This window comes from Carettochelys insculpta, chromosome 1, assembly GCF_033958435.1.
Source record: "Carettochelys insculpta isolate YL-2023 chromosome 1, ASM3395843v1, whole genome shotgun sequence".
Taxonomy (NCBI): Eukaryota; Metazoa; Chordata; order Testudines; family Carettochelyidae; genus Carettochelys; species Carettochelys insculpta.
This window is the reverse complement of record NC_134137.1, coordinates 181,716,297-181,860,475: the sequence shown is the minus strand read 5'-3', so window position 1 is coordinate 181,860,475 and position 144,179 is coordinate 181,716,297. Positions and strand designations below refer to the sequence as shown.

General features: G+C 44.3%; 2 protein-coding genes across 3 annotated transcripts; one reads left to right on the top strand and one right to left on the bottom strand.

Moving 5' to 3' along the window:
- Nucleotides 1-39,262: 39,262 nt before the first annotated feature.
- Nucleotides 39,263-47,819, top strand: SOD1 (superoxide dismutase 1). The gene is made up of 5 exons (XM_074997076.1): nucleotides 39,263-39,420; nucleotides 41,793-41,886; nucleotides 42,552-42,621; nucleotides 45,664-45,781; nucleotides 47,527-47,819. The coding sequence occupies exons 1-5, from the start codon at nucleotides 39,349-39,351 to the stop codon at nucleotides 47,635-47,637; spliced, it is 465 nt and encodes a 154-aa protein (XP_074853177.1). The 5' UTR covers nucleotides 39,263-39,348; the 3' UTR covers nucleotides 47,638-47,819.
- Nucleotides 47,820-49,788: 1,969 nt separating this feature from the next.
- SCAF4 (SR-related CTD associated factor 4) lies at nucleotides 49,789-115,937 on the bottom strand. Of its 2 annotated transcripts, none has more exons than XM_074997053.1 (20): nucleotides 115,702-115,937; nucleotides 100,109-100,192; nucleotides 99,466-99,510; nucleotides 97,851-98,012; nucleotides 96,943-97,078; nucleotides 93,443-93,582; nucleotides 91,472-91,648; nucleotides 90,466-90,566; nucleotides 87,559-87,667; nucleotides 86,832-86,999; nucleotides 81,016-81,104; nucleotides 78,691-78,881; nucleotides 75,904-76,004; nucleotides 74,673-74,786; nucleotides 73,767-73,923; nucleotides 71,742-71,896; nucleotides 62,514-62,676; nucleotides 62,301-62,381; nucleotides 61,984-62,172; nucleotides 49,789-52,223 (listed from the first exon to the last, which is right to left on the bottom strand). In XM_074997053.1, the coding sequence occupies exons 1-20, from the start codon at nucleotides 115,729-115,731 to the stop codon at nucleotides 51,391-51,393; spliced, it is 3,225 nt and encodes a 1,074-aa protein (XP_074853154.1). In that variant the 5' UTR covers nucleotides 115,732-115,937; the 3' UTR covers nucleotides 49,789-51,390. The 2 variants fall into 2 exon arrangements, with proteins under 2 accessions (XP_074853154.1, XP_074853163.1); XM_074997062.1 differs by having other exon boundaries at nucleotides 90,466-90,563.
- Between the last annotated feature and the right edge of the window lie 28,242 nt (nucleotides 115,938-144,179).

Here is a 144,179-nt window from a genome sequence, read left to right as displayed (position 1 = left end):
AAAATGAAAAGAATTAAAATGCTGGGGGAACTGACTTATTAGTAGAGCAAATCAGGAAATACCTTTTGTTCCCAGGAAAAATTTCAACAAAACCAAAAAGGTCGTGTTTTCATCATCATTTTATGTCAAAAGTTTTCAGCTTTTTATTGAAAAACTGAAAATTTCAGCTGACAAAAATTAAAAACCTTCAGTCTGGGTTTTACTTTTGTAGTTTTTAATTCCTTTTTTTTTTGGTTTAGTTTGGTTTTTGTTTTTTGAAAACATCAAAAATCTTATTTCTAACAATTTACCACAGAAGTTTCCATTTTGAGAATTTCTGGTTTTCATAGCAAAATATTTTGAATGAAAAGATGTGACCAGCTGTACTTATAAGGAAAGATTAGAACAGCTAAATACCTAATAGCACACAACATGTATATGACTTAAAATATTAATCACTGTATAGCGTGGCTACATTCAGCAAAGGAATGAGAGGGGAATCTCTCAAATCATTAAAACAGAGAACATCAAAAAAGGTCCGATCTTGCAAACACTGGAAGTCGGAATCAGAGCCTGTTCTAGGGGTGGGCTTGCATGATGGTCACTCTAGGTGCCAATTTCCAGGGTGGAACTGAACTGTTCCACTCCACCTCTTCCCACCCCTTGGTTGCTTTTGTGGATAACCAAAAAGGTTTTCCACTCTGGCTGGTAAAACAGTTAGGGACGTGCTGAGTAGGAGGTTGGTGAAAAGTAGCTTATGAAAATGTCACCTTTGTACTCCACAGTCCCAGGATTGGGCTGATCCCTGATAGCAGCTGTTTTACAGAAGTTTAGCTGCAAAGATTCAGTTGGCCAAAACTGTAACCGAAGATTTGTACGGCAAGTTGCTCCTTGGCCATGCTGAATTATTCTAAGTATAATGAATCTCCCTTATATATATGCGCGCACCCTATCTGCTGGCATAAAAGCCTTTATATCACCATAGGACTTCCAGTGCCTGGGAATGATCTTCTGTAAAACCGGTTCTGCAGCCAGATTCCACTAGTGGTGTATTTGAAAAAGCTCTTTTACTCTCCACCTGAGAATCTGACTAATCTGTTTGGTGATCTAAGGTAAGGCCATATCTACACTGTAACTGTAACACAGATGGGAGGTGTTTGTCCCTGTAGTAAAATCACCTTTCTGAGAGGCAGTAGCTAGCTCACTGAAGCTGCATAACAAAATAAAGTTGAATTTATTAAAGTTGAGTTTGTAGCACTAGCTTTTATGATAACAGAGAGAAAGCCATGCTAGTCTATATACTGTCAAAACAACAAAGCAGTCCAGTAGCACTTTAAAGACTAACTGAATAATTTATTAGGCGATGAGCTTTCATGGGACAGACCCACTTCCTCAGATCATAGCCATACCAGAACAAACTCAATATTTAAGGCACAGAGAACCAAAAATAGTAATCAAGGTTGACAAATCAGAAAAATATGATCAAGGTGAGCAAATCAAAGAGTAGAGAGGCAGAAGGGGTGGGGGGGAGTCAATAATTAGATTAATCTGAGTACACAAAAGAGCACCTATAATGACCTAAAAAATTCCCATCCCGGTTCAAACCACATGTTAATGTGTCGAATTTGAACATAAAAGAGAGTTCAGAAGCCTCTCTTTCCAAAATAGTGTGAAAATTCCTCTTCAGTAAGACACAAACCTTCAGGTCATTAACAGAATGGCCCACTCCATTAACATGCTGGCTGACCGGTTTGGGGATCAGGAGTGTTTTTGTGTCTGTTTTGTGCCCATTAATTCTTTGTCTAAGAGAGTTTGAAGTCTGTCCAATATACAAGGCATCTGGGCATTGTTGGCACATGATGGCATATATGATGTTAGTTGAGGAACATAAGAATGTGCCTATGATTCTGTGAATAACCTACTTAGGTCCAGTGATGGTATCTCCAGAATAGATATGTGGACAAAGCTGGCAATGGGCTTTGTTGCAAGGAAAAGTTCCAGGACTGGTGTTCCTGCGATATAAACTGTGGTTGTGGGTGAGAATCCTCATAAGTTTGGGAGGTTGTCTGTAGGAGAGAACAGGCCTGTCGCCAAGGGCCTTCTGGAGTGTAGCATCCTGATTAAGGATGGGTTGTAGGTCCTTAGTAATGCTGTGCAGGGGTTTGAGTTGGTGGCTGTAGGTAATGACTAGTGGTGTTCTGTTCTTGGCTTTTTTGGGGCCTATTTTGGAGTAGCTGGTCTCTGGGTGTTCGTCTGACCCTGTCGACTTGTTTTTTTATTTCTCCTGGTGGGTAATTCAGGTTTATGAATATTTGGTAAAGATCTTGTCATTTTTGATCTCTGTCAGTAGGATTGGAGCAAATGCAATTGTACCTAAGGGCTTGACTATAAACAGTGGATGTAGTTGTGTGAGCAGGATGGAAGCTAGAAGCGTGTAGGTTAAGTATAGCGATCAGTAAGTTTCCGATATTGTGGTACTGATCAGGCCATCTTTGATTTGTACTGTAGTGTCCAGGAAATGTATCTCTCGCGTGGAATAGTTGAGGCATAAGTTGATGGTGGGATGCAGTTCATTAAAGTCTCTGTGGAGTTCTTCTGGAGTCTCTATACCATGGGTCCAAATCATAAAGATGTCAGCAATGTATCGTAAGTAGAGGAGAGGTAATAAGGGACAAGAGCTGAGGAATCATAGTTCCAGGTCAGCCATGAATATATTAGCATGTCATAGGGCCATTCCGGGTGCCCATAGCAGTTCCACTAATCTAGAGGTGTAAATTGTCCCCAAATCAGAAATAATTGTGTGTGAGAACAAAGTTGCAGAGGTCAGACACCAGATTGGCTGTGGTGACATCAGGGATGGTATTTCTGATAGCTTGTAATCCATCTTCATGTAGAATATTAGTGTACAGAGCCTCTACATCCATGGTGGCAAGGATGGTGTTGTCAGAAACTTTTCCAATGTTTGGTAATTTCCTCAGGAAGTCTGGTATCTCGGACATAGCTGGGAGTGTTGGTGGCATACAGGAGGAGGGAGTCCAAGTAACTGGATAGTCCGGTGGTAAGGGTGCCAGTACCTGAAATGATAGGGTGTCCGGGGTTTCCAGGTTTGTGGATTTTGGGAAGTAAATAGAATAATCCAGGTTGGGGCTCAGATGGTGTGTCTGAGTGAATAAGGTCTTGAGTAGCAGCAGGGAGTTCTTCAAGTAGTCGTCGTAATTTCTTTTGGAATTCCAAAGTGGGATCAACAGAGAGAGGTCTGTAAAATGTGGTGTTGGAGAGTTGTCTGGCTGCCTCCTGCTCATAGTCTGATTTATTCATGATGACAACAGCACCCGCTTTGTCAGCTGGTTTGATTACAATGTCTGGGGTTATTGTTGAGACTCTGGCCAGCACAGCGTTCAGCATAGTTGAGATTGTGTCTCATTTGGTATTGTTTGCGTATAATGTCAGTCTGAGCTCAGTTGCAGAAGCACTGTATGTAGAAGTCCAGACTTTCACTATGACCGTCAGGGAGAGTCCACACACAGAGTTCTTCTTTTGGTGTTGGTAGAGGTGGTCGAGAGAGTCAGACTAGTCTGTTCTGGTATGGCTATGGTCTCTTCCAACAGTGAAAATACACCAGACAGGATCCATGTAACTAAGGAAAGACTTCATAGTATTTGCAAGGAAAGAAAATGCAATGAAAAAGTGGTAGTGTATCTGGCTGAAGGAGCCAGGTTTGAAGTAGAGAGAGAGAGAAATCTGTGAATATCACCACATAGAAGTGAAGAACATTCTAGGGAGGCCATTGCATTGACATCTCCAACATGAGGCGAGGAGACTGTTAGAAGTAGTAACTCCAGACTCATTATGAATCCCCAAGACTAAACAGAAGAGAAGGAAAGAATCCCAGAGGGCGCTGGTGTCTCCTGGCCGCTGGAAGGAGCCATTACCCTGTCAGAAGTAGTAGTGGCTCAAGAAGTGAAGGAAAAGTTAAAGAAGCATTACAAGACAGAAGAGTTGAGGAAAGAATGAAGGGATTCCCTTGCCTCTTCTAGTAAAGAAGCCCTAGCATGAGCAACTGCCTGCATGTGAGAGGGGAGAGGGAGACCCCAAAAGCTCCATTCTGTCATAGGAAATTTTCCACCGAGCCATGTGATTTGGGAAGGGAGAGTACTCTGTATGTCCCCAGTCTCGTTCTGCTTCCACCCCAATGAGGATAAGCCCTCTCAAGCAGTGAAGCCCGATGCAGGACAGAACATGGTGCTGTCTACAGGCATGGTCCGCACTGCCCATCTGCCATGTGGTGTGGTGGCATAGGGGCTAGCCTAATGGTGGAGGGAAGAGGACTAGCCCACCAGGTGCATGGTGCCTGGGTGGGGGAGCAGTCCCCATAAAACATGCTAGCCTCATGTGGCAGGGAGGGGGCTAGACCACCAGGTTCATGGTGCCTGGAGCCGGGGGGGCATCCTCTGTAAAATATGAAGTGGAGAAAACAAGTTTCTCGCAAGGAGGAAGCCTTCACCCTGCAAACTCTTTATGGTTTTGTTGCTTACATGTTGGAAATGCACTCTGTCAGTTATACAGATGATTCTCTGTGGTGCGCCATAAAGGCCATGGAGTAGTTAGCAACCAGAAGAAGGACATGTGGGTCCACAAAAGGGAGGAAGGGTCAGTTGAGACTGAGGGTACACACCACTTTCCTTGGTCTTTCCTGCTAAATCCTCTGTAGGGAAACAGCCCTATCCTGCACCTATCTCACAGAACTGGAAGGGACCATCAGAGATCACTGAGTCCAGTCCCCTGCACTCACAGCAGGACCCATCACCGCCTCACAGATTTTTTTAATCTGTTTCTCCCAAATCCCTTACTGGCCTCTTCAAAGATTAAGCTCATGACACTGTGTTTAGCAGGCTAGTGTGCAAACCACTGAGCTACCCCTCCCCTCAGCACTGATGCCCTATGCCCTCTCTAGCACTGAAACTCTACACAGGGCAGGAAATGCCTGTGTCTGCAGGCGTAGTCCACACAGCCCAGCGGTCATGTTGTGTGGTGGTCGGGTGCTAGCCCCCAGGCACATGGTGCCTTCGGGGGCCCAGCCCCATAAAATGTTTGTGGGTGGCTGTTGTAAATGCCAGAGGTTGAAGCTTTTAAGATGAGCTGCAAACTCTTTATGATTATGTTGCTCTCTCAAGCACTGAAATCCTGCGCTGGGCAGGACGTGCCACTGTCTACAGACGTGGTCTGCACAGCACAGCAGCCATGTGTTGAGAGAGCAGGGGGCTTGATTTTTCACCCAGCACTGCTGAGTGTCCCTGGTGTTTACTCAGCAAAATTCATCAGCCCCCGCCCCCCACACACACAAATGAGATCCTGGATCTCCTGAGGATTCCATGCTGGAACTCTTTTGTGACCGTGAGAAATCATGGCTAGATGCAATCACTACTCTGGCCAGAAAGAAAATGAGTTCAAATTGCTGAGTTTCCTATTTCCTGCTACGTGAACACCTGGGCTACGTCTACACGTGCACCCAACTTCGAAATAGCTTATTTCGATGTTGCGACATCGAAATAGGCTATTTCGATGAATAACGTCTACACGTCCTCCAGGGCTGGCAACGTCGATGTTCAACTTCGACGTTGCTCAGCCCAACATCGAAATAGGCACAGCGAGGGAACGTCTACACGCCAAAGTAGCACACATCGAAATAAGGGAGCCAGGCACAGCTGCAGACAGGGTCACGGGGCGGACTCAACAGCAAGTCGCTCCCTTAAAGGGCCCCTCCCAGACACACTTTCATTAAACAGTGCAAGATACACAGAGCCAACAACTAGTTGCAGACCCTGTATATGCAGCACGGACCCCCAGCTGCAGCAGCAGCAGCCAGAAGCCCTGGGCTAAGGGCTGCTGCCCACGGTGACCACAGAGCCCCGCAAGGGCTGGAGAGAGAGTATCTCTCAACCCCCCAGCTGATGGCCGCCATGGAGGACCCCGCTATTTCGATGTTGCGGGACGCGGATCGTCTACACGTCCCTACTTCGATGTTGAACGTCGAAGTAGGGCGCTATTCCCATCTGCTCATGGGGTTAGCGACTTCGACGTCTCGCCGCCTAACGTCGATTTCAACTTCGAAATAGCGCCCAACATGTGTAGACGTGACGGGCGCTATTTCGAAGTTACTGCCGCTACTTCGAAGTAGCGTGCACGTGTAGACGCAGCCCTGGAGAGCAGCAGAGTTGAAAGTGGCCAGAATGGACGCAATCGGGGCCTTGCGGGATACTTCAGGAGGCTGATAAAAGCAATTTAAAGTAACACTGTTTCCACAATAGCGTTAATTAGACCTTGTAAATTTGAACTTGATGTTACACCACATTGGGAGAGTGAGGTGAGAAAGTCGATCTTAGTGCCCTTTAAAATCAACCTAATGGTATTTGCAGTGAAGACAGTCACATTGTAAAATCAAGTAAGTGCTTGAAAGTTGACTTCATGCTCTAGTGTAGACATAGCCTGAAAGAATTTATCTGCCCCTAACTATGGTGCTCAGAGCACATTTTCATAGTCTTGAGAGACATACCTATGTTAATCTAATTTTTGAAGTGTAGGCCAGGCCTAAAAGTAATGGTATGAAATTGAGCAAAGATTACTAAAGCCATTACAAAGAAGCTTAGCTTTCTAATATGGAATATCTTTGTTAGAGGAAGCAGTTGTCAAGAAAAGCAGCCATTTGAAGGTATGCAATTTTGCAACTGTAAGGGCAACAATCCTGTGTTGGCAGAGGATTGTAAAAATATGACCTAGCAGGTCTACCTCTTCTCTAACAATTATAAGCCCGCTGAATCCAAATCTCCAAAGAAAGCCTGTTTATTCTCTGCTTCCTGCACACCTGCAATAGTGCTGAGACACATGATGGCTGTCCGCCTTAGGAATAAAGCCTTCTAGAATGCATTAACTCTGCTTCAGGTATGCAGGTAGTGGAAAATTGAACAGCTGTGGTTTAGCTGTTCATGGGTGTGAGAAACCTTAAGTTTGAGGAAGGGACCAAACATTCCTGCAAATGACTGTCCTGTTCACATTTCACTATAAGAAAATTATTTTAGACAAGAAGAAGATATAGTTTTAGGTGCAATGCCTGCCCTATAGTTCTTCCACTAATTTTTGTCATTGTACATTCACATTTCCTTACTCAGAAGGGTAGCCATGTTAGTCTGTATTTGCAAAAACGACAAGAAGTCCTGTGGCACCTTATAGACTAACAGATTTTTTGGAATGTAACCTTTCATGGGTGAAGATCCACTTCGTCAGATGACATGCATGTGATGAAGCAGGTTTTTGCCCACATAAGCTTCTGCTCCAAAAAATCTGTTATAAGGTGCCACAGCACTTCTCATTGTATTTCCTTTCTCCAGTTTTTTTCCTGTTCCCATTGCTGTGTGAAAGACCCACACAACAGATGGAACTGCCTAGCTACAGTGGAAATAATGAACTTGACTGCACAGAAGGTGCTGTCACATGTAGAAAGTGAATTGACAAAGCAAATGAAGCATTTTTTCTGCTTTCTTCCAGTTGCAGTAAACTTAGATGTTAATTGTTACAGTGATAAGTAAAAATTTTCATACAAAACTGTGACTTTTAAGGTGACAGCTTCCCTTTAATTTTTCTACATAAAATTCTGAAGAAACTAACATCATTTCTCAATTCAGATGCTTTTCACAGGCAACTCAGGTAACAATTTTTACTTAATGAGCTTTTGAGACTAAAGGACATTAATACATAACGGGTAACTTTTAAAATGAATCAGTGCTGCAAGCAAAAAAGCACTTTATGTCTTTAAGTAGCCCGTGATCCTACAAGGTGCTAAGTGCCTGCAACATCTACTGATGACATGGGGAGGGAATAGAAGGTATTCCACACTTGAAAGGCTCAAATGTTGGAAGAAAGGTGGGGCCCATGATTAGTGTGCCCTGGCCTGAGGCCTTGGGAATGGATTTCAGTTCTCAGTTCTGTGATAAACATCCTGTGTTGTACTTTCAGGCAAGCCACTGAGTCTCTCTGTGCCTCAGTCTCCAGGTGTAAACTAAAATAATTGCACCCTTCTGCACAGGGATGTAGCTAGAATAAACACACAATGGAGTGATACATTGCTTAGATACTACAGTAATGGGAGGGAGCTGTTATAGCTATGCTAGATATATTCTTCAGTGGGATATGTGTGATCAGATCTTTGAGCAGATCTGATTGCAGTATCTCATTTATTCATCTCACTATCTCTCTATCTAAATCCTGTTCCATTATCTGATTTGCTGCGGCCTCAGCATATACTGCGTGAAATCCATAAATCAACTAACAGTTTTAGTTACTCTGTCTATCAAGTTATGTCACTGTGTTTAAACATCCAGACTGTTATTGCATGCTTGTAAGTTTGTTGTATCCCTCATCTTCCTCCTGTACGTCTGTTCTACCTCCTCAGTACTAATTGCTACTTTTGGCTCACAGTAACTGTGTGAATAAAAATCTTTGTTTCATTAAAATAAATGTAAAAGGAAGCAAAATGAGAGAAAAAACAGAAAATTCCACTTGCTAAATGCCATTTGCATAACCTAAGGAAACCTGTGCTCAGATAATGTAAGATGGTTTACTTTTTGCAAATTAAGAAATCTTTACAACCTTTCATTAAGGCTAGTTGGTGAACAACTTATGAATAAGAAAAACAAAAGTCACTGTTGATAAGTACACTCATCCCTCACTATACGAGCACAATTGGTTCCCAACTTTCTGCTCGTAGGCAAAAACTTGTAAGAGGGACGCTAAATTCCCATTAAAATACAGGCAAAAGTCTCCAGTTGGTTCCTAGTGCTCCTAACTCGGGGAAGGAGGGGCAGCATGTGGTGCTGCTTTGGAAAGATAAGTGAACCTTGAGCTGGGGGGGCGGGGTTGAGGAGGGTTAAAGGTGGGGGGCAGTTTGGGACCATGAGCAGGAGAGAGAGTTAAAACCTAGTGGCAGGTTAGGTTCTTGGGGGGGATGGGTGTGGGGGTTCAGGCTGCTGTAGGTTGGGTCTGTGGGGCAAGTGAGGGGATTAAGGCTGTGGCAGTTTAGGGTCTGGGGGCTGGCAGGTGAGGTTAAGACTGTGGTGATTTAGGTGCACGGGGCCAGCGGTGGGGGTCAGGCTGCAGCAGTTTAGGGTCTGCGGGGCTGGTTGGAGGATCAGGCTGCAGGAGGTTGGAGCCAAGGGTGCAGGTGTTAGGCTCGTATTAGTGCGGGGAGTTCATTCATCCAGTCAGCAAAGGTAAGTATATGTGTCCCTCATTTAAGCGAGTACTCATAAGTAAAGTACTCGTTTAACGAGGGATGAGTGTACAACCTTTTAATTGGTGTATGGGCCAGCAGTACATAGCTCTCCAAGAAAAGAAAAAAAAAAGATTTTCAAAGCATACCCAGACAGATGAGAATTTTATGTGAGCACGCTAGATCAGTGACTGTAAACCTAAGAGATTATATTTGTTTAATGAGGCATTGCTCATGGCAAGTAAAAGTAAAATCTGATGTACTTTCTCTTTTCAGTCTTTCTTCTATCCATTTGTAAAATCTATTATTTATAAGTGTGGCATTTTGTTGCTCTCCCAAATACATGCTTTAATAGTCTTTTTCTGATAGAAGACATATCTAGTAGCCTTAACCTCCAATAAACAAACCACTGCAACTCAGAGATAGAAGAGGGGAGATCATTTTAGCAAAGAAATCTGTTTCAAGTTTCTGTCTGGGGGGCGAAGGGGCACTAATTGAAAGAACAATAAGAAAATAATCTTTTTAAAAATAATTTTAAAATGTGAGGAGCATCAAATGAAGGACATGATGTTGTATCCATATACAGTGAAATTAACCCTTGTGGTTAACAGCCCAGCACAAGGGCTGCACGTCACTTAAATCCAGGCAGGCCCTCAAAAATGGATTTAAGTGGGACTTGCCATGTGCTAGTCTTCTGCATGGGTGTTAATTTTGCCAATTCATATTATTTTTGCTGTGCCTTAAAATAACTTTGCACCCAACCCTAAAGCTGATTGCCTTCTGGGTTTATCATGGCCGAGGGAACAAAAAAAAAAACCAAAAAAAAAAAAACCTTTGTATTCTCTGCTTCTTAATTAAGAGGAATTCAGGTTATTTTAAAAACCAAAAGATTCTACATATAAGCAAGGTGCCCTTGCTGAATAACCTGTGTAGGAGAAACAATCCCAATTTTTGAGCCTGCCAAATAGCAATCATATTCTCATACTGTCCTTTCAAAATCTTCCCTAGTCTTTTTTATAAGAATTAAAAAGCACACTCTAGTTTTCTCTCCCAACATTTCTCTCCATAACTTTCAGATATTAGAAATCATAATAGAAGTTGGTCTAGGGTTATACAAAAGGGAAGTACGTATTGGATGAATTAGAATCCACCATAGTTTGTGCTACGTTTTAAAAAACACAGTGCCAGTCATAAGCCTGAAATGCTATGCATGCAGACAGGGTGCTTTCAGTAAAAAGCAAAAGCAAGGGTTTCCTAGAGGGAAAGGGAGGGGTTGATGGCTAATGTAATGTATAGAGGCTTAGGGACTGTATGGTCCTTGCTCCTAGTCCCAGGTTATGTTGTTATGTTATGGTATTAAAGGGATATGGTGAACTTTATTATTAATTTATAGATAAAGATACATTATTTAAAACAAAATTTGTTTTGTTTTTGTCATTGCTTATCCCTACACATCTGATGCTAAGGGTTAAATGGGTTAACGCATCAACCTTTTGTTTCTGGAAACCTGGGTTCAGATTGAATTTAGGTCACTAGCGGAAATGCATTTATTGTTGTCAACCTCATCCCATAGGGGACATTTGCCCTTGTGGACACATCACAAAACCACTGCAGGAAGTGGCCCACATTCTGCATGGCTGGCTTTCTCCTTTCAGAAGACAATCATTATTGATATAGAAGAGATAGTAAAGGTCAGTACTGAGGTGTAATGCAGCATTTTTAGGGAAGTAAAAACAATATTTGCTGTGTGTAAATGCTGTTTTCATGTGGTGCATCAGCATAGCCTGTAACATCTAAATACCATTCTGAGAAATAGATTTCAAGAAAGCTGGATACTTTCAAGATAAACTCCTCTATGTGAAGGAAAAGACATTGTTTATATGCAGAAGGGGAAATAAAAGGTGAAGGATGATCTATGGGGACAGATCTACAACTCTTCCATTCAGGAGTTCAAAGATTTAATCCTGTCCCCATCACAGACTTCCTCTGTGGATTGACCTCTGTACTTTAGTTCCCCCATACACTAAGGAAACATGGAAGTAATACTCACCAACCTCCCAGGGGTACTCTGAAGCATAATTCCTTAGTGTGAGAGGTGCTGAGATTCTACAGTTATGTGCACCATAAACATGTTTGCCAATTAAATAAAATGTAAGGTTTTAAACTCTTTTTATTTTTAAAAGGGCGCAATTCAGTCTGTCAGCATGGTCAGTTATGGATCTATGCCCTGTCTACACTACAATTTTAAATTGATCATACAGCCACAGCTGCAATTAAACTGCTCTTGCCCACTCAGACTACAAATCCTGTGTTGGTGGAAGGCATCCTCAGTAGCAGCTCTTGCATCTCCACAGAGCAGTGCACTGTGGGTAGCTATTCCACTGTGCTGCTCATCACCATATACCACAGGGTGTGTTGGGAAGGTTTTGTTAGGCCTCCTGGGATCAGGGTCAGATTCAGTTTTCTCTGTCCCTTCATTCAGTGCACATCCTAGTACATCATGCCATTTTTAAACAGCCCTGTAACCTGCACGTGCTGGCCCTCTGCACAGGGGTGGATTTCATCCCAAAGGCCTGTGGGCAGAGGGGTAGTACAAGGCCTGTGTGACACAAGAGTCCTCCCAGTACGCCATAAGTGAGATTTAAATAGGCACACGCCTGTGCTGGCCCCGCGGCACAGGAGTGAATTTTCACCCACTGGGCTCAGTTGTAAATTTATTTATATGTTGATTCAGGAAAATCAGGGGGTGTGAGCCTCTATCACTCATCTGTACAGACTGCCTACATCACCTGTCTGTCCAGAAGGGAGAGTGCTGTTCCCACAGTCTTCTACTCAGTCTCCATCCTGTATATTCTGGGGAGAAATGAGTAGACACAGATGGAGAGTGGGTAGGTCCTTTTCTCCACCTATCAATTCGTTAGCCAGCAGAGCTGACATAATGCAGAGGGGCAAGGCACAGCTTACTCGCCCCCTAGCGTACATCGGAAACAGGAGCTGACCCGGGGCTCTGAGTCATAAGATATTCTCTGGTCTGTTGCTGTGGCAATGTAGCTATGTCCTTCTCATTACTCTGGGTTTCCAGGAACTCCTTACAGATCTAGCCCTTTTTTCATTTATTTTTCAGAACACTAGAATTCACTAGCCCAGTCCTTGTCCTTACAGAAATCAGAGCAATCATTTTGCACTAACTCAGAGGCCTTTCTGGTATCTTCCTGACTAGAAATGTTTAATCCCTTTACTGCTTGTGAATGGATTCTCAGGCACAGTCCCCTACCTCTGCTGTCCTGCAGAGGGAGGAATAGACGGAACTATATCTGTCGCACAAGACTGGAAGGGACCTTCAGAGGTCATTGAGTCCAGCCCCCTGCTCTCACAGCAGGACCAAGCACCATCCCTGACAGATTTTTTGTTTTAAATCTATTTGCCCCACATCCCTAACTGGCCCCCTCAAGGATTGAGCTCACAAGCCTGGGCTTAGCAGACCAATGCTCATACCATATGTGTTTCACAAGTTGGGCTCCTCCACTGAGAGCATCATTAAACAGCCAACAATTCTGTCAGGGTCTCTAACCTGCAAATCCAAGTAAAGAATGCAATCTAAGCTCCCTGTTATTGAGTTGAGTGGGCAACATAATTTCCTCTGTTTCCTCCAGCCTTCTAGCATTACTGCCATCTTACCAAAGTTGTGTCTCAGCCAACTAGCTCTTATGCAAGCCCCAGTCTCAGCCAAACGCTTGCATCTAGATTATCTGCTTAAACCTTATACAGGTGCACACTGTGTGCGTGGTGGGGGGAGGGCGAGGCAGGTAGGGCATATCCTCCCACTACTGCTCCCATGGAACATCAGTCCCTGCGCCAAGAAGGGCCAGTTCTGATTGGGGTCTCTGGCACTATTCTAATGCAAAGTAACAAAAGTAACAATAACAGACTTTCAATACAGCAAGACAGCCCGGGGAAAAAGTTCACTCAGGTTTTCTTTAACTTGAATTCACCTGACCTTTCTGGACGTCAGCCAAGGCACAGCTCAGCTGACACATTTGGAAGCAGTCCCTGTATTTGGATATCTGGGAGCTAACATGTATTGAGCATCTGGGGTTGTTCAGCTAATTAGCTGATCAGTCTAGAAGAGCAGTGAACCAGATAGCCATCAGTGGAGGGGCATGTGAGGGAACACGGGAAGGCCATGGGGAGGAGCCCCTGGGCTAGTTGAGCCCAGACTGCTTGGTGAGTTCAAGGACAAGGTAACATCTGGTCCTCCCCCTCCCTGATCTTGTCTACAAAGTCTTAAATACTTGGCTACACAAGACTCTGTTGGTGATGGGAATATAAATAAATTAATGTGAATTTGCTACATATTGGTTTAATCAGAGAGGTTTCTGGGGCATCAGACAATGAGAACAGATCATAGCTCAGTGGTTTGGGCATTGGCCTGCTAAACCCAGGGTTCTTCTTCGAGTGTCCCCGTGGGTGCTCCACAATAGGTGTCGGGCTCGCCCGGCGCCGCAGATCGGATCTTCCAAGCAGTTTCTGCCGGACCGCGCATGCGCTGGCGCACGCCGCTCCCTTGCACACTCCTGGCCACGTGCGCGATCCGGTCCCCACCAGTTCCTCTTAACCGCCGTCGGCTGCAGACGGAATCCGACTAGGCTACGGCCAAGTTAGCGTATACAATGGTTTTAACTGTTTTTCTTTAAAGTTTTCAAGTTCTTAGGCTACTGTTAAGTTAGCCAGTTGTTATTTTCAAAAAAAAAAACAAAAAAAAACAACAAGCGGGACGGCATTCAGTCCAGTCCTAGTAACAAGCGGAGCACCGGAGGCCAGGAGCCTAGGGCCATTAGCCCTCCTGCCGTGGCAGGCCATTGGAGAGGGGGAAAAACAGCACAGAGAAGGTGCTAAGTACCCATTAACAACTGAAAGACTCACCAACAATGTCCTCTTCAGGATTTAAGAAATGTGAGTCCTGCCGAGAGGCAATGCCAGCGTCTGATGGGCACAGTCTCTGCATAAGGTGCCTGAGGGAGTCCCATGTCACGCAGAAATGCTCCTTCTGTGCAAAATTAACAGCCAGAGCAAGGAAGGACAGGGAGATGCGGCTTAAAATGCTGCTCTTCGACAAGGCCCTCCAGCCAGACGTGCCGGAGCGGCCGCAGAAGGAGGGACCCTCCGGGGCCCATAAAAGGAAAGCTGCCTCCCTCACCCCATCAGCGCAAAAACAGAGGAAAGCCTCCCCAGCCCGATCCCTGCCGGCAGCAACAGCGAGCGGGACGGGAGGAGCGCGCAGCCCCCAGCCGCAGCAACAGCTGATCGGCAGCAGCACGGAGAGCCACGTGGAGGCGGCTCAGCCTCCGATAATCAAACAGCCTCCCCACACCACAGGCAGGGCGGCGGCTAAACAAGCGCCGGTACCGGCGGCACCACAAGCAGTGGCACCGACCCCCGGGGAACTGGCGGTGCAGAGCGCGCAGGCACGCAGCCTGCAGGCACCGGAGGACACCGCCTGTGCAGCACCGCCCATGAGCGTGCCAAGCACGGCGCAGACGGGGCCAAGATCCCCTACACGTCAGGGGGCGGAGTTACCTCCTCAAGGGAGGGGGAAGGCTGCACACAAAACGAGGCACCGCAGCCCCTCTCCAGACAGGGCTGCAGAGTTGCTTTCTCTCAGCCCTCTGCTTATGCTGCAGACTCCAACCAGAAGGCAGGGGGTCCCCCCTAGCCTACCCGGAGCCCCCGTCTCCATTTTTACAACCAGCCTCGCCCTGGCTGGGACCACCTTCACCCTTTCTGGGGTTTGAGCCGCTGGAATACTATCACAAATCGCTCTCTCCAGTGTCCCAGATCTCTCGACAATCTCGCTCCCCCAGACGCAGAGGGTATGCACCAAGGGAGTGGTCTAGGTCACCTTCCCAAGAACAGTGTCTATACCGCCATGGTCGCCCCTATCACGCGGGGCATAGACACCACCGGCAATCTACCAGGGAAAGATCCCCACAGACGGTCCCGTATCCCCGAGGGCAATCGCGAACGGGGACAGAGACTCAAGTATCTCAGGGGGAACTGGTTATGCAACCCCGAGATTTTCCCTTGCAAGCTTCCAGTGAGAGGATGTACCATCACCAACAGGAACCGGAAGGGTCCAGAGAGGCGTACCCTAGTGGTTCCTCGCTCTCCTCCCCGGACGAGGCTACGGCCCTGGGGGATGTCCATCCTCCGGACGATCTCAAACAGTTTCAAGAGCTGTTTAAGAGGGTGGCTTTCACGCAAGGCATCCAGACAGCAGAGGTGCAAGAGAAACACCATAAGCTCCTCAAAAATCTGAGACCTCCGGCCTCCTCCAAAATAGCAATACCGCTTGATGAAGCAATCTTGGAGTCCGCCACTATGATATGGCAGACCCCTGCGACTATTCCGCCTGTCCACAAGAGAGCGGATAAGAAATACTTTGTGCCAGCGAAGGGCATGGAGTTCCTGTTCAGCCACCCACAACCAAATTCCTTGGTGGCGGAGTCGTCGCAACAAAGATCAAAGACATCTCAATTCAAGACAGGGGGAACAGACAAAGACGCCAAGAAGCTAGAGCTGTTCGGCAGAAAGGTCTACTCCTCCTCCACTCTACTGTTGCGAATGGCAAATTACGCAGCGCATTTAGCGAACCATAATTTCGACAACTACACTAGGTTAACCTCCCTCATGGACTCGCTTCCAGAGGACAAGAAACCGGTGCTCAAGGCCATCGTGCAAGAAGGCTACGCGGCCTCGAGGACGGGAGTTCAGATCGCCCTGGATGTTGCGGACACAGCAGCACGTTCCACAGCTACAGCAGTGGTCATGCGAAGGGAGTCCTGGCTCCAGACTTCGGGTATACCGAGGGATCTGCAGGCAAAGATAGTCGATCTTCCCTTCGACTTGCAGAAGCTGTTTGCTGAATCAACTGACTCATAGGGTGGGGAGCACACATGGGCGAAGAGGTGACTCAAGGGCTGTGGTCCTCCACGGAGCAGTCACTGCACATAAATATACTGGAGCTCAGAGCAGTGTTCAACGCCTGCAGACACTTTCAAGACCATATACAAGGCAAAGTTGTTGGGATCAGTGCAGACAATACCTCCACCATGTTTTATATAAATCGGCAAGGAGGAGCTCAGTCCCGTGCCTTCTGCGCGGAAGCAGTCCGGTTATGGAACTGGTGCATCGCCAACAATATAATCTTGAAAGCCTCGTACTTACCAGGCGCTCACAATGTGAAGGCAGACCAGCTGAGCAGGCGTTTTGCACTCACGCACAAGTGGCAGATCCATCCCGATCTGCTACGACCGATTTTCCACGCATGGGGTTTTCCCCAGATAGACCTGTTTGCCACTCAACACAACAAGAAGTGCCCACGATTCTGCTCCAGGGCAGGACTGGGATGGGGGTCCCTGGGGGACGCGTTGGCGATCTCGTGGAGGGGCCCCCTGCTTTACGCTTTTCCTCCCACAGTGCTGATCCACAAAGTCTTGCAGAAAGCCAGGAGGGAAGGAGCCCAAATGATCCTGATAGTCCCAACGTGAGATTGACAACAATGGTTCCCCCTACTCCTGCGCATGTCGGACCGTCCACCGATGCCCCTTCTGGTGGCGCCGGATCTGCTCACGCAAGCCCAGGGGTCCATAGTGCATCCGCACCCCCAAGGCCTGCGACTACAAGCGTGGTTAATCCATGGCTCAGCTCCCTAGAGAGCACATGTACGGAGGAAGTGCAGCAAGTCCTAGAAAGTAGCAGGAGGACTTCCACCAGGAAGACCTACAAGCAGAAATGGACTCGCTTCACGGCATGGTGTTCTACCAAACGGCTAGCCCCCCTTACGGTGCCTATACCTGTGATATTAGAGTATTTACTGGACCTCAAGAGAGGAGGACTCTCACTATCCTAGTTAAAGGTCCACCTTGCCGCCATTTCAGCATTCAGACACGAAGAGGAAGGGCACACGGTGTTCGCCCATCCCATGGTTACCAGGTTCCTCAAAGGGTTGGTAAACCTATACCCCCCTCGGAAACCGCTTCCACCTTCGTGGAACTTGGACCTGGTGCTTAATGTGCTAACGGGACCACCGTTCGAGCCCTTGGCCACAGTTTCCCTCCGCCTCCTTACGATAAAGACGACCTTTCTTCTCGCAATCACGTCAGCTCGCAGGGTGAGCGAGCTTGCGGCAGTTATGGCAATGCCACCCTGCACTGTTTTTTCCAAGGAGGCGGTAACCATACGGCTGCATCCAGCCTTTGTTCCCAAAGTTTCTTCTGAGTTTCACATTAACGAACCTATTGTTTTACCCTCGTTTTATCCAAAGCCTCATAACTCTAACAAAGAGGCGCGCCTACACCTCCTGGACGTGAGGAGGGCACTAGCCTTCTATATAGACAGGACGAAGTCCTTCCGGAAAACGGATAGACTCCTAGTCTCTCTCACTCCCAAATCGAAAGGAGAAGGTCTCTCTTCACAGAGAATCTCAAAGCACATCGTATCCTGCATAAAAATGTGCTACGAACTCAAAAAGACTCCTTTACTGGCCACTCCCAGGGCTCATTCCACTAGGGCGGTGGCGGCATCAACAGCCTTTTTCAAGGGCGTTGCGCTAAAAGACATTTGCAGAGCGGCGACCTGGTCATCCTATGACACCTTCACCAAACATTACGCCCTTCACAGGGTATTCCAAGAGGATACCCGTCTCTCGACAGCGGTCCTCTCGGGGACAAGCTGCACATAATCCGATTACCCACCTCCTATCTTGGGTTACTGCTGGGTAGTCACCTATTGTGGAGCACCCACGGGGACACTCGAAGAAGAAAGACAGGTTACTCACCGTAGTAACGGTGGTTCTTCGAGATGTGTCCCCGTGGGTGCTCCACTACCCGCCCATCCTCCCCGCTTCGGATCTCTGTTTAGTGTTTTGCAGGAGCATCCGAGGCGGTTGGTCAAGGAACTGGCGGGGACCGGATCGCGCACGTGGCCAGGAGCGCGCAAGGGAGCGGCGCGCGCCGGCGCATGCGCGGTCTGGCAGAAACTGCTTGGAAGATCCGATCTGCGGCGCCGGGCGAGCCCAACACCTATTGTGGAGCACCCACGGGGACACATCTCGAAGAACCACCGTTACTACGGTGAGTAACCTGTCTTTATGATTTCCTTGGGGGAGGGGCGGCATTGAGGGACCTGGGGTTTAAAAAAAAAAGGCAGGGGAGAATCATGCTTGGCCCTGACAAGAGGGCAGGGGACTGGGCTTGGGCTTGTTGACATCTCAAGGTCCCTCCCAGCTCTATGAGATGTGTATAAGGCTGCGTGTAGTACATTATCCCCTTGCATTCGACACTTCACCAAAGGTTCACCAGAACCTAAAGCCAACAAGCGCAGAGCCCCTAACTGGCCCTAATTCAAGTCAAAAGGAGCTGCAGTTGCCCAGTGGCTCTGAAAATTAGACATGAAGTGTCTCAAAGTACTAAACCAATATAAAGCCAGTGACAATTTTTGAAAAATTGGCTATTAATCAGCGGCATAAGACTCTGTTTTGTAGGGTTCATTGAGGAGGTGAGAATATAGGAATGTTGTATAGTTAAATGGTGGTTGCAAGTTTTTCTTTGGTGACATATATTTTATATCTCCAGAAATTTTGAGAAGAATAACCTTACAAATTAAAATATTCACCAAATGACTACATTCATGAGGCTCATTGCAGTCACTGAGCTAATGGTGCCACCTTGTGGTTATCATACTGTAACATAAAGCAAATAAAAGCAGTCCTGTAGCATTTTAAAGACTAACAATACACTCACACTCATCCCGCGCTATACAAGTACAATTGGTTCCGAACTTTCTGCTTGTGGGTGAAAACTCGTAAGAGGGACATTAAATTCTCATTAAAATACATGTAAAAGTCTCTGATTGGTTCCTAGTGTTCCTAACTCAGCAAAGGAGTGGCAGCATGTGGTGCTGCTTTTGAAAGCCTTGGGTTTGGGGCTTGTGGAGGATTAAAGGCTGGGGGCAGTTTGGGGCCATGAGCAGGAGGGAGAGTTAAAACCTGGTGGCTGGTTGGGTCCGTGGGGGGACAGGCGAGTGGGGGAGGGTTCAGGCTACGGTGGTTTGGGGTCTACGGGGCTGGCAGCGGGGTTCAGGCTGCGGTAGGTTGGGGGTGTGGGGCCAGTGGGGGTGGGTCTGCAGGGCTGGCAAGGGTTCAGACGGTGGCAGGTTGGAACCACGGGGAGGGATTTAGTCTCATATTAGCAGGGGAAGTTCACTCGTCCAGTGAACAAACGTAAGTATATGTGTCCCTCGTTTTGCAAGTACTCATAGGTAAAGTACTTGTTTAAGGAGAGATGAGTGTATAATTTATTAGGTGATGAGCTTTTTGAGACAGACCCACTTCTTCAGATCTGGAAAATCCTGATGAGTGATCTGAAGAACTGGGTCTGCCCCACGAAAGCTCATCACCTAATAAATTACATCATTGTTAGCCGGTGGCCGGGTAATGTACGGTGTGGTACCAACTATGCCATTGTTATCATCTGAGTTTAAAACTGCGAGAGCAGGGAGCTTGTTGCTGCAAGCAGCCAAGACAGGCTGACGGATTCCCCTGGGTCCTAAACAACCCAGTTTTCTTTTCTGTGAGATCAGGGAGCTCCTAGCACTCTCACCTTCAGCCAGGCTGTGGTAACCAAACGGTTAAAGTTCTTTTTGTTGTGCCGGCTGTGTTGTAGTGACAAAAGGGTAAAAGCAGTCAGGCTTAGATCTTAACTGGTTACAAGTTTATTAAGCTACAGTTATAAGCGTGTGGTTACAAAAGGCTATTGTCTACTTCTTATATGCTAGCAAAGTACAGGTGTTAACAAGTTACGTTACAATCCAATACAAAGATATCTGTTACCATCTAACACAATATCTTGATACAATGACATCTAGTTACAGAGCTCTAATTCTTTAGCTGTGCACAAAAAGAAAGGAGACCTAGCATGGGTATATCTTACCCTCTCTGCGTCTCTCGATACCAGCGTAGCCAAGCCAGATCGGTCACTCAATTCTGCGGAAAGACGAATACGAGCTTGGGCATCCCCAGCTGCGGACCTTGGGAGGCAATCACCTGACCCGACCAGCAGGTAGTTGGTGGAATGCACTCAAAGTTAGAGTTCTGCTGGGCCCACCTTTTATACCCCTTAGGTTACGTATTCTCTTTCTTATCTATGGTGCTAGATCAATCATACTGGTCTGTCTTTTGTGACGCCAGTTTGTTACAAGGGCATTTCTTACTTAATTTGCACTTGTAAGACAGGAGATAAGCAATTTAGGTGTACAGGACATTCTTTTTGTGTAGGCGGAGACTTCCTCTTCTGGGATGGTATGTGTGTGTGCATCAAATCCATCAATGCCAGCTGGGGTGATTTCCTGAGGTTCCCCCCGCCCTTGTTGACAGTTTGGCCTGTTAGCCTTTTATCTGTACTTTCTGTTTCTCAGGGTCACGATAAGCTAGCACATCTGGGCCTCAATGAGGGGCATCAAAGACTGTGCTGTCAGCAGCCATTTCCGTGCCCTGTGTGCTTCCCAGTGGGGGTGGGAGGCAGCGAGCAAGCTGGCTTGTAAGGGGGAGACTTTGTCTGGCTACAATCATTAGTCTTAAAAGTGCTACAGGACTGCTAGTTTGTTTTGTGAAGAATATACCATATTTGCTGTGAGAATATACCATAACACATTTGACTTACTCATATAACAAAATGCAGTTCTATGAGCTGACCACATGTTACCACTCATAATACCTTTTGGTATAGCCTTTTAATTGTATTGCCCGTATAAAATCAATGGATGAAGAGCACTGCAGTTTGGGGACAAGATGACTGAGCATTAGATAAGAGGGAAGTTGGATGCACATGTTTGCAGCCCATGAGCTAACATGAGACCTGCTTCTGCTTACCACACAAAATCTTAACTATAGTTTACCAGGTTCTGGAACAAAGCTAGAGTTTCCCTCCTGCCCTGGTCCAATTCTCTAATGTCTTCTGCTTTGTTAAATGGAAATTATCTTATAGTACAGTTCTTTACAGAGTGTATGGATTCTTTTTTGGATTTACAGACATAACTTTCCTGTTACCCATTGCCTCTCAGATACACATCCATCTAATCCCCTGAAGCTGTTTCACGTACTAACGACCTTACTTTCCTACCATGTTATTCCAAGACCAGAGATTCACTGGAACTCTCATCCTTCTTTCCTCTCTGTTCCATGGTGAAATAGACTCATGAAATAGTCATCAAAGTGGTTAGGATGTATTATATTACTATATATATATGATTGTATTGTTATATTTATTTACTATAATCTAGCTATTTCTGTAATCCATATAGATTATAATCCTTTAGGAAGCTTGTTAAATTCTATCCCTATTAGATTATCTGTGAAATAGTTAGCCTGTGGAAGGGGACTGATTCTCACTCTGCTACTGAAGCAGCAAGGGATGGATTCAGCTCAGTGAGAGAGCCTCCCTCCACCCCTCACCCACAAAAACCAGGCCTTATGGGATAGTACCGATAGAAATGCCACTAGTGCATTACCCTCTTACTAGCCATGCCACTTCAGTTAAAAATTTGCCTCACATCCGTACTTTCACGCTAGAGCACCCATTATAATTGCACTGCTTTCTGAGTTCCTCTGCTACAGTAACTGACATGGCGACATGAAGCAATGGCTTCTGGGAACCCTGAGGAAGAGTGAGCAAAGAGACTGAAGTCCTCTCATTCCCTGGGAAACTCAATTTTTTTGCTGTGGACCAGTGCCCTTTTCTAGTCTTGTTCTCAAAATTAAGGCTGGATACACATCCGGCTTTCACTCTTTGCTTGGTAAGAAATGTTCCTGCTGTAGGAATTCTTGTAAAGAAGCTGACAGGAATCTGAGACAGCAGCTGGGATCAGCTGGTGGAGGATGTTCCAGCAATAGCTGCAAAGTGCTGAAGAATAAGATTATTAGTGCTTTGTTGGATTATTATAAACAACTGTTGTGCACTCGCTGCTCCTGGGAGAGACAGCTGAACTTCAGCTGATAAATCTTATTTTCAAATGCTACTTTTGACTTCAGACCACAGTCGTGTACTATTGAGACTGTGCAGTTTTCAAGATGTAGACCCCAGTGTCCAATATGTTCACCATTCAAAATATGTGGCGAACAGGACACTGTGTTGTGGCACATAAGGCTCTGGAGCCACATGCGGCTCTTGGAGCCTTTAAATTCGGCTCCTCCTGAAAGCTGCACCGCAGGGAGTGCCATCTGTCTGCTCTCTGCATGTACCTCACTGCTTGGTGAGAGAAGTGTGTGGTGGCAGCCCCAGTGGTAACTCTGGTGAGTTGCTGGCATTAAATTAGAATGGGGGGTTGGGGCAGCCTGATCCTGAGAGAGGGGGAGAGCATATGTTTAAGGGAGGGGGCTGGGAGTGCCTTGCTCTCAGGGAGGGCATTTGTTTAGAGCCGGAGGGCAGGGCAAGGGGCTCTGGCAAATACGGAAAGATGACAACCACAAGCATGGCGATCTTCGAATTCCTACTGGACGCCGCCGACCTAGGATGAGCAGCAGTGTCTTCAGAATGAGGGAGGAAACTTTTCCGCATCTCTGCGGAGGGATGATCTGACACTGTAGCATGATGAGACCACCAGGACAAGTACTCCATTTGCTATGGAAAAGGCAGGACAATGGCCTTGTGAACCTTGGCTATAGTCACCAGCAGAAAAATGATTTGAAGTTGGGAAGTCCACAGTGGATGCTGTAGTCTTAGAAGAGTTGCACGACAAGTCACGGAGTGCTGCCCCAGCGCGTGCTCGCGGCCGGCAGTATGCCAGAGCACACTGCGCTGTTTCAACAACGGGGATTCCAGAACTATGCAGGAGCTACTGTTGGAATTTGTATACCCATTCTGTACCTCGCAGCATCTGCAAGCTCAGGAGTATAATAAAAATGGGCTTTTACTCGATGGGGAGGCAAGCCCAAGAGTATTACTGCAGTCAGTTCCAGAATATATACATAAATGGGCCAGGCAAAGGGTTAGAGTTTTCACAAACTCTAGATGTTTCAAGAGTGGACAAAGGGGCACTTTATTCCTACCCAACAGTACTGATGCTAACTCTGCTTCACTTTCCACTGGGAATTTTTCACACCTAATTTTGCCATTGTTATGAAACCAAATCATTATCAGATTACGTAGATCAGGAGAGACATGGATTCTCACTTGTACACTGAGTGAGTGATAGATTGCCTGGCATAGCGAAGGCATAATGGAGGACTCTACTGATCTTCCATGATAATTTCCTATCTAAAATAGTTTGTTATGCATCTACTAAGTAATAATTACATAATAACTATTAGACACTTATTAGACTATCTGCCTGCTGCATTTCTCAGATCTAGTCCTACTTATTATTTGGATTACAGTAGTATAGGGAAGCCATTGGGAGGCTTTACAAACATGTACTCTTTGGCTGTGGCCACACTACCCGCCTCCTTTTGGAGGGGGCATGGTAGTGAGGGGTTTCAGAAGATGCTAATAAGGAGCTTCCATGAATATGCAACACCTCATTAGCATAATGGCAGCCACATGTGATTTGAAAGTGATGCTTTTGAAAAACATGCCGCCCAAGTAGCTGGGGTCCTTTTGAAAGGACTCACTAATTTCAAAAGCTTCTTCTTCCCATTGGGTTTTGGGAAGAAGGGGCTTTCAAAAGCAGGGGGTCATTTCGAAAGGCCCCCAGCTACCCGGGCAGCATGCGTTTCAAAAGGGGCGCTTTCGAAGCACGTGTGGCCCCCATTATGGTAATGAGGCACTGCATATTCATGGCAGCGCCTCATTAGCATCTGCTGAAATCCCTCATTAACATGCCCCATCTGAAAGATGGGGGCTAGTGTAGACACGGCCTTCATGTTCCATCAATTTACTTAACTCACCTTCTTTTATGACAGAGCACTGTCTCTCATTATTCTGTGACTGCTCAGTATCCTTAATGGTCTCTTCAGAGAGATTTTGTCAAGTATTTGAAAATTCAAATGAATTATGTGACCTGGTTCTCCTTTGTCCTTTATTTTGTGGACAAACACATAATTCTATTAAATTCAGTGGTTTTTAAATGGGGGTTCGAGTTGGCAAGTGCTCATCAGGAGGCGTGCAAGAAATGTCATGTAGTGGCAGACAACGTATTTTATTTAGTACAGAGGTTTTCAAACTATTGGAATGCGCCCCCCTCCCACTGCCGCTTATGGGGAGGCAGGAGATTCATGAAGGGAGTGAAGGCCCCCTTTATCCCTTTATCCTCTGAAACCGCCCCCCCAAAACTCATGCATCTGACAAAGCAGTTCTTTGCCCACAAAAGCTTACGCTCCAAAATAGCTGACAGTCTATAAGGTGCCACAGGACTTCTTGTTGTTCCCCTTTATCCCCTAACTTGCTTCAGTGGGCCACCTGCAATTCACATGTGAGGTGTCTTGTGTCCCAGAAGATATGAGATTAAAAAGCATCAAGTCGTCGATATCTTTATACAAATCCAGGCTTCTCTTGACAGTTTTTAAAGTCATTAAGGAAAAGTAGACCATCCTGCAGGCTTATTTCCTAAACATTATTAGTACTTGGGGCTACATGGACAAGAATAAGGCAGTTGCTTCTTCACTATCATTAACAGGCCATTAGCAATATCCTTCAAAGAGAATCTAATGCAGTGTCATTGCTACATTTACATGTTGAATAGTAATAGAGAGAGAGCCATTTTAGTCTGTATTCTATCAAAACAAAAATGCGGTCATGTAGCACTTTAAGACTAACAAAATAATTTATTGGCTGATGAGCTTCCTTGGGACAGACCCATTTCTTCAGATCTGAAGAGCTGGTTCTACAAGTGAGCTCCCTTTTGAAGGGGCGAAAATAGAAGTTCAGTGGTCGAAATAGCGGCCGTTGAAAGGGAGAGACCACGTGTCATTAGTGGATCAACAGGTCGATCTGCCCTTTCAAAGTGCTGCCGCGGTCTTTTGAAGGGGAGCATCCGCATGGCTCCAAGCCCTCCTTCGAAAGAATGGAGGCAGGAAACACAGCAGACAGGGTCCCAGGGCGGAAAAGCCCTTCCAGGGCCACAGCCAGCCACTCCCTTAAAAGGCCCCTCACGCCACCCTCCACTCCGCATGAGCTGAGTGCTGCCCAGCTGTTCCCAGCCTGGCAAAGCCCACTCACGCTTCAAGATGGAGGCACAGCAGCAGCAACTGCAGGAGGACACTGTCATACTGCAGACCCTGCTGTCAGTGCTCTGCACCATGGCCACAGCTGCACCCCATCTACTTGGGTGGCTGGGCAGTCCCCTGGGACCATGAACCCTTCCCCAGGTGCCCCGGTGCCTCTGGACCCACCCCAGCAGCACTGACTGGTGGGAGCGCCTGGTGCTGGGGGAGTGGGACGAGGAAAGGTGGCTGCGGAACTTCCGCATGTGGAGGCAGAGCTTCGAGGAGATCTGCCACTGGCTCGCCCCCGCACTCCGGCACCAGGACACCTGCATGTGACCCGCTCTCACCCTGGAGAAACAGGTCGCAGTCACTATATGGAAACTGGCCACCCTTGACTCCTACCACTTTGTGGGACAACAGTTCGGGGTAGGCAAGGCCACATTGGGGCAGTAATTATGGAGGTACGGCAGGGCCAGGTCACGTGTCCCCCACAGGTGTGGGGGGCGGCTGGGGAGAGGGGAACCCCCAGCTGCAGGGGGCAGGATGTGGCTGGGGCAGGGGGCAGGACAGCGCTGGGGTGCGGCGGATGAAGCAGGGGGCACGACAGGGATGGGGGAGAGACAGCCCGCCCCACCTGCACTAGAGCACGTGTCCCCCTCTCCCCCATGCAGGTCGTCTGAGCCTTCAACGCAATGCTGCTTTACAGGGTCGTCCACCTGGCAGATCCAGATACCACCTGGGCTTCCCGAACTGCATCGGCGCTTTGGATGGCACGCACATCCCCATCCGTGTCCCGCCACGCAGCACCAGCCAGTACATCAACAGGCAGGGCTACCGTTCAGTGGTGCTCCAGGCCCTGGTGGATGCTAGGGGCCGTGTCACAGTCATCTACATGGGCTGGGCCAGCCACACGCACGATGTCTGGGTCTTCCGGAACTCCGGGCTCTGCCGGCGCATGGAGGCCATCACGTTCATCCCCCAGCGGGAGATCCCAGTGGGAGAGGATGTCACCCTACCGCTCTGCATGGTGGCAGATGTGGCATATCCCGTGCAGCCGTGGTTCATGCGACCATACGCAGGACACCTCGACCCTACCCAGGAGGCGTTCAACCAGTGCTTCAACCATGCCCGCAACATTGTAGAGTGGTGCAGTGAGGGGACCTTCACACATGGTTGGAGGTCGGGGTGCTCCAGTTGGTGCATCCTCCACAGTGTTGTGGAGGCAAAGGGGGACGGGGGGGCCCTGCAGCTGGCTCTGGCTATGAGCAGCTGGGCACTGCTCCCATCTGCCAGGCCCACTGGGACAGCCACCACATTAGGGAGGCCCTCAGGCTGGCCTTTGCAGATGGCCGTCTGTGACCTGCACCCACACCCACTGCACATCTGCCACCCACCATCTCCACCACCACCACCACTCCCACCAGCACTGCACCTACACATCCACCACCCGCCATTCCTCCCTGATGAGCACAGCACGAGGAGGTGTATGGTAAATAAACATTTATCAAGAACGGGACAGTATGTTGAACTATGTACAGGTGGGGGGATGAGGTGTGGAGGGGGGCGGGGGGCCCTGAACTTGGAAGGGGGGCTCATTCTGGGGCCAGGGTGGTGGGTCGCGAGCCCCCTTGGCCCCTGGATCCCCTGACTCCCTAGGTGCAGGGTCCCCAGCAGGGAGGAGAGGGTGCAGGGAGCACCGGCAAGTAAGGTGGGGGGGAGCTCAGCAGGGGCAATGGGAGCAGACTCAGCAGGGGCGGTGGGAGGAGGCTCAGTGAGGCGGGCTGCCGGGGTGTGGGGGCAGGAGGTGGGCAACACTGGCTGCATGCTCCTGGAACGTCTGGCCAATGCCCTCCAGAGTGTGCGGCAGTCTCTCCCATGCTGCCCTCCGCTACTTCAGCTCGGCCTCCATGAGCCGCAGGTGCTGCTCATCCACCTCAGCCTGGTGCTGGCTGGCTGGGTCCTCCTTGGCCCAGCAAGGGGCCCTCTGGCTGTGGCCCCAGTGGCACATGGTGTGGGCTGGTGCCTGGCTGCCTCCAACATCTGCTGGGGGGCTCTTGGGGACTAGCGATGGTGCTGGGCTCTCCCAGCCCACAGATGGTGCAGCTGTATGGAGAGAGGGACAGCATGTCAGTAATGTGGTCAGATGGAGGGGAGGTCTGGCTGCGGCCCACTGCCCTGAGGCCCCCCTATGGGGCCCCCACACCCCCATGGGGCACCAATCCCCCTCCTGAGGCCCCTGCTCCCCCACAGGAGACCAACCCCTCCTGAGGCACCCACCCTCAATAGGCTGGGCATCCTTTCCGATGGCGATGTGTCCGGGGATCTCTCACGCAGGTGGGCCTTCCCAGCCCATGGTGCGTGGCCCCTGGGTGCTGTCCAGCACTGATTAGCTGTCACCCTGTGTGCAGCTTGCGGCTCTGTCTGCTGGGGGTGGGTGCTGGGTATTGCTGGTGGGCTACCACAGGGTGGCACATACCATAGTGGGCTGGCATGTGTGTGGCCCGGGACCACTTGTCCTGTGTGCGGCCAGCTGGCCAGTGTGTCACCCCCCCACTCTACAAAGCAGGTGCGCACTCCACCATGTTTGTACCAGAGAGTCCCTTGGCGGTGTCCAGGGATGCCCAGCTACCAGTCGCACAGCTGGACAAGTGGGAGGTGATGTAGATGGCAAGGTCCCCCTCCTTGCTCAGCCACTCGGTTGTGCCCTCACCCTCCTGGGTCCCTGGTCCTGGCTGCCCCTCCGCCTCTGGCTGCAGCTCATCAGCAGATATGTCCAGGAGCACCAGGGGTGGGGAGCTGTTCCAGGGCCCCAGGATGCCCCAGAGCTCCTGGAAGTAGGGGCAGGTGACTGGGGCTACGCCAGAGCAGCTGGCCTGGTTCCTGGTCCTGGCATAGCCCTGCCACAGCTCCTTCACCTTCAAGTGTACCTGTTCTGCAGTAAGCTCCGGGTGGTCCCTGGTGAGGAGGCCCTAGCCAGGTGGCCAAAGGATGAGGCATTGCGCTGCTTCACCCCCATCTCATGGAGGACCTCCTCCTCCTTGCAGAGGCCTAGGAGGTCCTGCAGCTCTGTCTGCCCTGCCACACCCTCATGAGAGTGCATGGCCTCCCTCCCATGCAGTGTTGTCCATGCCATAAATGCCATGCTCCTGCTTCGGGTTGTCTGCATCGGGGACCTGGACGCCATCGTCGGGGGTTTCTCCTTGTGGGGGTTCCCGAACTGCTTCGGTGCCCTGGATGGAACGCGCATCCCCATCCACACCCCACCACACTGCACCAGCCACTATATCAAATGGAAGGGCTACCACTCGGTGATCTTCCAGGCCCTGGTGGACCACAAAGGCCAGTTCATGGACATCTTTGTGGGCTGGTCGTGGCAAACCCACAATGCTAGGATCTTCTGCAATTTTGGCCTGTGCCAGCGTATGGAAGCCGGCACCTTCATCCCCCAGCGGGAGATGCCACTGGGGACAGCACCATGCTGCTATATATGGTTGCGGATGCGTCATACCCCCTACTGCCGTGGCTGATGTGGTTCTATACTGGTCACCTTGACCCCAGCCGGGAGGCCTTCAACACCTTCCTCAACCAAACCCAGCATGTGGCCAAGCAGGCCTTCGGGTGCCTCAAAGGGCAGTGGTGGTGCCTCCTTGCTTGCCTCGAGATGGGGGTGCGCAATGTCCCACAAGTGGTGGGCTCCTGCTGCATCCTCCACAGCATTGTGGAGGGTAAAGGGGGTCCCTAAAAGCAGGGATGGGCGGCTGAGGCCGCTGTGGGGTTCAAGCAGCCAGCCACTGTCACCCAGTTGCCAGGCGAACTGTGACGGGGTCCGGATCTGGGAGGACCTCCAGGTAAGCCTTGCTGGGGTAAGCCTGGGCCGCACTGACCACCCCCCGATGGCCACCCCTCACTTTCCCCCCCACGTATCCAACCTCCCACCACGTGTACCACCACCACCACCATACCCATGACAATCTCTGGCGACACCTGGCTCCCCGTGGCCTGGCTGGACAACCTCAAGGGAATGTCTATGATGAGGTCGCCCTCATCTCTGTACCACTCCCGGGTGGTGTCTGCCCCCTGGCTTGGGCTGGCTGGTCCTTGTTCCTCCAGCTCCTCCAGCTTGGGCTGGTCAGGAGCACTGGGCGTGGGCAGCTGGGCGTCCCAGGGTCCCAGGGTGGAGCAGAGCTCCTGATAGTAGGGGCTGGTGAAGAGACCTGCCCCTGGTTGCCTGGCCTCGTCCTGGACGCGGGCATAGCCCTGCCAGAGCTCCTTAACTTTGCTCCAGACTTGCTCTGGGGTCTGCCCCGGGTGGCATTGGCTGGTCACTCCACAGGCCAGGTGGGTGAAGGGGGCAGCGTTCCTCCTCTTGACCCCCATCACCCGGAGGACCTCCTCCTCCTTCCAGAGGCCCAGGAGGTGTCTAAGTTGGGGTCCATCCAGGAGGATCCCCTTTTCTTCTTTTCCGGGACAGGCTCCTGGGATCCCTGTGAGGGCTCAGAGGCAGGGCCCTGGGGCTCAGGGGGCTGCCAGGTGCGGCCATGTGGCCTGGGTTGTTGTCGGGGGTAGCTGAGCAGGCTTGCTGTTAGGAGCTCATGTGCTTGCAGATTGCCTGGGCTCAGCTTCCTGCCATGGGATTTCTGGGTCCGTGAGGCTTTAAGAGCGGCCAGTCGCATGGGTCATAGAGCTCCGCTCTGCAGGGCAGGGCTTCTCCACACTCTGGCTGGGCACCGTCGTGGAGGACTCTTCTTTTGAAAGAGTGGGCCATGAAACATCTACACGTGCCTTAGACGTTGTTTTTCTACAGGGGGTGCTCTTGCCACTATGGGATCAGGGTCCAGCATTCGATGTCTGACCTGCGCTCCTCTGATTTCCAATCGAAAGAGTGCATGGCACGTGTAGACGCTCCCTCTGTTCTTTTGAAAGAGGGACGTTCTTTTTGAAATACTGTGCACATGTAGACAGAGCCTTTGTGAGCGTGTGAAACGACTAATCTTTAATGACTGTTCAGTAATAAAAGTCTTAACACTGATAACTCTTTCATGCTCACTGTTAAATCTTTAATATCTCTTTATGGTAGACCAGTGTAGAGCTTGCCACAAGCACTTGTCAGCATGTAGCTAGATTAAACTGAGGCTTGTATATCACAGGCCTGAGAGGGGGCTGTGTGGAACTCCACTATACCAGGAGTAAGACCAAGAATAATCTAATGGAATGGGCATTGGGAGTGGGTTGAGATTCAGAAAAAAATTGGCTCTATTTCCTGCTCTTTCTCTATTTCTACTGGACCAGCTGTGTGGTCATATGTAAGTGTTTTCTCTTCTCTGTGCCTCCTTTTCCACCCACACTTTGTGCAGATTATAAACTCTTTGGGGCAGGGGATAAGAACACAAGAACGACCACACTGGGTCAGACCAAAGGTCCATCCAGCCCAGTGTCCTGTCTGATGACAGTGGCCAATGCCAGATGCCCCACAGGAAGTGAACTGAATAGGTAATGATCAAGCGCTCTCTCTCTCCTGCCATCCATCTCCAGCCTCTGACAAACAGAGGCAATGGACACCATTCCTTACCCATCCTGGCTAATAGCCATTAATGGACCTATCTGCTGTGAATTTTTCTAGCTCTCTTTTAAACCCTGTTATAGTACTAGCCTTTACAGCTTCCTCTGGCAAGGAGTTTCACAGATTGACTGTGTGTTGTGTGAAGAAGAACTTCCCTTTGTTTGTTTTAATCTTGCTGCCCATTAATTTCATTTGGTGTCCTCTAGTTCTTATGTTATGGGAACAAGTAAATAAACTTTTCCTTATTTACTTTCTCCACAGCACTCAGCATTTTATATACCTCTATTATATCCCCCTTTACTCTCCTCTTTTCTAAGCTGAAGAGCCCTAGTCTCTTTCATCTCTCTTCATTTGGGACCCGTTCCAAACCCCTAATCATTTTAGTTGCCCTTTTCTGAACCTTTTCTAATGCCAATAGATCTTTTTTGAGATGAGGAGACCACATCTGCACACAGTATTCAAGATGCAGGCATGCCAGGGTTTTATATAAGAGCAATAGGGTATTCGCCATCTTATTCTCTATCCCTTTTTTGATGATTCCTAACATTCTGTTTGCTTTTTGACTGTCACTGCACACTGTGTGGGTGTTTTCATAGAGCTATCCAGAATGACTCCAAGATCTCTCCTGATTCGTCATCATCATCAACAACCATAATGTCTTCCTCACTATTTCTTTCCATCTTTCCCTGTCCAGTGCGGAGTGGCTTAGTTTCTGTAGACTAGCTCCGCACCAATCTGCTATATCATCTATCCATTCTGGGTGGGGTCTGCCTCTCCTGTTTGAACTGTCCATTCTGCCAAATACTAGGGTCTTGACTTTTGGTTCATCAGTCATTCTGTAGATATGCCCAAATAGCTGTAACTTGCACTGTATAACTTTCTGCAGTAGATTCTCTTTCAGCTGTATCTTCCTGTATAATTCCTCGTTGGTGACCTGCATCCATCCTATTCTCAGGATCTTTCTATAACAACTCCTCTTGAATGCCAATATCCTTCTCTTCAAATTGTTCCTTATCACCACGTCTCACATCTGTACAACATGCTGCTGAATACAAACATTTTCAAGATGCTCAACTTCATTCCTAAGGTAATCACTTTGTTTTTACAGTTCTTATACATTGCCTTGAAACTTGCTCTTGCTTTTGCTATTCTAGTCACTATTTCCTTCATCATACATCATTTTTCTCTCCAGATACATGAACTTCTCTATGGTCTCTAGTTTGATTCTGTCTGCACTGATCTTCCTTCCTATTTCCTTATTTCCAAATACCATTGTTTTTGTTTTATCAATGTTCATAATCAGGAATGCCAGAGGCGGGGCCTGGGCCTTATTAAAAAGTTGCCTCCAAACAAAGTGGAGTCTTCTGGCTGGGCCCTTGTGAGCAGGAGCTGAAAGGCCCATGCCAGACATCCAGACTGGCCAGACCAACCTGCCAGCTGCCCTGACCAAACCACAGGGCTACAACCTGCCTTTGGCATGGTACCTGGAGTTCCAAGATCCATCTAAGGCTATGTCACTAGCATGGATCTTGTCCATTCCTTAAGTGCCTTCCCTTCTTTCTGCTCTATATTACACAGTCAGTGTATTTCCTGAACCATACTTTCTCTGCCATATTTGATCATCTCTCCCATGATCTTATCATTTCCAAGGCTCTTGTTGTTCTTTAGTCATTTCACTGCTCTTTATACTTCTTCCTTCAAAATATTGGTCTCATTCTTAATGCTCAACGGTCAGTCAGTTCAATGCTCTTCAGTCAGTCTCACTGAGACATTTGGGTCCAACTGTGCTTTGTACAGATTGGTGCAATATCTCATCCATTGCTGCACAACCGTTTCCTTGTTCATGAGCACCTCGTTGTTCTCGTCTTTGATTGCCATCTGCTTCGGCTGCCACTTACGATTAATATTCCTAATCATCTTGTACACCTCTTTGGTCTTACCTCTCTATATCTTCACAATGCTCCTTTAATCATTTCACCTTATCCATTCTGGCCACTTTTCTTACCTCATTGCATTTCACTTTATATTGCTGTTCTGTCCTTTTGGAATATCCCTTCTGATTTTGAACGCTCTCTTCTCTTACATCAACTTCAGTGTCTCCTGCATAATCCACTTCTTATTGATCTCTTCTTCTGGAACTGTCTGCTCATTTGCCTCTTCTATTGCAGTGGCTGTCCCTGCAACTCTCTTATCTAGGTCTTTCTCTGTGCCCACATTCCTGATCTCTTCGAGCACTGCTCTGTATGCATCCCTATTTCTTCCTCGCCTAGCCTCGCCACATCTCTTCTTTTCTTAAACGGTCTTATACTTTCTCTTGAGTTTCATCTTGATGTTCATGATCACTGGACTGTGGTCCAAGTCTGTATCCGCTCCTTGGAAAGTTTCTCCATATCCAAACCTTCCCATGACTCTCTCTTAACCTTCGTTATCTGTTCCAACCTTCGCATTCCAATCTCCTCTGATGATCAACACATCTCCCTTTGGTATCTCCTCCAGCATCTTTGTCAAGTCTTTATAGAATAGCCAATCTCTTCCTCCGTACTGTCCGACGTGGGTGCATACACCCAAATGACTGAGATGTTGAACACTTTTGCTTAGAATCTCGCTACCATCATTCTCGCACTCACTGGTTTGTATCCTAACAATGCTCCTTTAGCTCTTTTGCTAAGAAGGAATCTGACTGCTGCCTCATGCTTCTTTTCATTCCCTGACCAAATGACTTTGCAACTGCACATATCTCCTGATGCCATCCAAAGCATCTCTGCCAGTCCAAGAGTATCGCATCAGTATCTCTCCATCTCCTTTTGAAGCAGTTCTATCTTCTCGCTTGCCCACAGTGTTTGGACATTCCACATTCCAATCGATGGTATATGTGTTAGTTGCAATTTTCTTTCGGTATCCAATTTATCAACCCAATCCCGATCACTCAATTGATATCGTGGACCTTGTTTATCCAGATGATGTCCGAGCCGGCATCTTTTATCAGTTAGTCATAATGGCACCAGATTTCATTCATATTGTCGTCTTACGATCAGTGCATCATCACTCATCTGACCAAACCTCCTCCTTTATCCAGACTTGGGACTGGCATGGAACCCCTTGGGGCTTCATGGCGGAGTTCCAGTAATGTCACAAGAGAATACATGCAGATTCAAGAAGTTCAAAATTATGATTCACACATCAGCCATATTACACTTCTCTATTAAGCCAGAAGAGTTGCCACAAATAGAAAATACTCTACATTTGCACTAGTGACCAGGGTTAGGGCTGCTGTGGGAACCATAACTTTGACCTTCTTAATTTCTTGTTCATGTCAAATCTCAACCAGAACATGTGCTGCAGGGTCTTTTTGTATTTTATATAGCCTATATTTTCACAGTTGTTTAGAGGGACTTTTATTTTGTTTGGCATGACATTTAAGATTTGTCTAGAATTTATAAGCAAAAGTTCTGTGGTTCCATAGGTGTTGGAATGAGGGATTCAAGGGTTGCTGCAGCACACCCTGGCTTGAAATAGTTTCTATTACAGTAAACCCCCCGAAATGCACGACTTCAAGTTGCATTTAACTTGCATTAACGCAAGTTAAGCGCGACTCAAAGCCGCTTTGTGTCTGTCTGCCCACCCAGCTCCCCCAGCTGGGGGAAGCTGGGCAGGTAGCTGTGGAGGTGTGGCTTCTCCCCAGCTTCACCCAGCTGAGAGAAGCCATGCCGCAGCTGTCTACGTGGCACAGCTTCTCCCAGCTGGGGGAAGCCGGGGAGAAGATGTGCCTACCTCCCAGAGTGATGGGGATCTGGGAATCAGCCACTCCCCATCAGCTGGAGCCAGGAAACTGACCAGTGATGAAGCCCTGGAGCCAGAAAACTGACCAGGACTGGTGCCCTTGTCAGTTTCCCGGCTCCACCCCCCCCCCACCTCCACCCCCCGCATTGTGTGGGAAATCTGACTTACAAAGGGGTTGTGAGAATGCAACCCTCACGTAATCCAGGGGTCTACTGTATATTAAGAATTTCCAGGTTGGTACAACAGCTGTCAGCACCCCTACTATAAAAATTGTTCCACACATTAACAATTTAAATGGTAGAAATTAACCATTCAAACAACGAGTTAAGAAAGAGTGAATTTATGCAGTGTGCGTAACCCCTCTGATCAATGCTAACTTGAGCCTGTGCTGCAAAGGGAACAATATAGGCCTCCTCAGAGGTGCAAAATGGGGGAAGGCTTGTCTTTCCCTGCCATGTCTCCCTCACACCCCTGCCCCCATCCCTCCTACTTCTGCTTCAACCTCATCCTGACTTTAGCTCACTCTGAAATGCTTTCTTGCGGTCAGGGTTCCTACAGACAGTGTGCAGAGCCCTCTGAGTATAAACTAAAACAAAGAGGCTCAGGTGCCTGAATTATCAGAGAACGCATTGTATTTCCCTGTCAGTATGTATGTGTCACACTTCTCTCTTATTGTAGCTTTCCTCAGAGTTAGCAATGCCCATCCGACCTTTTTCTTGTTTCCTTCTCTATCTTTCTGGCTTTGTTTATAACTGAAATGTTACCCAAGATATGATCAGTAGTGAAGCTGTGGCTACTTACTTTGCCTGTGCTGAAGTTATCAGGCTTCTTTGTGATCAAAAAGTGAATAAGCAATGTATACAGGGGATGGAAGCACGTTGCTTCTGCCCTCACCATCTTGTATAACATTCTTATAAAAGAGTACATACGTAAGCCAAAATGCTTGTGTGTATTTTGTAATGCCTGAAAAACAACAGTGATAGAAAATACTGTAAACAATATGGCAATGACCTACATGCTGAAATAGGATTAACCCCACTGATTTTCTTATTGGCCTCTCAAAAAGGGTCTTTTGATATTTGGCTCACCAACCACTTTCTGCAAGACTAGTGAATGCACTCAATTACGTTTTGCACCTGGTAAGGAAAGTAGCTGTTTGGCTCTGGGCTAGAGGTGGTGGAGCTTAGCTTTAATAAGTAGGTTGAAGGACTTCAAGGGAGAGATAGCAGGTGAGATTAAGTTCTCTGGCTAAGAGAAGTCTAGGGTTAGAGATATGGACAAGATACAACAGGGCAGCGTAAGTTCCTTCAAAGGAAGCCCTGAGACAGGATCTGTCAGAGAAAGAATTCACTAACCCGGAAGGACAGAAGGACTATTCAGGCTAGTTTGAACATTTGTTTGGAGTTATGATGTGCAGGAAGAGGTCTGAATTTAAGAGAGCTAAAACACAGAAGACATGCGGTCTTAGACCGCTTGTGTGATGCCCTTCCTAGCGATGTAGGCATCATTGCCCTTCTGCCCTTGGTCTCAAAATCAGCATCTGAGGCCTCCCATGTAGCTGTTCCATGCTGATGAGAGGTCTCCGGTTGCCATCACTTAACCTCCCCCAATGAGTGGTGATATCTATCTTGGTGGGAGAACATTTCTCATCAGCATAGCACTGTCCACATTGGTGCTTTTGTCACTGAAACTTATTTTGGTCAGGGGCAAGATTTTCCCACCCCGACCCACAAAAATGTTAGTGTAGACCTAGCCTTAAACACAATCCTTCAGAGCTCCTCTTAATATGTGGTGCACAGGTTCCTGCATTAACTGCTTCTGGGATAATGTAGCAGGAAGGCAAGGAACACAGTCTGAATAGAGGAATTTTTTTTAAACCACAGTCACTTTATTCTGAAGCACTTGAGAGTTACAAATCTTTGAAAACAACAATCCAGAGACTGAGATGGACTTCCTGATCTGATCTCACTCTCCCCGAGTCTCGGATTTGCCAACAGTCCAAGCTGGAAGCTGGGCAGAGGCTGTTCTGCTCACTCTCTCCTGCACATTTCTCGAATTTGTGGCAATGGTTAATCCTCCTGCAAGGAACTTTGTTTATGCTTCCAAGTTTAAAATGCTGCCATGGCTGCACTTGAACACAGCAATGTGGTCAAAGCAGCTGGAGTGAACTCCACTCCCAAGAGCTCTGGGAGCCTGTTTACAGTAACACTTTGCAGTTTTGTAACTTGCAGCACTCAAGGTGTTTTTTCTACATCCCCGAGTAAAAAAACAAAATGCAGTAACTTGCCAGTGTTGACAAACCCTCTCTCAGGACCACGTGATTCAGGATAACTGAGAAGCTTCCCCCCCAACCCTCATCTTTTGTCATATTTGCCTCACCTGTGTGCCCAGGTTCAGTAATAACATTATTCCAGCAATTGGAAGACAACGCCAGAGTGATTGGCCTCAGGTTGTGGTATTAATGGCTTCTCAATGAGTTGGCAAATTCCTTCCCTGGGCTGAATAACTATCTGACATGCAGAACGGTGCTGCGCTAAGGCAACTTTAAACATGTGTTTACCTTTTAATACAAAATGAAATTCATGATTTATGTGCAGATAAACATTACTGGATTTACAATGTCACTGCTGGCACTGGACTACACTCAAAAGGGGTCTTGGCCCAGCTCACTCACTTGTGCTGTGACAGGAACGGCTAGTTTCTCTACAGTCCTCTGCTTCTCCCCACCAACATTTGCTTCTCTCCCCTGGCCAGCTATGGCTTCTCTCTACACTGCTGGCTGTACCTACTGCCTCCTCTCCACTGCTTCCCTGACTTGCTGCTTTCTCCTTTCTTCTGGCTGAGGAGTCCTCTCTGCCCCCATCACCAGCAGGCAGCAGGAGCCCAATAGGAGCCCTTAGCTGCCGCTGCTCCAGGTTGGTGGCCCTCCAGCTTTAAGCTTCCCCGGGACAGGACCCCCCTTTCCCTGACACTCTCAGGAAGTGGGGAGCTGGAGAAGCTGGAGGCAGCTCCCTTGCAGAAACACCTCCTCCATTGTAAGCATTACTGCCAGGTAAGTAGAACTGGATGGGGTTCTGGGGGACAGGGCTGCTCTGTGCTCCTTCCACTGTCCTTGCCCCTGTGACTTCACTGGCTCAACACTGTCCCATCTGGGCCTGGGGGCAAGGCATTGGTGAGTGGGTTTGTGCAGGTGGGAGGCACTGTCAAGTGGAGAGTGCGGTGTTACACCCCCCTATTTTGATGGAAATATGTTTTTGAATATGAATATGCTGAATTTGAAGATACTTTGTGAAAAATGGGCCATGTAACTTATCCTTGAAGCCCTTCTAATCCCTGAATGTGTACATGACATTTGTGTGAATGTATCATTTCTTGTATGTGAAGTTAGTATTATGAAGTATAAACCCATTTAAATATCTAGATGAGCTAGTGAAGGCTGTTAGCAGTACTCGGACAACTTAATGGCCCACTATGCAAGACAATGATCTGTGAATAGTCTTGTTTTTCCTATCTCCTGGACTATGCTTGGTTCTGCCCAGATACATGACCATGCTACTTGATGCTAGCCTTGATACTGAATTTTGAACTTTTCCACAGCCTATTGGAGTACCAGGGGAGGAGGAGAACTGAACAAAGACTTCCCAACCTATGGAAATTTGAAGGAAGGGGAAGCAAACCATCAGTGTCCTCTGACTTCACAGACTGTTTCCCAGCCCAAGAGGACACATGAAAAGACCTGGAAACAATAGAACTCTAAGCAGATGAGTCTAGATGCTGGATGAAGTGTGCCCAGCTATGTCCGTGGTGTGATGGGAAGCAGCATGACATGTGCCTACATAAGGATAACAATAAAATCAGCTCCAGGGGTAGATGGGTCTGACCAGGTGAGTCAGATTGTGAAAGTATCAGTGAACAGACTACTTGTTTTAACCTCGTCTACATGGGATCACTCCAGTTTAGCCCCATTTCCACAGGCGGACGGGGATGGAAGACCACAGCGCTACTGCAGAGGTAGTATTTTACAAAGCACCCAGAAATAAACACGTGGCTTCTTGTTTTGTAGGAAGCCCCGAGAATCTGACGTTCTCTTTGCAAACGCTTCAGAAAACAGCTCCTACCACTTATCACTGTGGAAGATCACAGGCTTAGCCAGCCCCCGCCGCCCCACGTGGTTGGGACTAGGCATCGCCTCCTGCTACAGGGCGGGAGAGCACGATCCTGAAGTCAGGGGTCGGAGTGGGGGCGGGGCTAGACGGAGGAACGCCCCCAGCTCTGGCCCCGCGTGAACCTCTCCCGCCCCCCTGAGAAAGCTGGCGGGCGCAGTGGTCGCTGGCCGCCTGCTGATGCGGGGGCGGGGGGGGGGGGGGTAACAGCGTTCCTTCACCTGATTGGTGGATTCGGGTTGAGGATTCGGTCCTTTGCATTGGTTGAGCCTCCCCAGGGGCTGGAAGAGCCGTGGGGACGAGCGTTGTGATTGGCTGCGCCGCGACGGAGCCGCTATAAGAGGGTGCCGCAGGGGTGGGAGGGCAGGTTCAGGGCTGTTGGCGTTGTGTGCGGTTCAGTAGGGGGACCATGTCGACGGTGAAGGCCGTGTGCGTGCTGCGCGGGGACGGCCCCGTGTGTGGCGTCATCAACTTCAAGCAGGTCAGGCCTGGGCTTGGCCGCAGGTGGGGGAGACCCTTGGATCCGCCCGGCCCGGCAGGGGGTTGTGTAGTCCCGGGGCCAAGCCCTGAAGGGGGGCGCGGGGTTGATGGGGGAGGGGCTCGGTGAGGTGGAGGTTTGACTGGGGGGGGGGGCGCAGAAGTGCTGAGTCACGGGGGGCGGGGCCGGCGGCGCTGTGGGAGTCAGGCTGCGGAATGGGCCGCCTCGTCTGCCTGGCTGCGCTGGGGGTCCGCCCCCGCGTTTGCTCTACAATAAGCGCTGGGAGGTGCGGCCCGCCCCCCCCCCCGCCCCCCCCCGTCGCAAAGCCTCGTGGGAGAGGCTCACGCGGCTCTCAAGATTGGGGTGGAGTTGTCTGGCTCGTGCCAGCGGCCTCCCCCCCCACCTTCTTCAGTACCTCTTTTGCAGCCTAAAAATATACATGTGTATAAAAAGAATAAATGGAACAAAATCAGTAACTCTTCACTGCTTGTTCACAATTAGTACATAAGTATTTTATAATCAAGATCTCTTAAGTGCCTAACCTATCTTAATTACATAGGGAAAAATACTAAATGTACTGGATTAATGTGTGCAATTATTGGCTAGTCCTTTTTTCTTTCCTCTCCCTCTTCTGAGGATGGGTACCTGGCCACAGACTGTATTTTGGAAAATGCAGGTCCAAAGGACAATCCTTTCCTACGTTGTGAAGGGCCACAGAGATCTGGAACAGCAACGAGGGGTGCTGTGGCACCTTATAGACTAACAGAAAAGTTTTGAGCGTGAGCTTTCGTGAGCACAGACTCACTTCATCAGATGCTGGTCTTGGAAGTCTGCAGGGTGAGGTGTAAATAAGCCAGAGCAAGGGTGGGGATAGCAAGGTTAGCTCAGTCAGCAAGGGTGAGGCTTACTACCAGCAGTTGATCTGGAGGTGTGAACACCAAGGGAGGGGAAGCGGCTTTTGTATTTAGCCAGCCATTCGCAGTCTTTGTTTAAGCCTGAGCTGAGGGCATCGAATTTGCAGATGAATTGTAGCTCAGAAATTTCTCTTTGGAGTCTGGTCCTGAAATTTTTGCACTTCAGTCTCCCAGGCCACACAGTAGCAGGTTTAAAAGTAGCTATCCTACGGCAAAGAAGTTTCAGGGAAAGAGATTACGACTGTAGGAATCATTTTGGCTTGTGTGCACTCGTATTAGTAATACGATGGCACTTGAACTTAAGAACATGGCCCTTTAGCTGCGTTATTAAAGCTTAACTAATTACACTAGTTGTAGATCATTTAGTTGGCTGTGAAGTTGTCTGACAGGTGGAACTAGTCTAGTGGTTTAGACTTGGTACAAGTAAACAGCTTTCTGTGTCTTGGATCCTTGCTCAAGCAGTAATGGTAAACAGCCACTTAACTGGGCTTGCACAATGTAGTTTCATAACATCTCTTTAGTACAATGAGTTGTGTGATGTAACCTTTCATTGAACCCCCCTCTGGTGGTAAGAGAAGCTTTCAGACCACTTGCCTCTCTGCAGGCCTGAGAAAGGTGGCAGCAAATTGCAAGGTGGAACAGATTAAGTATAAATGGTCCCTTACAATGTGTGCTAGCTTTTCAAGGTACAGTAGCTGCTCAATCCACTGTAGTCAGAGAAAAGTAGGGGTAGGTTTATCTGGTGTCCAGTCTGGTGAGGTGTGCCGGGGAGGGGGGGGTTAGCAAAGTAAAGCTCTTAAACTTTCAGACTCTCTTCAAACCTACGCAATATTTTCAAGCAATTAAGCAGTATTCAATACCATGGAAATCTTCATTGGACAGCATACTGCTTAACTCTTGCCTTCAATCATAGTTACCAAATGCAGCTGGTGGGTGTACCCTAAATTCTCCAGCAGATAAATCAGTTTATTCTGGATATTTAGAGAATGTCAACCTTTGAATCATCTGTTTCCATCTCTTAGGCAGGTTAGTAAAATTTTAAGATTATATCCATCCTAAGCATAAGAGAAAAATCGCAGTATTCGTACTCTAAGATGCAGAGTGGAAAAGGAGTGCCTTAATTTCATGCTTTCAAGGGAGTGCGCACACTTCAATTTAAAAGGCCCATAGCTTTTGATAGGATCCTCAAAGTACTCAAACTTTCCTGAACAGCAGTTGTACAAGGGATTATTATATACAAGTTTTATTTATCTCATTCTATACAAGTTTTCCTTTTTTTAACTAAGTGGCCAGATGATAACTAAAACTTTGTCATCAACTACGAAGTGTTGTGAACTGGAGACTGCAAGGCATGGCCTCACTATGACTAAATGCTTCAGTTGAGGCCTTATTTGATCCCTTAAACTCTACAAGTCTGAATTAATTGTTACAGATTAACAGGAAAGTAACTTCTGTTTGAAGGATACTGGACCAGTAGAAATCTCGGGATGTATTCGAGGCTTGACTGAAGGAAAACATGGCTTCCATGTTCACGAATTTGGAGACAACACAAATGGTAGGGCTCTTGTCTGGGCTCTCTTGCTGTAGCTGAACTGTATTCTGATACTTTAAAAGCTTATAACTTGACATCATGATTGGTTTTAATGTCATGTAGTCCTAGAAAACTAGTTATTTGCATACTGAAACTTGTGTCTATTCAGTTTCTGTATACTCCAAGAAAAGCAATAGAAAATGAAGATCTTAAGCAAGTTGCTGATAGCAGTATCTCATGTTGAGAAAACAATCATATATGTCCACTGCCTCTGAGCTACTGTTGTGCTTAACTGTAGCTTTAAAACTGAAACTAGGTAAAGAAATAGAACAGAATTTAAGGTCAGCTAGCTCAAACATGAATGTTCAACTGTTCTGCACTCACTACCAGATAGCTAGACTTTCTAACTTGTTTTCCATATCTGTGTAAGTCGGTCTGAGGAAGGCTTTTGTCCAGCCAGGTATCAAGGGCTGGGGAAATTCAAGAAAGCCTCTTGTGAATAAACTCATGGGTGTTCAGGGCAATAATCTCCTTTGGGTAGAAAGTGTCACCTCATTTGTGCAACTGTTTCCTATATTGAACTTGTGTAAGATCTCTTGCCAGGCAAGAGATCTTTAAATTATGCATCTGGGGGGTGGAAATCCTCAGTTCTGTAACAATTTTATGTTGAAGACTGTAACTTGTTACAGGGTGCATCAGTGCAGGTGCTCACTTCAATCCTTATGGCAAAAACCATGGTGGACCACAGGATGAAGAGAGGTGAGAATTTTTTTTGATTTTATGTATCTTTAATAGAGAAGCTGATGTCAACACCAGCTTCTGTATCATCAACTGTCCTTCTGAAACTGATGATAAGTTCAGTCTGCCATTGGCCTTCCATGAGTACAGTTCAGCTGTAGATCAGAAACTGAAACCTGGCTCCACCAATGCCAAGTGCCTGTTACAGGAGCTGGAAAACACCCACCTGCCCACCCTTCAGTAAGCAGGAGGGAGATCTACTGTGGGTCTGCTCCAGTCCCCACAGACAGCAAGAGTGCAGGGTGAACCATGATTGGGAATATCTAGAGAGGGGTGTTGAGAGGACACTGGTAAAGAAGCATGCTGTGGATTAAGAGAACTCACATGCAAGAATGTCTGACAGCTATCAGGGTGGCTTGTACAATACATGGGGGCTCTGCACTGACACAGATCTGCTAAGGACTCTATCCCATGTCAGTCAATTCAAGTATTATGATGTACAGGTTGAACCAGTGTAGCCTGGTACCCTCAGGCTCTGACCAGTGCCAAATCATGGGAGGTTATCTTGTCTAGCAGCATTACCAACACTTCTACTGGTTACTGAGCTCTTAAACGCTTACAGGTAAATGAGAGATTAACAGCATGGAACGCTGAGAGCCAGGACTAATGGCTGTAAGCAAACTTTAAGGGATCATAGGACTATTGGCCACATACATAGTAAGTAAAATCATGGTGGACCCCAAGTGTTGCTGGATCAGTGTGCATCAAATTAGAGAAGTTCAATCTGTAGTTGCAAGGTGCACCTGAACTGGCTTATGTCAACTTCTAGCTTAGAAAAGGCATAAGTGAACTCCTGTATCCTTATGAAAAAACACGGGAAGTGACAGTTGCAGTTAACTTTTATGGCTCATAACTAAAGGTCTGTGTAGTTGTTCAATAGCTCTGTGTGCATAACACCACCAACTTGAGCCAAGGTTGTTCCTTCCAAATTCTGAAGAAATTGTTGAAGTTCATGATGTCCTTTGTGAAGAACTGACAAAAGGCTGAGCATCTGGCATGTGAGCACCACCTGCTAATCGGAATTGTGACTGGAGGGGGGGTGGTCCTCAATCTCTGGAATGGTGGCAAGTGGAATGAAGCAGAAAAGTGAAGATGTTCACTAGTGTTGGCAGTCACAAGTGACAAGATTAAATGCTTCTGACGCTAGCTACAGTGCTATAATTAAATAGATTCAATATAATGGGATCTGACGTGTGGATTTCTTGTGTAGTTAATATTGATCAAATGTGTAAGGTTAATAGTAAATATCACTCATACCAACTGTTTAATCAGAACTTCTAGAAGTGTCCCAAATCAACTTCCAGAAAATATAGTGGTATCATAAGCATGCCTGTAATGGTCTGAAATAGCTTGGCTGGTTATTTGACTCCACTTTTGCATTAGAGCAAAACTAAACATAGTGGCTTTTACTAACACTTTAAAAATTAAGCCATACGTCTGGCAGAAGCAGGTCTGATTAACCAGCACTTGTGTTGGCTGTAGGAGCCTGAACAATGCCTTAATAACTGTAAGACTCTTCTGAAAAGCTTACAGAACTGGAGTATCTAAAGCATTATGCTTTTAAGCCTTCCTTTGGTGTCAATGGGCTTTTCTTTTTAAAGGATCACTTAAGCCTGCTAGATGTGACTTGGGGGTGGAGGGGGGACTGTCATAGTAGGTTTTTAAAGGAAAATTGCATGGCCTCTAAACTATCAAAACTAGTGGATTCAGAAGAAAGAGGGAAGGGAAGTGTTGACTATTGACACAAGTATTCTTTTTTTTTTTTAAAAAAAAAAAAAAAACTTCTGGTTTTGGTGGCTGTCAGAATATCAGACTAGATGAACTAGTCAGAAGTGATGATTCATCTGCCTCCAAAGTCTATCAACATATAGACATCTAGACTTTTACATTCCTGGGTAACTAGAATAAGCAAGAAGTCTTGATGTCTTCCTTATAGTTTATTTTGCAGTTTGTAAAATACAGATGTTACAAAAGAAAATACAGGCAATGATGCTGCTATGATAAACAAAATACAGCCAAACACTAACAATCTGCATTGATATTTGGACATAGTGAATTTATTTAAATTACTAATGTAAATTATATTAAGGGTATCCCACATTCTCTGGGAATCCTGATTCTTTTGGAAAAATCCTGGATGTGAAAGAACAAAAACAAATGTAACATCACCCTACCCATTGATTGGATGCATGCCCCAGTTGTTGTGAATGAGAGGTGTGGTGGTGTTTTTTTTGGGGGGGGTGGGGGTGGGGGGGAGAGACATACTAGGGAGAAGGCCATGCTGTGAAACAGAGCTGGGGGAAAATGCCAGAGGTCACTTCATAAGAATAGCAAATAGGCTTCCTCTTTTATTTTATAATCTGACATTTTCTACTTATCTATTTTTTTTTTTTTTTTTTTTTTTCCCTGTCACTTGGCCACTTGCTTTGATTCAATAGCTATTCACAGCAAGCACCATGTGGTACTGCATAAAGGTCCTTAAAAATATGGCTAAAATACCTTGGCCTTTAACGTATTTCTAGTGTCTAAGTCAGCTTTAGAGCTCTGTATACTTGTTCACTTAATTTTCAGTATATTGTGGGCAGATCAACTTTACGAGCAAGTGAGTTTGGCAGAGATTTTAATACTATCTGTTCTGGTTAAGCCCTGTTTCTTTTCCCAGCTTTTTCAGTAACTCTCCTTTTGTGGCTTCTAGAGCTCTGCCTAGGACTGAAGTCAAACTGAAGTTCCCTTCCCTATTTATTGGAAGATCTCTCCTATCAATAGATGTGCCATTGTTTAAAATACTATGAAGACTTAAATTGGGAAGAGAATAGGGCTAGAGGGCATGCTTTACTTGCTACTTAAGTTCAAAACCCAGTACAAATCACAAGTTGTTTAATAAACAAGAAACTAGGAGTCTTAACACCATGCCAGTCAGTAAATGGAGAATTGTGCTTTGTACTGACATGACTGAGACTTTAATTTCTCAAGATTCATGACTTCTATTTCTGTGTACTCTAGGCATGTTGGAGATCTTGGTAATGTGACTGCTAATAAACATGGTGTAGCAGAAGTGTGTATTAAAGACTCTTTAATTTCTCTTATGGGACCACAGTCCATTATTGGACGCACTATGGTGGTAAGTATCTTGTTGTGAAACTGGAATCTGGTCTAATGGACACATTATACAGATTCTATTATTTTGATGGGGGTGGGGGGGAGGACGGACCCCAAACCTCACAAGCTGAATCAGTTGGCTTTTGTAAACACACCCTGTAATATCAATTGAACAGTGTTCATGCTTTATATCTGAAGACTGTCTAAATGGCAACACTAGCATTTGAGTACCTTAAACTAATTGTACAGTTCAGAAAACTTGCTGGGGTTTCAGAATCTTTTCATAGATTCTTGCTGGTAAAAGCAGAAATGTTGCAACAGTAAACACTGGTACCACTTTTTTTTTTTTAAAGAGCATCCTGACTTGAGACTGCTGTAGCGTGTTTTTGCATCTTTTGGTTTCATGAAGTTACCTGAATTTTTGCAGGAGTATGAACGCTTATAATACAGCCATAGTTGTGGCTGGAAGTTCTTACAGCATGGCTTACATATACAATCATCTAAGTTGATGGGTATTTAACATTTGCAGTGTGGCTTTTCCCACAAAATGAGTTTTTTCAGGTTTGAGCCACAGCCTCTTTGAAAACAAGACATGGCAAACAATGTGTGGGTTGCACATATCTTGCATCCATCATGTATGAGGGGAAGCCAGCTTTAAAGTGACAGTTAAAAGCTACTTGTGCAGGAGGACTAGAAAAATCTTGATCCCACCTCTCTAAAATGAGGCTAAAAATTCAGCTCTTCAGCGGCGTATCTGTAGTCCTGAATTCTGTCACCTAACACATTTCATAATGTGTGGACAACAACTTCAGCAAGTGGTGCCTTTCTGCCTGACAGATGGCTTCTGGCAGCCTGGATTCTGAAGCTCCCTGATACTCTTCACTGATGTCATGCCAAGTGTCACTCCTGGGGTCTCTCATTGCTCCTAGTATTTAAGTGTGGCATTCAGGAAACTGGCTTTGGTCAGGTAACCTGAGTCAGGCAAGGATTTGACAGAGGCACTCCACCCACAGGGGGTCAAAATACTGACCTAATAGTTAAACTGATCGTTAGGAGCTAGTTTAAAGTGTTAACAGCATTAATTTGATATTCTGGATCTGACTGTGCATTGAGTTGTAAGAGTCCCCAGTTTCAGGAGGTGTACCATGCCAGGTAACTGGCATGGTTCAATTCTCATGGGATTGTGAATGCAGTGTAAATACCACTGTAGTGGCTTGTATCAGTGTTGGACCAAGCAAAGAAATGACTGACCATTCATTAGATCAGTTTATGGTAGAGGCACTAGCTACAGGTGCTGTAACCTATTACTAGTTGTTGCAAGGAGGACAGTCCAGTTTTCAGTAGCTTAACAAACACTCCATTTCTGGGTAATGGCACCAGGATTAAGACTTTTTTTCTAAATGTGGGTTGTCTAACTTGCTGGGAACAACTCCCAGATAAGAATGGGAGTCTTGTGCTTATGGCTAGCCTAGACTGTTGAGTGAGCATAGTATGGTTGTCAAGTCAGCTGCACTTGGTGCTGCATATTGGAACCTTGCTCACTTTGCTTAAACTGTCCTGATGCACTGTACTCGTCTCCTCCAACACAGGGGAAGTACAAGTAATTTTTCTTCTCTCTCAATGTTAACTAGACTGCTAACACTTAGCTTGTCTTAGTGGAAGGAATGCTGCAACGTTAACTTGCATAGCTGAAGGTTGAAATGTTTTGCTATTTAACATGGATTGACCTAATCCTTTTTCCCCTCTCTTCCCCCTGCCCTTGTTTAGGTCCATGAGAAAGAAGATGACTTGGGCAAAGGGGGAAATGAGGAGAGCTTAAAAACTGGCAATGCTGGTGGCCGTCTGGCATGTGGTGTTATTGGAATAGCTAAGATCTAAAATAATTAAGGGGGAAATGAGTAGGCTGTAACAATGTACATTTCCCTGAAAGTATCACATCTTGGCCTTTTGGGGAGGGAGAAAATGCTATCTTTAATCTTACTGCTATGTTATGTGTTAACAGTATAAAGGTGCATTCAACTTTGTACCATGTGTATTACAATTAAAATGATGGCAACATTGTAAGTTTCCTGTCAGTCTGTTCTAAAGTAATCTGTCCTTGACACACAAGCAAGGATAGGGTTAATATCAACTTTCTTGCATGCATTTGCTTTCAGTGCCTAAAACTGTGCAAAGTTAAGGCCTCTGAGTGAATGTTGTAATAAGTGAAATAGATACCAGAGTAACAGCTGCTCTGGTAGTCTTTTTTTTTTTTTCAGTGCTTAGCAGCTTTTGGTCATGAATCTATATGAAGTGTTCCTTATGTATCAACTTTTATAGTTGACTCAAGACCATTTAACTCATCCCTGAAAACTTACTGCTCTAGCTTTTTTTATAAAAGCACATTTAACAGGCAATTATTGAACCAAATGTTGGGCATGAGTTACACTTGACTGTTCACTTGCAACAGTTCTGAAGGGTGATCATTTCTATAGCTGTTAAGCTGGCAATGAAGGTAGAACTTCAGTGTGGCCTCTGACAACACAATCCCTGAATATGCAACCTAAGGAGAAAAATAGTTGCCCTTTTGGGATTGGGGGAGGGAATAAAACAACTAATACTGTCTCAGCAGTGCCTATGCTGTTGCTGCTTCAGTTGAAGGTGGTGATAAGGGCAAGCTACAGGGGAAGCCTTACCTGCTATCTGGAATTATGCAGGAACACTATGTAGGTATGGATCTCTAACAAGCCATCTACCAAAATATACCTCAGACTATTTAGGTTGACTGGGAAAGACTTTACCCATCAGCAACCCAGGACATCTGGGTAAAATGGCAATGCACCTGAGTTGGTACACAGGGTGCTCTTGCCATCTGAAGTTCTAGTAAGACTCCCTAGGTAATCATTCATGTAGATTATACTTGCATTTCAAGGGTTCAGTGTTCCCTGCTATCTCCCTTTCAAAAACTTATACATAAGTGAGGTATGGAAATGTTTGCACAGCTGGCAGGTTCCTTTATGATGCCAAAGGGAATAGCACTTTCAATAGCATGTCTTGTTCATTAGCAATTGTTTAGGCTCTGTTACTCTGCATGTTGGACTTTTGAAAACATATTGAAGCTATAGGTGAATCTTGCAGAGCTTAACATTTTATGCTTAATGCATCTGAACCAAAGTATGCAGTGGTACCCTTTCCCCCCCCGCTAAAGCCATTTAGACCCAGGTGCCCAATTTTGGTGGTGGTGGTTTTTTAAAACAAACTTGAAGTTGGCTTACTGAAAAGGCCAACTTCACATGAAGCAATGCAGTGCTGCAGCACTGGATTGAGTCCTTAGAGCAGGGAAATGTGCACAGCACCATCCCTCACTACCCCCTCCAGCATTATCAGACTAGTTCTTGAATAACTGGCTCTTATGCAAATGGCCAGATGTTTATTTGCAAAATAACTATCAGCTGGCATAACTATTGAAATACAAAAAAAACTGATCAACTAACAGCATATACATAGATGAAGCACTACTAGGCATAGTCAATTTATTATAAAAATATTTTTTCCAAGGTAATGACCCATACCTGTTGCTTGAGTTCATGGGGGCAGGGCAAATCAATAGTCTCAGCTTTGCCTGGTTGCACTGATTTGAGTAACTGTACTGACAGCCTAAATTTCACAAGTTAGCTGAAAAGGAGGAAGCAGTTAAATAATGAAAGTAGCCTCACCCAAAATGTACAGATTTCACAACTTAATTTTACAGGCAGGGTCAATGAGTGGTGTTCAGCAGCATTGCAGTTTAAGTGCCTGTAATGGTTGACAATCTGCTTCTTAAGTGGATAGGTTTGGGACCATAGGGGGATACTCCTCCAGTAACACATCAGCTTTCCACCTGCTTCATGCTTATCTCCAGTTCTTTTGATAGATATATCCAAAAACTGACTTCCCTCAGAGCTGACAGTTGCTAAGATAGGTATTTAACACTTGTCTATAAAAACAGGCCCAGCAGCTAGCTTGGAACAAACATTAAGGATACACAAGTTTTAACACACGGACTTTGAGTTCATTACAAGTATGTAAACAGTTTTTTCTTCTTTATTCTGCTACTGCAACAAAATAGCCTCTTCCCTCCATATTTTTCTCTTTATTCCCCCTGCCACCCCTCACAAAAAAAAAAAGACACCAAACCCAGCTATAAAAAATTGATGTCAAAGCATCTGCCCTTCACATAAGGGGGGAAAAAAAAAACTTTAAAATGCAGAACACAGCTGCTCTCAGGGGAAAACACTTCTGAACATAGTCAAGATTAATACATTTTTCCACTACATTTTGTGGTACATCAGGCCTCAGGTGGAGCCCTGTGTAAAAGCCTTATGCACAGGGAGAAAGCTTCCAGATGCAGGATTCTTTGGTGGTCCGTGGTTTGCTTCAGATGAATGTTGGCAGGCTCTAAATTGTTTGCATCAAAAGGGCTATTCGACTTAACTACTTGCCCTTTTGTAGTTTATTTTACAAATAATCTGTCAGCTGGTGAGAGAACAGTTAAATTTACACAAATACAGGAATGGGTATTTTTTCATTCATTTGATAGCTACACCACCACATGGGGAAAAAGTTGAAGTCTATCTCTTGCTCAAGTACAAGAGCAGTAATTTTAATATAAACAGACAATTGGCTAAACTTGTGTGAAGGAACAGACAGCATTTTATAAAATTCTTGAATACTCCCCACCACCACTTCCCACCCTCACTTAAAAAAAAATAGGTTAGCATTTTAAATGGGTGATTTGGTTTCTGATCTCCCTTCCACCCCCACCTTTCCAAAAAGCATTAATGAATTACAAATACAAAAGATGCAAAACGTGTTTCTCCACCCCACCACACACAATCTTAACATAACATTGAAAGCAGAGCAGATGATGTCTGAAGTAGTCTGCTTCGTCAGTAAGTATTTTTAAGGTTAATTAGGGCAACACTATAGAACCAATTGGAGAAAAAAATAAAATCTTGATTGCATTGCAAACACAAACAATTACCTTTTCAAATAACATTTTAAAACCACTAACCTTTACCTAGTATGGTCAAGTAGATCATTAAAATGCAGCAATCTAAAAATCAAGATAACTATTACAAATAAAAATTTACTTTTGTGAATAGCTACACAAACAGATGTATTTCTTTTTAACAATTATAAACAAAACAGTCTAATTTAGACTCCGGTACAGCATTAACAGTTCAAACTTTAAGATGTTGAACAATCCTTTTCCACTTCAGTGCAGTGTAGGAAGAATAGCACACATTAAAGTTTGTTACGAAAATAGAGTTTATTAAAAACACATCCCTATTGTTTTGAGGAGCTTTCACCGTTACCTTTTCTTAAATTAAAAAAAAAAAATAGAAAGCACTTCTACTTCTGATTTGTAAACTTTTTAAAGTCAAAACTTTAAAAAAGTTACAGCAAAAATGGGTAATAGTCATCTTCAGTATTTTGTTATGTTGTTGCTGTTTTAAATAGAAGGGAAGCAATCAAATTGCTTACAATTCCCCACAAACTACTGAGGGGCTGTGATATAGCAGAAGCAAATATAATACAGCCATACTGTACAACTCTAAAGCTCTACACTCCAATAAATGTCACTGTCATGTTTTTGACAAATTCCAGTCTCTAGCGAGGAGCCTCTACAACTGAGCTGGTATCCTTTTCGGCTTGCTCAACAGATGAGGTAGCCTCAGATGTTAACTCTTCACCAGGTTTTACGCTTATGGGTTCAGACTCCCCTTTGTTAAGTTCTGAAATAATGTCTGCATTTTCCATTTTACCACTGTAAGATTCATGGTTTTTGTCATCATCTACCCTGTCTGTCAGCTCAAGTTTTTCCTTTCCTCGATTTTCTTCCTTGTCTCTACGAGGCTCCCTATCTCTAGAATCTCTCTCTCGGTCTCTGTGTCCACTGGACCGTCTATTTCTCTCCTCCAAGTCTCTATGTCTATCATGTTCAGGGCTTCTTCGTCCCCATTCTCTCCTTTCGCGATTACCAGGTCGCTCATGATCTCTATCATCATTGCGGTTACCATAGCGCTCACGATCATTTTCTACCCGGTTTCCAAAAGACCTCCTTCCAAATCTTTCCTGGTCTCTATTAGGAGTGAACGTCTGCCTATCATTCCTAAACTGCCTTCCATCTCTATTTTCTTCAGCCCCACCTGATCCTCCAACTCCAGGCATCCCACCAGGCCTGACGAAGTGACCAGGAGGTGGGAAAGGGTTTTTCATTCCCGGTGGAGGCATTCCAAAATTCCCTGGTCCTGGAGGTGGACCTCTGTGCATCATAGGGGGAGGCATGTGCCGAGGTGGCATCAGGGGAAACCGTTGTAGATGTGGTGGTGGCATTCCTGGAGGTCGCTGGAGCGGTATTAAACCAGGCCGTGCACCAAGGAGGCCAGTAGATGGTGTCTGTAGCGGAATCACAGGCGCAGGTGGTGTAACCCCTTGAGTACCTGCAAACCAAAAAAGTAAACATTATGAAAAGACCATACCTCAAAATCTTATGAAAATTACCCCATAAAGCCCATTAGTGGGGTTAGGAAATCTGGACATATTAGAACAGCTTGCATAACATTTGAATTTTGCATACTCAGTTTAAGTCTCAAATACGCATCTGCCATATACTCAATACTAAATAAACACAGCATTTTTAAACAGCAGCTGTATGGATACATTTGCATTAAAAATAATACTAAAGTTGTCAGGCACTTGTCTTGTTTTCACACAGTTGTCTATCTTCAAAGACTAGCAGCTGCTACTGCACAGAAGAGAAACAAAAATGAGCTGTTTCTTGTCCCTACCTTCCTGCACTAATTTGGCCACACCTTCACCTTGCCAGCAATATACTCTACCTATTCCATAACTGCTGCAGCACCTTCCTCATTAGCCATCCTGAAAACTGTAGTTAAGGCAGCAGGAGAGAAGGTAAATTCACACCCATGTGAAAATAGTTAGAATTGAGGTGGCAGGGAGAGAGTCTGAGGGAGGGGCAAGCAGGTATCAAATAACTTCCTGAGATGGGGGTGCTGCATGGGGTAAGGGGAGATGAGAGTAGACAGCTGACATTTTAACCATTAAATTGCTTTACAGAAGACAGTCTCCATGAACAGGTTTTTTTCACTTTTAAATCTGGGCTGTCTTTGCATGCTGTGATCAGATATAAGGAAAAGTATTGAACTGGAAAACATGGCACTAGAGAAGGCTCAGTCCTGAGCTTCTTTATATGTATACACTTCACATCTGGAAGTCAAAAACACAATGAGCAGACTGCAAGAACACTAACAGATAAGTGTTTAAAACATGTTGTGTGAGTTTATCTTGCTCTGTGCCATTAGTTTACAGTGGATAAGGCTTGTGCGTTATTTAGATTTTTATATTCTAGCTATAAAGCCAGCTCTATAAAATTTCAGTCAGTCATTCTTATTTTCTAGATGGAGAAGTTTGTCTGAAAAACACTTCACTTTCCAGTTAGAAACTGATCCAAAATGCACTAGAATAGTTTACACAAATATTTTTACTTTAAAGAGCAAGGACTCAAATTTAACCAGAATATTGGCCTGATTTCAATCAGCATGACAAATGTAAATTGATCTTAAATCAATCTCATTAACTATTTCATTTTTAAACTTCTGTCACAATGAATAAAACCTGTCACAGAAAAGTTAGGCTGTGTCTACACTTGCAATTGATGGACAGAACTTTTGCTCTTCCTAGGTGCTTAATGCTCACACGGCTCACTCAAACAAAATTTTGCTGTGGCAAGTGCAAATATTGTTGTGTCCGCAGGAGAGCTCTTCTAGAATTATTTGCCAACAAACAACATTCAAAGACGTTGACTTTTAGTGACAGGGCTGTGTCAACACAGCCTCCTCACTAAAAGCTATGCAATGTAGACCCTAAACTGAGTAACACACAAAGCTAACAATGCAACTTACATATGTTTGACACTTCTCTTTCAGGGGAGGGAAAAAACCCAAAACCTTAACCAAAAGTCAAGCATTAAATTTGTGTATTAGTGTACCACTACAGAATAAAGCCACTGTTGCAAGCAGAGGCGAAAAAGTAATCAAGTGACCCCTCTCTCCTGTTTCACATCTCATCTCAGGGACAGCATCTACTCAGTTCACTGACCGTCTGACTAAGTTTACTCTTCTCTCCCTCCACCCCTCTCCCCTCCAGCCCTTAGGTAAACATGAGATTTAATGGTGATCAGTATGCAATACTCTACCAAGAACACACACTCATCTCTCAGTAGCCACAGTCTTTTTTCCATTGATAACATTTAGATTAAATTCATTGGGTCCTCTAACACTTCAGTATCTTCCTTGCTTTTGCATGAATATTAATGGCTCTATGTATCAACAGTCTGAGAGGAACAAAGAGAGCTCAGCTGTTGCACTGACCCCTGTGTTATGCTCATCCATCTTCTGGCCTTCCTTTCCAAGCAAATACTTTCATACAATTTGGTACTGTGATATTCTAAGTAAAGAAACCCCCAAGAAAGACTAGCTTGGGTTGTGTTTTTTATTGTCTCCTAAAGAAGGATATTCTGATAAATCTCTTCACCATACCGTCCTTGTAACTGTGCCTGTTTTGATCTGGTAAACTGTTTCTGTGAACAAACTAGAAGCTCATGAGACTCCATTTTCTCATATTTGTGTAATGCTCAGCACATAGTGCATATTAATACATATTTTACTCTTCTTAAATACCTGAGGGTCAAAGTAGGGGAAGTAACATCTTTTATTGGACCAACTTCTATTGGTGGAAAGGAGAAGTTCTAAAGCCTCACTGAGCATTTCTTGAGGACCACTTACAGGGAGGAGCACAATTAAGGATTAGCAGGCAGTGGTTTGTTACAAATTATTGCAAAGAGCCACGAAACTGGTCTCTGTGTAGTCAATGGCTGATTGTTTATACTGTGAGGCAAAGTTACCGTATAGATAATAAATGTGACAAAAACAATCTAAATCTGATATGTACTGAGTTTAAAAGAGCAGGTATATGTCTCGGTTTTTATTTGCTACAGGACAGGTGAGTGTACATCAAAACTTTATAACAGAATCATGAGAGACAAGAAACATTTTAATTTACTTTTTGAAGTGTTGTTTGCTAAATAATTTAATAAAATTGTTTTTTTCCTCTGTACACTGAAAATGCAGGGGTGTCTGTCCCACCTACAGTCTCTGCACAGTACAAGAACACAAAAAGTTAAACAAGTTCCTTTGTTTTCAGCTTGGATAAGCAAATCCCAGAGCAGTTGAATGGATTTTACTGTAAATGGAGCATCTCAGACTTTTTTTAGCCTTGTCCCACGCAGTGTTATGCATTATAATTTCTTTAATATACTGATAAACTAATTTTACTCCAAGTCCAAAGTCCATAAATTACATATCTAAGTTTGTTGACAAATGCTAAATAAAACCCCTACTCCAATTGCACATGCAACTTTCAGTATGATTTACTTTTATAATCATTTAGAATAGATACAGGATTTTAATCCAAAACCATTTATAATCATAAGTGAAAAGTATCACCAAAACGCCCACTAAAGGCACCTGACCTTATGAGCAACACGTGATTTAAAAAAATACCCCTGCCACACACACTCACTAAGAAGCATTCAGCAGTAACGATGTAGAGTGCCTGCTCTGGAGTAAAATTTACATGCCCATACATGACTACAGACAATGGTGAAAAAAGCTTAACTACACAGTTTTATTGCACACTTTTTGTTAATTGGTTTTAATTGCATATACCCATTTATAACTCTCCACGTGGGTTTGAAACATGCTTCAGTCAGCATCTGTTACTTGGAATATAGCCTGTATTCATAACAGACATTAAATGCTATTGTTATATAAGGAATATGTGAGAAGTCAGGGTTCATTCATGCAACACAGATGGACAAAAAATATAAATGACTTCCACAGTTTATAATCCATTCATGACTTTCACCAGAAAAATATACAAAAGGTGACAGGCACCTTCCAGCATCATCCATAATCCAGCATGATTTTAGTTAGCCAGACCACCACTGAGGGTGTGGCCAAGTTTCCCGTGATCTCAAACTTTGTTTACAGCTACCAATCCTGGCTCTCAGTGTTCTGTGATATTATTTAACTGTAAATTTACCTTCTAAGAGCCCAGTAAAAGCAATGAAAGTGTTGCTAATGCTGCAAGATACTATTGACCTCTTGTGGTATGTCAAACTCCCAATGGTGCTGGGCAAGAGAGATTCAACCTCTGTCAAAAGAGGTTATTATGACACTCCATTCATACATGAATTATGCCTCAGCTTATTTTGTATAAGCAGCTTTAATTCATGGTGCTGGCAGATATAATATTCTAAAATAGCTTCACTTTTACTATTTGAAATGAATGATACATATAGATTTCTAAGCCAATGTAATTTCACTTTTGCTCATCTTCTCCCAGCACTTTCACATATTCTCCTGTTCCTTTTAGCATATGTAATTCTGAAGTAGCTGAGCTATACACTTGTTTTTTAAAAAAAAAACCCACCATCCTCTGGACAATATTCAGTCCAAAGTCCAATGTAACAATCATTAAAGGGCTTTCTAATGTGCTTTTCTTAGAAAAACAGGAACAATACGTAGCTTGCCTAAAACAACCATTTTTGTCCAAAGCATAACCCTGGAGATCTTTTAGGATGACAGAAATATTGAGATTCAAAATTCTGGGACATTGATAGAACGTCAGTCAAATATTTAAAATGGAGATTACTGCTAAAATTTCAAAAAGTTTCCTTACTATGGCAAATCTGATAGGATCTTCATACCCGTGCCCCACAAAATTGAAAAATTAAATACTGTCATGAAATCCCTGAAACTATGGTTGTACAACAAAAATTTCTAAACTCATTAAGTTAGTCATTTCCTCCCAAAGTCACTATTTCCTTCATTATTACTTTATGAACAATAACATTTGGAATAGCTTTTTGTGTTTTGAAGATTGAGTATGTCTGAAACCAAGTAGTCTTGTTTCTCCCAGTTTTGTGTAGCACAGATTAACACAGGCCAAGATTAAAAGACGCCTGCATATCCATATTGAGGCACCAAAATAACTAGCCTGAATTTCTAGTCAGCCAATGGGAGTTGGTGATTGTTCAGCACTTTTGAAAATGCTTATTTTTAAGGTGCCCAAACACACATTTCAGAGCCTAACTTCAGCTTTTTTTAAAAAAAAATGTTGGTTACAACAAATTTTATTTTTCCCCATTAATGTAGTCGTCATAAAATGAGTGGCCAAATGAGAAGGATAGTAAAGGGGAGAGAACTCTCAAAGACCATTCCTGTAACAGAACTCTGTCTTAAATCTGTTACATTACATGCTTTCATTTCACTAACAAATGTTTTATAAAATCAAAACAATTATTCACATATTGGTAGCCAAAACTAGATATAACAATGGGTTATTACAAAAAACTCTAGCAATACAGCAGTCACCAGCACAGTGTAAATTTTAAAAATAGCCCTTGGAATTCCTTCCCTAATTCCCACTTTGTAATACATATTAATTGCTTCTAATTTGCTCAAAAATGTGGGATCTTTTCTCAGAGGTTTACTTTATTTTTCCCTGTTAACACAAATTACACTAACAGGCATGCACTTCACTGAAGGTTGGGAGAGGGTGAGAGAAGATACACACCTCACACATTTAATAGTGTCAGGAAGTTACATACAGAAAGCCCAAAGGAAATAGGAGGCAATTCCTTTTAGGCTAGAATGCATGTTCCAGAGCTGGAATTCTGATAGGTCACCAGAACATTTCTACTTGTACCAAGTGTCACACAGTATTTCAATTAGCATAAAAAGAGACAGGTCAGAGCCTTTTCACATCACTCTCACACAAATGTTCAATAGCAACACGCCTGCAGAAGAGACAGCTTTTGTTCAGTGCTAAGTAGTACCACCAAGACCACCACGTCTTGCAGGAGGCAGATCGATGATGTCTGGCAGAGTCTAAAACTTATGACATCACATCCCAAGTTATGTTATGAATAATTTGGTTGAGACCTAAAATATTCAAGTGAAGGTGTATTTCTACAGTCTTGCTCATATGAGACTATGCTAATGAAAGGAGAAGAGATCAGGCATGTCCCTTGAATTAAAGCAGCCCTCAGATGGTTGTAAAAAATAAAACTATTTCCCCAACATTAAGAGAACAGTGCTTTGCACGTTCCAGTCAAAAAAAGATCTTTTGCAAAAGGCAGATATATTTAACCACCTAGCTACTGCACTAGCCAAAGAGTCATGAATGTTCTAAGCTGGCCCCACCTCTTGCAATACATCACACAGAAATAAGAGAATTATATTAAAAGTGTTTGGTTGTTACAGCTGTTAAAAAAACTGCTTTCAGACAGACCCCCACACCAAAAAGGTATTTCTTTCTTTTAATGCTGAATTATCAGGATTTGCCCACACTGGTATAATGACACACAGCTATGAGACTTAAGCAGTGCATAATTTTTAATTCCAAAACTACTTTTTTGTATCTTTACATGAAATCTGTGCAGCTGAAAGTGAACTCTCTTGTTAAATATTAAGTCCAAAGATCTTCAAGTAGCTCAGTTCTTTATGGAGATGACCAGTGCACAAACAGGGCCTTTCAGGAATTATTATACAAAAGAGTCAGACACCATGCGACTAGAAGTACCGAAACTGTTGTTTGAAAAGGGAACTATACTTCAAGGTGTGAACTGGTTAGGTGACTGGTGTGACCAAGAAAATACAACTATGATTTCACCATAAAACAGTATGTGGAAGCTTACAGTAATTAATCTATTTAGAATTTTTTATATCCAGAAAACATGTATTACTGTAAACCAAACCAAACCAAGATTCATTTTAGGTTACAAAAATATTAGCAGAAAACACCTGCCTTTATACAGACAACATTTACAGTGTTCCCAGGCAAGATTACTAGGGATAGACTCATGAGCATCTTTGTCAGGACCATCTTCTTTCCTTAAATCCAGCTGGTTGAAAAATATTCTTCTATGCTGTCCACAGTATTGAAGATCATTTGCTTCCCCACTCTTTTTTTTCTCAGATCACCCCCCAGCTCTCCAGGAAGCACTTCATGCTGCTCATGAAAGATTGAGACTCTTTCCATCTATTTCCTTCCACATTTCCCTCATCCCTACATCATGGCCCCAGAGAACCTGGACAGGGTTTAATATGGTACTTGTCAGCATCTATCCAAACAGCTACACCTTGAATTCAAAAATGAAAGGTTCCATTGTCTAAATTGTTTGATGCCCATCGCCTGTTTCTCTCCCTGGCAATGGATAACTAATTGCAGGTGATTGTATACAGGCTGTCGTATTATGTCCTAATATCATTCCCATGTTGATAACTCAAGAAGAGTTATACAAGGTATTCCAGTTTACTATCATAAGTGGGGAACAATTTCTGCCTCCCAACCAGTCTCTTGCTTGGTTCAGTGAACAAGTGACCAGTTCCGGTTCTCTCTCACAGCAGTGAACACAACCCTCTAGAAATTCAACATGTCATACTTGTACTGGTCCTGTGATGTTTTTGGTCTCTCATCTGCATGTTACAAAGTTCTAAGTTGTCAGCAGTCAGTAAATTTAGAATACTGGGATACACTAATCTGATTGTATGGTTGGTACAGTCTGAACCTCTAATCCAGAGCTCTCTCGTCTGGCAAACTCCGTAATCCAGTATCATTTTAGTCAGCCAGACAACCACTTACCATGGTTGTGACCAAGATTCCCATGGTCCCATAAAGTTTGTTTACAGCCACCAGTCTTGGCTCTCAGCGTTCGGTGCTGTTATTTGGCTGTAATTTACCCCAAATGTCTTCTAAGAGCCCAGTAAGCAGTGGAAGTGTTAGTAACATGCTGGAAAATACTGACCTTCCATTGTCTGGCAAATTCTCTCGTTCGGCACTGATCAGGTCCCAAGGGTGCCAAATGAGAGAGGTTCAACCTGTAGCACTTTTTCCTGTTTGCAAAGTACTGTTAATGTAGGACATTAACAAACAGAAAATCAGGGAGAAAAACATTTTCTAATTTCTTTCAGAGTCAGTTTCTCTAAGTTCTTTCACATGTAAGCACAGCAGTTAAAAAGACTCAAAATGTTATGTTTTAAATCACTTGAATTCATTTTGTTACTTGAATTTATTTTTCTTCATGAAGTTGGTTTTCACTTCACCAAAAAAAATCCCTTACATACAAAATCAAATAGCAACTTGGGAAATACTTCAACTTTAATAAATATAATAGTTTTGGGTACAAGTCCTAGATTATACACTCTTATTGTAACATTGCCAAGCAGATTAAAGAAAGTGTGTGTGGGTTTTTTACTGAATCAATTACTAAAAAAAGTAATCAAGCCATCAAGATGTCCACATGCCTTGACTGAATAACCAAGTGATTTGATTATTAACAACTATCATTCATTCTAAAGCCACACTTTCCCTACAGTTTGTTATCCTCACTTGTCATACTAGCCAATGTTTTCATACGTACATAACGATTTGGAGCGCCAACTCTGAGGCATGGTAAACCAGCCTGATCTTCAGAGGGTGTGTGCTGAGCACTTTCTGAAAAATCTGGTCTCTTCAAGTTCTCTCAAATTTTTGAGCTATCAAATGGCGGGGCCTCCACCAAAAAAAATATCAAATCTGTTAAATATCTTGGACATCATGTTCACTATAAGCTATTTCAGAGTAGAATCCATGTTCTTCTACTTCTTTAACGCACTCAAATTTCTGAACATTATATTAAATACACTTATCCTTTTATATAATTCATGCCAAAATCATCTTTGTAAAGGTCAAAAATCAAGATAACTTGCTGCAATCCAATATTAGAGCAGAATTTTGAGTGCACATTTAGTACAATGACCCGTAATGACAGAAATAAGGAAGGGGTACGTGAAAGACATTCTTCACACACCCTTGGATTTTACAGGGAATTTAGTTAAAAAAAATAAGTAAACCAACTTTGGTATGTACAACTCTAGTCTTCAAGTTTCTTCACCTATAATGTAAATATTTAATAAAGTTTAACATCTAAGAGAGCATGTACCGCAGGCAGTTACTAAAGCTCTGCATACAGCAGAGCTGGGTCAAGATCATATACATGCATATATTAATATAAAATTACTATTTATGTGGACAAAATAGTGTAACAAGTGCTCAGATTTTTTTTAAAATTTATTTTCAAGAGAACAGTATTCCTTCAATGGATCAGTACAGTTTTCTTCATGCACACAAAATTCAAACTTATGTCACAGATCATGCGTGTCATAGTACCAAACACCAGGATGCCATAGAAGAGGGGTAAGCAAACTTTTTACCCAGCACCCCCCTTTTCATCCCTGTAATTAGCAGAGCCCCCCAGATGGCCCTGAAAGCGAGCAGTGGTCTCCTGAAGTGATACACTGTGCTCCCTTGGAGGCGGAGGGTGCATGGGGGGCAGCGGTGGCCACAGCAGGGCAGGAGGAAAAGGAGGCAGTTGCATAGTCCAGCAAAGGCAGCTGGAGGACTCAAAGGGACAGACCGCATGGTGGGCTTTCTCCATGCATGTAGCAGAAGAGGGATTGGGTACCACGTTAAAGGGAGACTGCAGTGGCTTATGTGCCCTCCTGGCATGCAGGGGAGTGTCCCATTGTGAGAGAGAACGGCTGGGGCACATGCCTTGCCTGCACTCCCTCCTGCACAGCCAGCTGTCTCCTGTTGACACTCCAGTTGTAGGGAGTGTGACTTTGCTACACCCCCCCCATAAAAAGTTTTGCATCCCCCCACTTCGTGCACCCCAGCCACAGAAGACTTAATTTAGTAATTATTTTTATTTGAATGAGGATACGCCTTTTCTGGAACAGACTAAGCATCAGATGGAGTCAGTCAGTCAGTCTAAAACTTTATCCAAGATTTATAAGCAGATTAACAACATAGGGTCTCCACTTGGGAAGCAAGAAAAGACAAAATTTAAACTCTTGTTCTAATCTAGACCAAGCCAAAAAGGTATAAAAAAGCCTGAGTTGAAGCTAAAAGAGGCAGAACTTTTAATACACAACTTACTCTGAAATGCTTCAGTTTCCCATACATTTTAAATAGATGGCAAGGAAAGAAGCACATAGAAGAAAAAAGGGCTTTTAACAAATGTAAAGAAACTGAGGTCAACTTGAAAAACATGCATCAAATAACAAATGAACTTACCAAGAAGTGGTATAGGTTGGGTGACAGGAGGAGGTATGTTAGTAGGTGCTACTGGTGGTGGAACACTCGGAAATATTTTAGAACCATCACTAGTCTCAGCATTCCCTCTCGATCCAGAAACCACAGTTGGAATGGGATTTCCAATAGACAAGTCTTTTGTAGTGTCTTCACTTACACTAGCTACAGTAGCTGAGGAACAATTACATTAATAAGAAAAGTTAGATGTAATTTTTTCTTGCATATAGCTAATCCCTTCTCTCTATAGTCAAATTTTACGGTTCCCCCTCATCAATGTACACACACACACACACACTTACAATTTGGGATACTTATTGCTGGAGTGTGAGGAACAGATACTGGAGGAGTTATAGGAGGTGGTGGTCCAGGGGGAAGAAAACCTAAATGAACAAACAAATTGACAAATTTTAACCACTATTTACCTTTATATTTAAATTCAGCAGCTTTATGCAGACACTTTATGTGGTTGTACATTTAAATCAAACTACATTCTCTGAAAGCACTTAATATACCTGGGGGCAAATGCATTGGATTGAATCCAGGTCGTAAAAATGGAGGTGGTGGTGGTGGCGGCACACCAGGAGCAAACCCAGGAGGAGGAATCCCTAAAGGAGCTGTGAAAGTAGGTGGCTGAAGTGCACCAACTACAGGAGGACCAGATGGATGTGGTGGAACCTACGGAGGAAGGAAGGAAGGAACAAAAAAAGGGTTAGCCTCTAAACTACGAGCATTTGGTGAGAAACAGTGTGCTGTGCTTACTTTGATAGGCAAGACAAAAAAACAAATTTATTGTCAAAACTAAAATGGATCACAGATGGCTGTGATTTTACTCAAACACTGGAGAACACACAGAACACCATGACATTAAATTGCAGTTCTGCTCAGAAAAGTGACCACCAGATAAAAACAACACTTAATGAATTTGGATATGATGTGGTCACAGGTTCCAAGACTTTAACAGATGACCCATGCCCAGATGACTTCTTTGCCACCGGCTGTCAGCCATTACAAGCAGGGCTACAGTCCTAATGTTACTATACCCTGACTTTTATACAATTTTCCCAGGATTATACCACACATTTTAATTTTATTATGACAAAATTGTATCCATATTTATGAAGCAAATCTATCCTTTGTATGCATTTAGTCAAAGACGAGTGGCCAAAAAGAAGGTACTTCTTATTTCTAATAGCACTGGAGCTGCTCATTTAACTGAACTGTATTCCTTAGAATGTAAGAACCACCACACTGGGTCCATTTACCACAACATCCTGTCTTCTGACAGTGGCCAATGCCAGATGCTTCTGAGAGAATTAAGAAAACAGGGATCCCTGAATAACCGCCATCCCCCATCATCCAGTGTCAACATCTGGGAGCACAAACTATTTTATTAAGTCCAAATTATAAGTCTACTCAAACCTATGCAACAAAACTGAAGACAACTGAGCTGGGTATGGATAACTGAAGATAAAATGTGTGCACTGAATACATTTTGTTACTCTTTAAACATGAAACTGGAAGACGTAGCTCAGTTCCCCGAGCCTTGGTAGAGTCTGCAAAAGCTATCTATCAGAAAAGATTTCTTTTTGCCACAAAATAAGCAAATTTGATATGGAGATTGAAAGGAACATACAGCTCCCCCACCAGTCTCAGAATAACTTTTTAATATAGAACTTTGTTTTTCAGAATGGACTTGATTTTCATTTAAGTTTAGACTATGCCTAAAATATTTCATAACATTATTTCCGGTTTTAAAATGTTATAAATTTAGTTTTAATTTACATTTCCTGTGTGCTGTGTATTACTTTTGCTGCATTTCGTACATTTCAACCCCCACCCCTTGAGCATTCCCTGTATTTTTTTTCCATGTTGGTGTGGAATAAGTTTTGTTATGTGCATGAAGGCATGTGCAGATGTGCAAGACCAGTAGAAACATGATGCCAACCGTGAGTGTTTGGCAAATCAGCTGGATGGCATTTGAATTTCTCTGGGTGGCCAGTCAAGTGCTCAGCTTATTGAGAACACTGCCCCTGCCCACATGCCTCCCCCCCCCCTTTTTTTTTTTAAAAAAATAATGGTGTTTTCTGTATTTCCTGCTAGTGAATGTGAACATATGCACTGATGTTTTTCACATAAATCAACATCCCACTCATTAGTAAAAAAGTAAGCGTGGTGCTTTTACATCTGGTGAATGTGTATTATCTGAACATAAAATAAAATGAACTTCTGATGTTTGTGTGTGATAGGTTTGTCCTCCTTCTTAAGTTTTAATTTAATGCCTTACTTTCACTATTAAAACTATATCTGAAACATAAGAAAAGCAAAACAAAACCCTCTCAGATGCAGTACACCAAGTAGTACCAGGAGAGCATTTTTGTCTCCCAATTCCAAATAACATCAGCTATGATACTAACAAGACATACTGAAGATTTAAAAAAACGCCTCATTAACCGGGAGACGTAAAAATATCTCTAATGAGTCATTTGGAAGGCTACAAGTTGTTACTGGTTGATGGTAGATTTTTGAGTGGTATCTGCTTCCTAGAAAAAGGCAAACAATCTGTTTCAAAGCACTGATTGTGGCCTTTGATCTTTTATAAATGTTTGACACTCAGGCAAGAAAGGCTAGACTCCACCTAGTGTGGAACGTTTTTTCAATTCAGGTAAGTAATCCATTTCAAAACAGTGAGTTTCCAAATACTATTATTAAATAGCAGACACCAACTAGTAAGACACATTAAAACTTGACAAAAAGAACATATGAATCAGAGAACCATATGATTAGAAGGGGGTGAGGGTCATCTACTCCAGGGGTGTACAAAGAGGAGCTGTGTGAAATTTTGGCGGGGCGGGGGGGGCGGGGGAGCCACTTCGGTTGCTGGGGGTCAGACAAGTGTAGGCCAGGCAGTGAGGGGATGGCTGAGTACTCCTGTTCCGAACAGGGTTTCATGATGTTACAGCATTAGTGACTGGGGGAGGGGGACAGAGGCTCTGAGCCAGGGCCAGCAAGGACAGGAAAGTTTCGAGGAAGTTTGTTCCTCGGGCAGGTGCGGCCTGTGTCTGTTGCGCATGTTGTTCTTCAGTATGGCTTCTGGCCCAGGCTAGAGGTGCCGAGGTTCACTCCTGGCAAGCCCTGGCTCAAATTAAGCACTGGTTATTAGCAATATTCCCGCTAATCTTTTCCATCTGGGAACAGTTTTCTTCCCCATCCATGGGCACAATGAACTTTTTCCTGTGCACTGACACACATGTGAACACGTGCCACTGTAGCCAGACATGAACCCCCCATTTGGGCTTTTCTTCTTCTCCCCCCCACTGGGAGAGACAGAGAGACAGACAGAGAGGGAGACAGGTAGCCTTTGATGTCCTGGGAACGCAGGTGTGCTGTCTCGCCCAGCCTCTCTACTATACACAGAAACCAGACAGCGAATGGGCTAGCTGATGGCCCCACTTTTGGCTGATCTCGGTAATTGACACGCCTGATCACTGCCCCAGGAAGAACGGGGAATCTCCGCCCATCACCTCCAAAGGTGCCCAATTGTCCACAATTCACAGGTGCAAATTGAGCCTTGCACCTTCCCTGGGAAACCTGGGGTTCAGACACATTCCTCCCGATTGGCCACTTGAGACCAGGAAGAAGCCTACGTGACAAAAGGGGTATAAAGGGGTTTGGCAGCCCACCCCCCTTTGAGTTCCAATCACCTACACCTGCTGGCCAGGTCTGGAATTGACTCCCGAGACTGGGGACGACTGGTTCGTATCTACTTCTTCCCGAGGGATTGAGAGAAAGATTCTGGGCCACACCGGATCTATGAGGCAGGGGTAAGAATTACACCTGTATTACACTTCTTTCCTATAGGAATTGAGGGAAAGACTCTGGTTCCACCAGGTCTAAGAGGCAGGGGTGAAAATCACACCTGCAACGTGCCTTTCTTGTGTACACACTACTTGTATTAGTTTAAGCTAGCTAGTTTGTCTAAAACTTTTCTTAAGTTAAATTGTGTTGTTTCCCCTTTAAAAACCGTGGGTACTAACTGTTTTAGGCTACAAACTGCTAAAAACCATTAGCCTGTCAATCAAACCGCAGAAAGCCCTTGTCTTATCTTTAAAACCCGTTTACCCCTTTGATCTATTAGAAAACTGTGATCGGCCACTATCTTCTACATAGAACTGTAGAAAATCATTATCTTGTCTATCAAACAACAGGGGGTCCTTACCTTACCTTAATTGGCAAGCTGTGGTCAGCAATTACCTTCTGTAAACATTAGTAACCACGAGAAAAATCATTATCCTGTCACTCACTCGGCGGCCATCTTGGTTTCATTCATAAAATTGAGCGGTCAGTTTAAAACCCCCTTTTACACGCGGCAGCCATTTCTGTTGTAAAATCGCTGCCAGCGGTTTCCTATTAACTGTTAGTAAAGTCATAAGCAAAAATTCACAATTGTGGTACTTTGATCATTTGTCTTAGTTAAATTGTTTCTATCTTTGTATAAATAAAAAGTAACTGTTAAAGCCTCTCTAAGTGTAATTTTTCCTCTTGCTGCTGTGCCCGAACTAAACGCAAACCAAAGAACCCAGCCTGCCCTGGCTGCTTAGCGTAGCTGCTGGTGCGGCATCACCCCCTTTGCCCCACCGGACCTTTAGCTGGCACCTGGGCATCGGCTCACAGCCACCCGCAGAAACTCAAATCTAGCTGGGGGATCTGCTAATCAGCTGGGCAGCAACTGCATCTCTCTTGAGCAGCTGCACAAAAGCACAGCTTACAACAGGGGTGCACCCCCTCAGAAGGCATAACCAGGGCACAGCACAACCAGCCTCCCCGCTGCAGCCTCCACTTGCTCCCCTCCTCGCCCCTGCCATTGCCAAGAGAGCATGGTGCACAATTTACAGGAGACAACCACTGGTTTCACTTCTGGAGCACTGGACAGGTGGGGGAAGAGGGAGCTGCCAATTTCAGTGACAAAATGTGGGGCCCGACATAAAAAGTTTGCTCGCTTTTAATCTACTCTAACCCTCTGCACTGCTGGGGTGGACTTATGACCAGTCCCTGTGGTTTCTCCTTTACTCCTCCATCAGAAAACATTTTTCTGCAGGAAACAAATGAAATCTGTGGGGGCCATGAATTGTTCACATACACAGTGATGCAGAATTTCCCCAGGAGTAGCCAAGTGAAGGAAAGTGCTCTGGGGGTACAGAAGGGAGTGGGGGGGAGAAAGAGAGAGAGGATTCCCCCGAGCAGCACCTGGACTGGAAGACAGCACCAGGGCTCAGGCCACAGAATGGGTGCCACTCCTGTGGGTGGGCCAGAGCTGAAGAGAGGGGCATCACAGACATGGCAGAGTTGGGGACAGGGACAGCAGGTTGGGGCTGTGATAATGGCATCCCATCTGTGGCAGGTCTGGGCTCAGGCTGGGTTCAGGAGACTCCTCCCCTAGTTGAAGGAAGGACATCCCTCCCCTGCCAGGTTCCCTGAGTACCTGCAGCATGGGGCTAAATAGGTTGTTGTGCAGCTGCGCAGCTCACAGGGAACTCAGGTCTTGACTAGATTTAACAGTTAGTTATTTGTCTATGGGAACACAGGCCCTGCCCTGTTCACAAATCCCTATGATCTGTTTTGAGGGGATTAATGTGCGTTTTTAAAACACAGATTTGAAAATCCACTTGCAGGAACAGAGAAAAGGCCCTCTGAGTACACAAAAGCACTCCTTCGTAATCCTTGAATTCGTAATCGTCGAAATATGGGAATACCAATATTGTCTCTTGATGGTAAGCCGTGATCACAGCCAGAACCTTTGAAAATACTACTGGTGCATAAGTGTCCCAAAGCGACTGAAAGTGGTAATGGCCAAGGTTCCCTCTAAGCTGTGCAGCTGCCTAATAAACCTTGTACAGGGGCTTAGAGCTGCTGCCCACAGAGCTACCGTGTCCAAGGGAAAGGCTTCTCTCCCCTGGCTCCAGAAGCAGCAAGCTGCCACAGCCAAGGTGCCCCTCCACCGCCCCCAGAACGAGCAGCAGCACTAGATTAAGAAAGAAGCTTTAGGGGCAAGAGCCTGGGCCCCCGCTTACCCCTAAAATCTTATGTTCTGGGCCAGCCCTTCCTACGGGTGGTTCCACATGCTGCCCTCTACCCCCACTTCAGCTGGAGCTGTGTCCCAACAAGGACCAGGAAGCTCTGTCCCCACAGTTGCCAATGCCCAGGAACTGTGGCCAGTGGAAGCTGCGGGAGGCTGTGCCTGAAGATGAGCACCTCCATGGAGCCACCTCCTCTTCCCCGCCTCCCATACACCAGCGTTCCACAGCCAGCGTGCTGCAAAGCAGCACCAGCGTGCCTCAGTCACGCGTCGGGAGTGCTGTCCACTGCTCTGCACATGCGCCCCCTGCTGGGTGGGAGCAGTGTGTGGCGGCAGTGGCAGTTCTGGGGTGGCATCAGCTCTGGTGAGCTGCAGGAATCATGTTAGAGCACAGGTGGGAGGCTGGGGGTGCCTGGCTCTGGGGGAGGGGATTGGGTTATACATATTGGATTTGCCACGGAATTATAACAAGTGTGGAAGTGCACCATGAGGTGATAAAGGTTGCTGAGCACTGCCTTAAGCTGCCCCTGGTAAGCATTACACATCACAATGTTCCCTCTAATTTTTTTCCACCCATAGGCTGAATACTTTTTGTTATGTGTACCAAGGTATGTGTAGATAAGCATCTCCGCTAGAAACCCATGCTGTCCATTGTGGGAAGCAGTGGATGCTCTGCTAATCAGTTGGGTGGCACCTGAATCTTTCCTGGGCAGCTCAGTTTACAGGAAAAACTGATCACAACCTCCAGCTAGTTATGGCAATCGCCAGCTAAAATCAACTCATCTACAATCAACTTAACTGGCCTTCCTTAGAGGGAGGTTGATGGGGGAATTTTTCCTGTCAACCCCCATTACTCCTTGTTATATTGTAAAGTACAGGGATCGACTGCCAATCCCAGATAGTCTGATTTCACACGTCTCCACTAGGCACATGAAAACAAACTCCAGAAGATCAACCCCAACCATGCTGATCTTCCTGTTAATGTAAACATACCCAGAGACAAAAAAGATATGGTAGTTTGAGAGGCAGTCTCCTTTTCTGTCCTGGCTTCATGTTCTTTAAATGTCTTCTCTTGAGGAATGGATTTGGGTGGAGTGGACTGACTGTTTCTCATTTTGGGCTGGGGGGATGGTAAAATTGGGCACCTTGGAAAGCTGCCCAGTGTTCCCAGGATGCCCATTGTGAGGAGCCATAGTGGATGGGTGGCAACATCCAAAACTGTTCCCATCATCTGCCATATTTTATCCAAAATTCCTCCCTCTCTTTGTGGGTGTCAAAAGATGAGTTCCTATATGGATGGGTAGGAGATCCCTGAAGCAGGACAGGGGAGATTGACAGTAGGTCTCCAATATCATCCTCTACATCATCCAGTGGAGCAAGCCCAGGCAAAAAGGATAAGTTAAGTGGTATTGAAGACAGACAGGAATCCGATGAACAAATTGGTCCTGGTAAGAAGAGGGACTCAGTACCTGCAGCAGTGAAGACTCTGGTTCATTTGCAATTAATAAGTCACTTGAGTATTTAAATTCTTGTGGTATCAAAATGACTGTTACTAATGATACGCAGCACAGAAGACACAGAATGCAGAGGTGGGTGTCAACAAGGTTAGGTGACACACGGGGAGAAATCCATGGAGGGAGGTACTGGCAGTAAAGCTGAGCCGGACAGCATCAGTTTGGAGGAATTATTATTGTTCCTGCTTTTATCATGCCTAATGGTACTGAAACTTGATCGAAGATGTGTCTGCACTTGGAAGAAAAGCAGAGCTTTTCAGGACGGCCAGTACCAGGAGAGTCCTTTGTCTCTGTATCAGGACAAGAGGTCCAAGCTTCTGAGAATAGAAAAGCAAAGTCTTCTGGAGCAGGCTCCTTATGAATGGAGTCACAGTGCCTCTTCCTGGGACTCTTCAAGTTGGTGTCTAGAGTCTCTCCCTTGCTGAGTAAAGCTGAGCTGAGGTCAAAGGAGTGCTACAGCTGCCAAGAGACTAGCGTATGAGGGTGAAGAGCAAAAGGACTGCTCTGGTCTTAGTAGCCTCAGCTTCATCTCCCATTTCTTTCCTGATCTAGACTTCAAGGCCACACAGAAGTTATCCTTCTGAGGGATGTGCACCTCAGACTGCAGCAAATGAACTTCAACTGGTCATCACTAACAGGGACAGCTTCCAGGCAGGGAGGAAAGGATAGCTTAGTGGTTTGAGCATTAGCCTGCTAAACACAGGGTTGTCAGTTCAATCCTTGAGGAGCCCACTTAGGGATTGGGGCAAATAGATGTCAGGGATGGTGCTTGGTCCTGCCAAGAGGGCAGAGGACTGGACTAAATGACCTCTCAAGGTCCTTTCCAGTTCTAGGAGATGTGTATCTTAATTACATCTGAATCTCTTAATATTCAGTTTGAACTCTAGTGAACCAGACATATTTTTTCCAAGAAAAAGAAGTCTCTCCAGAGGGAGGACAGAGGAATAAAAATATCCTTTCAATTTCTCATAGACACTACTCTAACCAACCAATAACTATGGAGAAAAACCCAGCAAGGCACCCTCAAAGTGGACACACTAAAGCTTGGTCTCATAATTCTGAGAGAATTTTTCTATGGCTCCCCATGCAACACAAGTGCAGAATTCCTACACCTCTAATCTCAGGTCAAGACAGATAAGAAAGAAGTGAGGGTGTTTTACTCAGGCAGCCCTTCTATAGTCTTTCAGTGAGGCATGAGATTGCATAGGGTGCATACAAGTGCTGAACTGACACTGTTAATGAAAGTCTCCAATTAAAGGCATGTGCACTCAAAAGTAGAGATTTCATAGGGACACTACTCAAAGAAGAAACATTACTGCACCATAACAATGGATTTTTCTCAACTTTTAAGTGAATTACTCAAAGGCTACCTCAATAAAAGTACAGAAAACTAGTTTTTGTCCAAATTCTATAAGGGATATATTATTTTTAAGCTAGTAGCATGAACAATTAAGTTTATAAAAACATATAGAACAAGCTAACAAATCTGTGATGAACTAACAGCCTGAAAGGTTACAATCAATTTGGTTAAGAGAATTCATGAACTAACTTTTATTGGCCAAAAACTTAAGCAAATGAAAAACAAGGTAGTAGAATAATATTTTTTGCTTGAATCACTGATATACTCAAGCACACTATCCACTAAAATATTTAAAAAGTCTGTCACTGTTGGTCATAGCCCAGTATTGCATTTGGAATTCATTCTTTTCCATTTTTGATCCCTCATATTAGTCAAATTAATGTCACACGAATGGGCTTGCACTTCATCTCCATATTCTATGATTTCTTAAGTTCTTGTGTTGCCATCATTTAGACTTAGTTCAGCAGCTAAGATCAGACCAGTTGTTTGTGGCTAACGTATGCTCAGGGTGGGAGGTAGGACTTGGCTGAAGTTGAACTTTTTTTGGGGGGATGAGGGGGAGATTCAAGCAATTAGTTGGTATCAGATAGGAGCTGGATGAAAATTATGTGCGCCATGCACTGCCAGACCTACCAATCTGCAGACAGGCATACCAAATTTAAAGAGTTATTCTGTGACTCTGTTTTCCCATCTCTAGAATTCATTTATGAACGGACACACTAAACTATGATTTAAATATGCTTCTAGTTGCAGCTATCCAGCAGTACATGGAGAGAAAAGAAAACAAACTCACTTGTGGAGGAGGTACTGTTATAGGTGCCGGTATGGGAACAGGAATTGGAACAGGTAATGCTTTAGGGATAGGTGACACTGGTTCATTTTGTGTAGTTTCTGCACCTCCATTTTGAGCTACTTCATTTTCAGATTTCTTAGGAATTCCTTTCCACTCTGCAAGAAACACACGCAAGCCAGGTCATTTGAAAGAGTATGAATATTTAGTTACTATCAATTGCTGCTAAGTAAAGCCAGGATGAAAATTATGTTGAAATCAGCTAGCTATCTCTGTAAAATATATATTTAAAGGTGTTTCAAAAATACAACCCAAAGACCACTAAAAATACCAATTCTACAAGTAACTGCTACACATGACAAGTAAAACAAAAATGACTGTTGGAAGAATTCTTTTAACAGATGATGTGATTCAGACCTTTGCCTTCAGAACTGCTGTTGCACTTCTGCAAAGGTTTCTGAAGCACATTAGCAATAATAATGAAAACAGCAGGACTATGCTTGGACCAAGCTCAGGAGTCATAATTAGTTATTCCAGCATGAGGCAAATGCAGCTTTTCCTTCTGATAATCAGTATGCTGGGTGCACTAATATTGTACCACTACCGTGAGGTAAAACACACCACCCGGGCAAAACAAAAAAGAGAAGAACGCCAGGCCACCAATACTAGTTGAGCATTAGCTATAGTTCCAAACTTGTTTTATAGTGGAGTGAGGACATATGGGAATGGGTACAGGAACCATATTTCCCTGTTCCAAATACGGGACAGGGAGATATGGGTGGGGAGGGTGCCTCCTGCTGGCTCCACCAAGCCCTGGGGAGCCAGGAAGGAGGGGGCAGCGGCCGGCCCTCTCCAGGAGCTCCGGGGAAGCAGCAGCCACCAGCCCCTCCCCAGAGTCCCAGGGAAGCAGCAGGGACACAGCAACTGCCCACACTCTCCCTAATTCCCTGAGGCTCAGGGAAGTGACTCCCACCAGCAGCTGCGCCTTCACAGTTGCTGGCGGAAAAGGTCAGTGGGAGAGGGGCCCAAATACAGGACAATTAGTCCCTTTTTAAAAATAAGTTGGGATGCCTTTTTGGTGTCCCAAACACAGGACCGTCCCCCAAATAAGGGACAGATGGTCACCCCAAGAACAGGCATAGAGGGGGTGGAAGGATATTACTGCCAGTCAAGGCTTTCTTAGAAAGAAGAAAAAGCAAGAGAGATGAGGTAAAACCTACATGGAATCCAGAGATTAAACTCAAAAAGAAAAAAAATAAAGATATTTAGAATGCCATTCTTGATTACTGCAAAGCAGCAATTGTCTGCCATTGACAGAAACACTGCACTTAGCTGAGACTGAAACAGTGATTGAGAGTTGATACAAAAGGGCTGAAATGACTTAGGGTACTAGAAATAGAAAGATGTGAGTGAACAATGCAATGTTTATCCCAAGATTATGAATAGTCTTTCATTTACCACCACTCATTTTAATGTAGCTTTTTTATTCCAAATAGATGCTTTAATGAACTTAAAAAAATTAACAAAAGCTAGCTAAGAATGCTGAAGTAATATGGATTAGCCACTGACATTTCTCACACACATCAATGGCTAAACTGTTAAAATCAACAATAGTCTAATATTCCAAATCACAGAAACAGACAATAATTTCCAACTTTAAAATAAGTCTTGCTTACATGGTTGTTTTATGCACTTCTTGCACCATAATAGTAATAAAAATGACGATTACCACTTGTATTGAGTCATAATTTGGTAATTCCTGTTAACCAGTTTACCACAATAGTGGTAACTATTTTCTTATTGTAAACAAACTTGCATTTTCAGTACATGCGCGCGCGCACACACACACACACACACACACGTCTATGGCTTCAGTTTAGCTCAAGACAAACAACATTTCTACATAATCAGTATCAACATGTTCAAAACTATAACATTTCTCTGGAGACAAACCATTCACAGTTCTACTTAAACCCTCCCCAAAATAATTAATATGAAGATTACTTTTTGAAAATCTGCATATTTTACCTGGGCTAAGTGTCTCATTGTCCAGCATTCCTCCTTCACAAAAACTTTCAAGGTCTTCAGGCTTCACTTTGTCCCATGGTATATAGGTAACACCTAATTCTACATCCCAATACTGCTTGTAGTCTGGTTTAATTCCTTTATTTAAAGCCCATGCAATCTTAAAAGGAAAAAAGACAGAGTAAGAGCCCAGCTGCATTTTGACTTTGTCTGTTTGCTAATTCACCTGCATAATACGTAAAAGATGGTATACGGTTTTATTTTAAATTATACCATATAGTCAGCACTTTCAACTGGTTTTATTCAAGAAGACAACCTCTTAACACCACAAAAGACCCTAAAATGATATTGTATCACTGATTCAATACTAACAGAGAGGAAGCAGTGCTAGTCTATACACTATCAAAACAAAAAGCAGTCCAAGTAGCACTTTAAAGACTAGCAAAATAGTTTATTAGGTGAGCTTTCGTGGGACAGACCCACTTCTTGTCCGAAGAAGTGGGTCTGTCCCACGAAAGCTCACCTAATAAACTATTTTGCTAGTCTTTAAAGTGCTACTTGACTGCTTTGTGTTTTGATTCAACACTGATTCAGAAGAAAGACCACAACTACCGAGTTAGCTTCACTTTATTTAATACTCTATTTTTTGAGGGTTTCCCCACAATGGTTATAAGACAAAGTGAATTTAGACAGGCTCCCTTTTGCCAGCATAAGATAAACTCTTGATCTGGAAGAGGAGAAAGGATCCAAATTCCACTTGCTCCAATGTACAAATTGCTCATAAGCAACCAAACTGAGTAGTGTGTCCACGTAAGTTACCAAACACCATGCTATATATAAAATATTAAATCTAAAGATTAATGTTAAGTATTAAAACTGGTTAATCAAGAACATTTTCAAAAGGAGTACCTTAATAGATTTCTGATTAACTTTGAAGTTGCCTCGGCTCAATTTCTGTAGGGCACGGTAAGCATCCTGTCTGTGAACCATTACAATATAGGCACATCCTCTAGGCGGGATCATCTGTTAAACATGTACAGGTACATTATTTAAGCTGCTACATTTAGTAAAAACAAAAGGTAACCAACGGATAATTAAACAGAAGTAGGCTAGAACAACTGTATTGCATGCCAGGGAGTACTCTGGGTGAGTTAAAGAGCATAAACAGATCTAATATATATTAAACTAATATCAAAACAGACTAATATTTATCCATCTAAAATTTCTATTTAGAAATAGTGTAGCCTGGTAAACAAGGGGGCAAGTGCTTATGATTGTAGATTCCATGTGACAGAACATGCTGATGAAAATACTCCATCCTGAAAGTGGCAGATAACAGCATATACATAAGCTACCTCCAAGATCATAGCATCTCTAACAAATTTGTAGGACAAGCATTCCTCCAATATTTTAGCATTTTGTTCCATTTTTTTCTAAAAACTGCAAATTGCCAGCTACACCTCTGCTTTCAGTTTACTCTTCAGTGATTCAACCATTAAGAAAGCCTTTTTAAAATCTAGTTTTGCAAAGCTTCCTCTAATTTGTTTGGAGAAAATCAGAGGTAGCAGAGAGAAGCTGTAGTCAAAATCAGAGTTTTGCTTTTTTGTTTTATTTTTTAAATTTTACTGCTAGTAGGAGCATAAGCTATAGCCCAAGAATAAAAAATTAAGACACATCGCTGTAAGATTAGAGGAAGTGAGGAGAAGAGTGTACTAGCAAAATATCATAAAAATTTCTGCATCAAGTGGTCTCCACACAACCAAACTTAAGAGCAGGAGAATGGAAAAACACCAGCTGTGCAGTGATTAACCTATAGCTAAGCTCCTCATTCAGTATCTGTCATTTTGGTCTTGTCAGACAAAGGGTGGTGTTCATGAAACTGTGGTACCCTTCTGGTTAACCCCAAGAACAGTGGTACTTTTAAAAGCAAGTCTCTTGTAACAAACATTTCATATTTTCCACATATTAAAGAGTAGCAATAGTTCAAAAAAGATGATTGTACAGAGCAAAAGGCAAGCGCTAATCTTGGGAACGAACACTAAAAAGTTATTTTAAATACATGAGTTGTTTATAAACAAACAGCCTTTTTATAACCCAGGCATATAGTGGCTTTTGCTTGTATTTCACTACTTATACTTACATTTATAGACTCAATCGGGCCAAACTCCTCTAAAAGACTTCCAACATCCTGTTGAGTTGTTCTTTTGTCTAGCTGTCCTACCCAGAGTGTAGTACTACAAACTAAAAGAAAAACAGTCTGACACTTTTAAATTTTACTTTTGTAATATAAAGGCTTGCATTAAAATGGCCCTTAAAGTTAAATTGCATTTTTTGTTAAAGAAAAATTTAAAATTCAAGTACTAACAATACTGCAAAATATGTATCTTTTGAAACGAAAATATTTAAAAGTAGCTTCCTTTTCTTGTATTTGTCAGGACCTGCATGCAAGGTACTGTAAGTGCCATTTAAAAACAATGACTACAGCACAACCATTGTTAGAATATTTGCACAGATTTTAAAATTATAAATATATTATTAATTGAACTGGAATTTTAAAATTCATGTGAGAAAAGGCAAAAATATTTTTTACTGCTCTCAGCACAGCTTGTGAATTTCTCATCAAATTATGGTGAATACACTCCAAGGAAGACAAATTTTGACTCCCAGTGCTTCAGACTTCAGTTGCAGGCTGGCAGATGCCATGGAGGTGACAATATATTCATGAAAGATCTTGCTTGCAAAGCGGTATCTGGCCAGCATAAGAGAAGACTCGCTTCCAGCAAACAGGGACAAATGAGTTAGAACGGAGGACAGTCCCCTCCCTCTTAACTTGTTCCCTTCTCTGGTTAGTAGACAGAAACACTTATGGACTACAGTTTTTTGGCTTTTTAAAGAATGAGACACCTTGGAAAGAAGTCACAAAGAAACAGTGTCAGGGATGTGTAGATAAGACGTGTGTTTAAATTTATGGCACTTAAAACTTTGTTCTTTAGGTTGAAAAGGGAGCAGAGGTAGTTCAAAATACTGGATTCCACAATCACCACTTCAAAAGTATGGCAGAGGGACTCTCAGTATTTATCTTTTTTCCCTCCCCTGCAAGCAGGTGCAGAAAGGCCAACCCTAGAGGCCTTGGATCTTCCGGGGCAACAGTCAAAGAAAGGAGAGTGCTTAGAAAAGAAGCACTTAAATACCTTAGGCACTTAACAGATTTTTTCCCTCTAATAAAGACATTTGAAAGTCTGCTCCCCAAATGTGTCTGGCTACTCAAGAAGTCCCTTATTAATAGGCAAAGTAATTCTGCTTCAGCCTTTACCCACAAATATCAGAGGACCAAGATCAAGGTCTCTTATTTTGTCTAATGTGATTACAGGAACTACCTTTACACCCCCAGGGAAGATGTAGAAGAAACCTCCATAGCTTTTGTCTAGAATTGCAGACGACGCCACAAGGTTCAGTATCATACTCCATGCACATTCAGATTCAGACAGAACTAGAGTGCTGAGCAGCAGATAAGAGGAACCAAGCTGCTCAACAATTCGGGGCAGACGTATTGTGAGAAACCAAGAGATCTTGGGAGAGGCCAAAGACCAAGATGAAGTGCAGACTTGAAATGGAGATGGCAGGAATTCACACAAACAGCTTTGGAATAGGACGAGAGAAGACTCTCATTATGATTTGGGATTGTTTCTTCCTAGGTGCACCCAGGCAGGTGCATCCCAACCCAGGTAGCCCAAGTCTACCCAAGGCAATCCTGAACACAGACTGACATGGAGGAGACTCATCCTTTCATCTGGACTTTTAGATGGGTCCTGTATAGGAAGAGGCAACAATCCTGACACAAGAAAGTTCCCCTGATCTTTAGGAGACCCAGTCTTCATCTGAGGAACTGGTGACACCAAGAGAGACAGAAACACTTGGCACAACTGAAGATGCACCTGTAGTTCAAGGGCATTCTCTCCTCCCACACTATCATCAAATCCAGGTCTTCGGTTTTTTTCTCTCTCTCTCTCTCTCTCTCTCTCCTTGAAGTTCTTCCTATATTTGATAGAAAATCTCAAAGGAAGCTCAATGTCTCCTCACAGCCCAGGCCTAACTCCATCACAGATCAGAGAGCAGCACTGCCAAAAGCGAATAGCAACCACTTCAAATCTAAATCACCCTTGGCACTAAGAAGTCAGCACAGGTGATGCTGGTAACATAAGAATCTCAAGCAGCATAGGGATGGCTTTCCCGCAATGAGGGCTCTATGACACTAGCACTTATTGAAAGTGCATTGTCTGAGGTTTCACATCAGTCAAAGGTTTCCACGAATGAGAGGGACAATCATGAACATCTAGTCCCACATCCTGTGTAACTCAGATCACAGAACCTCCCCAAAGTAATTCCTAGAGCAACTCTTAGAAAAACATCCAAACTTACTTTTGGTATCTTTCTGTAACTTACTAGTTCAAACTAAGAGCAACACTTAAAGCAATCTCCTCTCTTCCCAATCTCCTCTGCCTACCACAATCTATCATACGGATCAGACAACATGCAATGAGGTCAAGTGGGGAAGGCATCATTAGATTTCCAAATATTTGGGTCCCCTGAGAATGTTCAGAAGTGATTTTGCACTCATTTGTAATTTGTCCACAGGTCTCTCAAACATGTCACTGATATTTTGTCTACTTAAGCATTTTAGAAGCTAAATTCCATGAATGAAATTTCAACTGTTTTGGGTATAACATTTGTCTGGAATTGTAATAATTTCTTCAGCCTCCCAGAACTCAAAACTGCTACAAGAAATGTCCTCACTTTTTTCTTTTATAAAATTAACCTGCTTACAGAGAAAATGTTCAGCACCTAAGAAATGGTACTGTAATAAGAACAAATACGTAAAGAAGCTGCCTTTCCTTTGAAAGTAAAATAAGCAAAAGAGAACACTGACCACTGACAGTTTCTGTTTTGATTTGAGGAAGCCCTTTTGACCTGCGTTCTCTCTCTTTTTCTCGTTCACGCCTTTCCTGCGACCGAGATCTAGGAGAGTGTCGGCGTCTATCCCGGGATCGGGAACGAGAGCGACGATGACGTGACCTTCGAGACCGAGATCCAGACCTCGAGCGCCTCCTTTTCGGAGATCTAGTTTTAAATAAAAATATTAGCAGATGATGTGTTGTCTAAACACACAGTATAAACGTATTCAAGTTCGACCTCTATCATGCAGCTTGCCATAGTCTGGCATGATCTTTGGTCCAGCATCCTGGACTCATGGGGAAAAGCTGGACTTGCTCTTAGCAGCTCCTCTTCCATTGTCACAGAGCTTGTGGAGCAACTCAAATAGCTTGCTTGTGATGTTCAAGCTCAGGGAAGGCAGGGGAAGACTGGGGCCAGGGAACACTTGAGGGAAAAGGTAGCAGGACTGTGGAGCACACCCCCAGGGTAGAGGCCAGCAGAGCAGCCTGGCTGCCATAGTGTTCAGTGCTCTCCTGTGAGGCTGTGTTCCTGGGACTCTGCAGCCACCCTGACTCTTCCCCTGAGCTTCCCTCCCCCAGTCTCCACTAGGTCAACTCCTCTAGTGCCACTGGAGCAGAGCCTGGTAGCTGGTGGTAGCACAGGAGCCAGCACTGACCTCCTTTGGTCCAGCAGATTCCCTTGTTCAGGACCAGTCAGCTCCCAAGGGTGCCGACCAGAGAGGCACAACCCGTATTTGACTCAGAAGTGAAAGTTCAACAACTAATTTTTTTGAACCATCAAATCAAGCTTCAGTGTGTGTACACGCTGGACATTTATAAAATAACATATCCTTAATAAGTATGCATATAGTAAACTTAAGCAATTACACATTTTATCTATACTACACATTTGTTATAATTTATTATTCCATCTGTGAGTATACGTCAGCCATTTTTCAATTTCTAATATCCTCTATCTCTTTGGTGTTACTCTTGCATTATGGCACAAAATCCAAAATTGAATATATCACAGAATATGTACACAGCTAAAAGTGAGGGCAAGTTTTCTCACAAAGACTAAACAATTAATGGAAATATCAGTCAAGAAGACTGTAACCTAGCTTCATAACTGTTGTTTGAGGTGCGCTGCCCATGTCCATTTCAAGTTGGTATGGATGTGCTATATGCAGTCGTCAGAAGGCTGTTGCCCCTAGCAGCATCTGTCAGGTCAGTCCACATGCAGCCCCATGAAGGCAAGACTTCAGGGCTTGCTTAGACTGACCCCACAGGCACCAATAAGGGAAAGCCTACTGACAGCTGTGCTTGAAGCCCACATACACCTTATGAACAAGCAAACAATACTACACTACTTCACACTATAACCTAAAGCTAAGTGAACCTAGATACAGTAACCCTCCAAAAAAAACCCCAAGTAAAGTGCTGCAAAGTGGTAGCCCTGATCATTTAGTTCGTGGCGTTTTGGCAGCACGGAACTAGCACCTCAGGATTCTGTTAGCACATGCTGTCTTTCTGATAGGCAAAACCTACTGCCCACAAAATACTCAAGATCCCATGGATCTTTTTGTAAAAGTACGGCTGTCAACTCTAAAATCCTGATCAAATTAAATAACTACATTCTGCCTATTTAAGATTATTCCAGTAACAGCAAATCAAGAAGTTATTCTTCACTTCTACCAGGTCAGGAGAAATGATATCAATGGTGCTGAATGGTTCTCATGTCATTCAAGCAGTATTCAAGCTGCTTTCAGAAATGCAAGTATAACACTACTGCAGCTATTTATTTGCCCTCCTCCTAATTACAGTAATATCTAAAAGCTTCACACTCTTTAAATGTACGTACCAATACAACCTATGCTGTGAGGTAAGGAGTTCATTTTATTCATGGAGAAGTGAGATGTAAGGATACTAAGCACATGTCGACACCAGTAAATTTATTAGTATAGTTATCCACACACCCTTTGTGCATTCTCTTATTCTTGAGTGTTTCCACACAGGGATTTATGCTACTATGCCTAAAGTAGTAAAATTATAACCATAAATTTCCCAGTTTTGAGATGCCCTTAGTGACTGTTTAAGATCAACCAGGAAGAGCGGGGAATTAAAGCCAGGATTACAGAGTTCCAGGCTACCAAACTAACCATGGGGCCCATCACTCCTCAACATAGAAACACTCAGCAAAACACTTTGAATCCTTTTGATGATATATGCTAAAGTTATATTTTTATTATATCTATATCTCTATCTATATATAAAAAAAATTAGAATGTATATATTTTCCTTCTTAAAATACATGAACTTACCTTGATGCTGATTTAGACCTTGATTTTCTAGTATCAGAAACATGTCGTTTAACTTCCTGAACACAGGGCTGCTGTTCCACCTCCATATCCTAAAATGTCCCACAAGTTAAAATACTGTCATTATTGCAAATATTAATTTTAATCCAGTGTGACTAGACTCACTAAGTCTACTGAACAAGTTGCATTCAATTCACAAATATCTAGACTAAAAACCATATAAACGATATTTTGTCCAAAACACAGATTTTACTGTTTTATTCACCAGTGCAAAAATATGCATTAGTGATAAATACTATTACAATGACAACATTTTAAAAATAAGTCATACAAAACTCATCTTCAATTTTTAATTCATTGATTTTTCTTCAAGATTGTTAATTCCAACACATTATTAGATATAAATATTTCCACAGTGAGAATGGGGTACTAGTAATGAATGACTGTCAAGCTAAAAAAAAAAAAAACATGCTTGTTTTTTCTCAAATTTATTGTTTCAAGTAACACTCAAAATCACCTAGTCTGCGTCTCACGATGTGTTCCATAGCAACGGAGACAAATCCATGTTAGTCTGTATTCTAACAGAACAAACCAGCAGTCATATAGCACTTTAAACACTAACAAAATAATTTATTAGGTGATGAGCTTTCATGGGGCAGACCCTGATCTGAACAAAACAGCTGGCTTGTTAATGTGTTCCAAAACAGTAAAACTATTTCCACTAGCTGCCAATTCAAGTTCTCCATTTAGGTATTAGATTTTGTTTGAACACTGTCTTCCAACTGAGCACTAAAAGATTAAATCCCCGGAAAAAGTCAGATACGCATGCAGGGACATGCCATCATTCTGGCAGGGGGGAAGACTACTGAGCCTTTCTGGGACTGTTCAACAACAACAGAGATACATCTGCAAGACTTGCTCTGCCTGGAGGGATGGTCGTAAAAAGGGAAAATCTGCCCAGAGGAAGAAGCCATGAAGGAGGAGGAGGACTGTTCCAACTCACAGTCAGACAACAGCAGAGACTGGGTCCAGCCTGCACCCCAGTGGGAGCCTGGGGCATGCTCCCTGCCTGCTCTGCCCCAGCTCGCTTAGAATGGCCTGGCACTGAGGGCCCTGTACTTTTCTGACTGGTGTCCAGATCGGGGGTGGGGGGAATTGGGGTGCAGGGTCTGGGAGAAGGGTATGAGCTGGGTGTTTGTAGGGGGTATGGGACAGAGGACTGGGGAAGGAATAAGGAAGGGGCTTGGGTGCCAGAATCAGGTTCTAGACAAGAGGTGCTTACCTGCATGGCTCCCAGACAGCAGCCCAGCAGGTCCCTTAGATAAGCCCCTGGCTTGCTGCACCCCAGCTCACTGCTCAGAGCAGCCAACTCCAGGGGCCATGTGCTTCTCTGAGAGCCACGGCAGGTTTGGGGAAGGGTGTGGGTTGGAGGGGGAAGCTTCTTGCACTGCCTCTGCACCCAGCACAACCTTGCAATCCCCACTGGCTAGGAACTGCGAGTCTGCCTAAGGGGCCTGCTGTTCTGTTGGCCAGCAGCCATATAGGTAAGTCCCCCTCCTGGCCAAAGCCTGCCTCTGGCACCCCCACCTCTGCCCCTGCTCCGGCACCCAGGTCACAACCCTCTCCCATTTCCCTGCATCCCAATCCCCTGCCCCAGTTCATAACCACCGTCTTCACCCAAATTCCTCTCCAGACTCCCATATCCCCTCCTTCATGCCAATCCCCTACCCTGAGATCACTTCTGCACCCAGCCTCCATTCTAAACCCTCCATGAATCTCATGGAAGAGTAAAGCCCTTGACCACATAAAGTCTCAGAGTGGTTTCTAACAAAAAATATTGCCTACTGTTAATCTGGACAAAGCCCCTGCCCCTCACAGTCTGCAAGAAGGGAACTTTGCTCTGAAATGTTTTCGGAGTTGTGAGGCTCAGTGTGGGACTCTCCCTTAAGCAAAGTCTATAGAGGAGGGCAGATAGGGTAGAGGTGGTAGGTGACATAATGGGGTTTGTAGATGATAATGAAATGATAATGTAAGACTCCCTCTACTCTGTCTCTACCCCTCCCCATTAAAAACAGAGAGCATGGCTCCACCACATTCTGTTCCATGCTTCCCAACATTCCACCGTCCTTCCAGATTCCATGTCTCAGACTTTTTCTACTATCAGGTCTCTGGTGAGAGAGACCTACAAGGAGGGCAAAGTGTCATTTCCACAAAATGGGAGATCAAATATTATCAAGCAGCCACACTCTCTCAAAAATACCCAGCCACATGAATCTTCAAAGATAAAAAAAACGTTCGTCTTGTCTGGCCAACTGAATGAAGCCAGCCGTCTTTCAGAAATACAGGTGTAGCAAAGATCCAACTTACGGATTAGGAATGTAAAATGTTAACCTATTACCCAGTAAGATTTAGACTTACCAGGTAACCAGTTAACCAGACATTCCCCAAGCCTGGCAGATGGCCAGCTGTGCCATACCCAGAGCAACTCTGGCTGCACTGGGCTGGCAGAGACCCAGACAGCAGGTAGAACCCTGGCCACAGCTGCCTTCACAGTGGGCAGGTTAGCAAGGAATAGCCTCCACCATGTCTGCTCCACAGACCCAGCAGAATACCAATCCAACTTCCCTGCGCCAGCCCACCAACTGTTAGCCAGTTAAACTATATAATTTTAATTTTTTAACCAGTTCACTACACTAACTGATATTTATGTCCCTATTATGAGCTCTCAGAGCAAGTAAACTGATCAGCAGAGCCCCCAGCTTTTTAGAAGACTGAGGCATTCTAAAAGTTCTGTTTTCTCACCCCGTACACTTAAGCTGAAATCTAAATTTTGCCTGAACATATAAAGGTGGAGACTGCTAAATTCAGACCTTCTGCCCAACACAGAATCCAAAAGACGTTCTCAAAAGAGACAGGGTAGGTGTCGCCCTAAATCACAGAGAAAGCAACTATTAGGCACCACAGCTTTCCCAATTGTCTATAAACCAAAAGAATGACTGTGCCTCGTGAATTCGCATGGGAACTGCCCCCACCCATTCCCCATCCCCACACGCACTTGGCCAGGTAGGCACCCCCAGCAAACCAGATACTAGGAATTCAAAAAAAGTCTTCCTTCATTGTTTTTGTAGATTTGTTTCACCTTCTCAGGGATTAAAAGACTTCAGTGACCAAAATGATCTCTGAGGAGAGATCAGGCACTGATCCTACTGACAGAAGAAATACCTGTGCCAAAAATAATGTAAAGGATGGGCCTTCAACCTGAACGTGGGCAGTAAGTGATCAATCCCAGACGAATGAATGGCTTGTGAAATAGTTGTTGTAAGGGTTTGAATGCAGGCTCTAAACCAATTTTGATTTGTCACTGTATTTTTATTATTTTATATAAAATTGTAGCACCTAGGATGCCCAGTCTTGGCATTATAAAAATAATGAACAGAAAGGACAGTCCCATTCCAAAGAGTTTACACTTTAAGTCTGCAGGAAGAAAGACACTTTCAATGTGTGTGCAGAACCTGAGCTCTGTGTAGGTTAAGCCCCACAAAAATGGTACAGTGCACTTGTGTCAGATGATCATAAAGGAGTGTTGAAGAATCTGAAGCATTCTCCAGAAGTTCTAAATCACCTTGTCTGCTCCAAAATCTGAGGTGCTTGTCATCCAAGCGACTGAACACCATATACCCTCTTCTATGAGGAACACGAAACATGACCACCACCATCTTGAGAACATACATGAAGTGGCCCCCCTGAAAAAAGACACACAACTCCCCCCCAAAAGGCGGGGGCATGGTGCGGGGTGCAGGTACTGAAAATGGAGGTGATCTCCATATTCACAGGTATCAGAAACATGATATAATGGAAACAAGCAAACATGGTGCTTTTTTTTTTTTTTTTAAAATAAACATTTATACAACTTAAACAGCCCCCTTGCTGGATGTCCTGAACTAATCTACAGTGCTGCATTTTACTGTCAGAATTTACAGGAAACTTGACCGGGACTGGGACTAATCCACATCATTATTTTTTGGGAGCCAAGGTGAACCTTAAATACCAATCTGCCTCTTCAGGAGTGAAGCCAGTGGAACTGCCTACAGCTGGTAATGAACCGTGTCCTAAAGATGTGCCCATTTGCCTGGGCTGAAGAGAAGCAGCAAATTAGGGACATGAAATTTGGACAAAGGACATAAAAATGAGGTAGCCACATTGCACAATGTCCAAATGACACAGGTCCCAAATGGATTTAGCCCAACCTGACAGAAACCTTCTCAAGCTGGTCCTGATAGGGAGGCAGAGTTCAAATCAATCCTCTCGCTACTCAGTGAATCCTAACAAGTAATCTTTCTGTTCACTGAAAGAAAGGTTTGTTAGTAGCATTCACCACAGTATCCCTTAAAGTTCTTAGCCTGAAAAAAGCCGTCATTTTTGTCTTTGTGTATAGAAATCTCATTCATGTTCCAGGCCTCAACAATTAACTTCTTGTGCTATAAAAGCCTTCATTAGATATAGGGTGCATCTACACTAGGAACCAACTCTGACGTTAACTCACGTTTTCCCTTACGTGGTTACGAAGTTAACTTCGAAGTAAGGGAGACCAACTTCAAAGTCCTTACTGCATTCCTGGGAATGGAGTAGTACCCTTAGGGTGTGTGTAGATGCTCAACTCTGAAGTCTGTTACTTCAAAGTAAGCAACTTCTAAGTTATTTTTGTAGTGTAGACATGGCCATATTCTATCTTCACAACTTGTCCCATGACTGAAACTGAATGTATACCCTGATTATGTGAAATCCCCACCACTGGAGATATTTAAGAGTGGTTTTGATAAGCACCTATTAGGGATGGTCTAGACAGTGCTTGGTCTTGCTGCGAAGGCAGGGGACTAGACAATGATCTGTCAAGGTTCCTTCCAGTTCTAGTGTTCTATGATTCAATTGTGGAGCAGAATAAAGAGCATAAAGAAAGTTTTTTAGAATCACAAGCTGCATCATAAATGGAGAAAATATGGTATGTATTACAGACCCTCTTTTTGTAATCTCCATTTAGATGATTTACTAGTTTTATAAAAGGAAGTTCTGGAGGGACTACATAGATTATAAGTACATGCAAGGCGGCAGAAAATGCAAACAAACTTCTTTCAGAGAACATTCAAGTTAAAAGACTTAAATTCTTGAAGGAAATTGCTTCTCAAAAAGTATTTTAAGGAGCAAGTTTTACAATCTGTTTTGGACATGGCAAAATTTTGACTTCCTCTGTCAAGGAACTTCATGTAAATTTATGTGAGCATTTGCTCACTGACCAATTAGAGGGCACCAGCCACACAGAATCCATAATATCCTCCAACAAATCTGAGATAAGGAACTATCCCTTCCCTATTTTTTTCATTTTAAGGGGAACATCTTGGAATTTTTGAATACCCCTCTATTTCAAATACCTTGTTATTTTTAAAATGAGCTCAGTCCTATAGATTACCTCCAAAATTAGAGTCAGCATGATACCAATGCAAACACTTTGAGGAGAGAAAATATTCTCACAGCTCGTTGGGCCAGGAGGGAGAAATGAGAAGAGATGAACTGACTATAAGATCCAGATCTAAGGCTTTTCCCAAACCGAAGCTGGCAAAAAGCAGGTGTTGTTTCTGCTACACAGAGGCAGAAGACTTTTGGTGCAATGTCTACTGATGCTCTGTGGCACCTAAGCTTCTATCAAGTGAGCTACCTCCACGAGCATCTGTGGGCATGGTTACCATCAACAGTTTGACAGATTGTTTGCCAGTGCTTTTAAAAGACTGGGAGCATAACATTGTATTGATGTCAAGAGTCCTCACCTGTTGATGTGTTTTCTGTATATGTGGTTCACTCTGTACTGGGAAAGGAGATTGGAAAGTTTGCTGTACAGCTGGGGTTGCTGGTATCACAGGCTGAGTAATAGGAGGAAACTGGGGGGTAGGCAGAAGTCCAAAACCTGGCATTTGTCCATTAGGAGGTAATGGGACCTGTGGGAGGGAGAGAGAACACGCATTTCACAGTCTCAGCGAAATATTACTACTTCAACAATAACAATAATGGAAATCTGCACATTTTGCTCAGAGCAGCATTGCAAGTTCTGTTAAAAAAAAAAAAAACAACATACCACATATATACATGAGCTATTTGTGTTCAAATATCTCCCTAGTTGTGTGTCCCCTTTTAAAGCAAAACTGAAAAATTTTGCATGCAATATCATTACAACATGTAAAATACATTAACAAGCCACACAGAAGATATTTAGAACTAAGTTGCACTACTTCATGGTACTGACAAGGCTCTGACGCTGCAAATACGTTAAAGTATTGCAACTGGAGTGAATGGGAGCACATATGAAATTACAGATGAGTATAGTTTATCATAACTAATGGTATATACTAATGTTATTTCTTCCTATTTAACCAGGTTCCTTCTAGCTCCACGCATCAAAAATGTTAAATAATCCCATATTTAAGATGTCTAATCTTCATATGTTAATAAAAATAAATTTCACAAAGGAAATAAATCTCAAAAATAATTCAAAGCTACCTGGTGATGCATTGCATCTTGCTGCATTCCCATCAGTCTTGGTTGAAATGGGTCTATATTTGGGAGCTGTGGATATACTGGTGGTTGCATACCTTCTCCTGGAAATCCACTAGACAAGGCAATGTTAATGTGTAAACATTCTGTTTTTACAATTAAAAACCTCATACATATTTCAAATTTAGATAAAATTTAGCTGAATATTCCATAAAAACCAATCATCCCATTACATGTAGAGCTGGAGGTGATTTCTTTAGCTAAGGCTACCTAAAACTAGGCTTTATAAAGATCCCATTTTCAATCGTAACTTTGCCAGAATTTTATCATTCAAGCTGAGATTTTTCATGCCAGATGTCTGTTCCAGACAATCACTCCACTCACGCTTCAGCAAAAAAGGCCGATGGTTGAGAATGAGGTTATAAAAACATTTAGCTCAAGTTAAAAAAATTCTCACAAAATGTTTTGTTGAGAAATGCTACTATCCCACATGCTTTGGAACAGGACCTGAAATGTGGCAGAAGGAGAATGGAGGGAGAAGAGGGATGGGTGTCATGCTGGAATCGGAGAAGCGCCTTTTGACGCCTTATTATTCCAGCGGTGCACAAAGTAGGGGACACACCCCCTCGAGGGGAGGGTGTGAAATTCTATAAGGGGGGCTCAGCGTCATCAGCCTCCCTCTCCTGCGGTTTCTGTTGCCTCCTCTGTAGCACAGGCTGGTTCCCCCAGCCTCCTCCCTACACCCCCCACAGCCTCCGCTGCCACTATTGCCAAGGGAGCATGGTGACCAATGGTAATGGTGTCCTGTCCGCCACAGCTCCCACTTGACCAATCAGAATGCGTGGAGGTGTTGCTGGGAGCCCGTGTGTCAAGCAATGAGGGCAGCCAGCAAACTCGCAGCTTGGTAATGTGACATCTGGCCCTCATAGCACACTGGCACCAGGGATCTCCCCGCCTCCCAAGATGTCAGTGCAGAGCAAGTGCTACCGCCCGGGAGGTGGGTGGGGGCAGTGCAGGATGGTGCTGCTGCCACCCATTAACACAGCAAAACCAAGGGTCACCATCTCCCTGCTCTACAGTGGCACCATGTTCCATGGCCAGCACAGCAGCAAGGACAACACCTACAAGATGGAGGTGGTGATGCAGGTAAGCCCCTGGAATCCCCCTGTTCACTGGGCCCTGAGTGACCTCCCCACTTCAAGCTACCCACCCCACTAACCCCTCCCCTCTTTGTGGCATCCCTTCAGTCCCCTGCATCCCCTTTTGTGGTCCTCTCTGAGGTTGGGGGTGTGTTGGGGCGGGGGGGGGAGCTGCTAACTGAAAGGAGGAAAAGTGGGGCCAGACATAAAAAGTTTGCTCACCCCTGCCTTATTCAGTACACAAAAACAGACAGTGCTCAGGAAATTAACCACATTTCCAAAGTGACCTGGGTGTTTATAAAACCTTTGTCTCTTTTGTTGCAGAAGTTAGAAGGCGTTTAGCAAATGAAACTGTAAAAAGATTCGACTCTTAGCCATGACTCTGCAATAGATTTCCTTTGTGATGCAGGACAAGTTACGTACACCAAACTTTTCAGTGCGAGTTCCCCGTTTTCTGTCTGTCCAACCTGAGACAGCTGAAGTCTTGTTTCCAGAAATGTTGCACACTCAACTACAACTGGAGGCAGTGGGAGCTGTGTTTTAAAAACATTTAATGTCCTCCAAACATATTAAGTGTAATGAAAATAACCAGGCCTACTATGGCCTCAAATGGTACACCCAAAATTGGAGGATACTTTTGGTCTTAGTTTTAATATGCCTTACTTCCCACTTGTAAAATGGGGATACTACCACAAATTTACTTCAAAAAAGGTGTTGTGAAGGGAAATCCATTATTGTTTGGGAAATAAGCAGATGCCATGGAGATGAACACCATTAAAAATAACTCAGTAGGAAATTTAACAGTTCTGCACTCACTGAAGAACTGGGGTGGTGTGTGACAAATAAGACACGAGGCCACATACTCAGTTTTTTTAGCTGCTTAATAACTACTCATTCATTGAGCATCATGAATCCTTTGCACCGAATGAGGCAGTAGCCCCACTGGAAAAAAATATGTAATCCCATAAAGTCTACCATAATGCATATGCACAAAGGGCCAAAAAGAGATTGCACATGAATTAAAGATGCACTTGACTGAGTGGTTACGATTGCAAATTCAATTTTTTTTTAGCAATTCTGTTTCTTTCCTCACCAGCAAAGCACTCAATTTTATTAACAAAACACCCTGAAATTTAAATATAATTGGAGATACACATCACCTAGAACTAGAAGGGACCTCTGGAGGTCATCTAGTCCAGTCCCCTGCTCTCTTGGCAGGACCAAGCACCATCCCTGATAGCTATTTGCCCCAATCCCTAAATGCCCTCCTCAAGGATTGAGCTCACAATCCTGGGTTTATTTTGGCAGGCCAGTGCTCTAACCACTGAACTTATCCCTCCCTGCAAAAATGGAGATTATACCTGTCTCATAGAGCTGGCAGGGACCTTTAGAGTTCGTACACTCCAGTCCCCTATGCTCACAGCAGGACCTACACCACCACCCTGCCAGATATTTTTTCTTTGCTTCAGACCCCTAAATGGGCCCCTCAAGGATTGAACTCACAACCCTGGGTTTACAAGGCCAATACTCAGCTCACTGAGCCCATCCACTGGAAAAAAAAAAAAAAAACCACACCACACAGAATTGAAATCTTGCACCTCTAACTAGATGAGCTGTTAAATTGCATACAGAACAGATTCTTCACCCTTTTCTGTGACATGCCAAACAAAAATGTAGTCCAACAATTATCTAAACTTAAAGAGTTTTAAGTGCAGCTTTCTTGTATCCATATGAGTCTTGTTAGTTTGATTTTACTACACATCACAAAACTTACAATGGTGGTTGAGAAATGGAAGGAGACGGACTTGAATCCTCTTTCTTTGATTCTTCCACTGCTTCTGGCTCATCATCATAGTCAAATCGATCTAGCAGCTTCTGAAAGAAGTTATACTGAGCCAACTCCATTTTCCTCCATATTTTATATAGAACAACTGAAATAATTTCTACAGGTTGCACCTCCCTGGTCCAGCACCTTCAAGACCTGAGTCACTGGTTGCAGCTGTCCTCTGGCTGCGGCTCCCCACTACGGGCTCCCCAGCCTACCAGCTGCAATTTGCCAGAGGACACAGGCTGCCAGAGCACGCAGGCACCGCAACCACAGCTCTGCACGAAGCTGCCTAGCACTCCAGCCCTGCATGGCTGTTGAGACCCAGCTCTGGTTTGCCCTCCTGCTCAGCTCTCTGGTCCAGAAGCATTCCTGGTCCTGATGGACCAGGGATGCTGCCAGACCAGGAAGTGCCAGTTTTAGGAGGTGCAACCTTAATAAAGGACATGCATGTCTCAATACATTTTCAGCAACTCTGGAAACTAAAAGCAAAAAATTATGTTTAGTCAAGAAGCAAAGAAAAATAAGGTTTACTTAAAGGATTAGATATAACTGTTCAAAACCAGATTTATTCAATTTTTGAAAAACAAACAGACTGTCTTAAATACAGGAAAAGAAGAAAACCAGCCAATGATTTGGAAGTCATGGTATTGGAGGGAGTTCTGATTTTTTTGTTCTAGTGATTGGAAGTTTTGGGTTGGATTCACACCTCCTCCTGACACAAAACATTCCCTGAAATATTTCAAAGCTCAAGGTAAAGTCCATTTGGATCCAACAACCAGAGATTTTCAGAGAATCAACAGTTCTGGGGCCATGCACAGACACACAGCAAAACTGTGGCTCTGCACTTACAACACCTCAAAAGTGAAATTAAAAATTCCTATATATTCATCTATCGTTAGAGTTACCATGTTAAAATAATCCTTCTGAATGTAAAGGGAAATAAAGGACGTACCTTATCAAAAGAAGTTTTTTGCTCAGGTGGTTGGAAAGCAGCTTTTTGTTCTGGTGGTTGTGTTGTTGTAGTTTTCAACTGAGCAGTAATAGCCTGAACCTGAGCCATCACAGTATTATCTATCACTGGAGATTGGGGTTTTGGAGGCTGCTGAAAAGTCTGAAGAATCTGCTGAAGCTTAACAGAACAGATATCAAATGAATTTTTTAATTTGAAAAATATTTTTAAACTCTTATTAACCAAATTAAGTTACACAAGATGTGTGAGAAAGGAGATCAGTTTTAGGAGGAGGAGAACATACTTGTGGGTGGTTATAACAGTCATTTGTTTACTCTTGATGATTAGATGGGCACCAGCAATGGATTTGTCGCATGGGAAGTCACAAGGAAGCAGAAGGAGATTCAAAAAAAAAAAAAAAAAAAACAAAGCAGCAGAAATGTACCACTTTAAAAGACTAACAAAATGGTTTATTTGGTAATGAGCTTTCGTGGGAGAGCCACTTTATCAGATCAATTTCATTTTCAATACAGACTGACATTTACAGAGGACCAAAAAAGCAATAAAAACTGACAAATCAAATAGGACTGAGGGAAGGGAATGAGAGGTGGGGGGATGTTAATTGTCCTGTCTGAGATAACTACAAGCATCAAAGGAAGAGAAGCAGTCCTTGTAATGCATGAGGTAATTGAGGTGTCTATACCACATGTTAATGTGTCAATTTGTATCTAACTCACAAATCTCTCTCTCTAAATCTGTTGTTAAATTCTTTGTGTTCCAGGACACAAATTCTCAAGTCTTTAACAGACTGGTCCACTCCACTGAAGTGCTCACTGACAGGTTTATGTGCATTGAGCTTCTTGATGTCTGCTTTGTGTCCATTTATTCTCTGGAGAAGGTTTTGCCCAGTCTGTCCAATATACATAGTATCAGGGCACTGTTGGCACACTGTTGTCTTTTTGAGATTCAAAAAGACACTCTTGATATCTGTGGCCTTGCTCGTCCTCCCCTGAGGCAACTAATTACGTTCCTCCTAAAAGGACAGCTTCTCCCTCCAACCCCACCAGTTTAGTTTTTTCCACTCTATCTCCCTCAAAATTAGTAAGACAGGACAAAGAGAACAATGCCCTACTCACAATTTATCTATTTTATCTTAACAGAAATTTATCTGAAAGCCATATAGAAATATGCACATTTGTCAGTCATGACAAATATGAGAGACCAGTAAGAACACAGCGAGTACTTCTGTAAATCAAGGCTTGAAGTTCTGTTTGATGTAATTCAGAGAAGGATTTACAAACTGAGCAATTCAGTCAAAAGCAAAAATCCAATGGAGAAAGGCGGTCTCTATAGTAAAGGAAATACGGTGCCATCAAGAAAAAGTTAACCTGATTTTCCAAAGCATCTTTGTCTAAAAAGATATCAGCATTAAGAATGGAAGAATGCTGGAAATGAATTCTTAGAGCTTGTTTTGAATATAAAATTTAATTTAATAATCTAAGTACAGCAACTTTTTATGATCCACGGTCATCTTCTAGTACTTCGGTAGCAAGGGAACATGGAGTGATCCTGCTCGCTCTGCAAATGTTTGATGAAGGGTGCTAAACAAAATACAGCAAAGTGTAAGGGTTGTGGATAGTAAGTTCAATACACTTTTCATTATTGATGTCATGAGTCAGCTATACGTTCATCATTTAACTGTATGGATGGTTTTAACAGTTAAAGTTATTAGGGATCAGTGAATTTCCACAAAAATATTGGCATTATTGGATGTTTTATACATAAACACCACTGAATGCTATAATAAGGTACATGAACTCTTATATTCCGTATTTTATAGGTTTTATTTAAAAGAGGGGATGGGAATTGTACAGTATTGTTATTGAATTTGTATCAAGTTTTGTAGAAGCAACTGCTTTAACTAAGGTGATTTGTGTGGAAATTACAGTTACAACTGAAATACGGGTAGCTTACCTGTTGTCCTTGCGTTGTCTGAAATAACTGAGCTACAGCAGCAAAGGCATCTGAACTAGGCAACTGGGACACAGTAGGTACCGAATTAGCAGTGACTTGCGTGGGCTCAGATACAACCTTTGCTGGAGGGGGTGGTGAACCTGAAAGAGAATTACAACTTTGAAAACCAATCAACTACAGTTTAAGATATTAACTGTCCACATTTGTTATCCTACCTTCCAATGAAGAGGTAATTCATGTTGCACATTTACCCATCCCCTTCAAAATAATTCCTGATATCATTAAATTCAAACAAATCAATCCTTTTATATTCTGGTTTCTATCACTGTGAACCAGCTCTGACAACATGCTCTAACATTCCTTTAGCTACCACATTTACTACCCAGAACTACATGCTCTGTATTCAATAACTGAAAATGAACAGTGGACCTCCTAGAAGGTAGTACAATGAGTGAAAATTTGATGGAATGAGCATTTTTGGAAAAGCTGAAAATGCAAGTTTGCCCACTGAAAAAGCACCCAACATTTCATATTAATATACTTATAAAAATCACATCCATTTGCGAAATACAAGTTTTAACTTAAATAATTTTCATTCAATAAATTATTTTAGCTTTGTATGCAATGGTTTATTTATGGTGAATCAATATACCTTTCATGAATCATCCAAGAAAGAGACACACAAGAACTATTACAAGATCTGTTATGATTATCAGCCATTTGTTCAAGTGATTAGTTTCTTTCAAAATCTCATTTTATCTATTTCTTATGAGCAACTCTTTTTCTCGTATATATTAAGGATGTTAACAGTTGGCCATTTAACCAGTGAGCCACACCCTAAACAGATGAGACGTACTAGTTACAGTTAACGAGTGGGGGGTTCCTCAAGCCCAGCCCATGGCGCACAGAGAAGCCCACCCACACCAGCCCCAGCTGGCTGCAGTGTAGTAGATGACTTATGTTGGTGCAAAAAATGTTGTAATATAGAAATGTTGTAACCCTGTCCATGCCCCCTCCATTCACTCAATTAACCAGTTAAACTCAATATTTAACAAGTTAACAATTAAATGTTATTTTACATCCCCAGTACATATTTCTTACACAGATGCAGAACCAGCAGCAGTAGAAGTCAAACTTCTCATACAGAAGATTAAGTTCTCTAATTCAAAAATTTTATTACTATTTTTAGGAAAGGACACAAGTTCACTTAGGTTTATTAAACCTCTTGTGATCAGTTAAATATATTTTAATATGTGCATAGGAATTAAGACAGTTTTCTGCAAAAGCTGTGTTTAGGATTTTAGTTGTTTTAGTGCTGTCCTTGGCACTTAAGTATCCCAAAAAAAAAAAAAAAAGGTGAGAATTCTAGTACAATAGGGTCGCAATATTCACAAGGGTTCAGCGTTGAGAACCCTCAAAGAATGCTGAATTTTGCAAATATCTGAACACACTGCATGGGTGGCTAACGCTCCGCACAGGCAACTACAATGCCTGATGCTGCATGGGAGGCTACAGTGCCTTACGCCATGCAGCAGCAATCCCAGTGCTGCGTGGGCAGCTAAGAGCGTCTCACACCGCACGGCAACTACAGTGCCGCATGCCTCACGACGGCAACAGTAGCGCTGCCTGGACAGCTACTGTGTTTCACACTGCGTGGGTAGCTACAATGCCTCCTGCCATGCAGCAGCAAGAGCAGTGCTGCACAGGTAGCTATTGTGCCTCATGCCGCCTAGAAGCAACAGCGCAGGGGACAATGAGCCACTCGGAAATAACTGAATTTGCGAATGTTGCCACATTGCTGTATATTCTTGGATTATGGTGCAACACAAAATTAAATACAGTAAAGATATTTCCATACCAACTGTAAGTGGAAAAAATGACACAAATATACCTGCTTTGTAATATCTGAGACACAAGGCTCCTGTGGTAATCTTTTATTGGAGCAACTTCTATAGATGAGAAGCTTTCAGACTTATGGAGAGCTCTTCTTCAGGTCTGGAAAACTTACTAAAGCCTTGTCTATACAACAACGTTTCTTGCATCAATCTAAGTCACCTACTACATTGACGTAATAACTCCAGCTCCATGAGAGCCATAGCACTTAGGCTGATGTAGTCAGGACATTGTAATGTCTCTGCAGTGCTATGACTGAGCTGGATAGTATTCCATATAATGCATTAATAGAAGTCTTTACTGCAAGGCTAAATTATTTCTTCTCTTATACTTGTGCAAGCCTGCAAACATCAATACGATTACAACACTAACTCAAGAGATAGGCACTGGGTCTGTTAGTTACCACTTGTAGTTGAGGAAAAGAAAAAAAATACAAACCACTTGGTGCATCTCACAGGCTATGTCTAGATTGAAGAGATCTGTCAGCAAAAGATATGCCAATTCTGCAATGCATTTGCATATCTCCTGCAGACAGTTCTATCAGGAGAGGCTCTCTTGACATTTGCCACATCCACACAGGGTCAAATATTGGGAAAACCCCTTCTGTCAACACATCCCTTCTTCCTCATGCAACAAAGGTAACTGGGATCTTGGCAGAAGGCTACTAGAGCAGCAGACTTCTGTTGGAAGTGCCTGCAAACTAGATATAGTCACAGTGAGGTTTTGCAAGGTTGTGAGTTAGTAGACACAGCAAGTGATGTCTATGAGATCTGCTTTGTTTGTTTAGGAAAAGTGATAATAGGTGCCACGTCTTCCTAAATATCTTATGAGTTGACACCATATCTCACCTGTACAAGGTTTAAACCATGTACAATATTGCATAATTATTCAAAACCAGCCCTATATTTATATACAAGAACTGGAATGAGACGGAAGGAACAAGTAAGAACTGGTTATTCAGGATGATGGAGATGTGTGTTACAAATGGTGGAAGGAGACAGTACAGAGAAGACTGAGAAGGGGAATCAGAGCGTGGAGAACAGGTAGGGTATTACATAATTATTTTCCTTTCATTTTATGGCTTGCACCAAAGTGTTGTCAGTCAAAATAACCTCACCTCAACATTTTTCTGTTACACAAATACTAGCGACTAATGATATGATTTGCAGATGATAATCTTATTTACTTTATGACATATTTCTCCATTTTGAGATATTTCATACTTCACTGAGCCAGATGGAAATTACACCTCTAGAAGTAAAAAAAGTCTCTCAGATACAACAAAAAAAAAAATTAAGAAGGAAGTTATTTTGGTGGGAACATTACTATCAATACCTAGTAGGTCTATACACACTTAGTTGTATGGAAAAACCCAAAGACTTATTAGGTCATATTTGAATTGTATATGTATATGTATAAAAATACAAACACCAACTTTTATTCAGAAGTTCAGACTGTTCTAAATAATTTTTGTAGTAAAGTGAATTTTCAAGCATGCTAATAAATTTGGTTTATGAAATATGAAGTACCTTTACCTTAGCGTACCCAATAGTAATAAAAACTTGGTTCCATAACTGTTAATTTACAATTTGTACCAACATCCTTACCTTCATTATTTGTAGCATTTTCTGCCATGGGGACTGCACTACTAGCTCCTGCTGCCATATCCAGGAGCGGCTGAATGATCTCTATTTTAAACACTCCATTTTTCTGCCAAAGGTTCAAGACACGAACTATCTTACTCTGTTCAAACAACAGAAAGTATTAATAGAGAACAAAAAGTATTCTTAATGCATAAGCCTAAATTTAGTTCTGTACATAAAAAGGGATGAGTGTTTCAGTGGTCTTGAAGGAGCATGCTCAAGTTTCAGACAAAGCTTGATCCCTTGTTGCACGGGTTACCAGGATCCACAGCAATGAACTCTTTTTTTTGTGTGTTTTTGGATACAGAAAACCAGCCTGTAGCACACTCCTCTGGCAAACCAAAAGAATAGCAATAATAGACGATTAAGAGTTGCATCCAGTCATACAGCTGGTCAGGTGAATCATGCGGCCTTTGGAAGAATCCCAAAAGGAAAAGGTAAAGAGTCAATAAACAGGTGACACTATAAAAATGAAAAAGTGAAGCGGGAAAATCTGACAAAAAAGGGTGTGAAAGTGGAAAAAAATGCTAGAACAAAGTTCTGAGGGGGGAAAAAGGTAAAAATATCTGCATTTCCTTCAGCTACCAATCCAGTTAATTCCAACAAGTCCCTCCTGAGAAGGATCCCTGAAAAGGAAATAGTTCTGGTATGGTCTCAAAGTGGACAAAGGCATGAATATAAAGAACAGAGAATAAATTAAAGAATTTTCATCATCAGGACCTCCACTGCAGTATTACTTCTAATATTGCCAGTATGCACACAAATATGACCATGGAGTTGCAGACAATGTAGATTGCCACTAAATTAGATTTCACATAAGCAGGAACACAAATATTCAGTAGTGCACAGCATTCAAGAAGTTTCAGCAATACCTTGTCTTCCGATGGACAGAGATATAAATACTGGAATGTGGCAGTTATATTTTTAGAGAATCTTGGCCCAAAGACATCTTTGTCTGTTCCAAACTGGTGACGAGACTGACGAACAATAGAGTCAATAACATATAATCCAGGGACTTTATATTCCGGTTTGCACTGAAAAGACAGATAGTTCCCAATTACTGCAGAGTACCATACACAGTACTGACAGAGTAATCCTTTTATACCCCAATTGGTTTTGGAATGTCTACAAACACCCCGCAACGTGTACTTGACATTTTCCTGCAGGCCCCAATAGAAAACTGGAATTCTACTATTAGCACTTCTCTTTTTGGCTGCACAAGCAGTTATGTCTAACACTACCTACTCCAACAGTAAAACATGCTAGTGATGAGTACCTCTAAAATATTTATCTTTGAGAAAGATTGGCATGGTGATACAATTTAAAATTGAATAAAAGCACTTACATGAAGCAAATACTTAAAATGTGATTAATCAAGAACAACAGCTGCATACGACTTGCAAGCAACTGAAAGGCAACATTCAGGGAGAAAAAGTCAACTGAAGCAAGCCTATTTATACACATAATGCAGCACTTTGTTTCTTCTATTCAAATCAATTTTATATTAATTTAGGGAGGACCATGTGGAGAGTGAAATGGATTAAGATAATGCATGAGATACTGATCTTAATGATGCAAAAATGCGTTCTGTTTTATATAATAAAGTTGGAATAACTTGGAGAAAATAAGACCACAAACAGTAGGTACTGTGAAATGCAAACTGTTTAAATGAGCAAAAGCAGAAATCCAGATGATATCCATATATTACATGAACATTGTGTTCTCTAATGTTTCTTTAACTAAAATTGACAGGGGAGGAGAAGATATTCTGGGACCCAGGACACAGAGGAAAGATGTTTGTGTGCCTTTATGTAGCATATACTCACTGTCTCCTTTGCCTCCTTAAGAAGCAGGGTTTGGCACCTGTATATAACTTCTCTTACTTTCCAATATAGACAACCACTATCGCATCAAGCTAGTTCTCGCTGACTTTTCAGTCTCCCTCCATTAACCTGGCATTAATTGGATGCTTGAGAAGTTTAAACTTCTGATGCTGCCCTTTTTCATTTAGCATATACTTCTATTTCTTCCTGTTTGTCTAAAGGAATCTAACTGAAGCTGCCTGTTGGTCTACTTTTGTGGATGGGGATGTATTTAACTTATTTTTCTAAATTCCAGACACCAAGGTATGTAACAAATTCTCTGGAAACAGCAATCATAACATTGATAAGTAAAGAGAAAATTAATTTAGAAAATTAGTGTTTGAAATGCAGATTTCTATCTTTAAGTCTCAATTTCTGTGATTTTACAATTACACTTTTTGCAAGCTCCAGCTGCTGTGTAAAACAAACAATTGGCTACGTGCAAATTGCTGTCAAACACACAAAGGGGGGGAAAAACCCACAATAAAAGTTTTGCTGATATTTTTAGTACAGTAACCAACCTTCAGTAATACCTGTCGCATTATATTACTAATTAAAAAAAACTGTGGATTTTTAAGTGCCCAGTATTCCACAAAGTAATTATAAATACTATAAAAGCACCTACCTTTTTGATAAACTTCTCTACTATCTGGACTACATGCTTGTAGAGCTGAAAAAGAAGTATAATCTATTTAATCTGATTCAGAGTGATATATGATTTCAGAGGTGTTGAAGTTCTTTTTACATATTAACAATTAGGAAAACAAATATGTTTTAGTCACTACTACAGATATATTCTAGGCACCACTAGTGTGATGAATTTTGTCACAAACATTCCTTTAGAAGTTTGCATGAAGAAAACCAACCTTACCATTGGAAGCATCTCACATATAAATGACGTCACAGAAGTACTGCCTACAGTTACTTTTTCTCTTAAAGAATGTTAAATTTGATGCAATGCAATGTAGTTACATGCTATCACATTTTATCAGATAGAAGTCATAAGATGACTGTAAATCACAGCAAAAGAAAGTGAAATTTTCTTAAAAGCAAATTGGTGTTGGTTTTGCAGAGATACTGGCAGCATAACTCAAGACAAAGAATTTTCATCTGTTTTCCTTTGGAAAACACACTAAAAATAAAATCTTTACCAAGCTATAAAATTTAAAAATAATGTAAAATATATGCATTTTTAGAAATTAAGTAAAATTTAAAAATAAAGCTCCCATTATAGTCTGAATTTGTGCTCTATATTGATTTTTCTTTACCTTAATAGCTTTAATGGCAGCTTTAGTAATGAGAATCATCTTTGCTCGGGAGATAGGAGGTTTCATCTCCATGAGTGAGAAAAGCTAAACAGAGAAAACAAACATTAAAACAAATTCTCAAGACAAGCAAATCATCCCAAAAGTTAACGCAGGTTCTTTCCAACTGTCATGCAATCAAGCTTGTTTTATAATAAGGCCTAAAAATCAACAGATTAGATACTTCAGAATGTAAATCGTGGACTCTAAAGCCACTACCCCAAGTTGTAAAAAAATCAAACATCTTTTTGTTGGTGCTGTTTTTTAATGTCCCATCCATGAGTTTAGCAGCAGTTGTGAGAAGATTTCATCTACGTCTGACTTACCAGTTATGAAACTGGGTACCCATTAGTTCATTAATTCCCAAACATTAAACCATTTCAGGGAAACACTCTAAAAACAAGAGAACTAACTGAGTCTCATCAGTTAATCTTGCATTTTACAATTCTACACAGCTCTGTGGTGTCCCAAGTGGTTTTCCTGTGAGTGCAAGCTTTTCACTATTGAGACCATCACAAACCAATTCCACCTCTGGATCACCCTGCTACATACATACAAAGCAGCATACATGATAAATACTTCTGTTTAACATTTCTGTGATAATAAGGGTGAAATACTACCACAGAAACAAACTGCATCAATTGCTTTGGAAATTTTCATATATTGAACTACTCCTCATGCTAATATTACTCAAAGGGGAAATCATATTTTTAAGTTCCTCAGAAATCAGAGCCAAGATTTTCAAAACTAACTAGTGACTTTGGATGACCAATGTGAGGCACACTACAAGAGCCTGATGATCTAATTTCTCCAAATATAATCTAAGCCCAAACTTCTGTTGCAACCATTAACACTACCATTCAAGGAAAAACAAGGCTTGACTGTTAAATTTCTTTAAAAACCTACTTTAAAATTAATTATCAACTAACAGGTTTGTAAAGTCTAAGAAAATTCATTAGTACTCGAAATCATCTGGAAATTTGGGGAAGACACACTGTATTCCCTATGTGTAATAAAGCAGAGATTAAAATTGCTACACAAACAAAAATCTACATAACATTCAAATGTGGATCCACAGCTCACATCTCTAAAACTTAACGGCATTCAATATAGGAAAGGTTATGAAGTTAATGTAACCATTTTCTCTTAGTGTCAAGGTATTTAACATATAGATGCACAGTACTCTACCACAGTACTCTTCCTCTTCAAGGCCAAGAACATTACGCAAAAAAGCAGTGTAGTATTAAGAGATTAAGGCTGGGTCTACACTACAAATTTACATCAGCAAGATAATTATATTGGGAGACATGAACTGCAACACAGCTACATCACTAATCCTGGTATACACAGTGCTATTTTGATAGGAGAACATCTACCATTAACTACTGCTGCCTCTCAGAGAATTCAAATATCTATGCCAATGGGAGCAGCTCTCCTTCATTGGCATTGGTAGCATCTTTGATAACTGCTGCAGTTGTGACACTGCATCACTGTAAGCGCAGACAAGCCCTAAGTGACTTGAACAAAACTATAAAAGTAAACAACATACTAAGGAGAGGAAGTTCAAGCATCTGCTCTCCTGTGTTGCTTCGCTACTTCTGTGCCAATTTCTCTCCACCCCAAACACAATCAAATCACAGTAGATTTCTGTCACTGCCCACACAGCAGAACTTGAGCATTCTGGGAAGTCAAGGTTATGCACTCAAGACAGTGAAACCCTAGAGATAACCACTATTCAGGTTAGTAGAAACAGGTACAGAAGAAAGGGGCAATGCAACCCACAGCTGCTTCACACCAGAACTAAACTGTACTGTTTCACATGGGCAAATTCAAGGCACAGTAAACCCTCAAGTCATGCGGTTCCTGCAACCGCCGCATAACTCTATTTTTTTCATAAGTCAGTGGGGAGATGGGAACCACGCTGCCGCCTGGTTACTGGCTCCCCTGGGCTTGCAGGAACCTGTCTCCCAGAGTGGGGAAGAGCCCTGAACCAGGGGGCAGCCTGGTTCTCACCCCCTACCACTTGTGGGACCTGGGAAACTAACCAGCCATGGTCAGTTTCCTGGCTTTGCAAGGGGAAGGGAGCCAGGCCCTGGGGGAACAGCAGTTATTCCAGGAATGTAATAGAAAAGAACAGGGAACTCAGGGAGTGAAGAAGGCAGCCATGGACCCAGGAACCAAACCTGAAGGTCAGGAGACTGCTTCCATAAACCGACATAAGACAAGAGCCAGAGAAAGATCTAATGAGCAGGCTAGCACCCACCAGGTGGGAAATGGGAAGCAAGTTATGAGGTAGGAGCTGGTAGCGTGGGGGCCATTATCTAAGGAGCTTGAGAAGCAGAAGTCGGGGCCTGGTAAAACAATCCAAGAGAAAAAGAAATGAACAAGGGCCTTGAAGACAACAGGGCTGGGCAGAGGAATTAAGAATACTGCCTCTGTTGTTACAGATAGCACTTCCTGAGCACAGCCTGAACAGAGTGAAAGCAATGAGGACAGTACAAGAAGTATTCCCAAAAGGGATTTTGAAAGTGCAGGTTGAATCTCTCTAGTCTGGCAACATCTGTAATCTGGCATGACCAGATGACCACGTGTCATGTTAACTAGATGACCACTTACCATGCATGTGCCCAAGTTTTCCTGTGGTCCCATAAAGTTTGTTTATAGAGACCATGCTGGCTCTCAGTGTTCTGCGCTGCTGTTTAGCTGTAATTTACTCCTAAAAATCTTTTAAGAGTCCAGTAAGCAGTGGAGGTGTGGGTAATGTGCTAGACACTACTGACCTCTCGTGGTCTAGCAAATTCTCTGGTTTGGCACCGGTCATGTCTCAAAGGTGCTGGACAAGAATCGTTCAACCTGTACATACATGGGGAAACTGGAGGTGGGCATGTATGGGTCACATTTAAATGCAAGACTAAATTAATGAAGTCAAACTATATTGTTTAATTTCTAAAAAGCTGCACTGAATTTGTAACTATCCCTTGCAATGGGACAAACAAAACTCCATTTACTTTCTGAATAATCTTATCATACCCCATTAAAGTAAAGATGGTGACGTGCAATTTTAGAATTAATTGCAATTGCTAAACAGAGGAAGTTAAATAAAAATGTGGTAAAACTATGCTTTGAAGGAAAAAAGCAAACTGTGTGTGTTTAGCAACATTGTTAGTACTCCTTTCAATTTGTTTTGGTGTAAAATTTCACTTTTACAACAGGAATGTGTTATGGTAAGGGTCCTTGCCTTTTCCATATACTGAATCCAAATGAGGGTATGTGCAGAAAAGCTGTATCATCACAAAACCAGTAGAGAAGAGCATCATTTCAATAAAATTTCCTAGAAGACATATCAAATTTCTCAAGTTGACAAGTGTCTTAAAACTTCAACTTAATCAGTTTAAGAAACAGCACTTGGATAACCATGTAAAAACCCCAGGCTTTATATTATGGCAATATATATTAGATGTAATTAGCCAAAAAGATGCTAATTTAAAATTTTAGAACGCATTTTGAATTGACTCTCACAACAGGGGTTTTCCCCTACAATTCTCCCTCCCAGGAAATTAGACCAAAACCAGTTGATTTTTTTCTCCTTCCTCACTCAGCACTGTTGCCAAGCATAAGGGGATCACACCTGAGGTTCTGTAGTTGTTTCTCAACCCCCCTACTGATCTTGTAAACTAGTGGTCATCAACTAGTAGATGAGGATTGTCTGCCCCCCCCCCGACTGCCATGCGCAGGGGCTTCTCCAGCCCTGCGGGGCCTTTAACTGACAGAGGCACTCCAGCCAGAATGGAACGGGACTGGGAGCGCTGCAAGCGGGGCTCTCACAGCCTGCCGTACTCCCAGGCCCTCCATTTAACCAGTTAACTAAGTAAATGGGACTTTACATCCCTCCTCTCAAGTGCCACACTTCAGCTGCCCCTTTTCCCCACTGCCATGCTGCTCCTACCCTCGGCCTTGGATCAGCCCCCTGCCTGCAGCCCCCTGCTTGCTGTGCACGGCAGGGGAGGGAGAGGAAGATATATCCTCCCCCACATCCCTGTACCCCATATTCACAGAGCACAGAAGGGACATGACAGGGCTCAGGATACAGGGAGCTTGCTGGCTGCTTCTAGGAACAGTGCAGGGCCAGAGCAGAGGTGAGCCTACCTTGGGCTCCACTGCACCACTGCTGAAGGTAAGTGGCGCCCAGTCAGAACCCACATCCCAACCCCCTGTCCCAGTCCTGAACCATCTCCTGCACTCAAACTGTTTGCCCCCCAAGCTGCCTGCCCTAAGCCCTCAGGACCCAATCTCCCTCCAAAAGTCTGCACCCTGAATCTGCTCCTGCACCCCAACTCCCTGCCCTAGGTTCAGCCAAGAGCCCCTCCCACACTTTGAACACCTTAGCCTGGGACCAGAACCTGCAGCACCCACCACCCATGCACTCAAACCCCCGTCCCAGAATGATGAAAGTGAGCGACAATGGGGGTGAGAGCCTCAAAGAAGGAGTGGAAAGGAGGCACAACAAAGATGTTTGGGTTTGAGATAGAACCTGGATTGCCCTTGAATCCAAAAAGTGATCTTGAGCTTAAAAAAGGTCGGGTCTGTCAGACTAAAGAAATGAGAAGTGGAGACAAACTCCTTCTAAACATATTCCATTTCTTCCCTTCTCCTTGTGGTTGCTTAGAATCACAGATCCTCAGTCTGACAAATCAAGTTGAGGCAGTGGGGAGGGAACTGAGTACTGTCCCCCGCACCACAAAAACAGTCATCCCAGTCACCTAGGATGTTGATGGGAAATGAGTTACAAGATAAAAAGACATAAAATGAAACAATTTTATTTTACAAGGGATACTGTCAGCCTGAAGTCCACAGGGGGCTGAGGTTTTATATACACTTGCTCCTGAGTTCTGCTGATTTTATTTTTAAAATATAAATATATATACTTTTAAAGATTTTTCTCTTTTTTCCTGTGGGGGCATTTTGCACAATAGGGAAAACTGACTATATACAAATGCTGTCAAATACATGAAATAAGAAGCGGAACGTTTCTCTAACCTTTCACTTACCAGTTAATGTTGATACTAGTAACAAGAACAGGACGACGCTGTGATGTTTATCTTGTACACGCTTACAAATACTATCCCCAAATTAGAGTTTTAAAAGGAAATTCCAAAACTTTTGTAAATTTGAGAGTCAGGTGCAGTAAGAGTAATAGCAAGCATGAGAGCCTTTTACAGACAAGTGAAATTAAAGCCCTGCTTTTCTTTTTCGCTATTTCTGCAACCTACTGTAGTAAAATGAAAGCAGTGTTAAATCGCGTACTAACCATAAGCCTGCTGAATATAGAGTACTTAAATTCATACGCAATCCTGTGTACTTAAAAACTGTTAGCAAATACAGTGTTGAGTAAAATATTCACAAATTAGATGCTCAGAAAACAGACGGAAAAAAGTTACCACCTCATTTTCCAGGCTAAAAGATACAACTAAACAATGAAGAGTAACCAAATTATGGACATCACTGGATTTTAATAGGTAATGCCAAACAGGCAACAGTCACATTGACTGACTTGCAAATATAAATATGTACAAAATAAGGCCTGGAATAATCTTGTGGTGGCAGGAGGATGTATTAAATAACCTACCAAGTTTTTCCTAACTCAGCACAAAAGCTCTCCAGGCTCACATCCAACGCTTGAAAAGGAACCAACAAATTTTCTCTAGCAGCAAAGTATACAAGATTTGAATTAATTTCATTCTGTAATTTATTTTGAGATTGTATATTTGGAAGCAGCTGAGGAGATGTGCTGTGAGACAAATGATGATTTTTTTTTTTTTTTTAAACCCATGATCTGATCTTAGAGCTCCAAGGAAAAAGTCCATCCCTGTGCATAGCAGATGCCAAGAAGAGCATGAAATTTAAGAATTCTGTCAGCTTCTCTCTGCTACTGAATACACTAAGTTTACACTGTAATTAGACCTTGTCTACACTGCACTTTTGCTGGCAAAAAGCAGCTTTTGTTGAAAAAAATAGCGGAGATACACATGCTGCAATGTCACTTTTGGTAATAAAACTCTTCAGCTTTGACAATAAAATGAAACTAGACACAAAGATGTTTGCAGCAAAGTTAAAGTGACAAATTCGTCAGTGTAGAGACTGCCATTGTTGATATAACTGCCTTCTCCAGCATCTCACAACGCCTGCCATGACAGCTCTGTTCACTGTTTTCTCAGCTGACATGCACACCTCCCCTTGCAAAGTTTGGGAAGCTTTGCTATTCCTCCACACAGGAGCTCACGGAGAAGCTAAGGAGACGGTTGAATAACTATGAGCTAAATCAGATCTATTAATGTGGAATGTTGTTCTCACTAGCAGGTAGGCAACAGGCTGCTTGCTGAAGGGAGGGAAGGTGGATAGACTGCTCACGCTGCTGTCTTTAAATTCAGACAGAATATTGATACACTCTCCGCCAACACACATAGGCTGTGTCTACGCTTGCACTCCTCTTTTGAAAGAGGCATGCCAATGAGGGAAATCGAAAATGCAAATGAGATACCGACTTACATATCTGCCACCTCATTTGCATATTCTTATTTCGAAAGAAGAAAACCAGTGTAGGCACTGCTCTTTCGAAAGTAAACCTCATCTTCGAAAGAATCCTTCTTCCCCCCTTTTTTTTATAGGAAAGAAGGATTCTTTTGAAGATGGGGTTTACTTTCAAAAGAGCAGCGTCTACATTGATTTTCTTCTTTCAAAAGAAGCTCTTTCAAAATAATATGCAAATGAGGCACAAGATATGTAAATCTGCTCCTCATTTGCATTTCCAATTCCCCCCATTTGCATGCCTCTTTTGAAAGAGGAATGCAAGTGTGGACACAGCCACGTGGTTTGTCTCTCCCCTGCACACATACACTCCATTGTCACATATTTCTCTCGTGAACCCCACCAGAAAATCAGGGGCCAATCTAGTAGGATGCTCATGGAGCCATACAATTGAAAAAACTGCATTATGTGATGCCCCATAAAGCATCACAACCTCTTCCAAAAGCACATGGCCAGTTGTACAGTATGCATGCAACCCACAATGCACTTTTCTTTGCGATGATGTAAGAGCTGCCAGTGTAGATGAGCTCTACCAGCATAAGGAGCATAGTGCTGACATACAACAGTTTGATTAAACCAGTGTGACTTCTGTTGACAACTTCGCAGCATGGAAAAGGCCTTAAACAACAGCAGTTGGCCACCACTAGAAATATGATATTGTCTTTGAATCCTCTACCTCCAACTTCATTATTCACTACTGGCTACTAAATCTTCCTTTGTCTAGGACCAAGAATACACAGTCGGACATAAGTATCTTCACCAGATTATCAAAGAATACTGAGTGACTAAGTTTTCTAATAAACATGTGGAAGAAAATTTCCCTAAAAAAAGGTTTCCTACAGTCCACGTGTACTGCCACTTACCCAAAAGATCCAAATCACCTTCTCTAGCACAAAGAAGTTTAATTTTAAAGCAACTGATCAAGGAAGGAGAACAAAGATGATTTTGGAAGTGTTTTTCTCCCACAGATAAGTACACATCAACCACAACCTGCTATCAAAGGGTAAGGAAACGGAGAACAATTCCAGAAATGACAGTTAACATTTTAACATTCTGACAATGGAGAGAGAGAGAGAGAATAATATTTAATAACCCATATAAAGTTAGGACAAAGAACAGTGGTAAACACAAAGTTTTAATACTGAAGTTTTCAGAGACAAGAAAAACATATTTTGGGATGGGCATGATCTTTAAAACAAAGTATTACCACACACACCCCCCTTTGTATTTTGAAAAACAAACAACAAATGTGAGGAATAATTATACATTTTGCAATTCTATCAAAACAGAACCCTATTCAGGTACAGTAGCTTCAACCAGCATTCAACATCATTTATAAACATGAAGCTGTGAAGGTTTGGGCAAACTGCTTTAAGGAGCTCAAACCACTGACGAGGCCAGCGTCTGACGTCAAATCTTCAAATTTCAAATTAAAGATGAAATTCCTCACATTAACATCAGTTACTTAATCAGACACTAAAGTAGGGATGTTAAAATGGTTAACCAGTTTTAAATTAGGGCCTGTCACCTGGCCCAGCCACAGGGTCCCACCGCCTGTTCACTGCCCCTCCAAGACCAGGGCTGCTCCAGACTGACACAGTAAAGGCCAGCTAACCAGACCCATTAACATTCATACATTAAAGCAGAGCAAGCCATGTTCCTTACTCCCTGAGGATGAATTTGCTGCTGCTGTAATGATCTCAGTACTTAGAGTAAAGCAAATAAAGGACCAAGCTTTATCCAAAATGTTGATGCACTGCAAGTGCCACATCCTTCTAACAGTGCATCTCTCTACTCCTTTTCTTCCCATGCACCTTCCCCCACTCCCAAACTATCTTCATAGCTGCTGCTTATGTACTCAGAACAACCCTAAAGGATATCTGGAGCACAGCACTGGCTTGATCCAAAGCCATGCCTACGCTTTTCCACGGCATAGATTACAGGGCAAGAATTTCAGCACCCACCTAGCTGCACCTTAACCGCCCTGGGTGGACACTGCTATGGAACATAGCTCACATTAAGATATTCTTTGGGGTACTCTGCAATTCACAAACAGATAGCCTGCACTGAGATGCAATACAAACCCCTAGTCTGTTTCACTTTACTGCCCCTGCAGACCTGGAAAACATTCTTTCTGCCTGGACAAAAAAGCACGAGCTTCAATTGTCTTTTGAACCAAGATGGCGAGGAGAGAAAAACAATGTTCACCTTTCCTCCTACATCACAGACAGGAAACTGTTCCTCTCTAGTGCTTCCATACAATAGCATAAAATAACTAGGCCCGCATCAATTTCCCTAAATCACTACACCAGCTCACTAACTACTAGGCAGGCTCACTCAGAATAAGCTAAATAGGATTGGGGCAGGGGCCAGCAACCTGCAGCTCCAGAGCCACATGTTGCTCTCTTAGGAGTCGCTTACAGCTCCAAGTGCTGCTGCTGCTCACTCCTCTTGTGGCTCCGGAGGCTGCCATCGCTTAAACAAAAAACTAAATTCAGTTGCCCACCGTTAAACCAACTGAATTTAAGTTTTTTTTGTTTCAGAGGTAGCAGCCTCCAGAGCTGCTGAGCAGTCAGCCGTTGCAGGGAGCCAGCCCTGCAAGAGAAAGCTGGCTGGGCAGGGAGCCTCCCCACTCCGGGAAAGTCTAAACTGGCAGGAGAGCTGAGGGAGGGGGCAGCTAAGCCTGCCCCTGCTGGAGCCACACAAGCACGCCAAGGAGGCAGCGGCAGGGAGCAGCAGGGGGGAGGCGGCAGCTGCAGCAGAGCTGTGTGCGCGGAGGCAAGTTGATGCTGGGGACTGGGGGATTGGTTTTGGGCTCAAGGGGGGGTTAAGCCTGGGGATGGGGAGGCGGTTGGGGTTCAGAAGGGTCAAGCTTGGCAATGGAGGGCAGGTTTGCAGGATTGGGGATAAAGCCTGGAGACAGGGGTAACAACTCTGTGTGTGCCCTGTTCCTAAAATAGGAGTAACAAAAAGTACAGTTTGATGTTATTTATTAAGGACTGTCTCGTATTCATTTGCACTGTGGCTCTTGAAGTATGGGTTTTGTAAATGAATTTGAAAAAAATGTCTTCTCGCTATTCCGGCTGCAGACCCCTGGACTGGGAGACCATATCACTGCCAAAAACTTTGTTAACGTGGAAATAAAGTTGCTTCTTGGTGTATTATGTGTTCTCATAATGCCAACTTTGGCAAAAACAAACATCTAAAAACCAGAAAATAAAGAGCCCATGTACTTCAAACAAAATTGGGAAATACAGACTTACAGAACACGCCTACGTAACCTTAAACTTTGCCTTTGAGTGATGCCCCAATATGCCTACAACACATCAATGCATTCTTTTGCACTGTACTGAACACAGATACCGCCATTTGCTGTGCCTTCAGACACAGCCTACCCCACCAACAGAACGAAATAAAATTTATAACCTCTTCACCAATGTTCCCTATCATCTTTTCCATCCATGTGTGGATTTTCTTCTATCCACGTGTGGGATAAATCATTATGTGCGCTGAGGCATATGAGAATTTGCACCATCAGGAGAAACACAAACTAAGCTGTTGGTGCTCTGCGAATCAGCTGGGTAGCACCTGAAACTGAGTGGCTGCATAAGAGCACAGCTTACAGGGAACACTGCTCTTCATCCTTATGCCCAAGATGTCATCTGACACTACATTCATTAAACCCACAGATCACACTCATTTCCCATCAACCTGTGCCCTGCTCAGCTCAACTCTGAAATGAATACTGGATCTCTCGAAGCATACATGCGTATCTTTCCCTTTCACTGACAGCCTTCAAAGTCCTCTCATATCACAATCACAGAGTTCTTCTCAACTGCTCTAACTAATCCTTCCACCATTCAGTCCATTTATACTTCATGCAGCTGAAGTGCATGTGGATAATTCCCAGTACCAAGGGGAGAGTTAAGGTTTTCCAGGGGTATTCCTCACTTCCTGCTTCTCAGAAGGCTGAGTTTGAAATACTTTAAACTTACTGGTTTTCGCATATTTGAGTTTTGCTGAACTTGACCTTCTTGCAAGGCACAATAGGCCACTGCACAATCTTAACACTCTTAGTTTTTCTTTGTCAGCAAATTTCCTAGGTATTTTTAAACAGAAAAATGTGTCATTGGTAGCAGATGTTCATTCAGGCAATTTCAGTTGTCAGGCATACAACAGAGATGCTACTGTGACCAGGTAAGGATAGCATCTAGTTCTTACACGGCACTTATCAGTAATAGCTCAAGATTACTTTATCAAAGAGGGAGACATCATCACCCCTGTTGTACAGATGGGAAAACTTATAAGAGCAATGAAGTAACTTGGCCAACCCCACCTAGCAAGGAAGGATGTTAACCAGCCTTTTCTGGTAAACTCTGGCAGCATCCAGCTACAGAGGGGCTGGCAGGACACCACAGCTGCAGGCAAGGAAATGTGTCCCAATTTAACACAGGTAATTAACTGCTAGTGTTTAACCAGCTAGCCATTTTAACATGGCTATCAGCAGGACAGTGGTAGGACTAGGAAAGTCAAGGTTTTCTGAGTCCCAGATCCCAGTCCCCTCTTTCCTCCATCACACCACACCTCTGATACGTGAGGCCTCAGGTCCCTCCCCCACTCCATTTTGTTATCACATAATGGGAATAATGGTCATATTCCTAGATAATTGGAGTGTATAACTTCTAACACTGAACATTGGAAAGAAGGTTCATGAATTGTATATGTCCCATAAAGTTGAGTTTTATTACACAATGGTTACAGTAACTTTAAGGACCCCCATCATATAGCCCCTCTCACCATTTCCAGTTCACCCTCCCCTTGCCATTCTATGAAGCCAGACATCCACAAAAAATGCTGGTAGAAACTGAATCCTTTAATAAAAAACATTTTTTCAGGGATGCTGTATCTTGGAACCTCTTGCTCCAATGACTTCCTGGGGATGTGAGGGGGGCGTAGTGAACCAAATGGAAGAGCAGGAAAAGTCAGGCAAACACAAGTACATGTGCGGATTTATTAGCACTCAAAAATCATCACAATCTTAACTTTACCAGAGCTGCTCCTCCACTACAATACTGTAGGAAACTGAGCAGCATCTCAAATAGGTGAGCTTCTCCAATCATCTTAGGCTATAGCTATACTAGACATAGAAGTCAACTGCCAATTATGCAATCTTAGCTACAACAATTGTGTCACTAAAATCACTTTATCCACAGTTGATTTCCATGTCTGTCGACACAGCAGAAGTTCAGCTGGTAACAGGTGAGTGACAAGGGCAGAGACTGGGGGGTAGGAGGAAGAGAGAAGTACATTAACGCTGCAAAATGAGATCTACCATTAATGTAAGACTGTTATACTAGATCAAAATTCAATTGTCTAGTTAACTGTCCATGAGTAAAGAAAAGACAGAGATACAGTTGCAGACAAAAGTCCACAAAAGTATCCTCTCTTTTCATTTTGGGACAGGAGAGGTGACAGAGTTAGAGCAGCATATTTATCACTGCCTTGACTCCCAAAAAGTTAGTGATGACACTACTTTATTCTCAACAAAATCATAAAATTACATAGCACAATTATCGTTTTGACGACTCATATTACTTTCATTGGCAAAGTTGAGTACAAATCAAACCTCTCTCATCTGGCACCCTCAGGACCTGACCAGTGCCAGATGAGAGAATTTGCTGGACAACGGGAGGGCAATATTTTCTAGAACATTACTAACACTTCCACCACTTACCGGGTTCTTAGAAGACATTTAGTGGTAAATTACAGCTAAATAATGGCACAGAACACTGAGAACCAGAACTGGTGGCTGTAAATAAATTTTATGGGACCACAGGAAGCTTTGCCACACCTATGATTAATGGACATCTGGCTAACTAAAATCATGCCAGATTACAGAGTTTCCCAGATAAGAGAGAAATGAATTAGAAAAGTTCAACCTGCACAAAAACATAGTCCCCCAGGTCTATACTAAAAGGCGAGGGCAGGACTGCAACATGGCTTCAGTTGTGGAAAAAATACACATCCTTGAGTGAAGTAATTAAGCCAATCTAACCTGTGTAGACAGCATTAAGCCAATGGAACAATTCTTCCATCAATCTAGCTCTGTGGTGTCCAACAAGCTAGCTACAAGCCATGTGGCTATCTGGCTGGTTGAATATAGCTAGCTGGCTTGAACACTAAATATATTTTCAGAAAAATATGGCTAGTTCACTATAGCAGCACACACTACAGTGACTACTACCTCAGAACCAGCTGGACACCATGGATCTAGTCAGCTGGGAAGGTAGATTAACTATAGCAAACAAAAAACACCTCCTGTCTGTGCAGCAATGCCACTGGAGCATTTCTAGTACAGACATAGCTTTAAAACTCTTCTGGTCCCCATTTTTTTGCAATTGCTAAGTCAACTTTTTTTTAATTCAAATGTGAAAGACCAAACCAACATATGACCAAAGTGAACATTGGAAAAGACGTATTACTGTTTTTTTTGACATTGTTGTCAAGGTCATCTTTTCGATATACTAGTTTTCTCAATACACGTATTAGTAACCTTTTGCACTTAAATATTTTACATATTAGCAATACTCACTACTGTATTTAATAATTCAAAACTGTACTTTAATAATGTACATCAAATTCTAATTCACTGTTTCAGCATTACACTGTTCAAAACAGTTACCTCGTGACAAATACACTACCTTACAGGACTACCAAATCTTACCAGTTGACAGCATCTGCTCAAAATTTCAGCAAAAATACAGTAGGCAGAATAACTATTTGTTTAGCAAAAACATGCTTGTTGCTGTAGAAAATTTAGTGTTTTCCCAAATCAGTTTTCAATACCACATACAGAGGAAAGAACTGGGAAGTTCAGAGAAGGCATTAAGAGTTGAGGTTTTTTATATTTAGTTTTCAAATATATAAGCCAATTTCTTGTGAGCATTGCAGTAAAGTCAGGAAACAGTTGCACTCAACAGATGAGTAAATTCAACTGAGCACAAAGTTAAGCAAATTCACAAGTGATTGCAGATTGGAACCAGAGCGAATAAGCCATTTGTGAGAGAAATCATACTAAAATGTCAACTGGACATTTTAATACAATTTAGTCTTCACATGAGTTATCAAATGGAAATTCTGCACAGTTACCGTGGTTTCAAGTACTCTTTTTGATTCTGTACCAGGAAGAAAATACTGAGAGAGTCAGTTATCGTACCTTTACTATATCTTGGGCACCCAGATATGTTAAGACATACCGTTTTGAACACATCAGAATAAAATTACTTAAAACAACAAGTGATATTGATTGTTACCTAAATAAACACTTACTTTAATCATTTCTGTTAGGAAAAGAAAAAAATGTATAGTTGTGTGACTAGTATTTTGTCTAATACCAGTAAAGTTAAGCTGCACAGGGAAGCTATGTAATGAGATGAATGAGGTAGCAAGCACTGTCGGACAAAAAGGCTATTTCTGTTCTATGCAAGATAAGCAGAAAGCACATTGTATGTGTAATTAACTCCACTTATTTAATTTTATGCATTTTTGTTTAACAAACACCACCACTTACCTGAAATGCAGAAATGGGTAGTGTGTCAAAATAAGGAATGGTTAAGATTAAATTTCACAACAAACATTCACTCTTAAATGTGGAGTGATCTGTGTAATTTCAAAAATCTAAAAACCTGATAGACAGAATAGAAAAATCAAAGTATACAGCTGTGATATCCAAACAGTTCTGACTAGTATAGTGAACCAGCCACATTATTCTAAAAATACATGGACTGATCAAGCCAACTAGCCACCCACATTCAATCTGCCAAAGAGCCACACGTGGCTAATGGCTAGCAAGTTGGACACCATGGCTATACAGACAAAATACAAAGTCAACTATTTAGCAGAGAATAAGTAAGTATGTAATTGTGTTCATTGTGATACACTGACAAGCAGATGCAAGGAATGGACTTTACACAGCATGACTTTATCACATGACAGCAGTCTGCCATTTTTTCTGTTTCTGGTCTGTAACCACTCACAACAACCTACCCTTCAAACTGCATTAAACACTCTGGAATAGGCCTTGCAACCCTTACATTTAAGATATGGTTAGATTTCACAGATTACTTGCAACGAACACACACTAAATTGAACATGTTGTGCAGTCCTAAATGATTTCCAAGAGCAACTCATGCAGCAAAACTTTTAAGTTCTCGCCAGCAAGAGTCATTTTAAGTTAGATAGAGAGTAATAAGCTTCAGACATCAGGATCTGACTTTTTTTGATACCCAATTTGGAAAACACAACTGCTGGTTTATTACCGCCTAGTTAGAGAGTTCTCTGATCCGGCAGAGTTGCAACCAGGAGCCAGAAAAAAAAAAAAAAGTGAGGGAAAGGGGAGGGGACAAGGGCCTTCCATGCCTCATGAAAGGAAACTGCTCCCTGCTGCTCCCTACCCGCCACATGCTCCATTGCGGGTCTTGTCGCCTGATCCCTTCCCCTACACTGCCCAGACCCGCACACGGCTACGATCGCGGGCAGCCCCTCCGTTTGCCGCTGACCAGCCCGTGCCATTTGCCGCCCGTTCACGTGTCCGCTTCCTCCCCCAGCCCTGGCCGGGAAGGAGGCGCCTGCGCTGGAAACTACCCGGAGCCCGGCTGCGCTCCGGGGCGGCCTGCGCCGCGAAGGCGGGCGGCGGGGGTATGCTCCGCGTAAGGCGGTGCTAGCGGCTCCTGTGGTGGGGGAGCGCGGGGCCGACCGGCCTCCCTCAAGCCCGGGGCCCGGACAGCTCGGGGCTGAAGGGAGGCCGCGGCCCGAGCGCTTCAATACTTCGGTCTCCGCGGAGGCCTCCACTGGGCTGGGCCGAGCCTCGCCCTGGGGCGAGGCGGGGAGGCCACGATGGCGGCTTCGTGGCCCCCCAGCGCCGATTCCCTGGCGAGCCGGGCCCACCCTCCCCCGCGCTCCCCGGCTCCCACCTCCTGGTTGAAGGCGTTCACGGCCTCCATGTTGGCGGCGCTGGTGCGGGTGCCCGCGGGGGCGGTGGGGGCGGAGGCGGCTCGGTCCCGCTCAGGGGCTCCGCGCTAACATGTCCGTTCGGCGGCGGCGGCAGAGCTCTGCGCGCAGGCGGCGGCGGCAGCGTCTCGCTGGCAGGGCCCAGCACAGACCGTCTCTCCCAGCGGGATGGCGGAGGGAGCCCACGCCGCGCACAGCACCCTGGGATCGCGCAGGCCTCCAGACCCCGCGCCACCCACCGGAGAGAGCGCGCGCGGCGGCGGCGGCGGCAGGGGCTCCACGTGACCTCTCCTCCGCCGCCGCCGCCGCCGCCGCCGCCCCCCCCCCTCTGGTGTTACTGTCCTGGCTGAGCCTCGCGCCATGTCATCAGCGTCCCCGGGAAGGGGGGAGTGAATGGGGATAAAGCTCCCCTCCCCGCAGGGACATTGTCCGTTGGGGCAGAGCCCTGCCCCAGCGAGGGGAGGCGGGCGCCCCACTGCGAGGCCCGGCAGCTGGCTTCGAGCTCCGGAGACTGGTAGCGCCCCGAGGCAGGTGGCAGCCAGCTGCTTGGTGCCAAGGGGTTTTAATGCTTGGGGAAGCTCTGGGCCTGGGCCTGGGCCGGAGGCGCGCAAAGCAATTGCTGAAGGGGCTGTAAGGTGAGCAGTGAGGTAGCCGCGTGTATCTATCAGCACAAAACAGACCAGCGGTCCTGTAGCCCCTTAAATACTAACAGTATGACGTATTAGGAGATGAGCTTTCCTGGGGCAGACCCGCTCCTTGAGCGTGGCCCGTGTCAGCGAGAGAGGTGCACGTTTGGGTTTCCCAAAGGAGGTTGAGAGACCCCTTCTGTAGCTGCCTATTCCTGAGAACTGCCTTGTGAGCAAAAGCTGTATTTCAATAGCGATTTAAATCCAAGGAGACCTTTCAGATTTGGGGCGGGGAGCGGGTCGAATCTGGCCTTTAGGCATGATTGTGGAGACTACTTAAGCACTTGAGGAAACTAGTTTCTTGGCAGATAGCTCCCAGGTGCCCTGAGTCTTCTAATTACACTACAAAAGAAAGACAAATATTGGACCCACTCAGCTGTAATAAAATGCTCTGTCATCTTGGGTCAAGCCATGTAAGGGACACTATTACATTAACATTTTAATATATATATTCTTCCTTTGCTATTAACTGTGAAGAGAGGAGAGAGACTACATAAGAACTGGTTTCTGTCTCGGCAGTGGGGGTCTAATGGGTTACAGCAGGGCGGATACATCTGGGTTCAGAACTTCCATGTAGGAACATCAGAATGGTCATGTTGGGTCAAACTAAAGGATCCCTTATAGGATATGATTTGATGTTTTCGGGGTCATTTCGAAAAGGGCCCCATGTAGCTGAGCCACACACGATCGAAATATGGCATATTTGAAGTGCTGTGACCAGCAGCATACTAATAAGGTGCCGAATATTCATTTCACTGCCTCATTAGTATTCTCCATTTTGGCCATTAGCATAGCCCTTTCGAAATTTTGGTCAAGTGTAGACACAGGTGTGGTGTTGGATCCTTGCCCATCCTGGCTAACAGCCATTGAAGGACCTGTTCTCCATGAATTTATGCAGTTCTTTCTTAAACCCTGTTACAATCTTAACCTTTACAACATCCTCTGGCAAGGAGTTCCACAGGTTGACTGCGAAGAAGTCCTTTCGTTTGTTTTAAATCTGCTGCTTATTAAATTCATTTGTGACTGCTAATTCTTGTATTGTGTGTGGTAGTAAGCAACATTCATTATTCAATTTCTCTATATTGTACATAATTTTATAGACCTCTGTCATGTCATCTCCTTATTCATTGCTTTTCTGAGCTGAAAAGTCCCAGTATTTTTAATTTCTCCTCATATGGACTATGTTCAATACTCCTAATAATTTCTGTTGCCTTTCTCTGTATCTTTTCCAAATCCATTATAACTTTTTTGAGATGGGGGTGACCAAATCTGCCCCCAATATTCAGTATACAGATGTACCAGGGATTTATAATGAGGCATATTTTATATTTTACTGTCCACTTTTTCTAATGAGTTCCAGTATTGTTATCTTTCTGATTGCCACTAGACATGAAACAGATAATTTGAGACAACTGTCAACAATTATTCTAAAATTTCTTAAATGATGGATTCAGCTAATTTAGATCCCATCATTTTGTGTGTATATTTGGGTTTATATTTTGCCATGTGCATAAACTTTGCATTTATCAACACTGAATTTAATCTGCCCTTGTGTTGCCCAATCACCCAGTTTTGTGAAATCTCTTTGTCATTCTTTGTAGACTGCTATGAACTTAACTATCTATCTTGAATAAATTTGTATCATCTACAAATTCTACCACCTCACTGTTCATCCTTTTTTCCAGATCATTTTATGAATATGTTGAACAGCACTAGACCCCTTAGGGACAACATTGGTTACTTCTCTTGATTCTCACAAGTTACTCCTACCTTTTGTTTCCTATCTTTTGAGTACCTTGCAATGCTTTCAGGATCACCTAATGACCAATAATTTGAGGAAGTGGGTCTTACCCACGGAAAGCTCATTAAGTCATACATTTGTTAGTCTTTAAGGTGCTGTAGGACTACTTATTTGTAATGATCCTTAGTTTACTTTAATGACAAGTTTTTTCTTAATTACCCTGCCTCTCTTTATAAACAAACTCCGTGCCACAAAAGTTGCCTTGCTCCCAGCTTTGGACTTCATCATATCTCACACTCAAGCTATGTTGCATTTGGGGGCTTTCTCAGGGGCTAAGGTTAGTAGATATCTGGTACAAAGTTAGAGTCCCCTCTGCCCTCTCACTCATACTGTATCCTGGATTCACTGAAATTTTCTCTTCAATGGTTTTGTAGACTTCCCAAGCAAATTGAATGACAACCAGAGTATTAGAGAACTCAGTGTTTATTCAGAGACATACTGGGATGTTCTTCCTGTCCCCTGATATTAATTTTAATGAGGGGCCTCCTTTTTCACCATGATGCTCTGGTGTGTTAATTGTCATAATTGTATGGTGAGTTCCACAATATTTTGTGTTTTCCTAAAGCCCCAGATGAAGGAGTCTATGTATTATAAGAAGATGTCAGCTTTCTCTAAGGCTGTGTCTACACTTCCTCAAAGATTGACACTGCTGTGGTTGATCTTCCAGAGTTCAGCTTAGCACGCTTGATAGGGACTCACTAAATCAAACTCACAGGGCACCCACATCAATACTCCTGCCCCTCATTAGGAGTAGGGAAAGTCAAGGGGAATGTTCACTCCTGTTGACTTCCTCCAGTAGAGCTGGTGCGGAAGCCTGAATTAAGGTATGTTGACTCCAGCTATATAATTAACACAGCTGGAGTTGTGTACCTTAATTCGACCTTCCACTTTAGTGTAGATCTGCCCTAAGCAACTTTATAGCCTTCATAGAAGAAAAGTTGACTCAGCACCCTGAAAGCTCAGAAACCAAAAGGAAAATAAAAACACAATTATTTTTATATAATTTTAAAGCCAGTGATTTTTAAGTCAGTTTCATCATTTGGGGGTAGAGGGACTCACTCATGATTTTTGAATCGTTGACTGAGCAGTACTGATTCTCTGACACCCTTGCATACCCATTGCTCTTTTGGATTGTAAACTATTATCCTGACTATACAAATTTTTCCTACCCCTGAAGAAAAGAGCTGTGTAATGTCAAAAGCTTGTATTTTCATCAGAGGAAGTTGGTCCTGTAAACGATATTATCTCAGAACACCCATCTTGCCTGTACAGAGTTTGAGGGATAGAAGTTTATTCACCTGTTAAGTAGGTGTAGAATTCAGGGGAATGTACATTTGAAGGGCACAGGACAAAGAGGTGTTTACCAATTAAAACAAACTATTAAGGCTACGTCTACACTAGCACCCCCTTTTCAAAGGGGGGGTGCTAATGAGGCACTATAGGATATGCTAATGAGGCACTGCAATGAATACGCAGCACTTCATTAGCATAATGGCAGCCACAGCACTTTGAAAGTGCTGCTTTCGATCACACGCAACCAAATAGGAATAAGGGGATTTTGAAATGTGCGGGGTCCTTTCGAAAAAGACCCTGTGTAGACAAGCTGCATGCGATCAAAAGTGGCACTTTTGAAATGTCATGGCTGCCATTATGCTAATGAGGTGCTGCATATTCACTGCAGTGCCTCATTAGCATATCCCAAAGTGTCTCGTTAGCAACCCTCTTTTGAAAGTGGGGTGCTCGTGTAGACACAGACTAAGTGTAATGGTTGATTCTCAATTCTTGCGGTTTTCAGATAGACACTGGGTGCTAGGAACTTGCAACCTGTCCAAAGCCCAATGGGACCCAACTATCGGTGTCTGTTCAGGTCAGTTATGGAAATACCTTCATGTTCTTAGGCCTGGGTCAGAATCAGACTGTGAAGGAGTTAGTCCAACACCAGCCTGGGGAGAGAAAAGGAAGGGTAAAGAATATAAAAATGGCCATACTGGTCTGTCTAGCTTAGTATCCTGTCCTTGACAGTGATCAATGTCAGGTCCTTCTGAGGGGAAAAAACAGAACAGGCAATTTTAAGTGATCCATCCCCTATTATTCAGTCCTATCTTCTGGCAGTCAGAGATTTAGAGACACCTGCAGCATGGTTTTATGGCCCTCACCATCTTGGCTAATAAACTTTAGCGCACCTATTATCTGGGAGCTTTCCTAATTGTTTATTGAAATAGTTACGCTTTTGGCCTTCACAACATCCCATGTCTTGTAATTTGCTCAAGTTTTTAAAAGTCTGGTATATGTCCACTTTCCATTAGTGAAGTGGTGAACCAATATTCTTGAGCAGTGCAAGGCAGTCTATTCCTGAGGTACAAGGCTGGATGCTGAGGCTGGGGGGCAGTTTCTACTGATGCCTTTCTCTGAGGGATTCAAGAGTGACTCTGTGAGCATTCATGCGACCTAGCTGAGTGTGCAGCGCCACATGGTGAGTCATCATAGTGCCTGGAAAGGTTTACTGCTTGTCACCAGCAAAGCATTAAGACAGCCCAGGATGCAAAGTTAAGGGGTTACAGTGGTACGGTCCCAGGTTGTACCCTTAGGATGCTGTCACATTTCTCTCCTATCACATGATTGCCTTCTTTACTTAAGAGCCTTTCATGAAGAACCTTGACAAAAGTTTTCTGACAGTCCAAGTACATTGAATCAGCTGCATCACAGTAGTCCACATGCTTGTCACCCTCAAATAACTATAATAGATTGCTTCATGGTCTCCTGTTAAGAAAGTCATGTTGACTCTTCCCCAACATATTGCATTCATCTATCTATCTGATAGTTCAGTGATTTCATCTATGTATCTGATAATTCTGTGATTTCAGCAATTACAGGTCAGTAAGCTTAATGTCAGCAAATTTGCCAAGTACTGAAGTTAGGCTTCATCTCTCTCATCATCTCTATCCCATAACCCCTTTTGAGGGTCGTTGGGGCACCGCAGATGACTTCCTGATCAACTCACTCCACCTCATCCTGTCCTGTGCGGCTCTCTGTGACTCGCTCGCATTCAGGTTTGTCCACTCTTTGATGTTATCTTCCCATCTCTTCTTTTGCTTGCCTTTCCTTCTACCACCAGGTACTGTGCCTTGCAAGATGGTCTTTGAAAGGCCTGATGATCTGATGACGTGGCCGTACCATCTGAGCTTGCGCTTCTGCACCACAGTGAGCAGGTCGTCATGTGGGCTTATGACATGCCTGATCCTATGTCGTAGTTCTTCGTTCGTGACATGCTCAATGTAAGAGATGCCCAAAAGCCTCCTATAGCATCTCATCTCCATGCTTTGGATCTTTTTCTGCAGTTCTGCTGTAAGGGTCCACGTTTTGCAAGCGTACAGGAACACTGAGATGACCAGTGAGCGCGTCAGTCTTACTTTCGATCTCAGACTGATGTTCTTGTCCCTCCAGATGGGTCTAAGTTTTGCAAGCACTGCTGTTGTTTGCGCTATTCTGGAGAGGACTTCTGGTCTGGACCCCTCATCTGACACGATTGCACCTAAGTAGTTGAAGCTGGACACACATTGAAGAGCTTGTCCATTCACCATTATATCCCTACTGATGCCATTGGTGTTATTGGTCATCAGTTTTGTCTTTTCTGCATTTATCTCCATTCGATAGGCTTTTGAGGTGGTATCCAGCCATTCTACCAAGCTGGCAAGTTCCTCTTCTCCTCCAGCTAATCCGTCTATATCGTCAGTGAAGCAAAGGTTGGTGATTATTCTGCCCCCTATGCTGACAGTTCCTTCATGGTCTTCCAAGGCATCAATCATGATGCACTCCAGAAAGATGTTGAAAAGCATGGGGGAGAGCAGACAACCCTGACGGACGCCCACTGTCATTCTGAACCAACTTCCAATGGTACCGTTGTGGAATACTGCTCTGGTGGCATTGTCATACAGGTGTACAACAACTCGGACGGAAAACTGAACTGAACTGGACGAGAACTGAAAAAGAAGAAAGGTGAAGCTGGTGGGACTGAGAAATACAGAGAAATCAACAAGACCATCAGGAAAGGCATGAAGGCGGTAAAACAGAATTGGGTAGAAGACCAGTGCAAGGAAATAGAAGACAGCCTTAACAAAAATAACAGCAAGAAGGCATACCAGACAGTAAGAGAGCTGACAAATATTAGACAACCTAGAGTTTCCATAATCCAGAACAAGGCAGGGAACTGCCTCACTGAAGAGAAAGAGATCCTTGGCAGGTGGACAGAATACTGTTCTGAGCTGTACAATGATGAGGTCGATAGCGACCCAGAAATACTGAAATGTCCATATGCTACCAAAGAGGACAGCCTCCCAATCCTTCGGGAAGAAGTAGAGGCAGCAGTGCGATCACTGAAGAAAGGAAAGTCAGCTGGAGTGGACAATATCCCAGCAGAATTGATACAAGCAGGGGGAGAAGCCATGATCAGTGCCCTTACCAACATATGCAATAAGATCTGGCAGACGGGAAAATGGCCTACGTCATGGACCCAGTCGCTAGTGATCGCACTTCCCAAAAAGGGCAACCTCCAACAGTGCTGAAACTATTGTACGATAAGCCTCATTAGCCACCCAAATAAAGTCTTACTAAAAGTAATGTTGAACGGGTTGAAGCCCCAAGCTGAGATGATTATTGCTGAGGAACAAGCCGGCTTTAGGGCAGGGCGGAGTACCACCGAACAAATATTCAACCTGAGAATTCTCTGCGAGAAATATCTGCAGCACTAACAGCACCTGTACCATGTTTTTGTGGACTTCAAAAAGGCCTTTGACAGAGTTTGGCAGGCAGCATTATGGGCCACCATGAGAAGTTAGACTTACTGGCCTGTAATTGCAAGATAACCTCTGGAGCCTTTTTTTAAAAATCAGCATTGCATTAGCTACATTCTTGTCATCCGGTACAGAGGCTGATTTAAATGACAGATTGCATATTACTGTTAGTAATTTTGCAATTTCAGATTTGAATTCTGTCAGAATTTTTGATGGTTACCATCTAGTCCTGGTAACTTACTGTTGTTCAGTTGATCAATTTGTTTTAAAATCTTCTGTTGTTTTTTCAGATCTCTCTGGGACAGTACTTCAGATTTGTCAACTAAAATTAATGGCTTGGGTGTGGGGATCTTCCTCACGTAGTGTGCAGCAAAGACCAATGCAACAAATTCATTTTGGCTTTTGGCAATAGCCTCATTTTCCTTGAGTCCTCCTTTAAAACCTCAGTCATCTAATGGTTTCACTGATTTTGTCAGACTTCCTGCTTTTCATGCACTTAAATAATTTGCTGTTAGTTTTTGTGCCCTTAGTGAGTGCTCTTCAAATTCTTTCTTGGACTACCTTGTTATACTAGGTTTTGACTTCCAAATTTCAGAGGATGTCTTTTGCCTCTGTGGCCTCTATCATTCTGCTCTTTCCCCATAATTGCATTTTTTTGGTCCTCTCATTATCTATTCTGATTTGGGTAGACATTTAGCCTGTGTCTGCACTAGCAAGTTCTTTCAACCAATTTGCAAAAGATGGGGGCTCTTTTGAAAGATCCCGTGGAGCGTCTAGACACAAAAAGCATTCTTTCAAAAGTAAATTGAAAGAATGTGGCACTACTTTACAAATGACGCTTCCTTTTCTCTTTCAGGAAGATCACTCCCTTTCAAAAGCTTCTTTCAAAAGAAAACGAGTGTAGACGCCTCACAGGCCCTTTTTTTTGAAAGAGCAGTTCTCATGGGGCATGATTTTTCGATCCCTCGTCTGTTCTTTCAAAATAGCAGGAGCTGTGTGGACGTTTTCTTTCGAAAGAGCAGCTCACTCTTTTGATCTGCTTTTTTGTGTGCGGACGCACACTTTCAAAAGAAGTTCTTTTGGAAGAGATCTTCTGCAAAGGCTTCTTTTGAAAGATCTCTGTAGTGTAGACATAGCCTTAGTCTGTGCCTCTGTTAGGTTTTTTTTAAATAAACTTCATGAAGCCTTTGGGCATTTAACCCTTATAATTGTTCCATTTATTTTCTATCCAAAAATGTCTTCATTTAAAGTTAAATGCTATTGTGTTGGTTTCAGGACACATGCACACCGTGTCTCATGAAGTTAAAGGGAGAGGGGAATGTGTGAGTGTGGACACTGCTTGTTGCTGCTCTGGAGGCAGCTTAAATCAGTGTGCCACTCCATGACAGGAGGCCAAATGACTGGAATCAGTTGCATAGCTCTAGGATTTGGGCAGTACATCCTAATGGCCAGAGTTCAAAGGGTGGGGGCCACAGCCCAGGTGGTGCAGCCCAGGTCCTCCTTATTCCACCATGCCCCAATCTAGGGCCCTGGCAGTGGGGAAACGATCCAGCATTTGCTCAGCAGGGAATCCCATTGCAGCACACTGAGTTTACACGGGTGAGAGAAAAGACTTACAGACCTTCCCTGGGTTACTTCCTACCAGTACTGGCATTGCAGTGATCCACATTAGGGTCCTCAGACTCTGCCTCACCCATCTCCCTTCCCCTGCAGCTCCACCAGCTCTGGAGGTTCACTGCAGTCTTCTGGGTCTCTGACTCCCACTGCCTGGGTCTCTGGCTGGGTTACCTCTGGAGCTCTGGTAGCAAGTCCTTCCTCTCCAGCATCCAGCCTAGACTGAGCTAAGCTGCAGCCTTTTATACTGCCCCAGATCTCGGAGTGTCCCCAGTCTGGCTGGAGGGGCAGGACTTCCTCTGCCCTCAGGGTTTTGATGCTTTCTGACCCAGTGCAAGGTATGCATACCCATCACAGGTGGGTTTTTTAATATTATTTCCTCTACAGGATATTAAATTTAATTACATTATGATCACTAATACTGTAAAGTTCAGCTATATGCACCTGTTGGACCAGATCAATCTTAAAGATTAAGTCAAGAATTTCCTTTCCCTTGTGAGTTCCAGGACTAGCTGCTCCACGAAGTGGTCATTATGAGTGTGTCTACACTAGCCAGCTACTTCAAAGTAGCCAGCACAGTGTCGAAATAGTACGCATCGCGTCTACACGCGCTGTGTGCTATTTCAACATTGAAATCGACGTTAGGCGGTGAGATGTCGAAATCACTATTCCCATCCGAAGATGAGAATCGCGTCCTACTTCGACATTCAACCTCGGAGTAGGGCGTGTGTAGATGATCCGTGTCCCGCTACTTTGAAATAGTGGGGTCCTCCATGGCGGCCATCAGCTGAGGGGTTGAGAGACGCTCTGTCCAGCCCCTGCGGGGCTCTATGGTCACCGCATGCAGCAGCCCTTAGCCAAGGGCTTCTGGCTGCTGCTGCTGCAGCTGGGGGTCCACGCTGCGTGCACAGGGTCTGCAACTGGTTGTCGGCTCTGTGGATCTCGTGCTGTGCAGGGCAAGTGTGTCTGGGAGGGGCCCTTTAAGGGAGTGGCTTGGGGCTTTGCTGGCCCCTTATTTCAACAGGGAGCGCTTGTGTATGTGGATGCTCCACGTTTCCTTCCAGGGCAGCTCCTTTCAATGTTCCCCGTCGCTACTTCAACGTGGAACATCGACGGCACCAACCCTGGAGGACGTGTAGATGATACACATCGAAGTAGCCTATTTCAATGTCCTTACTTCAGAATAGGCTGCTTTGACGTAGTGTGCTGGTGTAGACGTAGCCTATATGTGTTCAGAAATTTTCTCTCCACCCCTTCCTGGAGTTACATGTACCCAATTGATATGATGATAATAGAAATCCCCTATTATTATTTCATTCTTTATTTTCATAGTCTCCCTAATATCCCTGAACATTCACAGGCAATGTTACCATCTCAGCTAGGTGATCACTAGTATGCTCCTACTGCTATACTCCTGGGCTGGGTCTACACTGTAGAGTTCTGTTGACAGAAGTTACTATTGGGACACATTTCCTGACAGAACCTTTGTCAACAGAACATGTCCACTCCTAAGGGCGCATCTACATTTGCATTCCTCTTTCAAAAGAGGTACACAAATGAGGTGCATATTTGCATATTTGGCACCTCATTTGCGTATTCTTATTTCGAAAGAGCTTCGCTCAAAAGAAGTGATGCAATGCAGAGGGAGGCTCTCTAGCAGGACCGCAAATACTACAGTAGCGCTAGGCCTTCCTCACCTAAGGTCCCAGGACCCACCCCCGCGGACTTATGACGGGGTGCACGCTCGGTTGACACGGTCCCCACCGAACCCCGCTGGACAAGCAGGAGCCAGGAGGAACAACGAGACAGACGAGCAGACTTTTTTCTTTGAAAACACTTACAGTAGATTTATTAATTGAAAAGCAGATAGAACGGTATTTCACTAGTTTGCTTAACAACAGTACCCACTTACCTGGATGAGAGCCACAGTGTTCATGATGACACTAAAGTGGCGTGATAGTTAAAGAAAGTTAAAGAAGTATGATAAATAGATAAATATTAAATATATAAATATATGTGTACCCTTTTCTTATCCAAAGGAGGGGGGAGGATGCTACCCCTCTCACCCCTACCAGGATCAGGTTGCTAGCCTGATCCGTATATCAATTATGGTCCTGAAGGAGGATTTTCCTCTCTATTGGACCCAAAAATATATCAAGGAAAAAGGGAGGCCACGCCTTCACCTTAGTGCATATATATGTGGCTGGTAAGTGACTACTAATTTCTTTGTGATTAAATATTGTTAACAACTAACATTTAAGATAATTTAACAGGTGTATCCTATCTTCTTTTAACAATTATAATAATACTAACAGTTCAGATAAATTAACTAATTAAATGTCATTAAAATACCCTGTTTTAAAAATATCTTATAAATATCTCTATAACTAACAATTAAATACAATAATAACAGTTGTAAAATGGACAAGCTTATTAAATGTCTCTTTTTCTAGATTTAGTCCAGCCAGAGGCCAGTAAGGCCCAGCCTTGGGGTCAGGCCCCCGGGTACTGCCCCTACCCTGCCCGGCAGGGACACGGCGAGGTGATCAGCTTCACTCCCCCACTGAGGGTCCCGATGCCACTGACTGGCGTGAAGTGTGATAGCTGTGGCTCTGTGCCAAGCACAGGCCTGTGAATGGAGATACTTGTCCTGTTTGGTATGTCCTGTCTGGTGGAAAGGTCACTGTCAGCGCCCGGTGGTTTCTTCCTGCGAGAGATGGCCAATAAGATGCGGGTGAGCCGGGGCCAAAACCCAGGGTCCTTGGAGGGGGAATCCCACCAACCCACCGAGCGGGAGGATAAACGCAGTAACTTCTGGTGCAATGTAAGTGCTGAGGTTTAGACTCTGTTTCCCTGGGAAGTAGAGGTCCGGACAGCAGGAGGGAGACCCAGGCACAGAATAAAGGGTACTACTAGTAAATAATTTATTAACAAAAAAGACAACAAGCAAACACACAGCAACAATAATAAAACATACACATTAATCTACTCATATTAATTACTATATCAACTACTATAACTATTCTCTAACTTACAATTGTTAAATTATACTTCGTGACGGTCTCCTGTATACTTGTTTTTATTTTACCGGAAAGGAAAAATCTGATTAGCAGATAAAGGGAAGAGGGAAGGTAAGGGGATCTGGGCCAGGGCGCTACACCCGGCCCAAGTGGCTGGTGGTGGCGGCTGCTGGGTCTCAGCCGAAGTCAGCCCCCTTTTAACCCCAGCCCTTTCCCGGGGCCTCTGGCCCACTCGGGAGAAAATTAAAGGAAGGTAAAAGGAGATAGGTAAAGGGTATTGATGCCTCTTTGGCACCAAGTTAAACTTTTATCTTAACTAATTACTTTTTCCTTATAATTATAACTATTCAATTACAAACACTATAATAATAAACTAACTATAATGAACAAATTTAATCAAGTGTGTCTAATTTCTTATGGTCTTTTTTAGGTCCGGCCCTTGGGGGTCATACCCCCAGGCTCTGCCCTTCCCCTGCCGGAAGACGGCACAGCAGAAGTCGTGACCTTCTGCTCCCCTACTAGGGGTCCTGGTGCCCACTGAAATGTCTCCAGGTAAGGTATGTCTGTCTGTCTTAGTGTATGAGGCCCAGGCTTCTGCCACGGGCCTAGTAAAGGTTATGTGTCCTGACGGCAGTTGTAGTCCAATCCGGTTGTAGTCTAATTCGGGTAGGTTGTCCAATCCGGTGAGTCATAGACGGTGGATGTCAGTCCCAGCAGCGTGCAGGCGGTGGTGTGGCCAGAGGAGCGGCGTTGATGCGATGACGTTGGGGACCTCCGGTTTCCTCACCGGGTACGCAGTACTTGTGGGCGAAGCCACAGGCCAGTTCGCCACCCGGTGAGTACACCTGAAGGCCCACTTCCAGCGCCTGGAAGCAAGCGCGGTGCTGGGGTTTGGAGAGGCGCTTGAGTGACGGCGCCACTTCACAGCTTAGCTGCCCCTGAGGCGAGCTGCGCTGCAGTGTTCAGCTCTGGGCGGTGCCACTCAAGGGGCAGACGCCGCAGTGAGATCAGCTCTTTGCTCTCTATTGAGCTAGCCTTGGGATCAGCGGACGCTTTTCAGCCAGCGCTCTCCCATATAGAGTCTGTAGAATCCCTGTCCACAGTACCCAAGGGCCAGAGGCTGAGCTGAGAGCTCAGAATTTATAGAAAGTCATCATGATTATTTATGAGCTCATTATAATATTCATGATTCTATGCCGAGGTTTTCAACCAGGTCCTCCTTTCGGCTGAAGGTTCTGGAAACCCTTCCCCTTCGGCCAATTGGAGGACTCCATTTTGAACCTGGCTTCATGAATCATTCATGAGTTCAGGTTACCAGGGAAACCAGGTGCCTCAGAGTGACCGTTGAAGGGGGGCTGCTAAATGTCAGCTTATGAGACTTTAGATTTTCCATGTACCTGCATTGATTTTACAGTGCCAGAGGCTTGTTTCCCCTGACACACAGGGTCGATTATGTCCTAGGGATAAAAATCCCTGACATGCCCCCGCGGCCACGTGGGGAAGGGGAAGCTCTCTGGCCTCGCAGGTAACATGGAGATTGGGAACTCAAGGGGTTCCATTAAGCCAATTAAATGCCAATTGCGGATCACCCTAAGTCCTTTGATTTTCCAGGTAAATTGAAAACATGTTACATAATCAAATTTACATAATTACAATATTTACAAATAAATTATTTATAAGTTATAGTCCAATTGTAACTCTTTAGCTACGTCTACACGTGAAGCCTACATCGAAGTAGCCTATTTCGATGTGGAGACATCGAAATAGGCTATTTCGATGAATAACGTCTACACGTTCTCCAGGGCTGGCAACGTCGATGTTATCGACGTTGCGCAGCACCACATCGAAGTAGGCGCAGCGAGGGAACGTCTACACGCCAAAGTAGCACACATCGAAATAAGGGTGCCAGGCACAGCTGCAGACAAGGTCACAGGGCGGACTAGCACTTCCGGGGCAACAGCTAGCCGCTCCCTTAAAGGGCCCCTTCCAGACACACTCAGCCTGCACAGCACGCGGTTTGCAGAGCCATAGGCACGCACACCTCGGGCGACGCAGTCATGGACCCCCAGCAGCAGCAGCAGCAGCAGCCAGAGGTCCACCCAGCTGCCCCTGCAGGAGCAGTGCTCACCCTGCTCCATGCCATGCAGGAGGCAGCTGAGCACCTCATTGCCACAGAGGAGGAGATGCCCGCAGGGGAGGAGGACGCAACCCCCAACCCTGCAGCACCCCGACCCCCCCGCTGCCTCATACGCCGGCGGCTGTGGAGCTACCCCACCAGCACCGACTGGTGGGAGCAGCTGGTGCTTGAGGAGTGGGACGACGACCGCTGGCTCAGGAACTTTCGGATGAGCCAGCAGACATTTATGGAGCTATGCCAGTGGCTCACCCCTGCACTCAGGCACCAGGACACTGCCATGCGGCGTGCCCTCCCTGTGGAGAAACGGGTCGGCATCGCTGTCTGGAAGCTGGCCACTCCAGACAGCTACCGATCCGTGGGCCAGCAGTGTGGCATCGGCAAGGCCACCGTCGGGGCTGTCCTCATGGAGGTAAGAGGACCCACGGGGGGAGCGGGGGGAGGCAGCCCTGGCAGGGCAGGGGGGCCCTGGCAGGGGAGGGCCACACGCACCCTGCTCACCCCTCATTGGTGCTCTCCCATGTGCTTCCCCTGCAGGCCGTCTGCGCCATCAACGCCATGCTCCTCCACAGGCTCGTGAGGCTGGGGGACCCAGATGCCACCATCACGGGCTTTGCCACCCTGGGCTTCCCAAATTGCTTCGGGGCTCTGGATGGGACTCACATCCCCATCTGCGCCCCGGAGCACAGTGGAGGATGGTACATCAACTGGAAGGGCTACCACTCAGTGGTCCTCCAGGCCTTGGTGGATAGCTGGGGCCGTTTCCAGGACATTTATGTGGGCTGGCCTGGCAGCACCCACGACGCCCGGGTATTCCGGAACTCGGGCCTGTGCCACCGGCTGGAGGCGGGGACCTACATCCCCCAGCGGGAGATCCCTGTGGGGGACACCACCATGCCCCTCTGCGTCATCGCAGATGCGGCATACCCCCTCCGGCCCTGGCTCATGCACCCGTACACAGGCCATCTGTCTGCCAGCCAGGAGCGCTTCAACCAGCGCCTGAACCATGTGCGCCAGGGGGTGGAGCACTCATTTGGCCGCCTCAAAGGGCGCTGGAGATGTCTCCTCACCCGCCTGGATGCCGGCCCCACCAACATCCCCCAGATTGTGGGTGCGTGCAGCGCCCTACACAATCTGGTGGAGAGCAAGGGGGAGGCCTTCTTTCAGGGCTGGGCTGTGGAGGCCGGCAGGGCCGATGTGCAGCCACCCACTGCCCCCAGTCACCAGGTGGACCCCGAAGGGACCCGGGTCCGGGAGGCCCTGTGGGCCTATTTCGATGAGGCCGCGGGGTGAACACTGCCAGGCCCCCCACTGCCCCCCGCATCCTCCACAACACTCCCTGCCCCTACGCCCACACCACGGAGCACCCAACAGCACACCCCCCCGCACTTTTCCTGGACAAATAAAAGCAGACACTTGTTTGTGAAATCAAACTTGTTTACTTGGAACTCTGTTCTAACTAATACTAACTATATATAGGAACTTCTAACTAACTTAATATTAAATATGTATGTATATATTAACAAAAAAAAGCAGGGATTACAAGGAAGGGGAGAACTATTTACATGTGGGGGGGAAGGATCAGACTGTGCAAATGGGGGTCACAAATAAATAAATACAAACTATATACAAGCCCGGAAAACAAAACAGTGGGGGGAATATATACAAGGGGGGACACGTCCTGGGCCCCACGCCCCTATAGTCCAGCACTGGGGGTGGGCAGCCGGGACCCTGCCTCGGCCGCAGCCCTGTCCGGGGTTGGCTGGGGGCCGGGCGGACTGGTAGATATGGCCGGCGAGTGTCAGCTGGCCCCAGGTCTCCCTCGGCGGAACAGCCTTCGGTGGCGGGTGGCGAGGCAACGGCGGACGGCGCGGCGACAGGAGCAGCGGGTGGCGTGGCGGGTGGAGCACGCAGGGCGGGCGCAGCGGCGGACGGCGCGGCATGGGGCGCCAGGTAATCCGCTATGCGGTTGAAGGTCTCCATGTAGGCCCCCCATGCGTCTTGGCGCCAGGCCAGCGCCTGCTCCTGCAGGTGGAGCCGGCGTTCCTCCACCCGCAGCCGCTGCTTCGCGACCTCCACCTGCCGGTGGTGGAGGGCCAGCAGCTGGGGGTCCACCGTCTTGCCCACCGTGGGGCCAGTCGGTCCTCAGCCGAGGGGCTGGCCTGGAGTGATGGCCCCGGAGGGGATTCTGGGACCACTGACGCCTCACCAGCGCTCTCCGGTCCTTCGGATGGTGCAGCTGCGGAACACAGGAGGAGGGGAAGAAGAGTGGAGACAGGCGTTAGTGTGGGCCCCGAGCCGTGGCCCTTGTCCCCCCACCCTCTGCTGCAGGTTCCCCATCCCCGTCCCTGGGAGATGCTGCTGTGATGGGGTTCAAGGGTCCCCCTGCACTGCACCCCGTCCCCTGGCAGGAGTGACTCTCACTTCACACAGCAGGTCTGACAGGAGAGGTTTCTTAGGCAACAGATGCCCAGTTTCTCCCAGGAGTGACAGTACAGCAGTCAGAGACAGTCCTTCCAACCCGTCCTGGGGAGAAGACCCCGAGGGGTGCCCCTCTGGGGTGTAGCTTTCCCCCTCCTCAGGCTGGCTGCCTTCCAGCTCTCCCTTCCCCTAGCCTCTAACTGTGGCTCCCAATTCAAAGCCAGCTCAGCTCCTCCCTCCTCTTTGTTCAGGGCAGAGGTGTAACCTGCCAGTTGTAGCCCCAGGATCATCCTTAGCCCCTGGGAGCTATTCAGCTTGTTTCTCATATGTAGCCTGAGTCTCGCATTTGCACTCCCCCCACTCCGTCACATGCTGCTGCTGCTGCTTCTGCTGGGTGTCCCACCCCCTCCTCCCGGGGGACCCTAGAGGTTCCGCTCACCCCTGCCCTGGGGATGGGGCATGGCACTGTCGTACTGGGGGCGGGGAAGGGGCTGATGCACTCCTGTGAGGGACATGCCACTGCTGTCTTTGGGGCCATGGTCATCTGGGCATGTGGAGGGCCCTGGCCACATATCTATTACCCCCACCCCTCAACCCCGGGGGTGTACACCAGGGGAGGTACATACCTGTAGGTCCACTCCCACGGTCGGGGGACACCCGGGGGGCGGACGCCTGGCTGCTGCTCCTCGATGGCAGGAGGAGGATCTGGAGCCCCATCTCAGTGGAGGAGGAGTCCCCCTCCTCCTCCTCCTTCTGCTCCGGTGCCCCGGGGGTGGGCTCCAGGGGGGGTCCCCGGGGTGCGGGGCTTGCCTCCAGGGCGGACTCCAGCTCTGGGGCCTGCTGGGGCTCCTCAGCCGAGTTGTCAAGCGTGGCCAGAGGGGAGGAGGTGTGCCGGGGGCCCAGGATGTCCTTGAGCTCCCTGTAAAAGGGGCAAGTGACGGGGGTGGCCCCAGATCGGCCGGCCGCATCCCGAGCCCGGGCATAACCCTGCCGCAGCTCCTTGACTTTACTCCGGACATGGTCAGGAGTGCGGGCAGGGTGACCCCGGGCAGCCAGGCCCTCGGCCAGCCGAGCGAACGCATCCGCGTTCCGCCTCTTGCTCCCCATTACCTGGAGCATCTCCTCCTCGCTCCAGAGCCCCAGCAGGTCACGAAGCTCGGCCTCCGTCCAGGAGGGGCCCCGCTGCCGCTTCCCGGCCTGGCTCCTGCCCTGGCTGCCCTGGCTGCCCTGGCTACCCTGGCTCCCCTTCGGGGGGGTTCCCTCAGGGCGCTGGGGGGGCTGCCGGGTGGCCATCGCGTTGGGTGGGGGTGGGGGTGGCTGCGGAGGAGCGTGCAGGCGAGCCACGTGTTATTGCTGCTGCCTGCATGCGCTCTCAGCTTCCTGCACAGAAAGGGAGGGGGTGGGGACCTTTAAGGTGCCGCTCCACGTGGCCACCATTGAGCTGAGGGGCTGCAGAGAGCGTCTCTCAACCCCTCAGCTGATGGCCGCCATGGAGGACCCCGCAATTTCGAAGTTGCAGGACACGCAACGACTACACGTTCCCTACTTCGACGCTGAACGTCGAAGTAGGGCGCTATTCCCATCCCCTCATGGGGTTAGCGGCTTCGACGTCTCGCCGCCTAATGTCGAAGTTAACATTGAAATAGCGCCCAACACGGGTAGCCGTGACAGGCGCTGTTTCGAAGTTAGTGCCGCTACTTCGAAGTAGCGTGCACGTGTAGACACGGCTTTTGATTTTTATATTCAATGATTTCTACCTCTATCTTTGACTCTCGTTTTTTCATCAGTGATTTACAACAGGGCATTAAGTGCATGATTAAACGTTTACCAAAAAACACAAATATTCCAATAACAACGATTACTATAATAGTTAAAAAACCTTGTAAAATTTGTCCTCCGATATAGCCCAAGGGCTTAGTCAGCCAGGACCACAGGTCCCATTTTGATGGATTTAATAGTATAGAGGGAGGTTGGGGAGGGACATATGCTACTTCCATGATTTTCTTGGCTCTATCCTTAATTGATTCGTAATTGTCAGGTATATAAACACAGCACTCTTCTCCCACTAGGGCGCAAACTCCTCCTTTAGCAGCCAAAATCACGTCCAATGCGATTTTGGTTTTGTATGACCGCTTTCCTGATTTCTCGTTGTTCCTCTGCTAATTCTAGGAGGGCTTGACCCATTTCATTAGCCATAATTTCTAGTATTGATTGCAATTTCATGATTACTTTTCCCACGCAGACAACCCCGGAAGGCGGTAAGAAACCCCAGCCAATCAATTGATCGTAATAAATTGGGGGTGTTTTCATGATTTCAGGATCAGGTGCATCTCTAACATTTCTAATCTTGCCGGTGGGTAATTTGTTATGAACTTTTATGGCGGGGAGAACATAACCTAAGTAGCATGTCCCTTTCCATGCAGGGGGCAGCTGTTTATAGGCCCTGTTCCCACAAATAAAGTAATGTCCTGTCAATGCCACGATGGGTTGAGAACAATGATTTTTCATATAGGTAGTGGCATATTGTTGGTAATATCTGGAAAACGGAACTCGCTTCGTGATGTTGCAGCGATACAGCCCTGCCGTGGTTACATATTCACATTTAGATCTGTCTTGGGGGTTATTCTCTGATTTTAACCATGTCCAATGATAATTTACATTTTGCTGCCATTGATTTAACATAACTACCCCATCTGATAAAACATAATTTGTACATTCGCTGTGTCCCACAGGCACCGCCTTCACACCAGTTTTCTCAGTGATGATCTCTTCCCTTTTAACCCCTTGATGAAGACTCCCAATTTTAGTATGCAAAGTTTTATAAATATCCGTGCCGTTGCACCTCCAGCACCAGTTACCCATTCTGGGCCTAAAAATAAAATACTCTGAATTATTAAGGAGGGCGTCAGCCCATGTGAACAGATGATCTCCAGCCTTGATTATCTCTTTAACGTTCATTGAGGGGGGTCTTGGGGAAAATGTAATTAATTGTTCGATGAGTGGGTAAGGAAAAAGTGGTACTCCAGCATCCGAGCTGTCTGGAAGTACAGTGCAAATCCAACATTTGGTTAAATTTAGCTCCTTTGCTATGGTGGTTGACGTTTTGATGTAGACATTATTAAGATCCCAATGGTCTGGCTGCGTAAGAGGTATTATGATCAGGAGGATCTAGAACAATGATTGGACGGATTAGTTAAAACTTAATTATTGTCCGCGGCGATTAATCCAGTTATGGTGAACAATGATTTTTGGGTTGATTAAATGATAGGTATTGGGGTAGCTGCCAGGGTAATCAATTTCTGCTTTGATTGGTAATTTATGTCCTTCCCCTGGCAGCATGACCCACACTTTATCTCTGTGATTGAATACAGGTGTCCATTGATCTCTGACTTTAGGCTGGATGTCGGGCCATCTTGATACAGCCCTATTAATATTTAACAATACTTTGTCTAAATGATTATGCCAGCCTTTGTAGTCATGATTAGTGTTTATAATTCATAGTTGTTCCTTGATTGTCCCAATTTTTCTCTCCACAACCCCGTTGGCTTGGGGGTGATAGGGTAGATGAAAGTGCCAACGTGCGTTCCATTCCCTTGATAACTTGTCCAATATGGTTGAATTAAACGGGGGGCCATTATCAGATTGGATTTCACAGGGAACTCCCCAATTAGCAGCACACTTGATTAAAAGTTGTTCAATGTCTCTAGCAGTTGTTCTTTTTGTCGGAGCTGCCCATACTTGACGAGTCACCATGGAATTATTAAAAAAGGGATAGATAATAAGACAAAAGATATCATACTTCCCCTATATAAAACTATGGTACGCCCACATCTTGAGTACTGTGTGCAGATGTGGTCTCCTCACCTCAAAAAAATATATTGGCATTAGAAAAGGTTCAGAAAAGGGCAACCAAGAGGATTAGGGGTTTGGAACGGGTCCCATATGGGGAAAGGCTAGAGAGACGGGGACTTTTCAGTGTGGAAAAGAGGTGATTGAGGGGCGATATGATAGAGCTATATAAAATCATGAATGGTGTGGAGAAAGTGAATATAGAAAAATTATTTACCTTTTCCCATAATACAAGAACTAGGGGACACCAAATGAAATTGATGGGTAGTAGGTTCAAAACTAATAAAAGGAAATTTTTCTTCACACAGCGCACAGTCAACCTGTGGAACTCCTTGCCGGAGGAGGCTGTGAAGGCCAGGACTCTATTAGGGTTTAAAAAAGAGCTCGATAAATTTTTGCAGGTTAGGTCCAAAAATGGCTATTAGCCCGGGGTAAAGTATGGTGCCCTAGCCCTCAGTACAAGGGCAGGAGATGGATGGCAGGAGATAAATCACTTTATCATTGCCTTCTGTTCTCCTTCTCTGGGGCACCCGGCATTGGCCACTGTCGGCAGACGGGATACTGGGCTGGATGGACCTTTGGTCTGACCCACTATGGCCATTCTTATGTTCTTATGAGTCCCTAGGTCCACAATAACTAAAGCCTTTCGAAATAATTTCACCCCTGGCAGGGGTCCCATAAGGTCCACCTGCCAGGTAGCCCCAGGTCTAAAGTATTGTGGACCCAGCAAGTCTTTCTGATACCTAATTTGATTTAATCTTTTGTTTGTGTTGCATTCCAGACATTTCTGTGTAACATCTTTCCAAATTTTAAAAGTTATATCAGGGCTATCTGATTCCGATCTCCAAAGCTTTTGACAAACCCGTGGTCCCCAGTGGCAGCCAGCGAGCCAAAATCATCCGAATTAGCTTTTTTGGTTCTGGTGCCAATACACACCTCAGCCTGATCTAAATTTTCTTGGGTTAGGTGCCCACCATAGCTTTGTAGGTGGGAATCAAGGAACGAATGTAGTGGGTCCGAATCGGGTCGATGGGAAGGGCAGTGCTTTACGAACCACAGACGCGATTTTGATTTGTTTATCATTGTTTTAATTTGGGACCAGATTTCTTTATATTTTTGTGGTGATCCCTCACCAACCAGGATTTTAATCGTGTACTTGCTGTCAGTTCCTAACGCTGGAGTCTTAGTGGCGTGTTTCTCAACTGCGTGCTGGACAGCAAGGTAAACTCCCCTCACCTCTGCCACTTGGGCAGAGGTGTCCTGTGCCTCTGTCACGATTTTTAGATAATTGCATTTGGCACAGAACATCCCGGCCTTGACTAACTGATTGGTACTGCCATCAGAATATAACCACGGACCGTGACTATCCGTCCTGATGACAATAGCAGAGGGTTTTAACTCCGCAGGGAGAGGAGTGTTTACCAGGGTCCATGATGACCAATTGGACTTTGCCAAATATAACAATTTAGACCAAGTCAAATCCTCGCCGCCGAACTCCAGTGGGTGCCCTTCCGTGAGCCAGTAGAGGGAAGTAACAAGTGGGCCTCTTACTGTCCCATGGAGGTAGTTCCAAGGCATTGCCGCCTCCAACGCGAGTAGCATCTTCTCATAGATGCTGTATCGGACCTGACTACTTTGTAATTTTTTAATCGATCTACCTACTACATGACCGTTCTGTTCCACCCTGATTATAACTTGGTCGAAATTAAGCTCGAAGTCGATCAATACCGGGGAGCTATGATCGATTCGGCCTAATTTCGACGGTGTTAATAAGGAATGCAACAACAATTTATAACCCGTTAATTGAGCCCCACTCCACATCAAGTTGCGATTCTTTTTCAATTTTGCTTGTAAAACTCCTAGGGTAGGAGTGTATCTGGTGGGAATCAAGGCTCTATGATAATTTAAGAATCCTTCTGAGAGGCGTTCAGCTCTTTCTTCGCTCTTCGCTGTCAGCGTCTGGTGGTTTTTCCCCGCTTAGGTGACCGAAGTAGTGCGGGCGAGCCGGCCGCCAGGACCCACGGTTCCCAGGGCGGGGGGGGTGTCCAACCAACCCACTCGAGCAGGAGAAGAATGTAGTCACTACTGGGCAATGCAAGCGCACTTAGGGTCGCACCCTATCCCCCTAGCAGGTAGTGGTCAGGACAGAGAGCGAGGCTCAGGCACAGAGTAAAAGGTAAAACTAATCAATGATTTATTAATAAAAAGCAATAGAAAACAAACATGAACTAGTCTATATTACTATTGCTAATTTAACTAAATTTAACACTTACAATTTTTGACTTATAATCCATGAAGTTCTCCTGTATACACAACTTTATTTTTCCACAGAGGAAAAAGTGTGATTAGTAGGTTGGGGAAAAGGGAAAGGAAAAGGGAATCTGGGCCAGGGCGTTACTCCCAGCCCAATTGGCTGGCGGTGGGGGCTGCCGGGAATTCTGCCCAAAGTCAGCCCCCTTAAACCCCAGCCCTTTCCCGGGGGTCTTCGACCCCTATCGGGATAACTATGGGGAAAGGATGAAGGGAAAGGGGAATAAGGAAGTTTTATTTATACCCCACAGCAACAAGTCAAGTCCTTTTCTGTGGTAGCTCTATTCAATTAATAATTCTATTAGCTCTATTTTAACTAGTATTCCCAATAACTCTATATTAATAATGCTAAAACTACAACTAATTATAATTAATATGTAAACAAGTGTGCCCCTAGTTGGGGATTTTTGGGCTTCTTAAGCCCGGCCCTAAGGGGTCAGGCCCCCGGGTTCTGCCCTCCCCCTGCCGAGAGACGGCATGACAGAGGTTGCGACCCTCTGTCCCCCAATTAGGGGTCCTGGTGCCCACTGTAGTAAAATGTCTTTTTAGGTAAGTAAGAGTGTCACATTCGGTGTGTAATTGCCCCGGGGCTGTGCCACGGGTTGGTAGGTATGTTACGTATATTGTCGTAGGTGGTTGTCCAATCCGGTGTGGTCCTGTCCAGGTGAGTGGTTGCCTTAAAATGGAGGCGGCGCGCAGGCGGTGGAATGGCCGGAGGAGCAATGATGATGATGCGACGTTGGTGAGCTTCTGGTTTCCCCACTGGGTACGCAGTACCCATGGCCAGAGCCACTGGCCAGTTCGCCACCCAGCAGGTATGCTGAGAAGCCCACTTGTTGCTCCTCGATGCAAGCACGCTGCTCGGGTTCAGTCAGGCGCTGGAGCGCTGGCGCCGCTTCACTGTTGGCAGGCTCCTGAGGTAAGCTGCTGCAGCTGTGGTGCTTTTCAGCTCAAGGGCGGCGCTGCCTGAGGGGCAGGCGCCGCAGTGATCTCAGCTCTTTGCTCAGGTGAGCTAGCCTAAGGAACAGTGGACACCGCAGTGCAGCCAACGCTCTCCTCTGCTGGGTATCAGAGTTCTCATCTGAATCCCCAAGGGCCGCAGACTGAGCTGACAGCCCAGAATTTATAGAGAGATCTCATGGTTATTCATAACCTAATTATAATATCCAAAATTCTACACAGGTGTTTTCAAACAGGTCCTCCTCTTGGCCGAAGGTGCTAGAAAACCTAGCGCCTGGCCAATCGGAGTACTCAATTTCAAACCTGCCATCATGAATTATTCATGAGTTCAGGTTACCGGGGAAACCCATTGACTCAGAGTGACCGTTGGGGGGGAGCTGCTAAATGGCAGCCTATGAGACTTTAGATTTTCCATGTACCTGCATTGATTTTAACACAGCCAGAGGCTTGTTTCCCCAGATGCATGGGGGCGATAATGTCCTAGAGATAAAAATCCCCGACATTCGCCTTTTCAGGCTAGCCTGGGGACTGGCGGACGTTCTGAGGAACCACACCTTCCCGTCAAGGGCCACAGAATGGGCTGGGAGCCCTGCTTTTATAGAACGTCCTCATGAATATTTATGAAGGAATTAGCATGCAGGCACAGTCTTTTAACAGGTCCTCACTTGGGTGGAAGGTTCTGGAAACTCTCCAGACCCACCCAATCAGAGCACTGCATGCAAATCACGATTCATGAAGTGCTGGCAAGCTATGACAATTTGAGGCTTCATGTGTCTGAGGAGATTTTTCCTCACAGAGATCTGTCCCACCAAAAGCATGCTGTCCCTGACTCACGGGGGCGATTATGTCCACAGGGATGTTTTAAGCATGACAAGAAGAAAACCAGCATAGATGCTGCTCTTTCAAAAGTAAACCCCATCTTTGAAAGAATCCTTCTTCCCATTAAATAAATTTCTAGACACATATAATGACCGCTTCTTGGAGCAGCTAGTCCTGGAACTCACAAGGGAAAGGAAATTCTTGATTTAGTCTTAAAGATTGATCTGGTCCAACAGGTGCATATAGCTGAACTTTATGGTTCATTACGGGCCATTAAATAAATATATATTTTGTACCCTTTTGTTACCATGTCCCATTGTTTATTATTGTCCCACCAAGTTTCCATGATGAGTATTATATCAGTATTCTCACTTAATGCCCATCACTCTAGTTCACATATCTTAGTATTTAGACTTCCAGAATTTTTATATAAGCATTTATACAGCTTGTAAAAGTTCAGTTGCCTTCTGTTGTGTCCCTGGAAGTCTCATATGTGTACTTCTCTGTCTCCTTAAGCTGTTCCATTTCAGCCACTCTGGCCTCAAGAGCCCATACTGCATCTCTGAGGGCTTGTCTTCACTTCCACAAAGATTGACCTGGTCTAGTAAAAACATGCAAAATCAATCTCTCTGAGGTCAGCTGTCAACCCTGTCGCGGGGAATTGTTAACCTCTTACGGCCCGCTCTGAGCTGCCCGGTTAACGCGACCGGATTGCGAGACTCCCCGCTCTAGTTGTCCGGATCCTCGAGGACCTAATAACTTTTATGAGACTAACTTCTGGTCATCAAAGGGACAATATTTTGATCTTCACAGACCTCTTCTTCAGGTCTGGAGAACATGGCTAGTGTGTCATATACATTACAGTGCAACAGAATACATGATTATATAGAAGAGCATAAAGGTTTTATCTGCATGTGTGTGGAATGTTTGCATTACTTATGACCCAGCCTGCCTGTAAAAAGCTCATGACAGTTTTATTATTATTTAATATTTATATTGTGGTTAGGGATATAAATGCCTATTTAAAAAGTTAACTGGTTAAATGATTAAAATTACATCACTTAACCAGTTAACTAAGGGCTGGTACAGAGCAACTGGGGTACTGTGGTGGAAGTTTCTTCAGGCTGGGGCTGCTCTAGCCTAGGCAGCTGGCTGGCCCACTGCACTGCACCTGAGGTCCTGCCAGCCAGTCTCACTGCAGTGTGGCTGGGTGGGCTGCTTTGGCCAAGCCTGGGGGGCTGCTCCAGTCAGGCCACTGCAAAACAGCCAGGGGGCTGCTCCCATCAGGCCCAACATTCCAGTTAACTGGTTACCAGGTAAGCATGCTGGTAAGGCTAATGTTTACCAAGTAACTGGTTAACCAGTTAACCTTTTGCATCCCTAATTATGGTAGCAAATAAGACCATAATCAGGTTGGAGTCCATTGAGTCCTGTATTATATTATATTATATTATATTATATTATATTATACAAATAGCTCAAAGAGCTTGAAATCTAATATGGCTACTGACATTTTACATGGCTTTAATGCCATATATTTTATAGTTTTCACTTTTTTCCTTTAGTTTGGTAGTTTTCATTTGTGCATTGAAAGCTTAGGATTTTCACTTTTTTTTCCTATTCACTCCTGTATGTGATTTTTTTAACACAGTGCCAGTCTGCATGCTAATGTTAATCACAGGGGGATAGCTATGCTGAAGAAAAGATGTATAGATACCTGGGAGTGAGTACACTGCACATAAATCACAGTTATGGGATATAACGGAAAAATTTCTGCCAACTTTGACTTATTTCATCAGCAGCTGTAGGATCAAATTCTTTACTAAAGCTTGTTTATTTCTGAAATGTTTCTCTGCCTCTAGCATCTATGCTGTTATTTTCTACCGTAATGCAACTTTCTGCCATAACTGATCTTCAGTTTACATTAGCACTGACAGATATATTATTATGTACAGTTATCTTTTTTTTTCAAATGTAACATTATTAGGTCTTAATCTTGCAAGTTTCTGAGCAACCTAAGCTTTCATTAGTTTCTGTCTAATCATTATGAACATTGTAAGTCATTAGTGACAAATAATATGATTGATGATAATAATAAAAATGTAATTTTCCACAGTTTTTTCCTTGATTCTCCATATCTGCCTTTGATTGTTACTCTGATGAATTTTTTGATAAAGAGCAGTTGTCACTTGAGGCATTGTTATCACTGTCATATTCTCATTTACTGGTGTAATGTGTGGGGTCTAAAGTTCTTGAGCAGGATTTCCTGAAATCCTATCTACAGAAGTGAATGTCAGAATCAGTTTGCATGCACTGTTTTATACATTACTGTGATTTGTACTGTTTACTAACAAATATTATTGCATGTGTTTTCAAATAATAATTCTAAATATGTCGGGCCTGGTTCTCTACTTCTTTGTGCGTTATGTGGTTATTTACATCTGTGCAATGTGTCTCTAAAACAGTATCCTTGTGTTTAAATAAATAGACAAGGTGCAAGGCAGTGGTGAATCAGACCCCTAGTAGCAGCCGCTCTATGAGAGAGGGATTCAGCTTTCTCATGGTCTTTATCTACACCTTGCAGAACATTTCTTTACTGATGCTGACCATCCTTCAGCCATTCATGCCTTGACACTGGCAGGTTGGAATTCTACTGCAACACAGTGTTTTGGAGCTGTTTTGAAGGCCGCTTGAAAGCTTCAGCTAGTGCAGAATGCAGTTGACTGTTTGGTTAGTGGAGCAGATAAATGTGAGTAAACTGTACTTATGCTATGTGAACAGCACTAGCTTTCAATCTGCTTTCAAGTTCCCTTCCAAGTATTTAGTTCTTCTTAAAGCTCTGGGTTCTAATCCGTGAATCTGGCTACCCTACAGAGTGTCTCTTTCCCTATTCACCATTACTGTGAATGAAATCAGTGAAGTTGTTTTTTGCAGACAGTCCCGAGATCTGTGATGTTTTAATGTGAGATTTTTCAACTGCAAAGCTTGCTGTCCCATCTCTCTTTCGTCGATAAAAAGGGAGCAGACATCTGTAAGAGCTTTCTCAATGTACACAGTAAGTTTATCATCACTGGTAAAAAAAAGAATAATTGACAATGAGTCTCCTCTGTTTTTGTCATATAAAATAATATATAGGCTCCAACACTACAGTGGACTGTATGGCGACGTCTACACTAGCCCCCTTCCTTTCGGAAGGGTCACGGTAATGAGACAGTTGGGAAGATGCTAACGAGGCACAGCTATGAATATGTAGCACTTCATTAGCATAATGGCAGCCACATGCGATTCAAAAGCGCCACTTTCGAATTGCGCGCCGCCCGTGTAGACAGGGCCTTTCAAAAGGACCCCCCTGGACTTTGAAATCCCCTTCTTCCTATTCGGTTTTAGGAAGAAGGTGCTTTCTAAAGGCTCCCACCTACAGGGTGGCATGCAATTCGAAAGTGGCACTTTTGAATTGCCGCACTGCTATTATGCTAATGAGACACTGCATATTCATAGCAGCACCTCATTAGCATCTTCCTAACTTGCTCATTACGAAAGGAAGGGGCTAATGTAGACGTAGCCTATGTGGGCATATTGCTGTCCTAGTTGGAGCACTGTGGGGATTTGGAGGTAGCAGTCTACCTATGTGGTCTATGCTACAGTTAGGTCTATGTAAGACAGCTTACATTGTCTACATTACAGTGTTGCAGTTGTTGATTAATATTGCTCTCTACACCAACCTAATAACTCAATCTCTGTGGCTATGTCTACACCCAGACCATCTGTCAAAATTGAGAAACACCCAGCGAAGGGTACCTTGAAACATGATTTACAAGAAATTAAAAACTTATTGAGATATACTCATCTAGATGTGGACTTTACCAAGACCCCTGTTCTTTTAAGCCCTGGATCACGGGGGCAAGATCTTATTTGCCACTGGAAAGAACTGTTATTAGCCACAGGGAAGAAAGGACTGTTTGGGAAAACTAAATGTGAATCAAGGAAAATTAAACAGACTTTGTACCAGGCCTCAATAGAAATATTGAATGAATTTA

What these genes read in the sequence shown, in the direction of transcription:
- SOD1 (XM_074997076.1), top strand. Translation starts at nt 39,349, where the DNA reads ATGTCGACGGTGAAGGCCGTGTGCGTGCTGCGCGGGGACGGCCCCGTG. An exon ending in GGACCACAGGATGAAGAGAG is followed by an intron (nt 42,622 to 45,663) that starts GTGAGAATTTTT and finishes TGTGTACTCTAG; the next exon opens with GCATGTTGGAGATCTTGGTA. An exon ending in TTATTGGACGCACTATGGTG is followed by an intron (nt 45,782 to 47,526) that starts GTAAGTATCTTG and finishes GCCCTTGTTTAG; the next exon opens with GTCCATGAGAAAGAAGATGA.
- SCAF4 (XM_074997053.1), bottom strand. Translation starts at nt 115,731, where the DNA reads ATGGAGGCCGTGAACGCCTTCAACCAGGAG. An exon ending in AGACAACGCAAGGACAACAG is followed by an intron (nt 91,649 to 93,442) that starts GTAAGCTACCCG and finishes TGTTCTGTTAAG; the next exon opens with CTTCAGCAGATTCTTCAGAC. An exon ending in TTAATCAGAAATCTATTAAG is followed by an intron (nt 73,924 to 74,672) that starts GTACTCCTTTTG and finishes TTTCCTTTTAAG; the next exon opens with ATTGCATGGGCTTTAAATAA.